Source organism: Haemaphysalis longicornis, unplaced genomic scaffold (genome assembly GCF_048455015.1).
Source record: "Haemaphysalis longicornis isolate Haplotype H1 unplaced genomic scaffold, Haemaphysalis longicornis Haplotype H1 scaffold_3, whole genome shotgun sequence".
Classification (NCBI taxonomy): domain Eukaryota; kingdom Metazoa; phylum Arthropoda; class Arachnida; order Ixodida; family Ixodidae; genus Haemaphysalis; species Haemaphysalis longicornis.
The window spans coordinates 119,052,951-119,197,129 of record NW_027526335.1 but is presented as its reverse complement, the minus strand read 5'-3'; the positions used below and the strand labels follow the sequence as shown (position 1 = coordinate 119,197,129).

Here is a 144,179-nt window from a genome sequence, read left to right as displayed (position 1 = left end):
GTACTAATTTTATAATAGGATTTCCGCTAGAATAAATCATTCAGGAGGTACGATGTTAGCTTAGCTTAATGTACACAGACGTGCAAAAAACGTTTTCAGATAGATCACACCAAGAAAAAAAAAACGTTAATTAGATATGCAGATCAGCAAGTTTCTCTGGTGTCGAGAAAACAGCCGATGTCCAGGTCGCAGCCAGTCACAGGTGCCAGTGGCTACTAGACCTTACAGAGAAAAATTTAATTTTCCAGCAATATTGTTGACCAATCTGGCAAGCACAGCCGCCAAACGTGGTCATAAGAGCGATTTTGTCAACTTATGCCTAACATTTCGATTAACGCAACTCATCACTGATCCCACATGCCGCAGTGCTAGCTCCTCCAATTTTTTAAATATTACTTTTACTTCTGAGCCTTACAAGGTATCCAAGATGACGTTCTTGCCTGATTTCCGTGAACATTCAGTAATCCATGGTACCTACCTCTATCAATTAACACGCTCTTCAAAATTAACTAAAACGATAAATCTGCATGGCAAAGTAACTATTCTGCTCTAAATGGTGAAGCCGCACAATTCGACGCTTTCCTGTTAGCCGAATTTTCGCAGCGCTCTGTCGGGAATACCTGGTTGCCCTTCAAAAATAAAATGCATCACCTGTTCCTAGAATACGTTCCCACAATAATCGTGACCGAACAAAAGACATTCCCATGGGTCACTCTCAAACTAAAATGACTCAAAAATAAAAAGAAAAGGCTTTGTCGATCAGCAAAACGAACCCATCACGTTTATGAATGAAACAACTACTATGCTGCGGGAAAAGAATTCAAGATGCAAGCTATAAAAATAAAATGTTCCTTTAATTCACAGACTTTGTCGTCTTTGCTAAGAAATAAGCCTAAAAAATATTGGAACGCCATCAACCCTAACAGTTCTCAATCACTACCATAGTTTGATAATCATAACCTCCCGATCACCGACAATGAAGCCGCCGGACAACTTAATCATTTTTTTTTCTCTATTTCCATGTTCACTATTGAACCTAACGGTAGCTAAACTTCATTCCATCATCGTCAGTACGATATGATGCCGGACATGACATTTTCTCCAAACGGAATTACCAAAATGATCGACTTACATCTTACATCTTACAAAGCTTACATTTTCCTGTAGCGCCGATGGTATCAATGCTAAAATGCTAAAAACCACAAAACACACTTTTAGTGTGATATTATGTCATATTTTTTAGCAATCGCTATAATCAGGAGTGGTGCCGGAATACTGCAAAGTAGGTAGGATTGTTCCAGTTTCTAAGAAGGGCTCTCTATCCCTGCGTAGGAAATACAATCCCACCTCACTTACAAACAAATAGAACATGTGACTTACTCTAACGTCGTCAAGTCATTAAACCGTAGCAGCTTCTTTCACGATAGTCAGCACTGCTTTGGCGAAGGATTACCATGCGACACGCAACTTGCTTCACTCTACAACATCACTTCCAGCTCTGAGGGAGATATACCAACCAATGCCCTTTTTTAGACTTTAAAAAGCATTTAGAATATTCCGCATCAACAGCTAATCCTCAAGCGTTCTTGCGTAAATATTAATAAATCTACGTTCAATTGGATTCATACCTTCCTCAGCAATCTGCAACAATTTGTATACACTAACAACCTCCCATCTAACCAACTTCCTGTAATCTCTTGTGTGCCACAAAGTGCTCGTAACCCTACTTTTCCTCATTTATATAAATGGCCTTCCAGGTAATATTTCATCGAATATTTGTCTCCTCGCAGATGACTGCTTTGACTATCCTCTTATAAAAAACGGCATTGATATCAGTGTATTTTAGAGCAACCTAACCCTCATCGAATCCTGGTGTAACGATTGGTAATTGTCCTTAAACGTAAATAAAACTTGAATATCTTTCCACCGCAGGCAGCATCATCAGCAAGTGAATTACACCGTTTTGGCTCCGTAATTTCATCTGCGGAATCCTATAAATACCTTGGCGTAACATTTTCAAGCAACCTCACCTGGCTGACTCACGTGAACAACGTAGCATCCTCCGCTAATCGTGCACTGGATTTATTTCGAAGGAATTTAAAACTTGCTCCCTCGTCAGTGAAGTCACTAGCTTATACCAAATTTATTCATCCTAAATTAGAGTACACATGCTCGGTTTGGGATCCTCATCAACCTAATCTATCTAACCTGCGCGCCTCATCGCCTGCGTTGCGTCGGCGAGTTAAACCCTACAACGAAAATCAATCTATCTAACGTACCCGAATCTGTTCAAAATCGTCCAGCCCGGTTCATCAACTGTGAGTACTCTTATCATTCCAGCGTTTCCAAACTTAAAGCTCGTGGTTTCCTCAACAACTTAGAATCACGTAGTCATATATCTAGACTTTGCCTTTCTTGCAAATTTCATACCGCTTCTTTTAACGTTCCGGCTATCTTGCCTGTTCATCGATTGTCCTGCCGTACAAACCACCACCGAGACGTTTATCCACCAACAGCACAAACTACTGCTCATATTAGCTCTATTTTTGTTGCAAACGCACTGGACTGTAACAACTTAACTGGATTTGCCGTCCACCACTCCTAACCACATCAATTTAAGAGTATTGTTGAATTGTTGATCAGTTCCTAATTATGCCCATTCCTCATGTAATACCACGACTGGGGCCTTTGAGGTATGATAAAAGGTCGTCTCGCTACGTGGAAGGCCATGCCCTATCCGAGGGAACCACCACTGTTGAATGACCGCCTTGAGAATGAACCGCACTGACTCTCGCCTTGTCATGAAATGTTGGCATCATGTAGCTTCGTCCAAAGTGAAAGAGGAAAGTAGACTTGGGGGCTTCCATTCTTGTTTAATTTTTGCAAAAGCTCTTAACCTGAGGTATTACCTTTTTTATGCATTATGGTACGCTTCTAAGAGAGGTATGTTGTTCAAAGAAATGAAAGAGTGAATATTGAATCTTCAATGGGAAATATTGCCTCCACTTCATTTATTTGCTAACAGTGGGTGCTCTCCTTCCCGTATCCGTAACGGCACAGTTCTTCGAAGTATTCGCTCCGGCTGAGCAGGTCTCTCTCCAGCTTGTCGTAATCGTAGCTTTCGTGAGTTCCTTCAAATTCTTTGGGAATAACGTCAGAGGGAACAACGTTGAGGAGTTTTTCCACATTTGAGCCGATGAGATGGACCTGAAAAGCGTGATACAGCATCACTATTATTTTACATTTCAATATAACCAATTTATATTGTAATTGCCGTAGGTTCCGCGAATGTAGATCGACTATTCCCCAGTGGGTTACCTTGAAGCATCGGCCTTTAGGGACCCAATTGTTCTAAAAAAAAGTAAGGCCCTAATAACGCCCAGCAAAGCTGGTTTTCCAGCGAAGCTGGGCGCTGCAGACACTGCTGGAGACGTATTGTTTGGCAATTTCAAGCCTATGCACGACTGCCCCGACGTTTTTAACTGGCTTGGGTCAGTGAGACAACGCCATCCAAAGCCCTCCAGCGCGAACAGCGTGGATCGTTATCTGTATGGTCCAGAAACACCCATATTAAAATCATCTGCAACGACAACCGGGGCTGGTATCGTCATGGGCGGCCCATTATAATCGTGCAGCCTCTTAACACAAACAAAGGAAGGACACGATGGATGTCAGGATTATATTATGTGCCTGCACGATACAGACTTTACCATAACCGACGTCTTCGTCATCTTGCAAGTTCTGCGCATACCCACGCATGCCACCCGCTCAAGAATCCGTGCGCTTTCCACGCAAGATACCATTGCAACCATTGATTTGCAGCGGTGCGTCTGTTTACATTTCCGAAAATGCAAAATGGGCGCTCTCATCAAGACAAACTCCCTCGTCATATCGACACCAGGGCGCGCATCGATAATCCCGCCACGCCCCGAACGCTGGACGCTTTCAAAATCATGAAATGGATGGTACGCAGCCAATACCAAGGGCCTTGTTTTACATGTATAGCGCTGAATGTTTTTGCACACGACTGAAAAAAATAAGCAGTACCAGAGAATTACACACCTTGGCGTAAATTCCGAGCATTCCTGGGGGACATTACCGCCATTATCAGCTGGCACCGCCGTAGTGTGCCTTGGTTGTAACTCTAATCATCTGCGTTCAATACTTGCTTGGTGTGTAACACCCTTGAAGTGCAAGCGTGAAGGATGGCAGTGACAGCACTAATTGTCAACCAATGATGTAACACTTCCTCTCGGAGGTAAACACGCGCTGCTATTTTTACATCACCTCATGTGGGCTCGCTGCACAGCACACCTGACGTCATAGCCTGGCCCTAGCATAACACTCGGGTCATAGTCTGAGTGTTGATGGTATTAGCATGGATGGCAAAATAGCTGACATCTTTTGTATCACAGAAATAATTCTGCAAGACGCGCTCCTACGCCAGAAACAGGTCTAGGTAGTCTAGGTACTAATCGTGCTTTGTGGACGCCATTTTGTGAAATATTCAACGCTTCAAAAAGAAAAAAGTCCATCACATCATTTGTGCCGCGGAGAGCGGTTAACAACAAGGCTCCTCCATATATGCGCAATGTTCTGCAACAGGAATTTCGAGCGGTCATAGATAATGGAAGAGGAAACGTTAAAAAAATCACCCTGGAGCGGCTTAAGTGTCATTTCGTTGCACCGCCGGTGGTCCCGAAGCGCAATTGTGTGTCCTAAAATGGTGTTGCGTTTCCTGCCTTCCAACCTCGGCGTTTGAACGGAAGTTTGATCGCCACCAAGCTTTCTACTAAGACGGAGGCAATCATAGATTTTTGAACCAGTCGAGCCCACTGACTGACGTGCTGACCAATTTGAGGGGTCATTCTTACGCTCACTGATTTTGGGATGGACGGAGCGGCTTGCAGAATTGTGGTCACATTCGTGAGAAATAGAGCCGGATGTATAAATACTGCGACAGAATGACTGCCACTGAGTAGAAGGAGCATGATCGGTTTCCTAGTGTGGAGCAGCGCAATATTTTCAGAAAAATGAGGCACGGAACCACAAGTCCCTTAAAAAAAGGAACATTTGGTTGTCACGCGGTCTCCAACACACGTGAGGAGTGGGGTGAAGGAAAGCGCATGTATGTTCACGCATTGAAGACGCATGCTAAGTTGCTATTGCCGCGAACCATGCACTGGTGTGGTTTATTTATGCTTTGCTTTTACCACCCGGCTTCGCGGCGCTATGTTGTCTGTGTCTAGAGTGAAGCGCATGTTCCATTCTGTCTTTATTATGCCGCACGGATTATCTCATTTTATAGGGAGAATATTTCGCCGTAGCGCCACTAGCCTAGAATAGTCTTCTTTTATCTACAGTATTCTCGATGTAATTCGACGGTTGTAGAAACACCCGCGCCGAAAGATAATTACCGCAGAGCAGACGCCGCGGCATACGATTCGCCGACACTCGCCTGTGCACGTCACTTTGTTGACTGTTGCTTCACCGTTTGTGTATTCTTTGAGTTGGTAGGGGAGCGCAAGTTCGCTTCAGTAAACTTGTTTTTCCTTCAAGACAAGTACGTCGTCTTTGGCCTCGTGACAATATAATTGTGCGGCTTATGGTAACCTTTCGCGGATCTATGACGTAGCGACTGAAAATAAAGGGTTAGTTCGCAATCTTTTAATTTAGTAATGTGTGACGGCATCCTCCGCATATAAAAAACAATAAAGAGCTCTAGCAACAGCCTATCTCTTGCTATAGACGCATTAGCTTCAAGAAAAAGATAGACTGAAAGCTGCTGGTCTCCGGGAACTCTTTGTATAGTGCTTGTGAGAATCTCGTAACCGGCGGTTATCGGGGTTTCTCTTTGCGTCTCGCGAAGACAGGGATGAAAAAGGAGGCCCGCGGCATCCTGGCATGCCGCGGGCCTCGAACCATTTTAACTAAGTGGCAATCATTTCAACGCTTAAGTTGTTGTTATTCAGGTCGCTTTTCAGCTACCCCGTCTTTGCCCGTGTGCTGGAAGAAGGACTGATAAGTCAAGGTCAGAGTACTGGTGTTGCCGTGTAAACACGTTAATAAGTTTGAGCCTTGCGGTATTGCTGTGGTATATGAGATACCGACAGCATGCAAACGTGGCTACAACGTCCAAACCGGGGGCCTGTATGTACGTGCCTGCGCGGCAATGAAAGAGCATTAAGTATGACAGGCCTTCACACCAACCTCCGCTCGTCAATAGTGTGCGGGCAACCCTTTGTTTACTGCAACGGAAGTTTTGTTTTCACTCAGAGACCAGATACCAGCGAAGTGGTAAAGGTTTCCCATATGGCAAAACGGGTGACTGAGCCGCCCCTCGATATCAACATCAAACTGAGAGGTTTAATATCTGAACATTACGTAAATGAAAGGTTGACGCGTGTATGGCTTCTTACATGCGTCACTGTGTGCGTTTTTCTGCTTGAATCCCTTTTATACTACACGGGTGAACATTGCGGTGTTTATTTTAACAAGTTTCTGGTGTTAGTAATACGGTGCGCTATCTTATTCGTTCCTCCCTATTCTTCTCTTTGTTATTCGCGCCTAATTTTCCAGCTCTTCCTATTTTGGCTCGTTGCGCATACGGTACACGAGTTCCCTCCCCGCAAAACGGCGACCCTGCGGCATGCGGCACGATGCCCATTACCCAAAGACGAAAACGGACGCCAAATTTGTCAAGCCACTCTCTCGACGCGCGACAGATGGAAACTTTCCGTTCCACCAGAAAGACGGCCATTACTGTGAAAGTGTGCGTCGCCACGTAGCGGCATACTCCTTGGCCTGGCCACTAATCTGAATTCCTCCAACACTCGTCCTGGCCGAGACAGGTGGTCACGCGTACGCGTTAACTCCTGCGACGTTCGTACGACGACACGGCGTGGCCACGTCGCCAAAAAGAGTTTTCGCGTGCAATGCCACCGACGTCCACTCTACTGACACCCTAGGTCATTAACGCCATTTCGTTAACTGTTTCGTGAATGCAGCTGCGAAACTCCGGTCACCGAACAAAGGTGACCGGACAACGCGGGACTCGAAAATTTCAAAATACCCGCTCTCATTTCCTCAGTGCCAGCGCTTTTATGAACTAGCTGCGCCATCTAGCGTGGTATCAAAGAAATAATTTTTTGTTTGGTCCGTACTTTTTTTTTATCCCCCGCGGCGGCGACTTTAAATGGCGATGCGCGATTCGGTGTGTTGTTTGCGATGATGGCGGACCATCCAGTTGCCGCACCATCCAATCTTTCCTCCATGGTACGATCAGGCGAACGACGTCCCACTGGTGGTTCTGTCACCTCAAGAAGTGGTTATTCTACTGTTTCTAGCAGCCGCGACGCAGATAATGAAGAAAGAGAAGACATTCCTTACAATGTTTTGGAACCCTGTTGTGTTAATGTTTTGCATTTGAAGCTTTTGCTGAGCATGAATATGGCATAATTTGATGAAATACGCATAGCTCATTACCCCATTTATTCTTTTACAGATTTAAATTGCATCAAAATAGATAACTGGGCGAGTTGGTTTAGATTCATCTTCACTAGCCGCAAAAAGACGCGGACGAAGGACTAAGACTGAGGCGCCCTGTTCGTGTTAATCTCAGTCCTTCGCCCGTGTCTTTTTGCGCCTAGTTAAGATGTATTCATTGTATTGTGTGTTTTAGAAATTCATACAGCGAAAAGTATGATTGAGTCTATGGTGGTACAAGATACTTTCGACTAGACAGACGGGATAACTTCAGCTCACACGCTTTAAAAGCCAGATCATTGAAAGTTTCCTCTAGTATAGACGAATGATATGGAAACATTTTGTAAACTTCAGATGATTTTGCCTTGTTTGTACGTTTATAGTGTGATCACGCTACTAGAAATGACCTAGAACGTTTGGAATAGATTGTGTACTTCACGATTTTTACTGCGTATTTGACTCTTGTGTTAGTCTAGAAGTGAAATACTTTTAAAAAGTACATTTATTAATCTTTATATTGATTTACAGAATTACACTGTAACCATAACACTTATCATCATCATCGGCGTGCTCGGGTCCACTGCAGCACTAAGGCCTTTCCCACTGACCTCTACCCGCTCCTGTCCTGCGCTGTTCGGTCCATTATTTGCCTCCGAATTTCCTTATTCAGCGAATACATCAAGTTATCTGCCTTTTCTATCTTCGAGACTAGCCTCTCGGTAGTCACTTTGGTCCCATGGAAGTCCACCGCTGTATTATTCATTGCAGACAATAATTACTTTAACCTAAGAGAAGTGCTGTTTTGTTACCGTGAAAAAAGGGGCCACCTTTTATAGGTTTTCATAACCATTTCGTGTAATGAATGGTATCATGGTTGCAGTGTAATGCTATATATAAGTAGAAAGCTATATAAAGTATTTTGTAGAGGTATTAGATTTAGAAAGTGGTATTAGGTGCAATATATTCAATAAAATTGGTGAATTACACTAGTAACAAAAATTCTATTGAAACTTTTTATCATCGCGCTCACAACTGCAGAGTAAAAACAATGAAAAATATTCTTAAAGACGCAAATGGTCCGGACATCAGTCGTCTATATTAGAGGAAAGTTTGAATGATTTGAGCTATCAATCGCATAAGTTACGAAACTATTCTGTATGCCTAGTGGAGACTACATTGTTACACTAAGTGACGCAATCAAATTTTCCATGTATAACTTCAGTAAAATAAAGCGACGCGCTTACCCGTTCTACCAGCTTTGCTTTCATGAAGGGCTTCGTAATGGCGAATATCACATCAAATACAGATGGTCCGTTGACAACGTACACAGCTTTCACACGTACAGGGAGGCAGTCCTGAAAGTGGAAGAGCAATATTCGGAGCTCATATCTACACCACGGCCGTGAAGGGGCCTAAGCTCCTCGAAGTTACTGCATTAAAATAGACATCCTTTGTTTGAAGACAACACTTCTCTTCATTATAAGTTGTTTCCTTGGATAAATAACGCACATTTACACTGTTATAACGATAAAGAGTGTTAGCAGCCGATTCCGCAGTTTTTGTGCCGACACCAGGAGTAATGGGGTTGAATTTTTTCCAGTGCATTTTTTTCTTTCATGTATTGGTTTGAGCTTTCAGGGCTTTTTAAAATTATTTTTGCCTTTGTCGTGCGAAGTCAGTGTGTAAGATAGGCCATTTTGAGTTGGTGTGATTTTTTTAATTGTATGCCATATTTTTTATTTCTAAGAGTTGTTTTCACCAATACGATCACATCCACGTACGCAAAATAAAAGCTAACTGGGTCAACTACGCCAAACTGGCAGTTTTTGCAGATATTAAAGCATACACGTTAGGCGCTCTTTCACTAGGCGTTTATTCGTCTGTGGGTTTGCGTTCTCGCTGATTTCTTATTTTTGTTTTTGTCACTTCATGGCGGTGCATAAGTTAGACGTCGTCATTTCACGCGCGTACCCTTATACTGTTTGTATTTTTGAAGTTTTAATCGACCACTTTTGTCTATTGATACTAATGTAACGGTCGAAAGTGTTAAGGTGACCCATTATGCATTTTTGAGCAGATGCATTATGTTACACGGTTGGTGCATTTGAATTTTTTATTCTTCTCTAGATTTGCTTCTTTCTGGATTTTCTTATCATTACCTTCGTCGTGTGCCGGTGGTCTATAAGAGAGGCATTCTTCTTGTTCATTCAGGTTATTAGTTTTCGTTTTGTATTGAGCTTTTGTATTTTTTTATTTTCTGCTACCAATTATCTACATTCTATTATTATACTGAAAAAATACCTTAGCTTCCACAATTATGCATATTTGTTCAGGCGCAGGGCGTCACAAAATCGGTGCTGTGGGCTACTCGGCAAGGAATCCTTACGCATTATGAGTGCAGGAGGCTTTGCCGCCATATTATAAAATGTGAGCCCTTGGAAATATTATCAATCCAATCGAAAAAATGGACAGCTAGTGCATCTTTCTTTTCCTCGGGTTGCACCAACCCTCGCGGACATGAACTAAGCTCGTACCATTAACCTGACGTGGAACTTCAAGGCGGTGGTGTAAATAAAAATACTCGGCGCGGGAAGAGATTTTTCACGGAAGTATTCTGAAACAAACTTAATAAATCGACCTACCTCGGAAATGTGCACCAGCCTTCGTATGAGTAGTGGAGTGAACTGCGTCAAATGGTGCAGGCCCAGGCCTTGGTAGTCAAGGATGTAGACTACCCCCCGCTTTTGAACGTCCTCATGCAAGAGTAGCCATTCGACGACCATAAAGCAGCAACTGATGAATTCGTACACTGAGCAGATGGAACCATCCCAGGCACCTAAAAATAAGGTACACATTTTAGCGCTGCACTTTTCTACTTTGTTTTGGAGCTGAAATGTTACTTATCTCTTTTTCACGGAGCAAAGCGAGTAGGTTTAGAATCGTGTGCGAGTTCTGAAAAATTTTAAGTTAGACTACAAAAATGTTATCTTTAAAAACGTAGCAGACATTATAGTTATTTAGCACCGCAAGGGTGAAGCACATTGAAGAAAATTGAAAACAAATGAAAAAGTATTACTGTTATCCTGGGGCAGGTGAGCGGGCATTGCGTATCCGTGATGATCACACTTTAGATAATGTTCCATGTTGCTATAGTAGACGCTCAGGTTGTTTATAACGCATATTCTCCATGTGAAATTAGACATTTCCCTTAGGTGTTCCTTCTGTGGTAGTTCTTATGTTGTTTATGTTTCACCAGTTATATTAATCACAGGAATCTAAGTACTTTTCTGGCACAAATAACCACGATCGTACCTGTTTTTATTAGCACAACCCCTCGCCCGAGGGCGTCCCGTTGCGTGGATGCGGTAACCAATCGGTTTTTCCGGCAGACGGCGTCGTAAGGAATTGCTGATGGCACAAAGTCGTCGAAGATGTCAGGGTTGTCGCGCCTCGCTCTGAAGTAGTTCTTTATACTTCTGAAGGCAGCCTCAGCCTCATACTTTCGAGCACGGAGGAACTTTAAGAGGAACTTTTCATCCTTCGGGCAGTCAAATAATTCTTCATCTGGAAAACGAAAAAAACATCTATTGTATGTTTTACAAACAACGGCTTCCAACTGGTACGTAGGTTGAATGCAATAATTCCCGGTCACATCTGTTTTCGGGCAAACATTTGCAGCTGCATTCTCATGGAAGCAATCGGAAACTGCACACGTACTGTATGCGATGCGAAAGAACGGATCCAGAGACATAGAAAGAAAGATTTATGATAGAAATGTCGACTGAGATAGCAGCCCTCCGCTATTAAACCAGACAAAGATTAGTCCAGGTAACGGCAGTCAAAAACAGCTTAGAGTTGGTTTGATTCCGCTCATAACGTACAATAGGTAAATAAAACAGTGCATGACTTTCGCGAGCCATTACCGCGCGGTTTGTTCTCACCAATATTTTCTTTCGTCCTTGAAAGGGAACCTAAAGGCATCGAGCGTTTCTGAAATACTGTTTATTCCTTCGGGTTTCCTCTGGGCAGTAACAAAGGCTCAAAGGCTAAGGTGATATCAACAATGCTTTTTTCGGCAGTGGTTCGGCCTGCGTAGTAGGCGTTCCTCCTATAACAGGCGAAGTACCCAAGACAACAAAACGAATTGCCGACTTGTTGTCGGCGGTCTTCGCAAAATTGGCTTCATGTTTAGAGGGCTAACAATTCAATAAAAATACAAGCTTCGTGCACAAAGTCCACGTGGTTAAAATGCTTTATTCCAACGTTGGGCACGACAGGTTACCTGCAGATTACCAGCATAGAAAACAAAAAACGCTGGAAATGCGCGAAGTGCATGCATTTAGAGAATCAAATTTACATTTATGCCTTGCTTTGTCTGTAATAATGAGCGTATGAAACACCTGATGCTAAATCTCTGAATTCATTGCGGCCAAAATGCCATTACGAACTAAGTCGATACATTAGCCCCTCGCATCAGGTCATCATCATCCACATAATCATAATCATCATCATAATCACCATCATCATCATCATCCGCAGAAGCAGGAGCCTATCTAAGCCCACTGCAGGGGAAAGGCCTCTCACATAGATCTCAAATTATCCCGGCCCTGTGCCAACTGCGACCAATTTACCTCCGCAACTTTCTTGATGTCATCTGCCCACCTAAGTTTCTGCCGGCCCGTGCTACGCTTGCTTTCTTTAGGGATCCACTGTGTTACCCGTAATACCCAACTGTTACCTTGCCTTCGCATTACATGCCCTGCCCACAGCCATTTCCTTTTCTCAATTTCTTCTTAGAATGAGGTACACTTTCATAAAGCTTGAGCATATACCTACAAATCAACCAATCAATCAATCAATCAATCAATCAATCAATCAATCAATCAATCAATCAATCAATCAATCAATCAATCAATCAATCAATAATTCAATCAATCAATCAATCAATCAATCAGTGGTCGAAATTTAAACGGTACAAATGTTACTTGGGCTAGCTAGGCTGCTACCTGTTACGGAAAAGCTGCATTGGCGATAGCTTGGGCAGCGGCGGCGCGCATACCGTACCTAAGCGCGCCTGAAGATTGATCATTGTTGAATGATTTAAACCGAATTCGAGCAGTACATAAAAGAGCACTAGCACAACAAGCAAACGATGTGGTATGTTGACAGGTTTCACCCACCGTACCGGCAATCAGCTTCTTCAGCGTTGACAGAGGCGGTCCTATTAGAGCGGCAGTTTCCGTTATTTCCTCTGAGTCTTTGCTTTCCATGTTTTCACTGTGGCGGCTTTTCACTGTGAGTAGAGAGCCTGTGTGTGAGAAATGGGGGAGAGCCTGTGTGTGAGAAATGGGGGCAATAAAAAATACAGCACAACATTTTCCTCGAGAGGAAAGTGTTGAACGGGGAACATACTCAAAATAAAAAGCCAGAACTGAATCCCAATCTGAACAGTTATTTTTTAGCAGCCGGAATGTGAACCGAAACTGAACCGAAAAGGAAGTCCCCGGTGGATGGCAAAATGTTTAACTATGCCCGGTTGATAAGGACCGGTCTATGTCGCTTGAGGCGTTCGTCTTTTGCCATCAACATTGTAATCCCACAGAAACGTTCCCTTCACATCAATGAAAAGATGAATGACGGTGGTCGCATGTACTGGCAGTACCCCGTTGAAGGAGCAGGCGACTGTAGGGAAGCAATTGAGAAGCCCGCAAGCCTGCTGCACTGCAGCAACCGTGCGGCGCGTTAGTCCCAAAACACGTAATTGTTGTATTTGATAAGTCTCCTCAAAGGAACCCACGACTGGAAAGTCTGAACGCTTGAAAAGCAGGATTATGTGAGAACAAAGGGAGGAAGGGTCATGAACGAGGTCCTAAATAGTTCTACAGAAATACCGCCAGCGCTTCTTTTGTGGTCTTATTCGCTGCCTTCAACCATTGAATAAGCCCAAATCTGAACCAACAATTGTGCTCTAAAAATACCTTTCACTGTCAAAGATTTCGTATCACTAATGTTGCCGTTCTGAAGGAAGCGAGCCGTGTGTAACATGAAATGGTCTGTTTTCTTGGACGTGTAGAGAAGACAAGTTTGCCTTTTTATCTAAGCCAAACAATAAGAGCATAGTTCAAAACTGCTATGATATTGCCCACACTTTAATTTTACAAGGAAGTTTATACCCCCGCATTGCAAGAACTACACATATTGGCTTCGCATAAAAAAGCAGCGCTGGTGTGACTGCAAACTGCAGATCGCCAGATGAGAGTCAACTTTCCCATTTGTAAAGCACGCGTTCTGTCTGCTTTTACAATGCGTTAGGCTCCAACTGGCATTACTTGGCTCGGGTGGCAAAAAATCGCCGTCATCAGAGCAGCGTAACCAGACCCCGTCATGAGAATACCCATTGGTTGTGAGGCTCGTAATCGAAACTTCAATTAATGACGCGTGCCCCGAAACTTATAACCAGAACTCCCGTGATCTGCAAAGAATGTGTTAAAAACTGTCATTGGCGGCTTGCAGCCCGAGAGCTGTCATTAAAATTTATGTTGGCTACTACGGCCTACCTTTATAACTATTTAGGTGTGTTGGCCAGTGACGATGATAGCAGCCGTGGTGAGATCACAGCCGATTCAAGGATTCCCATGACGCGGTGAATGGGGGTATGCGACGTCCGGACGGTAGCTAGCGTTAGTTCCGTGCATTCCTACCCCGTGTACCGCCTTTCAGTGCCAGCCATGTTGCTTTAATATAATGTAACTAAATAACCCAACATGGTTAAGAAAGAACGCGGTAAGACGAAACGCAAGGAAAAGAACCAGACGGGACGGGGGCTGAATAACCACTGGGATTTACTGAAAAAAGTACACACAAAATAACACCGCAACTGCACATGCGCTCTCATCACTAACACATCAAACAGAGAAGTCGCAGAAAAAAAAGGAATAAGCTGACTCCAATATTCCACCACAATCAGGAAAGGCTCCCTCCTCATTGTGTAACCAAACAGAGGTCTGACTAATGCGCAGTCTTCATTAAAACGGTGTGTGGTTAAACCTTCGGTATTTCTCGCTGGAACTGATTAGGATGTTGGAACAGTACGACCATTTTATCTATAAGGGTCTGACATGAGCGCCTGGAGCAACAACGACAGTGATCCGACAAATGGGGGTTCCCATCAAGGAATTAAAGTGCTCTCTTAAACGTACATTTAAACAACCACCCGTCTGGACTACATAAGCCCGACAACATGACAACGGTATTTTGTAAACAACACAGACGCAGCACGGGGTATACTTGTTCTTGTGTTTAACAGAGCCTTTGTCGGAACTACTAAATCCTGTGCATAAGCTTCCTTCTGTCTAGTAACGCACACGCTCTACCTAGTTTATTCTGTGCCGAAACGGCAACCTGAATCCCAGATCAGGAGGCTATCTTTTTAAATCTATGAGGGGTGCGGTGAATGTATAGAACGACGGCACACTTTTTGTTGCTCTACCTCCCTTTAAACGCCAAGCTTTTCGCAGCTTGGGATACTTTTTACAGGATTTTTACACAATGAAGCCAAAGCACTATTTGGAAAACCAGCTTCCTCACGTTTTTTTTACCTGTTCCTTGCAACTTAAGGCCATTGAGTGTACGCACGATTTCGACAACGCTGAAAGAAGGCTAGAAATTTCTATTGAGTTTTTAATAAATTTACTATTAAGATTAACAAAAGTATACCCTTGGCAAAAGCGTGTAGCCAAATGACTGACTGGCCTGCTCGAGCTGGAGAGCATGACTACATTTTTGCCTTGTGTTCCGGTTCACTATAAACACACGCTTTACAGCGGCGTTTATGGCTAGAGTTTCGTGCATTTTCGTTCGGTGTCAGCAGTCTTTCATTAACAAAACCTCTTTGATTTAACTGCCTCACTCAATCTCCTGAAACTATTTCGTTTGTACAGAGGCGATTAAGGCGAAGCCCAATTAATAATAATAATAAAAACACCAGAGAGTGCATACAGGAAGCGACACAAAGTTCGACTTGCGCGGACAGGCATTCTTGATTTTCTCATTTTTATTTTTGGCGTTCCTTTTCAAACCACGACTAAGGCCAAGTGTCTAAGAAGGCCCATGAAGCCTATAGAACTTATCGTTCTTAAACAGTACTACCCGAGTGTCATTTAGGCATGTCAGGTTTGAATGTCTCTTTCTGCGATTCCGTTGGACGCCTCGCGCCTAACCCCGTAGTTATAAGAGCGTAACTGTCTGGAACTAAGTTTTGCTCCTAAATTTTGCAAGTACAGTGAAAATGCCTTGAATTTGAATCATTTGCAAGTGCGGTTAGAAAAGCAACGAAAATGCATAAATAACAGAAGCCAGCCGGCGCCGACTCAAGACCAGTGCAGGCGTTTCCGACGGCAAGTGCATATAGTAATCGGTAATGCTACTCATACTCTTTCAAATAAACAACAGCTGTAAAAACCGGAAAATTGGCGAGAAAGCTGTATACTACGTTTTGGAAGGGCCATAAACAATTTCGCCCCAGTGACACCTACAAAAATTGGGTCGCCTGAGCAGAACCGCCGAAAGAAGAAATGACAGCGCACGGAATTATCCTATCCCGATCATACCGGCTATCCAAACTGGGCTAAATATCTAAAATCACGTGTTAACGACAATGGCAAAATACAAACCTGCAATGTACACCCGCCAAGGAGGGTGGTGGTGCGCAAGGCTTACCTGTATTGCCGGTGCTGTTGAAATACAGCAAACAAACGTTACAACATCGACTTTTCAACGTAAATCCTGCATTGAGATCCTCTTCGCTCGACGATCTCGTAGCAACGCCTCGACCTTCACGATAGCCTCTTGCAATCCGATGTACAGTACGTAAGAAACCAGCTCCCACAAACCAGAGCGTTGTGAACGCCCTTGAACTCCGTGATTGCGAACGCTCCCTCTCCAAAGAAGGAAACGGCCGTTGTTTACAGCACCGCCGACATCAGGCTATTTTTGCTCCTTTTTTTTCTTTCTCTTTTGCACTTGCGCTTTCGGTAATCAGCCAGATCCCGGGTTTTGGGAAAGAGCGAGCTGCCGCCATCTCTCTTCCTCGCATGAATACGATCGGCCGCCACGTAGAAGTACGCCGAATCTCAGCTGTGTGGCGCCACCCACACGATTCTCCCCAGACGCGCAATACTTCCCAATAAAATAAGAACTTTCAGTTCAGTTTTTTTTTTGTTTTCACCAAAAGTACACATGGTGAAAAAAAATTGTGACTGCAACAAAAAAAAAAGCTGCATTAGACCAACTTGACTGACAAGTTGCTTGGGCTTTTTATCTCGCTATCAAGATAAGGGTAGCCCTGCTAAATATCGAACGATGAAGGGTGGAATGACAGCGACTTTGACAGGAATGGTTACATTTTCATGTGGTCACTGCTTTTTGATCCTTATTTAAAATTCGCATGTGCCAAATCTTGCAGATCAGAGTATCGTTTGTTAGCGCATCTTTTTATTCCATGAACAGTTACTGTGCGCTTTTCGGATTCATGATATGTACCAACTAGCCAAACTTTGTTTTATGACCTGGGATGATTAATTATTTTTGAATTTAACCTTCAAGAATACAGAGGTCAATTAGGGGGAGCCTATACTTCTAGGGAATTTCACCTTTTATCGGCCAGCTTTTTTTTTCAAGTATAGGACATTAATCATATCCGGCCTTTTTTTTTCTTCAAACGTTATTTTCAAACGTGCTCTCCCCTGGTAGCCACAAACAAGCCTAGCCAAGTATTGCTGGCATCCTCAAAAGTACTATTGGTCTAAACTTGGTAAACTACATGCGCGGACGCTACTATCCAGCGAAAGATCATCGCAGTATTCTTGCTTTCTTACAGTAAGCGGTTAAGATGCAATATAAAACACCTTGTTGACGCGGCATCAAAATGAAAACTTTAGTGGTACACCTCAGAGAACTGGTATCTCACCTGCGACGTACCTAAACAAGGCCGTTAAGCTTTAACTGATGAATGCGCCGAACGAATCCGTGAAACGGAAGAGTTAGCATCCCCGAGCACCAATCCAGCAGCAAAGATCGCGAGCAAGGTAGCGTGGAATTCCACATGTCTAGAACATGGCATGAACGTTTTGTCTATTTTTAGTAAATAACCAGTGCTTGACTGGATGATACGTGCGTACGCATGCACTTGCCTGGTGAATCTACCAGAGACGAAAATAGCGCGTATATGTCTGGGACACTTCTTTCCTTGGCGTTAGATAACTTCCTGTATCCACCTAGCCAGGAGTTGGCTTTGCTATTTTCAGCCGATCCCTCAAGTGGGTACGTGTCATGTGCAAAAGAATGTTGGCATTGATCTGGAGAAGCAACGGCATATTTTTTTCTGACGTCTCAACTACCATTTGATGCGAAATGGGTACCTGCTGGGGTGGGGAATGCTGTTACTAGGTCTTTGTCTTTATTTCTTTGCTGTGTACTTCCTCGCCCAGTATGAACTATAAACTATTCTGTTACGAAACATTGCTGGACAGAAATCAACAAGCCCAGAGGAATTTTCCTTCAGTGTTTTTGACATTTATTACAGACTATAAAGTTTGCATAGAAAACACTGAAATCTACCTTTAAATGCAACAAACGTTAATTGAACGTATGAAGCCTTCCGGCTAAAAAATCTAAACGCGACGATTCGTCTCCGTTTGCCAGGGGGAGTTGTATAAGCAAAAAAAACTAAAGCTTCCTGCCATAAAACAGTCTGTATTTAGGAAAAAAATATCAGACACCTGTATGCTTTTTTTTGTAGAACTACCTCTACTTGCAAGTATGTATATCCGGCTATGTTTAGCCTGGGCTACATATGTTTACAGTATCACAGCTTATGTCCAGCATTTGATAGAACCGCAATAAAGACCTGATGAGGGCATGTTCAAGGTGTGTCCTGAAGAAAGCTGCCTCTAGAGCTTCATGTGAGCGTTGACTCGTATATGGCTTCCGTGCAGTAGCTTCGCGCGATGAAAGGCAGCTGTAGTGCGGAGCAGTGATTTCGAGATACGAGAGATGTTTGCGTAGACGTGTACATACTGCATGGGAGCGTCGTATATGATAACAGGTGGCCTGGGCAGCACTACATAGCCACTCAGAGTGGCTTCCGTTGAGCAGGCTTCCACTCTTCGCTCCACGGAGAACAAAAGTATCGGAAGCGTGCATGTGGTGAAAGCAGCGAGCGGGCAGTGCACGCGTGAAGGTCTTCCTATTTATTCTACAACAGTGGACGCAGCCGCTCACTTTTGCTACGGCGTACGCTGTACCCACGTCAAGCACCGGACCGGCAGAAAATTTGCGCAGTGCACATAGCACTGACGCACGCCTAACGGTCGCACCTACAGCCATGCCCGGAAAGGGGGGGGGGGGTGGGGGGGGGGGAGGGGAGTGGACCGACCTGTGCCCTTCGTAACGTAATCTATTTTCCTTCAAGGTTCGTTTACCATATGGACGAAAGAAAATTACAGAAATTCAGAGAATTGTCTACTGAATCGTAGCGTTCTGACGCCGTTTGTACTGCGCCAGGTGTTCAAAAACTTTAAGGCTAGGCAGCTTCTGCATAGAAGGGGGCTTAAACATTGAATTGCTACGATTGGAGCTGTCAGCTGTTGAATATTACTTGAGTGCATTTTCCGAACTTGGCATCGAGCCTCTGGTCTGTGAACCTACAGCAGAGAAGTTCCTGAATGATAATGTTTTCCTGTACATGAATTGTTCATGTCCCCGTACGAACATCCGACCTTTCTTGTACAGTTTGGGCTGTATTAATGGAGGAACTATCATGATCGCTACTTCATTGACGGCCAGTTAACGAAGTCGAGATCCTTGCCATTGGCCCATGCTGATACTGTCACTGTGTTAGATAAAAATGTTTGATAAACAAATTGCTAGATTTCATAGAAATGTTTTTCATTAAAGATAGTAGAAATGCCACTTCGTGTGGCAATTTCATTCACATTTTAGGCCAGAAGAATGAGGCGTATAAGAAAACAACCGTAAAAAAATGGAGGGCTGAGCCCCAACGGCTTACACCTGATGTTTTGGCGCTGGAAAAAGAAAAAAAATATGCGTTGGGCAACGTGTCGCCGAGCCTCTGATAACACAGCTGTAGGCGACGAATTCCGTATTGCAAGAACTACACCCATCCGTCAGATGGCTCCGCTGTCAGGCCTTTTTTAACATAGTTTGCTTTAATTTCTTCTCTCCAATGATTGATAGATTGCAGGGTTTAACGCGCCCACGCTACACAGCCGATGAGGCGCGCCGTAGTGGCGGGTTCCGGATTAATTTTGACCACCTGGGGATGTTTAACGCGTGCCGAAAACTCGAACCCACGGGCGTTTTTGCTGCAGCTCCTCCATCAGAAAAGCGGCCGCCGCGGCGGGGAATCGAACACGCGTTCTCGTGCTCAGCAGCAGAACGCCTTAGCCACTCAGCCAATGCAGCGGGTTCTTAGGGCCTTGACTTTGCTAATACCGTATTTTTCCACCCAGTTATGATTACAGGTCTGTTCACTTGCTACCAACAGCCCTGCAAGTAAGACCTATCAAGGGCAACCCCTGAAGTGCATCAATAAAGTAAAGTTAGACGGAATACAAAATAAGCCGAACGGGCGTTCTTTTTGTTTCGAACCAAGGGCACCTCTTTTCAACAGCGTTCAGAATAAAACCGGTGGTAACACAAAAATGTGCGTCATTTTGCATCGGAAACTTCATAATTACTCACTGCTTCATTGACTGGGTCTTTTTGCTCAATGAAAAATCTCGTAGCTTAATCGAGATAAGGGTTAGGGAAAGGGGACAGTTGGGTGGCACGCCGACTTGCTCTCAGTCGTGGACACCATTTCTGTGCTGAGCGTGAATGAAATTGGGCAACTGCAAAATGTCCAAACGGTGCGGAGAAGAGCGTGTCGAGCGCGGGCGCATGGCATTTTTAAAAGAAGCTTTCAGTCAGCACCTTTGCGTGCAACAGGGACGGGTGTTGTGTACCTATTGAGAAAGTAGTCACTGCATTCCAAATATAAAAATAGAGATAATGTCGTTCATATCAGTTCCACCGCCTGTAAAAATGAACGTTAGAACAGCACTGGTAAACTGTCCATTTGAGGGGTATTAAGCCAGTACTGTAATGCGATAAGCAAAAATACAGCAAGCGGACGTTTCCGAGGGCGCTGGATACCCATAATACCGAACTACGTATTGGCAGGGATTCTGCTCTTTCAGGTTGGGAAGTTGTGTAAATAAAATAAGGAAAGACCATTCTGTGGAAAAAATACCACGGTTGGCTTCATTTGAAGTGGAAATATCGAAGTCGATGTAGTTGCTCTCAATGTCGATGTAGTTGCCGGTCATTTCGCACTCCTCAGAGCAAACCGTTTACATCAATACCTAGCGCTTTAGCTGATTAAATTTCACGTAAAGGATAGTGGGCTTTCCATTTTCAGGGAATATTTATTTTTCAGCCAAGTAGAGCAACTGATTACGCTTGTCAATGTTTAGAAGTGCGTGCTTTCTTTCCCGTAACCATAGCGGTTTATGTCTTCGAAGTAGTCGTTGGAGCTTAGTAGGTTATTTTCAAGTTCGTCATAGTCGTAACTTTCGAATGTCCCTCCTGCTTCATCGGGAATGACGTCCAGGGGGACTAAGTCTTGCAAATTCTCTAGGTCGTAGCCAAGCAGATGAATCTGCGAAAGCGAAACAAAAGAAAGAAAGAAAAAGAAAACTGAGCGTTGGTTTCAGAAAACCATAATCTCATGAATAAAATAGGGGTGTGTATATTTGCAACACGACCAAGGACATTGCAAAAAATGCGGGTTAGTTACAAAATCCTATAGCTAAGAATGTAGTGGCACGAGGTTTGGGTTGTCAATTTTGTTTTCTGTATTTCACCTAAACTGAAGGTAAATTATCAGGGCTCATACCGCCACAAAAGCGTAGTCTACTATTTCTTTTATTATGCGTACTGAATCAAAACTAGCGAATGATAAAACAAGTGTGTGCGAGATTTAGGAGCACGTTAAAGATCCCAAAATGATAAAAATAATCTGGAACCATCCGCTACGCCGGGCCTGATCGCCTGCGTAGCGTCGGGCGTTAAACCTCACAATCAATCAATCAGCAATCAATCAATCAATCAATCAATCAATCAATCAATCAATCAATCAATCAATCAATCAATCAATCAATCAATCATTCAATCAATCAATCAATCAATCAATCAATCAATCAATCAATCAATCAATCAATCAATCAGTCAATCAATCAATCAATCAATCAATCAATCAATCAATCAATCAATCAATCAATCAATCAATCAATCGCGAATGATAGAACAAGAAATTTATGATACCGAACACAAAGCGTTTAGTGTATTAGAGTTTGAATTTTGGGATGTCGACTTCCGCAAAAAAACTACACAGGCCCGAGTATATGTTGAGTCATTTAGCGTGTTACGTATAAGGCACTCGACATTAGTGGTGCGGGCGCTTTGTATGGAAAGGTTTAAATGTGCTTATCTGATATTCCTGCCCTTGGTGAGACCAAGTACGTTGTAAAACGTCCAGGCTGCCCACGACGCTAGCGCTCCATGGTTGCTTTTAATGCGAAACTCGAACGCCTGTTACAGCACAAGCTTTTGGGGAACGAGCCGTACCCAGTTCATTATTGTGCTTGTAGGCTCTGCTGTAGAGGGTAAGCCAGGCGAGGGAATAGGGAAAGGGTACGCTGTCGCAAAGGGCTGGGCTTACAGAAAGTTCGGTCGTGAAGTACACCTGTAATCATCCTACCGATGGAATGTATCCAGAAAGGGTACTGTAGGCGGAAATAAAGCATTCAAGGGTGACTGACGGCTGGGCTCAGGTTAGCATACCTGTGAAGACGATAGAAGTCTTCATTGGGAGCTTGCACAAAGTATTCAGTTGCTGCACGCCAATGTGGCTAGTATTAGTGTTGGTTTCCCGCATATAAAATAGACATTATTGGTCCTCCCGCATACGTTCTTGTCGATCGTTGCCAAATTTTGGCGCACTGGTGCGAGGTGCAAGGCTGGTGTAAAAGCATGTCTAGGTTCTCGGAAAGCGTCTGACTGGTTGCATTGTACCGAAGCCAGGAAAATTTAAATTTCTTGAGGCCTGATTCGATACTTCGCTATTATAACAATTAGCTTTTTCATAGTAGCAACCACACCAAATATTTAGAAAATGGTTTGTCATCCCAAAAATAAAAACTTATAAGGTGCAGGACCTCTTACCCTGTCAGCCGTCTTTTGCTTCAAGAAGACTTTCGCTATTGAGAAAATGACATCAAAAACGGCTGAATTGTTAATGACGTAGAAGGCCTTTGGTCGCACCGGGTAGCAGTCCTGCATTTTGCATGCAAATATCAGCACATGGGGATAAACGACTCAGGTGCAGGTGAAGTCTATGCCCAACCATTTGTTTTTTCTGAAAAAATAAATGTGGCTTGCAACCTTCCCATTAAATTTCTTTTCTCTTGCAGCATGGTCGTGAGGTTGTGTTTTGGTAATTATTACTTCAATTTCTGTTCCATAATTGAGGTACGTAATTATATAGTTATTAACCATTTAATAGAGTAGTTTTACACTCCGACCCTCGGAATGGCTATGTCACTTACAATAGCTGGGGAAAACAAGTAGGGATCTATTTAATCATATATGCAGCCATGTTACTGACAAGAATTTACTGACAAATATTTCTGGTACGTACAAAACTCAAACACAGGACGAGCAGAAGCGTAGAGTAAAGAACATTTCCATAGGGAAGACGAAGACACTGCCAAAAGGACAAGGGGCTCCAAATCGTGACAAAAAAAAACGATATCTTGTAATAATAATTAGTGCAGAAGGCATCCCTAAATCTTACAAGCCATTTAAAGGCATGCTCATCAATTACCCGAGTGATTGACGGTTTATTGAATCTCGAATTTCCTTCTGATCATGGTGACAATATTAATACAGGTGAAATACGCAGTAACAGAAATCTGCTCACCTGTAGAATCTTGATTGCTTTTTTACATACCGAGGGAGTGCATTGCATGACATGATGCGCTCCCAGTCCTTTAAAGTCCAGCACATAAACAACACCTCGTTTTTGCGCTTCTTCTTGCAAAAGAAACCAGTCTGCGACAAGGACGCAGGTCCTTAAAAGCTCATTAATGCTGCAAATGTCTGTGTTCCATGCCCCTGAAAAACAAATTTAAATAATTTTTTAAGTAAACCATTTTTTTATATCACGCACTGTTATGCCACAGATGTGATAGCTATTTGAGGAGTACAATAGTCACAAGTATTGAGCTGGAATAAAGATCAAGCTCCCCACACAGCTTATTTATAGAGTGCTCTGGCGGCCACAGGAAGTTAAGAAAGGTCAATTTCTGTGGTTTTCTGGCTCGAATCTAGGCCGCGGGGCTATACTTTCACTCAGATGTTTCCTATTCTACTGCTGCGCTATCAAGCGTGCCGTAATAAAGGGCCTTGAAATAACGTCCACCAACAAACGATCTTAAGCACACGCCGAAATCTCGAAACCTGAGCGCTTTCTTTTTCTCCTCTATAAAAAAACGGGTGCAGCGGACCGAATCACACTTTAGGTTTGGTTCAATGGCGAAGTGTACTTGCAAAGTAAATTCTAGTGATCAATAAAACTGTCGAATCTATACGGCGGAAAAGACTACGCAAATTACGGGCTATTTATCAAACTACCTGTGGTTTTACGGCACAATGTTTCCGGTTCTTGGTGGTGTCACCGTTAAGATTCTCCAACTCTTGCGCACCCATACGGTGGCTGTTATTGCATGAGTTTTGGAATGCATGTTCGCTGATAAGGTGATTTTCTCTTGGTGTTTGAATTTGTTGCTCCTTAAAAAGTCAGCGCAAGCAACACGCCGCACATCTAAAATACGAGATTGTGCCGCTGATGAGTGGCGATATTATTTTCGAACGTTATCAGTCGTACTTTGAAATAACACTTTCCCTTCCGTCAAGGGCTATTACTTCTCTCCTAAAACAACAGAAATGCACCATTCTGAAGTGAAAGATTTGTATGGTGTATCCCTTACACGGCAGTGAAAAGAGCAGCTAAACATTTTGCATGCCACATTGTTGAGTGGAAAGTGAACAGTTCCCTAGTTATACCTCTTTATATTTGTTGCTCTCTTCTAAGCGTATATTGAGTTATCACGTCGGTCTATATTCTCACAACTGTTATGCCTTAATATGTTGTGGTGTCGTTTATTTTAAACTGCAACTTAGTTTTGCAGGCAAGCCATAACAGTGTCCTTTCTGTTCTTCCAGGTATGAAATACGAAGGTGGAAACATAATTACGCAATCCAGAAATAAACATTTTAATATAGATTTAGGACCAAGCTACCCGAAAACACATCATTCGTGCTTTTGGAATAGCTCTGTGTGAAACTTATTCCCGCGTTAAAATAAATTATCCTGTACAGAACAGGGCACTTGTAAAACGCTAAAATCGAAAAGAGCGCTCCTTTTCTGAACCTAGACCAGAACCTGAACCTCTAGTGGGCGGAGCTTGTCATATGAACATGGCTTAATGGTCACGCGGAAAATTTGCGATTTTCATGTATGAGAAAACGGCCCATCTTTGATAGGCGCGTTTCATCTTGGCGTCGCCATTTTGAATTGCCCAAAATTTCTCCTCTGTTGCTCTCAGTTTACCGTTATCATGGGCTGTCATACAATTTTTGTTATCTTGACTAACACTTGCATGCAGTATCACTTCCCAGCCTATGCGTTTGTTTCCGATTCTTTAACGATGAAGAAGTGTGAGCGAAATATATTCTGCCAGCACAGCAATAAGGTGCGACCGAAAGAACTTCTGCCCCATCTATCTGCTCACTTGGAGCGTCGGAGAGAGCTAAGACGTGAATACAGTTTCGTAAGAGCTAAACATAGTTTTCATAAGATATACTCCGACTACATTTTACTGTTGGCTTACCTATCCTTAAGAGAGCTACTGCTCGACCGAGGGAATCCCGCTTGCGTGATATAGCGAGAAGCTTGTTTTGTCTGCACACGACGTCATAGGGGACCGTGGATGGCATCAGGTTCTCGAGGATTTCTGGCTCTTCCATTCGCATTCGGAAGTAGTTTTGCACGTTGGTGAAGGCGTCTTCTACGTTGTACTTTCGTGCACGCAGGAACTTCAGCAGGAAGGCGTCGTTGTCAGGAAAGGCCAAAGAAATGTCACCTAATGCCAATAAAAAATATTGTGTAATGTTCGCATAAATTCGTTACTGTCTCTATAAACACACTAGCCATACGTAAGGGAAGGTAAGTTGGCAAGGATCAGCTCATATAATCAGACAAACCCAAACGAAGAATAAATATAGCGAAAGCGTTACCCAATGGACGAATTCCTCTACAGGAGTCCGAGGCAGCCCGCCGAAGTAGTTGCCTACTGTAATAATTTCTTAAGGAACGCCCTTACGCTGTCTGTAGATTACCAAATCAGCTCATATAATCAGACAAACCCAAACGAAGAATAAATATAGCGAAAGCGTTGCCAAATGAACGAATTCCTTTACAGGAGTACGAGGCAGCGCGCCGAAGTAGTTGCCTACTGTAATAATTTCTTAAGGAACGCCCTAACGCCTGTCCTTACATTACCAGTCCTTCGTGAAACAGGTTTTGTGTTTCCCATTTAGGCATGCAACGATACACAGGATACGCAATTTCAGCGTGTCAGAATGTGTTTCCTTTTTTAGAGAAATCTTGCAGAGGGCTTTGTTATCGGCCAGCTTTTCCCCTGATAGAATTTTGTGTGACGAATCTTGACATACCGGGTAGTAAAATTGGCTCAAGCGTGTTGTAATGCGAACTTTGCACACCATCCCAGTCCTGAGACGGTTTATGATCCTCTGGTTATGCCAAATGAGCAAGAGAACTTAGTTGCACACCAACGGTTTGGCATTGGATACATGAAACGTTCTCTAAGTTTGCCTCATAAATTTGTGGTGCTTGGCGATCATCGGTGTCGGTTTATTTATGTATTTAGTTCAGCCGCTGACATTTTGGAATTAGCAATCTTAGGTAGCCATGTGCATCACATTTTAAGATTTATATTCTTTGGCAACAAAATTAATCCTTAGATACAGTGCGTTTAAGTTCCAAAATTTACAGCTTGCCGTGTATTGGGCGCGGCAAAGTACGAAGTCGCACGTGTCGCACGTGTCGCACGTGTCGCAAATTTAATGGGTCGCAAGAGTTCGTTTTATGCGGGCAGTGGCTACAAGCTCACCACTTTGAACACAAAATCTTCCTCCGAACCGCTTTGTAGATGTATTCAGTTTCGAGCAAAAGGCACGTAAGCGCCAGTTCCGGCGTCATGCGCACTTCAGTAAACGCTACTCTCAAAATTCCGGCACGCAAACACTTAGAGTCATGTTGGATCGTAAATATCTTCTCCTTAGGCAGTACTGGTTTATTTCTTTCCACCGTGTTTAAGAAAAGCTTTAAAGGGTGCCATTGAGCTATTGTTATCGATCTTCGGTACGCCTTGTTCTCAACTAAACGATATAAGCGCTTTCCATAATGTGCGAGCTCTCCATTTATTTTCACTTTTAAGCACGCAACAAACTTAAACGAAGCTTGTTCGAACGCAATTCGTTATACTGAGCCGTATAGATCAGCTGTTCTGCAAAGCTCGGGGCACGGATCCAGTGCGTCCGTCTCTGCAGGTTGTCATGCATAAGCTCGTCCACGTTAACGTTGCTATGATGCCGCACGCATGACCTTTAGCACAGCACGACTTCGCTGAATTCTCCAACGGGTGCATGCTACCTTCCTGAGGGCATTTTACAGAAGTGACTGTCACTAAGCAGGTTTATCAAAATGATTTAAAAATACCTACACCTATAAATACGTGTATGTATACGTATACGTATAGGTATACGTACACGTTTTTATAGGTATACGTATTTATACGCACAAATACGTATACGTATACCTCTCTAAAACGTATTGTTGATCAGAGGGAACCCCTGGAGAAATTTACACGGACATTCGGGGGAAAGTCTGTTGCGAACCGTTTGAGCCATCACAGAAAGACAGCCAACTATGATTGCCAAGTTGTTTGAACTCTTTCGCAGAGTCGTGTAAACAGCTCTTCGCAATTCCCACATTGCCGCGTGGGGAAGTTCAATGGTGCGCGAAATTGGAAATCAACGCTGCTCAGAGTACGAATCCGACACTTACGACGTTTTTTTTTTGTTCAGAATGTTCCATGCAAAAGAGCCCCAAGCACTGGTTTGCATTGTTTTGCACAGTACAACCCATGACCTGCAGTAATAAATTATTGGTAATATTGCTTTTTGACAAATTTCCCCATGTGGATATGTCTCAACTTGTTGACTAGTTGATACTACAGTTCCAGAACTGCGTTTGACAAAAGCATCTACTGTGTCCCCTTTCTGTGGCCCCATAGCTGGCTCCCAGTTCTTGTTGTGCTTTGTTGTTTTTGTCGTAACCTAGTTTTCATTTTGTGGGGTTTAGACGAACAATTAGCGAAACCGGCTTTGAAAGTTCCAAACTTTACTGGGCTTTTATTTTCAGTTTTGAAACGACAGCATCCGTGTCAGGACGAGCAGTTAGCTTATCAGCCAATGGGCATCTTATCGCGTCTTACGGCACGAGTTTGGCGAAGCGATAGCCCTAACGCCGTAAAAAGCGGAGTCGTATGTTGAGCGCAGCACACCCTGTCCTGGCAGAGCGCTGAAAACGGAGGCATGCTGGCTTTAAATTAACGACAAGCACAACGAAAACCACGGGGACAGCGTTAAAATCGGATGGCATCCCATCGCCGCACTTTATAGGCATAACTCATTACGGAAATGTACCTTCGAGCAGTCGTCGCAATTCTGCAAGACATTTTTCGCGTAGATCAGCTGTTTCACAGAGATCATCCTCGGTCGCCGGGAGTTCCATGTCTGTGAAATACAACAAGGTTTCATTTAAACGGGCGGCAAAACGCCTCTTAGCTGCTTTTATATGTAATTTACGTGCTGAAAATTGATTACACATCTCGCGGGTAACCCCTTTGAATACGTTTCACCGAAATTCTATTCATGAGTGCGAACAACTGTGTCTGCAAACCATAACACGTATAGAACGTGGGTTACAGGGCGTACACTAAGTGTCTGGCGAGAAACAGAAGATCTCCTGATGTGTGTGGATACCAGTCAAAGCTCACCGTCGTGGTAATCATGCTAAACGTTTGATGAATTCAGGTTAAACTTAGCGAATAGCCCCGTTTATGAAGCCCAATGGCGTTGTTCTACGCTGGTGCTGTGTACGATTCCTATTTTGATGTTTTAGCACACGGATTTCACAGGTGTACAGTCTTCAAAAGTGTTATCAACAATAAAAACACAACGGGATTATCTAGGCTCACAGTAGAAGCTTAGGATTTAGGACAGCCCCCGCGCATCTACGGTGGCTGGTAATCAGCGCTCATAAGGCTGGCCTTCTGCCCTCGGCTGTACAGCGCGTGCGTGCAACCTTGCTAATTAGATCGGCGCCGCTCTGTGCCTAGGCTAGCTTCTCGTACTTCGTTGCTAGCACTTTTGACAACTGTGCAGTTGCTGTGCGGGTTTCACTGGTCCCTCGTTTCAGCACAGTAAAGGGAGCTGGTTTAATGGTTAACCTTTCTTTTCTTATGCCACGTTTTGGTTTCCAGGTGTATCAGTGACTGCTTTCTTTCTTTTTTCTGTAAAATTTGTACGAGGAAAGTAGGACAAAAAAGCCGCTCCTGGCGTTATAAAACAGCCCGACGGCACGTGGATTATGCATCTTAGAAGGAATGTTACACTCAGCACTTGGTAAAATATATAAAGCTATTAACTACAGATGGGAAGAAGATGTTTGTTATTTCTGACAGGTGGCCGAAAAGGTGGCTCTAAACTATTAATTACTTGTTTTCAAGTGTTCTATATGCAGGCTTAATAGGGCAGAGAAATTAATGGGAAAAATTCGCCGAGTGTTGCACATATACAATGGTTCTGCGATGATGTAGGTAGCCGTAAAATACCTTGAAAGCAACCGCTTACCTTCAGCCGCACGTACCTAGGGTACACCACGCCGCAAACGAGTGCTCCACACCACCGCTCTCCTCCCCGGAAAGGCCTTCGTTAGGCCGAACCAGGCGGCTGTGGCTTTCGAAATACCGTACGCTGGAATGGCAGAAAAATAGATAGCAATTAAAACCCTGTCACTCTGCCGTCCGATTGAAGTCAGGTACACTAGCGTAAGCCAGCTGTTGTATACCCTGCTCCTCGTCGAAAGAATAAATGAGCAAAGGTACGCGACCTCGGAGCTTGGGGCCGAGGACGGCGCAGCAAATTTTAAGTTTTTTACTTCTGAAAATATTTTGCTCATTCCTGACTAGTTCACGGCCACGAGGCATCCGGAAAACATGTGGGCGGAGCTTGCGAATGCCAATCGCTAGCGTCTAAGAGTAGTAAAATTTACGGTATTTGGTGCTAGTCTTAGTAAAAGGTAAGTAGCCAACAAGTTTGACCAAATTGGTACGGATACACGCTGATATATTAGCCTTTTTACCTTCCCTGAAACATTATTTTGAAAGAAAAAAAAACTCGTTAAAATTTGTGTTTGTGCTCGCCATAGTCATCTTAATGCTGCAAAAAATGTCGCTTTCCGCACTCTACTGAGCCTACCTGCCGAGCTTCCACAGCACACCGGAAATGCTGTAGAGAACACTTCAGTGCTCTCGGGAATACAATGAGGGCTTGGTACTCATTTTACAAAACGTCACGTTTACTTAACTTTATAAGTTCTCAAGTTTCTAAATATTTTCAAGTTCCTTATTTTTCGTGCGAGTAACATTTAGATGGAAATTCACCAGAATTGGGTACTACTTCTTGAAGATGTGGGATTTCTGAAACTTCCGTTACAAGACACTGTCCTTCTCGCCGCCTTACTGAAGGAGCAAAAGGAGGAAGAGAAGGAGAAGAAGGAGGAATAAATGTTCACTGCCATGCTTTGGTAGTGTTGCTTGGGCATTCAAAGGTGGTGTCTTCTTTGGTCTGCGATGCCGTGGCCTCTTAACTCTTCCTGGCCCTCTTCACTGGTGTTCGCTTGGTCCGAGGACACGACTTTGTTATCAGGTCGCTCACGGCTCGTAAGAGTTAGCATTTTGGGTAGGTATAGTGATGATTGGCGCTCCCTTACCTAATGCGAACGTGGCAGAAAAAGAACAGAGATTACAAGGTCCACGGTATCGAGTAATGAGGTTGTAACGGAGAAGGTGACCAGAGTATGGTCTAGGGCGGTATGCGTTACTTCTCTCTTGTGGGCAACGAATGTCTCTCTGCGTTCAAGAAATTGAGCCAAAAGAAATAGAAACTTTTTTTTTGTTCAGGTGGGAAGCGTCAGCCTGGTGCAGACGTTTCGACGAAGAGGCTTTCCATAGTCAGCTCCAGGCGACGGAAATCTTTTTCTCGAAGCCTTGACAGCGGGCACAGGCTGCCTCCTTGCGAAAATTTCGCTTTCTATTTACATCTATGCAATCACAACCTTACTGTATTAGTCTACAGTTATGCTTTTTTATAAACACTTTCAGGGGCGCGATGTTTGCATGTTTAGGTGTAAGCATTTCACTAAGGCGTCTCTAGAATCACTACAATAGATTGTTATGAAATCTTCGATGATAAGTTTGTTTAAGCAGGATCTGAGCCTCGAACAGGTACTAAATACGTTATAAACCTAAGTATTTCTGGTGGATACGAAAGGTAACATTGTCCAGGTGTGGATATTTCTTAGCACGTAACGGTCCCTCAGTTCGTATGAACCAATTCTGCCACCTTCACTTGGGCACGTCTCAAAGCCCAGGTGTCGCTTCCGGGCGCAAAAAGAACCAAATTGCTAAATTTCTAAACAAAAAATACATTGAGCAAGCATCTCTTCCGAAGATTTGTGGAAACGGGGATAATATATATAGCAAGACCAGCTGAGATGGCCTGCTCCAAAGATCTCACAGGATGCCAGAACAGTGGCGGTACAGGAGGACGGTCAACTATAACTCACACTTCCAAGCTCTTAGGGTAGACTGGAACGAAGGACACACTCACGACGTACAATATATCAGTTTCAATCAGTGGTCCAGCCGCTAGGTGTAAAACGCCGTTTACCGAGCGAAGCATTCTGTTACCCTCGAGTTATTGTCTCGCGCTGCTCACTCTCGAAATTATCTGTCTGTACGGCAACAACTTCTGGCGTGTGTGTAGAGGTCGTTCCAGATGTTTGTCAGATGCGAAAAACGAATCACCTGGGCGTACTAGATTTCAATCAAAGGTGACAGATCCCAAGGTTGTCGGAACATTCCGGAGCCCAACACTACAGCGCACCTGATTGCCCAGGTGGACGTTGTTTCTTTATAAAAAAACAAACTAATACACGCAAAGTAACCTTCCGGGCACCTAAAAATTTAAGCACCGGGGAAAACCGAGTGGTAAAGTGTACAAGAGTTGCATAGAAAGTGTTGTTATGTCGCCAGATAATTAGTGTTTAAATTCCCTAGGGGCATCGCAGGTCTTCCAAAACACGTCGTTTCTTCCCCGTCCCGTTGTCGTATGAAAGCAAAGCCGACTCGAGCTTTTACAACGTTGTACTCTTCTACACCACATACATGCCTCGCACTTTTGCACTGAAGGAGGTAACGTTTGTGATTAACCTACGTTGCCTCGATATCCTCGTAAAGCAGCTGTAATATGCAACATTTAGAACAACGCCTTAGCAGCAAATGAATTATTCAACGTAAGGGAATAATTGTAGTTGGCAGTACCGAAAATTTCAGCAAGTACTTCTCGTACAAGTTATCTTGCCACACTAACGTTATCCTTCATGGAAAAAAAGTCCCTTCAGCTGATGTGTGTCGAACTGACACGGTGCGCTTACATTACAAATGACACTTTTATACACCGCAAACTGGCATAGTCTACTAGTAATGAGATTAATTCCCGAAAAGTTATTAACAAGGCGTGTGTTCGGCATATCTCAAAACCTATACCAGTGGCTTCGATGAACGACTCACTTCGGTAATTTATTGTTACTTGAGTATAATATTAAAAAATAAGCTGAGTACTAAACGCGGAGTTTTTAGGCGTTAAAAGCGCGTTTTAGGCGCCAAAAACTGGCAACCGAAACACCGTTTTTGGCCTCCAGCGTCGTAAATATTCGCGCCAAAAATCTTTACATAAAGGCAAAAAATTTTGAAGGAAGACGTGCGCGACCTGCATGCATTACACGAAAACAATACACATATTGTTTACAATGGCATTAAATATAGCCGTTCTATCGTCCTATAACTGGAGACGACCTGTTGGCTTAATTAAGCAAGCGCACTGCTCACATTGTTGTCCAATATTCACTTCCGCTTGCTCACGCATCCCGCATATAGTAAAACAGGCACGAAATATATTACTTGAAAGCTAGGGATAATGGTGTAAAAAACCGCCACTTTAAGTCTGCCTGAAGCAATTAAGTTGCGACGAAACACAGACAAAAATAATAAACGCAAGAGAGACGACGGTTTATTAAGAAACATAGCATGTTTTCACAAGAGGGCTGTTAAGTACATCTGTGACTATTTTCGGGCGGGAGCCCCAACAACTGCACCTGTTGTTGTCAAAAACGATTTCATTCATTCATTCATTCGAATAATACAACAATATTCCATATTGTCAAGGCAAGGCGTGCCAACCCTGCCAAATACACTTCCACACAAGTGAAGGCCATTTTCAAAGTGGTGTTTATGACCCGAACCGATTTTTTAATAAAAAGCGCATCTTAGAGCCCGTCGGCACTGTGATTTTATGCTGTAAGGAAATGCAATAGCGAGTAACGTTTCGCCGTTCGCGTTTCAATATAACAGTGATCGGTTAAACAAGGCGCGTTGGATCCTCAACCGTTGAGTAGAAAATAGAGTTGGATTTTAGTATGCCTCCAAAAACGAGGATGCGACTGCACATGTCTGAAGAAACCTCTTTGGAGAAAACGTGGAACGTAGTATAGGAATCACTGTAAAATTGTAGAAAAAATAGCAAACAAGCGCCACCTCCAGACGTTCATTGAAACTTGTGCCTCTTGTCACTGAGAGAGAGCGTAGGATTTCACTGATGATAGCAGCAGTTTGGCGAGAGTAGGTTTAACTAGAAGACTAGGTTGAAGCCCGTATATATAGAGATGAGTACTGTTGCCGGGTAAGATAAATAACTATCTCAAACTGCATTTGAATTCGAAACTTGAGGCGAAATAGTGTTTATGTAGTCGCCAAATTTGAAAATGGGCATTTATAGGCATTTTACCACAGACGGCAGAATAGGCATTTATAGGCGCTATTAAAACGCCTTACAGACATATTTTAGCCTATAAATCATGCTCATATATCACAGTCGGGCGATAGGTTTGGAAGAAATTAAAAGGGGAATTTGCCTAATATCCGGTCTCTACTGATTACAATCACTATCCTTCTTTTCTGGTGGTTGTGTTTCTTTTGATGTTTTTGCCAATGCTTGAGGGCCGTAAGTGCCGCCAAAACGAGAAATACTTCAGTTTAGCCAAACCTAAATTTTCGCAGATTTCACGAACATCGTATTACTGGAAGTTACTGGGCATAACCTGCCCGTTCGCATAGCAAAGAGGTCACCTTGCATATTGCAGGAAACACAACTGTGCTTTCGTTATGTGGAATTTTATTATGTCTATCTTGATATGGGCGTAGTTTCTTTGTTCCTGTTGACAATTACAGGAATGTTTCAAATTGCAACAAAATTTCTTGCGGTTGCTATGTTACACCGTAGTACACTTAAAGGGGCCCTGAAAGGCATTTTGAGCACACTAAATGAACTAGCGCAACCGTTAGATTGGGTCGTCAACGTCCTCTGTGCCAAGTATTACTCTTTTACGCGCAGCGGAAAGCTCACACTTTTGTTGCAAAGTTTGTCGTTTTTTTCTCACCCTTTCCTTCGTGTTTTTGGACGCCGCCATCTTCACATGTCTACATCATCGATTCCCAGATGTTCGTCATGAGCTAGACATCCTGCTATTGGGCGGCTTTTTCACGCACTTCCGGCAAAGAGATGAGTAGTCTGCTCAGCGTCGGCTCGCCGGCTGATCTGCCAGCGGAGTGCCGGAGTGCTTGGGCATTTTACGACAAACGAAACAAGTGTAAAACAAACGCTTAACCGTTTGTATTGAATGCAACACGGCCATAACACGACATGGATATTCTCTTACCTGAGTACGTTCCATAAAGAAAGCGTTCAAGCCCCGTGGCACTTCTTTCGTGCAATCGCAGAGAACGCCCTGAGCTGAATGCCCGGGTTTGACGCATACATTAAATTCAGCTTCAAAACAATCCAGAGATGCGTTTCTAACGAATACAACGTCACAACATGCGTTGAAAGTCTGAACCACGATTGACAGAGGATGGGTTGCCTCCTGCCCGTCGTAAATTCGGTACTCACCTCGCGCGCGGTTTGCGGGGACGAACAGCAAGGCACTTACCTCTGGCGCACAAGCCGATGGCTTTTAGCCACGCACAGTGCACATACCCCATGCGAGGTGGACTCGTACGTCGCTCGAGAAAGATTATCCAGACCATGGGAAGAACTATCCACCCGCAGAAGCACAACGTCGCATTTCATCGCGAAACAAAGGCGTCCACAACACACACACCATCGCCTCCTGTAATGCCAAACGCATCTCGCACTTCCCAATAGGAGTGGGTGGTACGCCTGCAGTGCCCACATGTCGCGAGGTGGGGCCCCAAGCTGAACCGGGATCACGGAACCGTAACTGACTTCTGGAGCGGTTTGTGCCTTGTTGCCAAGGCAACCGATGTTTGAGATTGTCAAAGAAATGGCGCTCGCTCCAGCGCTAGAAAGCTCAGAGCCGCGGCGGAGAATGTTTTGCCAGCGTTGCCGCTCTCCACCACGCGTCGCCCCAAGCTGAACTGGTAACATGATTGAAGCGTTTTGTGCACGGGTTCTGTATCGGTTCAAAATGTCTTTTTCACATTGCGCCGGCAGGAATTACCACCGCCGCAAAATAAGACCCGGCACCAGCGGGGCCACATCTGATACGGCGCTTTTTGGATAAACAGTGCGCGGTGCATCAAGGGAACGAGCGCACGACCCTCCCCGTGCGGCTGCGAGTTCTCCGCTGATAAAAAGACATGTGCCGCCAGCAACGTACACCGCGAAAGGGCAAGGTCAGGCCGCCGCATACATGCGGCCAGATTTTTCGTTCGCTTTTCCAGCCTTGAGCGGAGTGCGTGCGGGATTCATGGTGTCAACAAAGCTTGCCCGTAGCAGACGACGGTCTGAGCAGCGCAACAGCGGAAGTACGTCACCGCTGCGGAGCGCAGCATCATGGGAGGCAAGGCTCGCGCGCCGTCAACAGCGGAGAGTAAGTCGAAAGGAGGAGGAAACTCGGAGCGACGATAATGCGCGGCTTTTGATTTACGATTTCTCAGCTAATACTCATCGCTTTAACAACATTCTTGCGGGAAGAGATTGCAAATACATTGCTTTATTTGGGTGCATGTACATCCATGCATCGGCGGAAGGTATTTCAGGACCCCTTTAAGGGGCCATGCAGACAAAACACATGTTTGGTTCATTCGAAAGATTGCCTCGTTAAAATCATACTGGCACCACGTTAGTATAAACTTCGCTGAAATAAGCTATATAACTAGGAAAACAGGGAATGGCCTTGCGACCCCCATCTCATTTCCCGCAACAGATGTGAGGTGAGGTATCCTTATTTATGTTGTCGTTTGTATGTCACAGGGCCGACGATACAAGCTGCAGAGAAGCAGCGTGACAAGCGCGTCAGCCCAATTCAAATTCCAAGCAGCAGACGGCAATATGAATGTTGTAATGCATGCTGTAAAACAGAACCTATAAAATGTATAAGTCGTATGTGCAAGCTATGCAATTGGCTGAGGCCGGCAAAAGCAAACGCAAATAAGGCAGGGCTTACAAGCTTGCCGAACGACGCATTTTAGCTTATATTTAGAGCACATTATTTTTATAGCAGTAAGGATGGTGGGTAAACAGTGCAAGTTACAAAAGTACACGTAAACTTAGAAGTACCGATGCGTACATGCTGTTGGCACTGCGCGCACTATGCTGGTTTGAGCTGCACACCAGTACGGCGCTTTCGGGCTGTCTCAGATGACACTGGCCGATTGGCGTGATCGACGGTGAATTACGTGACAACATTTGTCGAGCGAACACCATATTTCGCGAAACAGTTATTTTTTACCCTGACAAAAACAACCCCGGCCCGAATACCGTCAAAAACAAAGGTAAAAGACGGCCCGCTGCGATATGGTGGAGCAGTACAGGTTGACTAACGGTAAACGAGGCTCCGATATCGGCTGGAGAGCGGTTCCACAGATGTTTTTGCAGGCATCACAAAACGACACCATTTGGAATCAAAAGTTCAACTTAAAATGATTAATTTCTCAGTGAATAAAGCATCATTTGCTTCCGGACAAGTGTTGGGGGCGCATAAAACACGAAATAATTCGAATAAAACAAGCTTGTATTTTGTCCAGTCAAGGACAATCACCGCAACGACGCCAAAGGAGAAGGTGCGGTGCGAGGGGACCAGGCTCCGGAACAGACAAGCCAAGGGTGACGTGACCCGAGGAACCGACGTCGCTACACAAGCCTGGGCGGCAGCGGGCCGACGACGCATCGGCTTCAGCCTCCCAACGTTCCGCCAACCCACGTCTTGGCGGCTCCAGCAGCGACGGGCACACCTCTTCGGTCAGCGGCATTTAACCGTTGTCATGTGCTACAAAGGCCCTGGTAACGGCAAGGTCCTCCGGAATCCCAGGATCACTACGCTAGTCGGCCAACAACACGACAACAGCACGCGGGTACCAGCTCTTCGCGGCGCCCGGCGATTTCCTCAAGTCAAAACGCATGACCTTCGTAAGCCTCACCTGTAATGCCATATCTTGCAAGGACGTTGTTTAGGTTTAGGAGAGTTTTGTAGTGTGTTCGCGTTGTGTGTTTTTCTTTGCTCTGTTTCGTGTCTTTCCTTTATGATAAAGGTTTTTTTCTGAAGCGTGCACCCATTTCCTTCTTCTCTGCCGGGCAGGATGCGTGACAGGATGCTCCCGAGAAGCAGATGAGGTATGACATGATGATTATTGTGGCTGTGGTAAGAAGATGAAGTGGCACCCGAGTGAATCCCAATCGCAACACGGCGCCCTTGGATTGGGCTTTACTATTTTGCACAGATTGTTGCTGACACTTTATATTGTCGTGGGACATACAGGCGGGCAAGACCCAACAACGCTAACAAAAGACCAGCTACCACGACGGCGACAATATATATCTGAGTCAGTCGGGCTAGGTGGCAGTGCTCCGTTTCCGAAATCCTAATAACACACAGCATATAAACAAAACGTGCTGCCTAATCCGGAAATATGTTTTCTTGGGATCTACTTTACTTTGCACAGCTTGTAAAAAGGTCTCCCTTGTCTCTAAAAAATTTAAATTCATGAAGACTTTACGTTATTATTACGTGCCTTACTTAAGTAGTACAAATACCTTGACGCCAGAATCATAACATTACCTCCCACGTATGTTTCTGTATGGTATGTTTAAGGAGTTTTGCCTGCTGCCAGCGCAACTTCAGATTGCAGGGACATATTTTACACATTTTTGTCATTTTAAATATATGCGCTTTCAGGTGCCTTCAGGATATTTTGAAAAATATTTGAAATGTGCAAAATGTCATAGTGAGGCTCATTGCTGAGGCTATCGTATGATTTTATTAACGTAGGAAACGAAAACATCCATCAAACTGGCGTTCATTCGTGAAGCTGAGGAACATTGAGGACTGAATGTATATAGCTACGTTATAGCGGCTCGTAAGTAGGACAAATGTATGAATGCGTGAGAGCAAAAACAGAGCGAACCAAAACTTACAACATGAAAGAACTATTTTACACTCTATCCTCGGTATTCAATAGCGTGGAATGCATGCAGGCAACCAAGTGTGCGCCGCCAAATTGTGGCCAAGCGTCTGTTGCTAGGCGACGTTGTGCGCACGGCCCGCAGATCAGGCACCCCTCTTCTCCTCCATGCAACCGTGTGAGTGCGCCCACGGCCTCCGCGATCGGCTGCCGATCGCGGAGGCCGTGGTGCGCCGTCACTCGTTACGTCGGGCTCCGCGGGATGGCGGCACTTGTCCGTTCTAGGCACGACTGTGAAACACATGACTGTGTTTCCAGTTACGAACTCTTCGCCGAACACAAAGTATTGCGTCGAGTTCACTGTGAGTGCGATTAATAACATCTCTGTTGGCGCCACAGTTTAGAATCGGATTGGAATGGAGCAGATGACGCACGCCGGTCTCTTTTTTTTCTTCGGCGTGCGGCCGCAGTGGGCCCAGGCTGCGCCGTGTCCGTGGCGCATGGGCCATGTCTGTGCCCGTTTACAGTGTTGCAAAGCGAAGAAATTGACCGCTAAACTTTTCAACGAATACCGTCTATAGGTGGAAAATCCACCGTCCTTGGCAGCTGCCGGCTCACAAAAGGTCAACCACTTCTGAGAAAACAACTGATTAAAAAAACACTAATTGACTCCAAATTTATGCGGGAAGCTTCTGGAAATAATCCTTAGTAACTGAGCGATGTCACGTCTTGCAGATCAGGGACAAGAGCGTGACCGTCTGTTTATTTAGAGTGGCTGCCAATAAACCGTAAACTCAATAGGGGATGACGAAGGACCCGATTTAGGGATGAGCTCAAAAAATGAATGAAGGTTGTGTTCGTGAAGGAACCGGAACGGTGCAGATAAAATAATGCTTTCTGAAATTTTCTTCAATGCTGACATATTTAAAAACATATGCACTGTTGGCAATACGCGTATCGGCCAAAATGCAGGAGTCATTTGGGAGTGTATGTCATGCGGCAGAGATTCAAAACCTATAAAGAATAATAAATAATACATTATTGTCCGAAATCAGTAAACCTTATTTTTTATTTTGTATCAATCGTTCACAGATAAACGGTGGTAACACACCACACTTCTGCGGAACATACAGCAGACTTGATTGCGTGTCATATTTTTGCAGTGGTCCTATAAGATGTCCTCTGATTGAGACCCTAAGATCTTGTTGCAAAACTGTAATCCGCAAGTGCCTCAAAACAATATGTTATGCACGGAACTCATTGCAAAATGCTAGCACTGCCGCATTATGTCGCCTTTGTTGAAGAAGAAATATAAAGGAACTAATTAACTTCGCAGTTTTACTGTTACCACTATCTTCTTTCAACAATATGATGGCCTTCAAATCTCAGCAGCACAAAGAAAGGTAGAAACAAATCAGTTTTATATAAATCACCATGGTAAGTTCAGTACAACTCACTGCTTTGCTCCTAAACCAAGCAACACTGGCCTGAGGCGCCAGGATCTTTCTGCACTTCACGACTGCCACTGTGCTGCGTCCCAATACTGTTGACTGTGTTGACTGCTAGAAGGACAATTAAGAACAATCAGCGTGAATTACAGCACAATTGTGTGGATCCTACCACCTTCTTCGCCCTGTACGCAGTACATACTGGTTGATTGCCAACTGCACGCTAGGCATTTTTGCATACGCAATCCTCGCAGACGCAATCCTCGCAGACGCTAACAGAACGAAGAAGCCGTCGAAAGCTGCAAGTCCGGTCGAAGACCAGCAGAGCTAGCGAGGAAACTAAAAGGAAATAGCTGACGTACGGAAAATACATGATAAGAATGTACGGGAGTCCCGCTGAACTTGTCTGTTGCAGTTTCTGTAATCACTGTCTGCGTACCCTCTTCTTTTCGTCTCGGTAGCGTCCTCGCTGTAAAGCGAGAATATCGCACTGACCTTGAGCATTCCAGTTAGAAGAAACGCGCAAGATAGTTAGAAAAAATGCGCAAAACGCACACCTTCTTTCGCAAGAATATGCTGAAGCCTGGCTGCGACGTCGGTTATATCCTGTCCAGCAGTAACGAACAAAAAAAAATCAGCTTGAGGCCACTAATAAAAACAAAAGAAATAACCGTCTAAGAAAAAAACAAAAATAAAAAAAGGAAAGAAAAACACTCACGCAAATAGCGTGAGTGACTTGGAAGTTGCCTTAAATCGATTTTGTCTATCATACCTCAGCCGATACCACCTCATTGACGTTGTAAAACGAGACTACCTTTGTGCACAAGTGATCACATAAACCTTATTTTCAACGCCACACCAAACTAAACCCAAAAGACAAGAAATGCTATGCACCTTATAAGGCCGAATTTTGATTGATTCTAGGGTTTAACACTCCGACGCAACGCAGGCCATGAGGCCCGCCGTAGTGGAGGTTTCCGGATTAATTTTGACCACCTGGGGATCTTTAACGTACGTGCGCCGAAATCTCGTACATACGGGCGTTTTTGCTTTTCGCCTCCATCAGAAAAGCGGATGCCGTGGCCGGGAATCGAACCCGCGACCTCGTGCTCAGCAGGGCAACGCCTTAGCCACTAAGCCAACGCGGCGGGTAAGGCCGAATTTTACTCCACTTCATTCTAAACCAGAATCACGGTCGCGTGAGATGCGGGCACCTTATGTGTTCGTTCAGTTTAGGCACAGGGTCATCCCTATCCATATTATTATGCATCCCCAGCGCTCTTGCTCAAAATTCCGACAACTGAGAAACCTAGTAAAATCCCTGCACGAAAATGATATTACGCAGATAGCAATGAGCTGTCTTGGTCGTAAGCAGCGTAGAAACACTTTCCAAAATTCAAAATAGTGTTTGTGAAATTTCTTTTCAACAATTGACTTACGATACATTGCTATGAAATCGTTTGCGTGGCTCTCGAACCAGCTAGACTACTAACGCACTAAATATAGAAGGGGGCACAAAGCAGGCGTGTGCTCTCAAGACTTACGATATATTGCTATGAAACCGTTTGCGTGGCTCTCGAACCAGCTAGACTAATAACGCACTAAATATGGAAGGGTGCACAAAACAGGCGTGCGCTCTCAAGATAGGCTGCGCGAAAAAAATTTATATTACAATAAATGGCGCTAAAGTAATGACATGTGAAAAACACTGTTATTTGCCGAGAAGCCGCACAATTTCGTATAAACATTTCAAGTAATTGTAGATACGAAGCATTTCTTGGCGAACAAGGTGGGTCTTATATCGTCAGTTTTCCGTCACCACGTTTTGCGCCACCGGTTTTTTGGCGTCACTATGCCAGCGTCTCTTTATCCGCTGCAATTTCAGCTTAAGCAGATCATTTGTCTCTCAAACAAATTTCTTACTTAACATATGTCTGCAATAAAGGGTAATAAATTTGTAAAATTCTGTATTAACATATATATTATGGAGTATATGTAGGTCTATAAAGCTGTACTAACTACCAGTGCGCGTGTCGAGGTTCATGCACGTCAACATTGTTTAGCGCAACAGAAGCTTCTTTTAGATTTGAGACATACCATTAGCAGGACTGTTCTTTTATTTAAAAAGCCCATTAACCGGCGTGATGAGACTTGGGGTAAACAAGCGCACCTAGACTTAAAACGACAAGGAAAAAGAGGAGCAATAAAGTGGTAAAAAAGACAGGTTCCTTGTAAAAATATTAGAAATATTCAATGCGCTAAAGAAAAAAACTGGTTCGCAACGCCCTTCTGGCATAATTAATTGAGTTTAATGACAAAATATACTATAGAAATTTTCGGTAGTCTGTAGATGAGTCGCGCTTCACTGTAGATGGATTGGGTACCTCTTCGACAGTATTATGGCTGTAATTTGTACTAATTGCAGTGCATACCAATTAACTGTGGCATCGCCGATTACCAGTAGTCGCATTCAGAAGCACAGTGGACCCACCAGGATGTAAAAATTTTGGTTATACCCATAAAAAAAGTTGGCGCCAATCCACGCTGTTAAGGTGGTTGGAAAGCAAAGCTGTAAACGACACCCACAACACTTGCCCAAGTGACGTCACTTGAATTCACAAACGTGGCTCTACAAAGAGCGAAACCAAAGATTCTGCCAGCCATTGCCTGCGATTGACGGGGGCGGCGTCCCGAACCCAGCAGCAGGGTCGGCCATGGCCGGGGTAGAGCGGCGGACGCCGTCGCTGTAGCCCGGCCGTGATTCGGGAGAAGAAAACGGAGAGGAGCGTCTTTCGAAAGGTGAGACAGCGGAACCTCGCCACCCTGATGTGCTAGCTCGGGGCGGCACCACTTGACAGAAGCGCAGGCAGCGAAACAATTCGGGGATGTGAGCTTAGTGCTTCCCATTCATACCGATTATACTGGTTAGTTTAGGAAGTTTGAGAATTGCGAGAAAGCCGAGGGAACTTTTATAATCGCTATTTACTAGAACCAGTTGCTACTTTCGCCTTTTGTAAAACCTCCTAAAACACACCCGATATGGTATTCACCAATTTTTAAATCAGAGTCCTATTCATGGCATGCCGTGCGCTAAAGGTAGCGTTTATCTAGAGGCCAGTTGTCTGTATGTGGTTTGTACATTTTGTTTTCTCGCCCTCCAAACACACCCTTAACGTATGTTTGCCGTGCGACCTCTTAATTCCGTCGGGGGCGGGTATTTTTTCTGCAACGGCGAACTTACGGCTTGTAAGACAGCTCCACTGGTAAAATACGCGTCAAAACCATTGTTTTAACCAAAAAATCAAAAACGTTGGCTCCAATCCACGCTGTGAAGGTGGTTGGAAAGCAAAGCTGTAAACGACACCACAACAACTGACCATGTGACGTCACTTGAATTCCCACACGCGGCCCTACAAAGAATGAAACCTGACATTTTGCCAGGCGTTAGCTGGGGTTCGCGCCAATAAGCGCCCTTCCCCTTCCTAGCCGCGGAATCAAAACACAATCGAATTGGTATTGACCAATTTAAAAAAGCGGAGTCCCATTCCTAGCAAGCAGTGCGCAAAAGGTAGCGTTTCTGTTACGGCCCGATGTCTGTATGTGGTCTCTACATTTTGTTTTCCCGCCCTGCAAGCCAATCTTGAACGTATCTTTGCAGTACGCCCACTTATTTCCGTCGGGTCCGGGTTACCCCGCAGGTGGTGTCGAATAAGTAAATCAAGCCGTGCGAAGGCACCGCGCATCGGACGCGAAGCTGCACAAAAACAGGCCCAAAACAACCGTCGCTCACAGACGACAAAGCCGCACCGCCGATGCCACCCCCCTCGAGCAGGCACTTTCGCGCGGGGAACTGTGGGTAAATTCGCCGCGCTATCTCTAGTGTGCTCCGTGAGTGAAACCCCCCGCTCCCGTCCTCCCCCCGCTGCCGCCTATGCCGCGTTGGGAGTTCGTTGTCCTGCGCTCCAGGAAAGAAACGTTGGCTGGTAGAGCTAGAAAGCGTTTCTTTAAAACACAGGACACCACTGCAATGCCCAGCTGAACCTTTGCGCAGGCTGTCGCCTTGCGTTTGTCTGGCCAACAAAAAGGGACGAACGGCTTTACAGGCTCTATCCAAAGCGAAGATTCTGACTCACTCCGCCCTTCGCAGAAGAGAAGAGACTTTACTACGGAGGTTTCGTTTTGGAGTAACGTTGACTAGCAGGTACCTGCGGCGAATCGTACACTACGACAGCTAGGACTGCTTCCTGTATTGTTGCCCAGAAACTACAACCGTTTACTTAGCGTTTGTTCAGAGCATACTAGTGAGTGACGGGACCTTCAAGAAGCATTGGTACGCTTGAACACGCCCTCTATTGGAACAAATGATTTTGAGCACGTGGGCCTTCGCGTCAGCGTTAACGAGCCGGATGTGGATCTCCTTTTGGAGAATGTCCTGTTAAACGGACGCTGAAGGCAACTAGCAAGTTCGTTTCAAACGAAAGTCTGACCTTCCTATATCAGTTTTAGGGTTAATTAGGTGTCGAAAGATGCCCTAGTTGCTAGAAATCACCAAGAAAACGCTGATCAAAAGTCACCCATACAGCAACCGCACCCGCTGTTTGCCTCAGGATAAACCCGAAGCAAGCGAGATAGCGGTAATATTTAACAGTGTAGAAGAAAACCGAATACAACCCCACACGTACAGAGCGGTGGGGTCAGTTTCGGTGAAATCCGTCATGCTTTCACGTCCCTTGAAGCCCCAGACCACTCAGCAAAATGTTCCTTTATGAAACCCCACGATCAGTACTGACGCTTTATTGAAGGAAAAAAATTGGCTCCAATCCACGCTGTGAAGGTGGTTGGAAAGCAAAGCTTTAAACGACACCCACAGCAATTGCCCATTCGACGTCACTTGAATTCACAAACGTGGCTCTAGAAAGAATTAAACCAGAGATTCTGCCAGCCGTTACCTGGAATTCGTGGGGGCGGCGTCGCGAACGCAGCAGCAGGGCCGGCCATGGCCGGGCTAGAACGGCGGACATTGCCGCTGTAGCCCGGTCGTGAGTCGGAAGAAAGAAAACGCAGAGGAGCGTCTTTCGAAGGGTGAGATAGCGGAACCTCTTCATCCTGATGTGCTAGGCTGCGGCTACGTACCCCACCGCGTGACACAAGCGCAGACACCGAAGCAATTCGGGATGTCAACTTAGTGATTCACATTTATACCGATTTAAACTAGTTCGTTTAGTAAGTTTCATAATTGCGAGAAAGCTGAGGGAACGGTTATAATCGGTATTTATCAGAACCAGTTGCTACTTTCGCCTTTGGTAATACCTCTGAAAACACAGCCGAATTGGTATTCATCAGTCTAGAAATCGGAGTCCCATTCGTGGCAAGCAGTGGGCAACAGGTAGTGTTTCTCTAGCGGCCAGATGTCTGTGTGTTGTTTGTACATTTTGTTTTCCCGCCCTGCAAACCAATCATTAACGTATGTTTGCCGTACGACCTTTTAATTCCGTCTGGTGCGGGTTATGCTGGAGGTGCTGTCGAACAAGTTAATCAAGCCGTGCGAAAGGCCCAAAACAACCATCGGTGTAGCAGACGACAAAGCCGTACCGCCGACGCTGCCGCCGGCGAGCTTGCACTTCCGTGCAAGGAACGCTGGGTAAATTCACCGCACCATCTCTAGTGTGCTCCGTGAGTGAAAGCCCCCGCCCCTCGCCTGCCCCCGCCGCCACCCCTGCCACGTTGGGAGTTTGTTGTCCTGCACGTCACGAAAGAACTGCTGGCTGGTAGAGCTAGAAAGCTTTGGTTTAAAACATATTGTTTTTTTAGGCCCCGCGAATGTTAGCGTCGAACCAACCGCTCTTGCGTATCTCGCACGGTTCCTCGAAAAGCGGTACCGCTGTCCCAAGTATGGAGGCGTAGCGCCATCCAGCCGCAGCGAGGAAAGCCCTTGCGAACCCAGACGGTTTCAGCCCTTGTGGTGCAAGTTGCGCGGTATGGCCAGTGGCTGCGGCACCAGTCTTCCTAATCTCGCTATTTTGTACCTGATTTTAAAACAGTCTACACATAAGAGTCGTACATTCATGTCATCGGTGGACTAATCTATCGATCTAAAGCAACTTGTATTTTGAATTCGGTGTCCCTTTACGTACTCCAGCATTTACAAAAATTGATCCGCTGTGCGGAATGTTTTAGGCAGTATACGCCTTAAAACACTGACAACCTAGTGAAATTGTAACCAAGAAGTAATAAATAGATTTTTCTCCGTACTGAGGGTGGAGTTAAATGCATAGAACACACCAGCCCCTGATAACACTCCGGCCGATGACTTTTAGGCAGGGAATTACCATCACAAACGACTGGAGGTTAGAGAGCGAGCCTCTATCGAGATATCGGGGCAAACGAGAAGGCTGTTGTTAGATATGGCAGCCCGTCTGGATGAACGTGCAAAGTGGCAGTGAGCTCTGAAGCAAGAATGCGTCCTCTGGCGTACAGTTTTCACGAAACGACGACCTTGTCATTTGAGAGGCACACAAGCAAGAAATGGCTAAGCAAGTTTAACCAGTACTGCTCCAGAGGCAGTGTGTTGTTGTTCTTCCATGTCTTATGGCGCATACCCACGCGGGAGATTGGCCAGGAATCGAGCAAGAAGGCGGCGCATTTCTCTGCTAACAACTGAAAGGTATATACCTATCCGTTGGCAGTGTGGTGTGCACGCATGCCTCACAATGATAGAATGTTGTGTTATTTGATTTATTGTCGCGTTTAACGCGCGCACGCAACGCAGGCGATGAGGCGTGTCGTAGTGGAAGGCTCCGGATTAATTTCGACCACCTTGGAATCTTTATTGCCCGGAATTCTCGTACACATGGGCGTTTTTGCTTTTCGACTCCACCAGAAAAGCGGCCGTCGCGGCCGGGAATTAAACACAAAAACACACGTCCTCGTTCTCCGCAGCAGAAAAATGTTGCGTTGTGTTCGCGCGGGAGCACGAACATGATGCTTTAAGTGCCGATTAGATCAACAGCCTGCGTAGAACTCGTCGACACAGAGGTGTGTGGCGCTGCGAAAGCAACCAATCTTTATACGCAAGACGCTGAATCTCGGAGCGCTGGGCCGGCTTCGTGGCCTATGCAATTTGTACTTTGGTGGGCGCAGGCTCAATGCAATGAACTAAAGCCGTAAGGCTTGTCAGCACCTAGAATTTCTATTCTAATTTAAAGATGCAACCATCCCGGATTGTGACTCAACTGGCATGGCGTGAAAGTAAGCGTTTTCATCTCTGGCTTCAATAACACGCTAAGGAGGGTGCCTTGATGGCGTTATTTTGCATAAATAAATTTTCCAGGTGCTGCACTCTGCGTCGTCAATGAAGAGCGTATAAAAATGAAGCTAGCCCTTTTTCCATTAGCCCCATCGTGAGCAGCAGTTTAGGCTACATATTTTTGTAAACAGGAAATGGGTGTACAGGTTAGCTAATACTTGTTTTTTTACTGTTTTCATTGCCTAAAGATTCCCCCACCCCCCGTATATCTCTGAGTCTTGCACTGCTAGAAAAGCTCTAAATGCGCCAGGACCACATCGCATTTGAAGTCATCGGCGGCGCCCCGTTACTACTACGGCGTGAAGCAGAGTCATGGTTTCATCAATGGCAGTCCTACCCAGGGAAAAAAGAGCATGCGGCGCTGCCATAGGGGTCTCCTGCCTGGCGGAAGGCGCGTTTGACATGCTGTTCAGCAGCGTTCTCTCTCGGAGGCGTATACTTCAGTCACGGCAACCGGAGGATATTGAACGTTAATAGCAGGAAAAGGCGCGCATGCTGTCATATGAATGAATTAATGAATGAACAGGAAAAGAATGCGCTCCGATAGGGCGAGCACTCGTGCGTGCGTAGTAGGAAGACCATATAGTGCTTGCAACAAAGCTAGCGAAGAACTCACAGTATGTTTGCATTTTTCTGCATGCGCTCAACAAGAGTGTTCGCTTTTCTACCAAGTTTCTTGAACCAGCACTCCATTTGAAATAGCTATACACGTGCAAATGTTTTAATTCTGAAAGATTTCCGAAACTGGAACTTTTATTACGCCCTATTCACGCACCCGTCTTTCTTTTGTTGCTAACCAGCATTTAAGCAACACTACGGCATCCTCCTAAATCATATTCAGCCTACTTAGGTCCACCGTAGGAAGAAGGGTTCTCCCAACCCCGGTTCACTTCCAACTGTTCCTATCATGCGCCTCCGAAATTCATTGTTTGTCATCAATTTTTTTATCCCATCTAAGACCGACCTGTATGACTTTATTGAAAGTCTCGCCCGTATGTAGCCCCTGCTTGAGCCTTGGCGCTCCACGGGCTGCGAGTTTTCACATTATATGTGGACACAAACGGCATTTATTTCTCGTAATATGGGTTAGGATATCGTTCACCCGAGTTTGGTTTATAGTCCAAGATGCTCTAAACATGACTATTATCACGATTCTTTAATGGCTGGTCGGGCCGACCAATATCTATTTTAGAAAGCTGTGTAAATCTCCAATTTCTGTGCCATAAGCCATGAGTAGCTGCGCATATTCGTCGCATAAATATGTTATTGACAAAGGTATCAAGCAGCTCACTTTATTTCAGAGAGTGTAACGAATGTGCTCTAGCCCGCGGTAATACTAGGGAGAATTTCTTCCTCTTGGTTTGGGTGGGCACTAATAACATGATCAATACAGTTCTATTCAACATCCTCTCTCGACTGAGACTTAAAGGCCGAGTTTCAGAGAGTCTGTTTAAATCGATTTCGATATGCTATAAATGTGTTTTCGTACACGAGAAGGCTAGCAAGTACCGCTAGTTAGGAAGCCTTCGCGAGTTTTTCAAGCCTATGGAATAACTGCCTTATTACAGGAATAAGTTGCGTTCGGCGCCGGTGTGAAGAAAGGATGGTGCTAAAGGTGAACGGCAGCGCAGGCTGAAAGCAAACAAATACAAGTGAACTTCGGTCCAGGATTTGAACTTTGGTCTCAGAAATGCCAGCCAGCCGCAATCCCTCCTTGCAACATAGCCGAACCTTCGAATTTCTTGGGATGGGGCGAGTTGGTTCATATTGACTGCAAATTCCACTGAAATAAAAGCCAAAGACGGTGGACAGGGCACACACAACAAGGAAACACGGACACAACATTGTCTCCGTGTTCCTCTCTACTGTCCTTGATTTTTTGTAACGGCGTCATTTCCGTGACGGATATGACGCCGTTACAATGAAGCAGGCGGCTTGTAAAGTGTGCAGCCCTGCACACAAATTCTTGTTGCGCGGAAGCAGCCTGTAGTACGTAAATAAATAAATAAATAAATAAATAAATAAATAAATAAATAAATAAATACGGGCTTACTGTAGAACAACTGCGTGCACGCGGAATCGTCTCCCGTGCCTCGCTGAAAGTAGTGAAGCGTGAAAGTCAGAATAACTAACTTTAATATGCATCCCCATAGCGAGCACAAAAGGACGGTGTAGTATTTGACCGATGGCAGTTTGCGGCTCTACGCACAGTTTTGACTCCGTTGGTACAGTTCATGTTGAGTGCCATAATTAAAATGCATCCCGTTTGTGTTTCCCTCAGCGCAGATTATTATTAAAGGGTGAAAAGATGTGCAGACATTCAGAGAATTTCGGAGTAGTTGATATTATTTTGAGTTGTGTGAGTTTGTGAGTATTTTCGATTCTTATTGGAGTAGCTAAATAAGTAGTTATTCTATTAGAGCTCGAGCTGTCAGCGTCTCATGTCCTCGTTCCATGTCGTTGTCGATGTAGTCACGGTACTAGAACATCGGGACCCTCGTTTTCTAACGCCTCGCGCTAGAAGGTAACGCGTACTAAAAGAACACACCGGGACTCTCGTTTTGCAACGCCTGGCGCTGCGACGTTTTTTTTTCTCCGTGAGGAAAAACACGCCCTAAACGGACACACCGAGACTCTCTCTCGTTTTCCAACGCCTCGCGCTGCTACATTTTTCTCCGTGGGGAAAAACGCGCCCTAAAAAAACACACCGGGACTCTCGTTTTTCAACGCCGCGCCCTAGAACACTTCGCGCTTCAAAAACATGAGCCTTCTACATCGAAGCGATATACCTGTGTCCTCCAATCGTTTCATCTCCGTGGGCAAAAACACCAAGGCCCCAAGAATACACTTATCCACTGCATGTTTCGCCCCTCCCCAGGTTTCACGTTAGTGGAGATGGCCCGGGATATTATTTTGTTTTTGTTTGTTTATTCTCGCCATTAATTTAGGGTTGCACTGGTAATATTGCGATTAAGGGCCTTAACTTCGCCAATTATGCATGTTAGTGCCGATTCAAGGCGGAGTGCACGGCTGGGGTTTTTTACAATTTTTTATTCGTACTTCCGTCATCCTGTAAAGAATTGTTTCATTTTTGTCTCCGCCTTCTTGGCCTTTGTCTCCGTCTTCTTGTCCTTCCAAATTGAAACGAGGTTCAAAATTCCAGCTGATCAAGCGTTTTCAGAACAGTTTGGCCCAATTTTCACATTTATCATGCTTTTGGAGCAGGCTAGAGCAAGAAAATGGAATTGTAATTTAACTGCGCAGTATAAGCACCTGTCTCACTCTGCATAGGCATCGCAAAATGGGTGATCGTTGGCACTGTGAGAGCAAGCATCGAAGCTCGAAGATGGGTTTGTAATCTGGGGTATGAATATATTATTCAGTAATTTTTGTTTTATGGGAGGCAGGCTAAGCTGTCTCGTTCATTTGAAATTCCTCCGCGTGCCTCCTCTCTGGACGAAAGCTAGCTCAGGGAGCAGCCGCACCACCCCACCCCTCGGATAAACGAGCGTACCCGAGTACATTCCATTTATACCACCGTGTTCGTAGCGGCGGTAGAGTCCGCCTTTTATTTCAGCAAATCTGATCCCATTCTGTATCAAATCTCCGTCTTACGCACCACGAGTTTATGACGTTGCAGACGTTGAGATACGATCTCGCCTTGCCGCAGCTTTGGGTCAGGGCTGTGCTGGCGGTGCTCCAGTTTTCTTTATAGCCCGTCCTGCGACGGCGACAATACGCAGGGGCGGCCCGTTTCGCGGGGTTCATTTCTGCGCACCATTTAGGCATAACGCTAGCTGATCATCGAGATATGGCTAACCCACATACATGTCGTGTCAAAAAGGCAGCGTCGACTGTTGCGATAACTTATTACAATGTCGGCTTCCTTAGTACCTTGTGTCAAGGACTCGCTATAGTGGTGGTTTCGGGTATACAGCGTGGTAGGCGACCGTTTAGCTAAGGACGCACGAGGGCGAATAGCTTCAGAAAGCTTAAGCTCTACTATTTTAGTATTTTAGTAGTATGCGCAGTTTCCCGATTCATTTACCTAAACGTAGGCCTATCGAGTTTAAACTGTTTCTAAGAGTGTTTTGTATATTTCGTCATTTTAACGATATCCGGCTTCGACAGATGTTCACAAAGCGCCGTTTTTTATGGTCGTTGTGAAACAGGCTATTGAAATCGGCATGGTCACAATGTATTGGAAAGGCTGTAGTCCATGAAGTAGCCTCAACAAGCTCTGAACTTCAGTGAGTAGCTATAATAAAGCACTTAGCCATACCATGGAAAAGGGTAGTTTCGGCAATTTGTACCCAAACAGAATTGTCAACCTCTACGGAGACCAAAAGACAGATACCAAAGCTAATAAAGGTATGTAAGAATATAAAAATACCTTACCAATACATTGCAATATTCGGGGGGCATTAGGGTCGTGACAGATAACGCAATTCATGTTTTAATTTCAAAACCTTCAATGCTCCTGTACTCGACAACTTGAAAGACAGCGCGAAAAAACTCGGACGGAGAGAGGGCAAACAGAAACATATCTCCTCTTTTTTAGTAGGTTTGAATCTATGTTTTTGCTGGAGGAGAGTATTTATACGAACTCGCTGGATCTGTGAGATGTCTATCATGCTGTGCAGTCATTTCTTTTCATAGGGGCAGCCTGACGAAGGCGCGTCCCGAATTTGTTTTCCCAGCCAGTCTCTCGGTGCAAGGGCAGTGTTTTCTCTCATTTCTTTAAAAAGCATTATGAAGACACACTTTCAGTGCCTATTCACCGTCATTATCAATATCCTATTTAGGTCGGCTGCAGCCCGAATGCCTCTCCCGTTGACCTTCACCGCTCTTGTCCTGCGCTGCCCGAATCTATTCTCTGCCTCGGAAAGTTTCTTCATCCCTCCATCAAGTTGATGGCCCTCTACTTCTTCTGGACCCGTATCTGGCGGTCCATTCTGTCTTCCTTGTGTTCAACCAGTTGTCCCGTTTGTGTTGCGGTAAAATTTGCGAGGTTGCGGAAGTCATTATTTGCTGTCCCGATGATGGTGTTTCTTTGACTTTCTTCAGTGTGGGTAAATTTGTGGTACGGTATGGTACCGAAAATCGCGCTCTTTATCAATGGCTGAATGAGTCCCACCATTTCTTCTTCTTTTTTTCCTGTGGTTATGTAGGTTAGGCCTTTTATAATGTGGTCAATCGGTTAAGGATTTTCTCTTTTTTGGTGATTGTAAGTTCTGTTTTCCTGCTTGACTCTAGAGCCACGCGAGCATTCGTACGTTACAGTTCTCTAGAAGGACATCCCTTCCTAATTTTAATTTGCGAAATGGCATCCTCCGTTGTTGGCCCAACGGAGCTTGCAGCGGAGACCGAACCGCGGGAATATTGACAAGTAGGAGGGTTGCAAGCTGGACTAGTTGGAAAGACGTTCTTGGAAGAAACCAGTGCGAACTTAAACAAAGACGAAGGAAGTGAAACACAAGGACAGCCGCTGGTCTAACAACTAAAGTTTGATATTAAGAAGGGACAAACACCCCGCGAAATTATGGAGGCATTCCAGAAAGATGAGAAAAGTGTGTCAGTAAAGGAAGCTTGTGTCTCCATCCCAAAGAGATTGCATATCAACGTGGATCTTGACTGTAGCTGGTGTATATCTACAGGATTTCCCACTCAATATAATCCAAACACCAGTAAATATAATCCCCGCGCCAGTGAATATAATCCAGGTGCCAACCAATTTAATCCAGGACTCACGCAGTGCAGAACACAGGCCAGCGCTTTATGATTTAGTTGGCAACCAATACAAATCCGGGGGCAGTGTATTTTCATCCAAGTTGGATGAACGAGGTTACGTGACCAGTTTAAGCAGATGACCTAAGAACTGCGCAATGAAACAGTTACGTGACTATCCAGCACTCTCGCCTAATTTCTATATTGAATCCGAGGGTGGTGTCATGGGTATGAATAATTGTATTTAAATTGCTCACTTACTCGAAATTTTAGGCGAAACTGCCAGAATGACAAACTCTCGAAACCCAATATGGGCCCGAACGTGGCACAGGCTGCGCTGCTGACGTCGCTCGACAGCTCCACCAGCCGAAGAAAATCGCAAAAATGGTCGGGACATGCCCTGGCGTGTGCATGTGGAGCACGCGTGTTTCCGTGTGGTTTAAAGGGGCAACAACTCGTTACCTTGATGATGTTAGTCGTGTGAAACGCACATTTTTTTCAAGAAATAGGTCTGGGCGTCACGCGTTCGGTTTAATTAATTACCTAATTTAGGTACGTAATTGTAAAACAGGTGATGTTTATTGCTTCAGCAATAACAACATTGACCCGAAGTCAAAGGGCGTATTGCTCGTTGAAGGTGCTCTTTATCTATTGGGTATACCACATTGGATAGTAACGGAAATTGCTTAGGGCACTTTAAGCTGCTTACTTGTTGGATAGTTTCGTATGCACATCCACAATAAACCAACTTTCCAAAACAATCAAATGTCATTATGACGACGTAGCTTACCGCAGTTTCATTTGTTTTATGTACAGCGCAATTTAGGGGCTCTAAATACTAAAGTTGTCGTTGCTGTTGATTCCTTCTTCTTGGAACATACCCACTGAGAGCCTTGAGGGAGTAATGTGCCGCTTTAGAAAATTGTCACGTATATAAATTCGAAACGCAAATGTAGAATAATCGTGCCCCGTGACACCTGAGATGATGCACGTGAGTATAATAGGTGGACATTCGCCGCGCACAATCCTGATTCTAGAGAAGCTCTGGGGTGTGCCAGTCTGCTTGTTGACGTAACTCGCACCGTAAGGCGCAGAAACTGACGCAAGCACGGTGTAGTAGACGATAATTCTCTTGAAGTCATTCGCGCCAAAATACAAATAAACGAAAGGGAAGAAAGAGATGCAAAGCGATGCAGCAATTAACTAGTTGTTAATAAACGTCGCCCGGCTTTCGCCTTCAAAACATCTAAATGGGTATAAGTGCTCCGAGGAATGTTTTTTTCTGCTTACAACCGTGTATCTTGGAATCGTTCTGGGCCCTTGACATCGATTTAGATCACGCAGTTACTTATCTCGTATATATGTATACAGCCAGCAGTCGCCCCATATTCTATCCGTATAGAAGCTGGAAACTCCGTTTGAATGTGCTTTTCGTGTCCATTCTAGCGGAAACGTGGCGGTGTGGATTTAAGCAACTCCTTCTGATACCTTTACTTTTGCATTTTTGTGATGACAGTGACACAATGCGTGAGGGCATTGAAACGACCACGGCCGTTTGAGAATTGCTTTCATAGAGGACTTCCCGCAAAGGTCAATACGCTCAAGTTGTGGTCAATGTGCGACACTATGCGGGAAAAGACTACGTGGATACTCCCCGCACGGGGCACCTTGAGTATTCATGGTGACGGTACTGGCGATACCACGGACCCCGAGCCCCCCAACATAAGCTGTGACCTACCCTGGTGATGTGTTTTTAAGGTGAAGGGTAGAAACCTCAAACGGTGGCCGTCGGAGCCCGGGTCAAGCTCCGGCGGATGGGCTCCCTGTCTGTTTACCAGGCAGGGAGCTCCGGGACCTCTCTCGGTATCAGGGTAACCCGAGCGAAGGAAGTACCCCCGTCCCCTGCTTTTTCCTATGCCATATGGTAAACCGAAAAACCACTTCCAAACCTGATCGGACCCTGAAAAGGGTCCGCACCGAAGAATCTTTTCCACCTCTTCCTGCCATCAACTCCTCGAAACCCGACAACTACCCACGTTTTTTGATAGTTGAATCTGTTGACAAATCCAAGCCTCTTTCTTCACAATCCGTATTCGTTGTATCGAAGTTTCTTGAAGCCATCCTTGGCAAGAGGTACAATGCTAAAAAACTAAGAACCGGTGAAGTCTTAGTTGAGGTCAACACGCAGCAGCAAGCCACAACTCTCATCAGCCAAACCCGCATGGCAGATCTTGATATCAGAGTCACACCCCACCGCAGCCTCAACAGCTCCCAGGGTGTGATATCTGAATCAGATCTCCTAACCGAGACAGAGATTGATCTGCTCGAAGGCCTAAAAGACCAAGGCGTGACAGCAGTAAGGCGCATTGTCATTAGGCGATAAAACAAAGAAATAGCCACCAAACATCTGATTCTGACTTTCGACCGCTGCACACTGCCCGAGCATGTCAACGCAGGTTTCATCCGTTGTTCTGTCCGGCCGTACATCCCGAACCCGCGGCGTTGTTTCAAGTGCCAGAGGTTCGGGCATGGTACCAACTCCTGTCGCGGCAGAACAACATGTGCCAAATGCGCCCAGCACGATCATCTCGCCGACAACTGCACTGCAACCAACTTCACCTGCCCGAATTGCCAGGGTCCACACGCAGCATACGCTCGCGCTTGTGAAAAGTTTCATCTTGAGAAGAAAATCATTAATGTTAAGGTAACCGAAAACATCACCTTCCCAGAGGCGCGAAAGAGGTTCGCCTCTTTCCCCCTGGGGAGGTACGCCGACGCAGCTCGCCGGGGGGGCGGAGCGGCGTCTGGTGTCCACAGGGACCCAGTTCAGCGAGTCTGACCTGGTTCTTTCCCCGCCCCCCCCCCCCCCCCCTGGGGTGCCTCAGGCAGCCCAATCCGTTGCCACGCCGCTTGCTGAGGCAGCAGCGGTTGTGGTGACAATCTCTTCTGTAGGGACCGGTACCGCTCCCGCCTCTGCCTCCCGTCCTCCAGTGCGTTGGAGGGTGCCGACCGGATGGACACCGGGGGCTCCGCATCGGCTCCCACCGCCACCGCACCTCCCGTGCCACCTCTGGTGCCCCGGACGCCCTCGGCGGTGGCGGCTCAAACGAAGGGCTCCCGAAAGGGGGCCAAGTACGGGGGGCCTGGTCCGCCGGGCACCCTTTTGGCATCCGACGAGGAGATGAATGTCACGCCGTTCCTGCCTGCAACGCAGCGCAAGGAGCGGCCTCCGATTTCCAAGCCGACAGAAAAGCCTGAAAATCCTAGAAGAACAGCCCCGAAAGACGACACATGAACAAACACACACACACTCCAATTATTCTTAAATTTAAATAATGGGAACAGAAAACATCATCCCATGGAACTGCAGAGGCCTCCTTAAAAATCTTGACGATGTGTATGAGATTCTGCATGCCAGTCAGCCAATATCATGTGTCTCCAGGAAACCCACCTCAATTCTAGACAAACAAATTTCTTAAATAGTTGCATGGTATTCAGAAAGGACAGGGTTGGCTGCACGCACTCTTCGGGAGGTGTGACAATTGTCGCCCGGACATCCTTAGCCTGCCACCCTGTCACTCTGAACACTGTCCTCGAGGCTGTGGCAATTCGAACAATAATATTTAATGGGTTGTTAACGGCATGCTCCATTTACATTCCTCCTGATCATGCACTTTCGAGCTCTGATTTCGAGGCGCTGGTCGACCAGCTGCCCGAACCATACATCCTAACAGGTGACCTTAATGCGCACAACTCTCTTTGGGGCTCCTCTAGAATGGATGCCCGATGTCGCCTGGTAGAAAAATTCCTTACATCTTCAGGAGCATGCCTTTTCAACAAAAAACACCCTACATACCATAACTTAGGACACAATACATACTCGCATCTTGAATTGGCTATTGGTTCCGCAGTTCTCTTTCCATGTCTTGAGTGGGGTGTGGGCACGGACCCATATGGTAGTGACCATTTCCCCACTTCATTAACATATATAGGTATAGGCCCGAGTTGTCCATCTTCCCATAAAAGGTTTAATGAATCAAAAGCAAACTGGAGCACATTCACACAAACATCTCAACTACACCACACATCCATAAAACACCTACACGTGGAGGAAGCCGCCTAACTCGTCACGGCGCACATCCTCGACGGCGCCGAAAAGTCCATTCCCCAGGCCTCCAGTGGGTCCCGCACCCGAAGGAGGCCCTGGTGGAACGAGGACTGCAGGCGGGCGCGAGAGGCCCAGAACAAGGCGTGGTGTGTCGTTCGCCGGTACCCCACGTCAGATAACCTCATTTCTTTTAAACGGGCAAAGGCTTTTGGGAAGCGAGTGCGTCGTGAGGCGAAAAGGGAGAGTTGGCGCACCTTCCTCACTTCCATCAACTCATACACTGACACACACAAAGTCTGGACACGAATACGAAAACTAAAAGGACAACAGACACACAGCCTGCCCCTGGTTAGTACAACAGGGGACACACTGGAAGACCAAGCTAATACACTTGCACAACACTTCTAACACGTGTCCAGTTCAGCACACTACACAAACACTTTCATGAAACACAAAACATCTGTAGAAAAGAAGTCCCTGCGTGATAACAAGTCGCACACTTCTTACAATTCTCATTTTTCAATTCATGAGCTGAAGGTTGCTCTGAGCGCATGTAAGCCTTCAGCTCCAGGTGCAGACAAAATCACATACACCATGATACAACACCTACACCCAGACACTCATGAAACACTCCTACATCTATACAACAACATATGGCTTTCGGGGCACATTCCTCGCTCTTGGAGAGAGGCCATAGTAGTGGCTTTCCTGCAGGAAGGAAAGGACCCTTCCTCTCCCGCTAGCTATCGGCCCATCGCCCTCACAAGCTGCCTGTGCAAGCTCCTCGAGAAGATGATAAACAGGAGACTCATGTACTTTCTTGAATACAATGGTCTTCTCGAGAGCTGCCAGGCAGGCTTCAGGGCGGGGCGGTCCACCAACGACCAACTCGTCGCTCTCGAGTCCTATATAAAGGACGCCTTCATTCACAAACAGTTTTGCACAAGGGTGTTTTTAAAGCAAAGCTTTCTACCTCTACCCCCCAAGGGTTCTTTCGCGACCGTTGGTGTCACCAGAAAACTCCAGCGAACAAATAAAAGAATTCACTGGCACCGCCGGGAATCGAACCTGGAACTAATAGACTAACAAAGCGAGAGCCCGTTGTCCTACCGATTTAGCTACGAGCCCACGCGAACACGGGAAGAGAAATGATGTACTCACCAAGCACATCTACGGGTTTACCCCCTGCCTTCTCGCTGAATGCCACGTGAAAGCGTCACACGACCACTCTCGCCCGTCTAGCGGTCCTGTGCGCACCTTGCTCATGTGCTAAGAGTTACAAAAATTAAAGGAAGCTCACACCAATCCATGGAATCTCACTTTTAGTATGCCAATGTGCTAAAGCCTGTGGCCTCCAGTCTCCACGTAAAAAATCACAGCTCCTTGTCGTCCGCCCTCACGCCAAATCACGGAATACATTCAAATACTCCTTGATGGCCAGGCCACCACTCCAAGCGGCAGCATCAAGATCCTGGGCCTACATCTCGACGCTAACACCAAGACTGACGTCTCCTTGCAGCGCCTCAAAAACAGCAATCATCAAATCATACACATGATCAGGGGAGTTGCCACCAAGAAGCGAGGCCTAAATGAATCCGGTACCTTTCGATTAATTGAAGCTTTTGTCCTCTCGAGAGTTACTTACGAAAAACCCCTATCTTCTTCTCGACGAGGAAGACATAGAGATGCTTTATATAATGATTAGAAAGGCGGTCGACCAGGCCATTGCTTTTCTCATGAGTGCGTCCACACTGAGGCTGCTTAGTACGGGCTCCACAACACGGTGGAAGAACTGATAGAAGGCCATCTTTCTAACCAGAAGCTCCGACTAAGAACTGCGGTGGGTAACCGCATGCTTCACCAGATTGGCTGGGCAGCCCAGAATGTCACTCCGCTTGACGTACTCCCAGACTCTTGGCGACTAAAACTAAATATTCTCCCTTTGCTTAGAAATATGAACCCCTCACATGACGAGGGTCAACGAAAAGCACGGGCTCAAGCGCTAAACACCACCCTCAGTGGGGCTAATGCAGTTATCTACACAGACTTCTCCAAACATCGAGGGCAGAAACACGCCATCATCGTGGCTACCTCCAGAACCAACCTCCTTGCGTGTACCTCGCTTAGGGCCCAACAAATGACGGCCGCAGAAGAGGCAGCCATCACCTTGGCTCTCACTCAACCAGGGGTTCGGAGGGTAGTCACCGATTCCCAGCATGTCTACTGGAATTACCAGTCGGGATGGGTGTCCTGACCTGCACTGTGCGTGCTAAAAAAGCACTCCCCAAACGGTTCCATTCAGCTCATCTGGACACCGCCTCACGCTTCAATGGAGGGCAACAAATACGCCCACGCAACAAGCCTGCGCTTTTACCTCCCGTGCTATGGAGCTGCACGAGGACAGTCACCCGCTTGTCACGTCCAGGGAGATAATCCAGCATTATCGCCTCCTGAGACAGACCGTACCTTCGCCTTACCCTGACCTTTCCAGAGAACAACAAACTACCCTACGGCTCATACAATCCGGTTCTTGCCCACAGCCTACGCGTCTTCACGTAATGCATCCGAATCGCTACGACGCTGAATGTAAATTTTTCTCAGATGTAGGAATACTCCGCCCCGTAATCGCAGTGTGCGACTTTAGCCCTGAGCACCCTCCTCTCTTTCCGTCAACTACCCAACAAGAGCAATGGGAGATACTGTTGTCCTAGCCCTCTCTACCTACCCAGCTTCAGTGGGTGGACAGAACACAGGCCGCGCGGACTGCATATGGGCCCCCACAGAAGAAGGAATCACTCCCCAGGGCTGCACTCTGGGCCGTTCAGAAATATGAACAGAAGTATTTATTCCTCCTCCTTCTCTTCCGCAAGTCTCGTCGCCTCCGTCCGCGGCACAGAGACAAAGAAGTCAGATCGTCTGACACCGGGTTGGAGCTTACTTTGATTTTATAAAAAAAAGTTTCCACTCTTGTGCTACACCAATACAACTCAAGCAAACACCGTTCATGCATCATGTATTGATTTAACCTTACCAAGGATATCTCTTTGAAGTAATAAATGGTGTGGTTAAGCGCATTTCACTTCTCTCTGGTTTTACTATTTGTAGAGCGATGTTAGTGATTTTAAGTGACGTCGCATGAACAATCGTTATGGGTGCCGTTTACAGCTTCGCTTTCGAACCACATTCACGGGGTGGATTGGCGCGATTTTTTTTGACCTTGAGAAGGCCTATGACACCGCTTGGCGTTACGGTATCCTCAGTGACCTAAAGTCTTTCGGTGTTTCGGGCCATATGCTCAACACCCTTGCTAGTTATTTGTCCGAAAGAACGTTTCGCGTGAGAGTAGGTAGCGCACTCTCAAGAGTTCATGTGCAAGAAAACGGCGTTCCGCAAGGTGGAGTGCTAAGCTGCTCTCTGTTCATAGTTAAGATGAACTCCCTTGGGAAGGCATTGCCACCTACAATTTCTTATCCAATGTATGTAGACGACATCCAGGTATCTTTTAAATCATGTAATATGTCCATCTGTGAGCGTCAAGTCCAGCTCGGTGTCAAAAAACTTGCCAGCTGGGCAGACAAGAACGGTTTTAAACTTAACCCAGAAAAAAGCACCTGTGTTGTCTTCTCCAGGAGGCGTGGGATCCATCCGGACCCAGACATTATCCTTAATGGCGTATCGATTCCTGTGAGGAAGGAACACAAGTTTTTAGGTGTGGTGTTGGATGAAAGGCTTACGTTCATCCTTCACAATAAACAATTGAAACATAAATGTCTAAAGGCTCTCAACATTCTTAAAATCTTGTCCCACCAATCGTATGGAACGGATAAGCAACTCCTGTTACGTATTTTCACAAGCCTAGTGGGGTCTAGATTGGACTATGGGAGTGTTGTGTATGGGTCAGCCACTAAAACAGCACTTAAAATGCTCGACCCAGTGCTTCACTTGGGGCTTCGCCTCTCTTGTGGCGCATTCCGTACGAGCCCTGTACAGAGTCTTTACGCAGAGTGTGACAAATGGTGCTTATCACACCAGCGAACCTATGTTGACTTGTTATATGCCTCTAAAACTTCATCAATGGACAACCATCCTTTTAAACCGGTTTTTAATAATACATCCACCGCAAAGCTCTTTTTAAATCGCCCATCCATTCCTGTTCCATCCTCGCTCAGAGTAAGGGACGAGGTCATTATTCATGAGGTCTCCTTTGTAGACACATTCAAGTCATCTATCACTGATCTTGTAGCACCATGGCGTCTTCGTCCTGTTGCATGTGACTTGTCTTTCTTAAAATACAATAAGAACAGGACACCAAAAAGTGGGATTTTGCAGCATGTATAAACAGGATAAATACAAGGCTGCAGAGTTTTTCAGCGATGCATCGAAAACGTTCACTGCAGTGTCCTGTGCGGCGCATGGGCCGAATTTTGAAGCATATAGAACAATGAATGTAAAGACAAGTATTTTTTTCGGCAGAAGCATATGGCATTTTTCTGGTTGTAAGTCACATAGTTGAACATCATATTCCTAAATTCATCATCTATACAGATTCGCTGAGTGTCGTCCGTACATTGTCATCCGGAGAGTCCTCGAAAAACCATGTAGTTAACCTTGTCGTGAAATCAATTGTGCTGGCATATTCTTCAAACCTTGAGGTGACTGTGTGTTGGGTGCCAGGCCACTCTGGCATCGGCGGAAATGAACTGGCGGATGAAATGGCCGCCAATGCTGCACTCCGAAACACAGTAGACATAACAACACTACCTTACACAGACCTCAAGCCACACATAAGACAACACTTGCGCAGAACATGGCAAACACACTGGAACGAACAGACAGATAACAAATAACATGTAATAAAGCAACACTTGGGACGGTACACATCTGACTCACATAACAGACACATGGAAGTCGCCTTGGGTAGGCTGCGGATAGGGCACACCCATGCAACGCACTCGTAACTGCTGACGGGATCTTCTAGACCCCAGTGCAGCAGGTGCGGAGAGGCCCTATCCGTAGTGCACATACTAATCACATGCAAGGCACTTCACACAGCACGTCACAAACATTTCTCACCCACACGTCCCAACTACCAAAAGGCGCGCTGTACTATCTACCACATGGTCCTGGCCTGCCCAAACCATCCGACACTTCAACACGCGGACGACTGTGATACCACCGCGACCCCTGGGAGATGGCCATCACGTCCTCGGACGGGGAGGGTCATCGCCAGCTGATATCCTTAGTTGATATAGCCTGAAGGACTAATGAGACCCCGGACTTCGGGACCAGCCCGGGTTTGGCACCCGAAGCCCTTTATGGATTCAATGAAGTCCAGTCCGCCTCCTTCGTTAACGCTCCGCCCATAAGGACTATAATAGACACATTTGGGTTAACAACATTGTTTAGCCAGATCAGTTCACTCCGCTTTATTTTTACATACCCTTTTTAAGAATAAAAAAAATTGAAGCCGTTCCACTCAATGTGAAAGCTGAAGGAAGTTCGAGCAGTGATTCGCCATAATGGGCTGTACTGCCGTTATCCGCTCACTGCTACCACCCCATGCAATACAAAAGTCCCGCCTTCGCAGTGCTCGCGCGCCCCCTGCCTGAAACTGCGCCAGCAGGAGTTCTGTAGTTTTTGTGATTGCTTTAAAATCGTAAGCTGGAGCTGTTTTGCCTTATTTCGAACGCGTAATTTCTTTTTTGCACGGCTCACGCCTTTCTGCGTAATTTCGAACGCGTCATGTTTTTTTTGCGCTGCTGGAGCCTTTCTGCGGTATTTCGAGCGCACCATGTTCTTCTTGCGCGCGCAGCCTTTCTGCGTCATTTTGAACCCGCCATTTTTTTCTTGCGTGGTTGCTTTTTTCGCTTAATATCGTAAAAACCAAACCAACGAGCCTTCCTAACTAAATGAAAGCGGGCGCTGCCGGTTAATTATGTATAATTTGCCTGAAATGTACCCATCATTTTCTTTGCGCTAAACAACGGGGAGATGTAGGACAAGCGCCAGCGGTTCGCGAGTTTCGAAAGCTTATGACTATATAAACCTCTTGGCTTAGCTCGGCACTATTGTGTTTTTATTCTTCCATATAGACAAGGAAGGCTTAATTGTGACGTGCAAAATTACACCATTCTGAACTCGTTGTTTAGCACATGGTCGTTGGCGAAAGCGCTCAGGAGTCAAAAGGCATTTGCAAGGAAAAACACAAATCATACCTCTGGCTTCCGCAGGGGTTCTTTGTAGTGGTCGTCGGACAAACACGAAAGTAGCAAACACGTTTAAATTAGCAATCAGTTACAGATAAAAAGTTATGAGATAATAATTCCCAATAGGGTACCGGACTTAACCTTCCAGTTGCTTTATTTATTCCCACTTTCCCTCGTAGGCATCGCCAAGTGATTAATCGTTGTCACAGTGAGGGCGGACATCGAAGCTAGAAGATGGATTCGTAATTTGAGATAAAAAGATAATAATAAGTAATTTTTGTATGACGGCAGGCACACTAAGCTGCCTGTTTCATTCCAACCTACTCGCCAAACTCCCCTCTGGGACTAAACCTCCGGAAGCCACCCCGCCCCACCCATCGGATACCCCTGCCTGCGCCAGTTCATCCGATGTCCACTACCATGTTCATCGCAGCGGTAGCGACCACCTTTTATTTCAGCAAAGCTAAGTCTATGTTGCATCAAATCTCCGTCGCTTGTACCACGAGTTTACAACGTGGCAGAAGTTCAGATATAATCTCGCCTTGCCGTAGCTTTCAGTTACAGCGGTGCTGGCGGTGCTCCCGCCTTCTTCGCGGTTCTTCCTGGAACGGCGAGAATATGCAGGGGCGGTCTGTTTCGCGGAGTTCATTTCCCCGCGCAGGTTAGGCATAGCGCCAACTCATAATCGGTATACGCCTAACCCACATATATGTCGTGTCAAAATGGCAGCGTCGACTGTAGCGATAATTTAGTTACAATCTGAGCGTCCTTAGCAGCTCGTGTCAAGGACTCGCCATCGTAATTGTTGCGGGCTTAGAAGGCGACAGGCGCCCGTCTATCAGAAGCACGCAGGAAAGCACCTCGCTTCATGAAGCATAAGCCTGCGGAGTTTCACGCGCCATTTACCTACTCGTGAGCCAACAAAGTTTAATGTTTTGCTGACAACGTTTTTGTTTTGGCGTTTTAGCGATAGGCGGCTTCGACAGATGTTCACAAATGCAATTTTTTATGCGGGGTGTGAAACAGGCCATTGAGACCGGCATAGTCGGAATGTATTGAAAGGGTTCTCCTCGCTGAAGTAGCATCAACAGGCTCTGACCCACAGTGAGGAGCACCACTGAATCACTTAGCCACCACAGGGAAAGGCGTAGCGTTGATAATTTCAACCTGAAGAGTAATAATTGTCGACCTCTGGTGAGAACAAAGGAAGTGATATCAAACTGATAAAGGAATGTTGAAATTCCGCACCAATGTATTGCGATATTTGCGCGGTATGAAAGTCTTAATAGATAACGCCATTCGTTTTAAAATGAAAAGCTTCAATCTGGCTTTATAAGCAAAGTTGGCGTTTGGCGCACGCGTATGGCGTCGACGTTACGGAGCGATGGTCCCCAAATTGGCCAAACGCATATACAGGATAAGATTAACGACGTACAAAATATGCCTTTAGCACCATTTTCTTCCCCATGGCCGATCTAGCTAGCTAAATGTAAATTTAATGATTTCATTATCACTACGGCTTTTAAACGTTTATTAGAGACATGTACGTATGCCTGCAGTAGTAGTGTTAGCATGGTAGTTACACAAGTAAGGAAATAGGCTTCCCTCATCAGCCTAATTGGCATGTATGTTCAGCTTGCAAAAATGAACGAGAGGAAAAAAGGGGAGAACATACCGCATTATGCAAAGCATGATGACTACGGTAATGAGAGGACGCGGTCGCAGCTGTGTGGTCGCACAGGGAAATTTTACCATACCAAATGCAAAAGCAGAAATGAACGATTAAGATTATGACGTATATTTCTGCCTAACAAAGGCAACGTGCCACGTCTCCGAGTCATGGCAACAAATAGACGAAATCGAAGCAGAGGGAAGACAATGACGGTGGTAATGGGAGGAGACAATCCCACCGCTCGACAAATTTCTGCTGTCGTGCCTGACAGTACTACTGCGGTGAACTCTCAAGAATCTATTTCAGCTGCAGCTGTAGAATCTCTTCGACAATTCAAATGCGTTCAAGAAAGTGGCAAAATAAAAATGTTCGTGGATCCAAGCAACAAGCCAGCCGCTCATTTCCCCTAAAACCACCAAAAAGCGGTCAAAAAGCAACTTGTACAACACAAAAGTTCTGCACCTTACATATATCTGCGATGACGAAGACAGTGTGTCATCGGAAAACAACTTATTCGCGGCAGACCTAGCATTAGACGGGGAGAATACTATCGCTTGAGGCAAAATGTACTCCTTTCCTATTCCCGCAAGATACCAGTCTTGGTTTGAGTGTCTACCTAAATCTTCCAGTACGTCTTAATTTCGAAGTCAGCAAGAAGTTTCGGAATAGTATCGGAAATGTCCCCCGCATGTCTTAGCTTGTTTATATCACCAATATTCTGTTTCCTGTGTTCTAATACCGTCATGCGCCGTGCTTGTGAAACGAAGGTTTTGCATCACCACGTCGTTCAGAAAATATTTTTGCACCTGAGAAAGGCGTGTGCAATGCTGTTGACAAAAAAAATGTGGTTGCTCCTTCTCCCATAGGAACCGGTAAAAGAAGAAAGTGAAATGTGCCTTCACAGGAGCAGATGAATTTTTATTATGCATCAACATGAACTTGCACATCGCTATTTATATTTCGTCCGTATGGCACCGTTAAAAACATCAACGTTAGACACCGGATTGCACGCGCCGGATGATCGCGTAAATCCGACTGAAACAACAGGCGCTTGCAAACCGTCCGTGTGAATGAAACCCAAAGAGTTGTCAGCGAATCCTTTTGTTGAATATAGCGTACGCTGCACCCAAAGGAGCAGCGGACCGTGCCATGAGCGGGACATCGCAATTCGGCGTCGATCTTACTCCATGGTCGTTGCCTTACAGGCTTCTCCAGTGGTTACGCTGCACGTCCCCCGCACACGTACGCGCTGGCATCGATGCACCAACGTTCGGCCCTCACTGGCGTGATGATGCACTACTCTCCGGCTCTCCTAGACGGCAGCACCATATGAAGGGATGGGTATAAGGCGCGTTTGTCGCCCTGTTTCGGCTCCTGTTCATATCGCAGTCGGGAGCCCGTTTTGTTTCTCCCGTTCCGGCGAGAGTTCGTGGTTCAAATCGTGGTGCAGCCGCGTCAAAAGAAGGGTTTCTGGCAATGTCATTTCCGTGGCAGATATGATTTCATTTACATCTTGGTGGACTTGACATTGCCGCGGTTTAAAACAACTCACTTCACACAGAACTAGTGGAGGCATCAAATTATCAGCAAGTCAATGTAGTCTGAATTGGGTAATGCGACACATAAGGTTTTATTTTACAAAGAGTGCGGCAGCTGTCTTGCCCAGAATGTCAGGTAATTGCTCAGCGGTAACCCCAGCTGTCGATTTTCCTCATGTATTCTTCACAGGGTTTCATGTCTGTTGCCAACTTCTCGTAGTCGTAACTCTCTTGGGTACCTCCGTTGACTTTAGAAATGATGTCGTCCGGAACAAGGGCGCGCAGCTCCTCAAAATCATCAAAAAAACGAATCTGCACGTAAATGAGGAATTGCGACACAGCGTTAAATCACTTCCTACATTCATGCAATCAACTCACTAAGTTCCACTTTAACTGCCCTCGTGAGCCAAATAAGCCTTTTTTTATCAATTCAATACAATTCAGCACAAATATATTCACAAAGGGCTTCGTCCTTTTATAAGGCCCTCTAAACAGCTGGCAAATTTCCGTAGATGTTCGGGCAGCAGTTTTCTCGGGGAAATGCCCAGTCAGATCAGCTCAATAATAAATTCAGTGCAAAAAAATATAACCGTGAACTAGGGAAAAATATTCTAGTTGCAGCCACATACATAAACCTTAGGTTATTCTGCTGCAAATACGCCATAGGTTAGGATGTTTACAGTGGACGTGTACTTGGGTTAGGGATTTCCCTGCACTAAAATTTAATTTCACAAAACTTTTCACCCCCTTATCGGACAATAGGTGAGGTATTGGAAAAAAGATTGACCAAGAAAACGTTGCCGCACAAAAAACGGGGTTGCAGGGTAGTCCGGGCGAAATATTAGAGTTTTGCAAACCATCCTTGAAATTGTGTGCCCGGTCACCAAACTTTTAATACAAAATTACGATACAAACAGCTAGAAAAAACAGATTCGGAACTCTACCACCACATATAAAGTAACGAATGATATAGAGCAGGCGCTTATATACTTATATCACCTTATGGAGAGCCTATGGAGAAATAAAAACGTTGGGCACTGTATGTTGACAGGTGGCGAAAATCAAATCTTTTGCACACATTTTGGAGCTAGATACATTAAACCCAGTATGGGTATGTAAGTATGAAGGCTTACAAAAATTCTTAGTCAAAAGTGGAGTATTACAGTAGGGCGAATTGTTTGTTTACGCGCCCTTTATATGCGCAATCGCGTTGCTGCCAAACACGCATTACACGCCGTTCCAATAACAAAGAAATAACCGGTGTTCCGTATGTGACCACCATTTTCAGTATGGATAATGGGTGTAGCAGTAAACATAACTGCGTTGGCACTAAATACAGATGAAATCACATTCCTACACCATAATCACACCCATTTCTTTCCTTTATTTCAAAGAATTGGGGCGTAAAATATTTAGTTTAACAATAAACCGAACGTGCATATTGCTGTAATATCTAGTGAGAATCGCTAGTCATGCCTAGAACCAGCGTGCTTTAAATGCATTTTTCCTACTGTCCAGACTGACTAAATGGCTCGGTTACTGCTGCCCTGAAGAAGTCCTAAATTCGATTCATGCTATTTGAAGATCTTTTGGTCGATCTTGAGGATACGTGGAATCTCGTCTCTATTTTGCGTGAAGTTGAGGCTCGGCCCAAATCGCATGCCTTACTCCGTATTCAGTAACCCGCAATAAGGCGTTTTTCGCAATTGTACCCCACACCGTGCCAACGGGGTTTAGCGCTCCAATCATGTCCGTGGTCACATTGTCATTCATTATAACGTGAACACAGCTCAACATACTTAGAAATCACAATTAACACACAGTCGTTGTAAAGTGCAGATGCTTTATAATTGTCACAAATTGCAGGCCAGGCCCTCCATTTTTTATATTCGGGCGGCCGACATGACGGCCTCCCGGACGGAGTCGGCCATTTTGCGCCTGGATGAGGAATTTGGGGTGCCCCCTTCGGCTTCGTGCTCACCTCCTTTGTTTCACCCTGCCTGCTACAAGGACAAAAGCGGGCTGCAACATTCCAGCGGACGTGCAGGCGCGAGGGTGACGTCACGATCGCTGGCTCGGACGCGCGCTTGCGATCGTGGCGAATGGGCGAGGGCCCCAGGAGGGGGAAAAGAGGAACAATGGGAAGACGTCAGAGCTGGACTTAAGCAGTCGGCGAAAGTTATTTAAGGGAGCGCACGGGGTCGCTTGTGGCAGTCGGCTGGAGATTCGCGAACGTGCTACGCGGGGAAGGGTCCCGGGGGTGACGCGCTTTAGCAGTAGTACATCGGTAGGCTCGCGACGGACCGGTCCACGCCTCGGCTCAGCGCTCGAGTTCGCCCGTCGTCACTAGTCCCATGGCCGACCAGCTTCTACACCCCGGAGCCCCGAAACACGTGAGCTTCTGCCCGGCGAGGTCGGCTCCACCTCGTCGCGACTTTACGAGGCAAGGAGAACCGGCGTGTTCTCCTTGCCTCGTAGAGATTTTCTTTTACCGCGCCCCTCCAGCCGTAGTTTGTTTGTTGCCTCGGATTAAGATATCCGCATCCTTCGGGTTTTTTTTTTCTAGCGTCACTCGTAGCGAACGAGCTGAGAGTTGGTTCTTTGTGTGTTGGGTGTCGTAATTGTCGTTATCAAGGGTAACGATGTTTGAAGGCATTTTACGTGTCGGGTACAGCTTGCAGAGCTGTTAGATGTTTCTTATAGTGAGTGCTGTTGTCGGGGGTTAACGATGTTTGTCCCATAGGGTTTCGCGTGTTGCTAGTATTTTTTTTGTGTAGTTGCGTTACTGAGGTGTAACAAGTGTTTGCCTCTAGAGGGTTTCGCGTGTCGCGTACAGCTGTCTGAGTTAGCGCGCGTGCGTTTAGCGTACGGTCGATTAGTGCCTGCGCGCACAAGGCCGATGGCAGTGTGAAGGTTTCTTTTTCTTGTGTCGGGCGTTGCCCTGTAGTCTTTTTGTTTGTGCAGTAAACCTATACAGTTCAAAACGTAGTCGAGCATCTCCGTTGTGATTTAGTTCACCCCAGCAATCTCGGCACACGTGAACACTCACGGGCCGGCCACCCTGCTAAAATATAAATAACTGTTGTCTCGCGCCCCTTCTTTGGTGTTTGCACGCGGACGCAATTATACGGGGGAGGAGTTCGTGACAATAATAAAAATTGCATTGACGCGTTTAGAGTGCGAGTTAGAGCCGCTTTCCGGGACAATACCCCTTCATGAGAAGACGGTGTAATGGAAGGCTGGAGGAGAAATACTTTTCGAAGTTTTAGAATCTTCCCCGCAAGTCAACTATTCTTTAAAAAGACGGGAAAGTTGGCACTGCTACAGCATCTTAGATTTAACCAATATGCTGCAGAAGTTTTAACGAGCGTCACTTGCGGCTTCTAATGAATTTTAGTTTCAAGACGTGCGCCTTGTATTTCGGCGCACTTACATAGTAAGTGACACCAAATGCTTTCACAGAGGAACGGCACAGCTTGCAATAAAAGCAGAAATGACGTTTTAAATTACGCGGGAATTGCTTTTTGAATTGCAAACACTTCCTTTCACACACAACTGTGTGATCTTTTTGTCTTGCTTGACGGAGAGTATATCAACTTTAGCATCATCCAGCGCACACGAATACACAAAAAATTAAACCGCAATATGTCCAGTGATATATAGCGGCATGAACCAAATTTCTACTGTTATTGTCTTTCTGTCATTATAAGTCTACAGGCCGGGCATGCCAAGCAGCTTCCGTCGCGAAATGTATTATGACCGCAATATTTCGAGCTGCCTCTCAACGATGGTGTATGGGATGGTTTATTACCCTTTGCAGAAGCTTGTCTTTCAGGAATGGCTTGATAATGGAGAAAAGTATCTGAAATATGGCTGGATGGTTGATGATGTATAAGCCCTTGAGACGCAGAGGATAGCAATCCTGAAATAAAAGCACCACGTATGAGTAGCACCTCAGTGTCTTAGGTGTGCCTATATAAGCATGTAGCGAATCAGAAAATGGGAAATGAGGGGCTCCATGAAATAAGACAGAAAAGAAGGGTTGGCAGTCAAGAAAACCTCGGAAAGCAAAGGGGAAGTTGTGGTGGGTAATAGAAAGAAATGAAGAATTTTTTTTGTCGAAAAGAAAGTGGTAAAAAAATGCCCGCCAGGTGGGATCCGAACCCACGCCCTCCAGAAACCCACAGTGCGACAGTGGTGTCAAATTTATAACATTCATTTCTGAGGTCACTTTTCGTTCATACAGCGAAGCATGAAGCCATCTTCAAAGCATTGAGTCGTTTTACGCCTGCGACAGAAGATTTGTGCCTTGATCTGTATTTGTCTCTTGATCTGTAACCTTTACTGTCTATTTTGGCTGTTATTTTTGTCTGCCTACCTCTCATGTAATGACCCCAATACAGCCCTCGAGGTATCAATATATTAAACAAATTAGCAACAAATAATAAATAATTATGGTAGTAGATCGCAAGCTGTAAAAATGCGCATTAAATTAAGATCCGGCGTCGTGGCGGCCTGTTACCACTCCTTACTGATTTTTAATGCAGCCCATTGGATGCCACATGCCGCTTCATAATGCAACCCTCAAAAATAAAATAAACAAAAACCAAAGAAGCACACTCGTGCAATGCTAGGCAATTTCTGGCCATACGCATAGAACACGGCGGCTACAGAGGCACTCGGCTGCCTCTCTCCTGGGCTCTCCGTACAAGTACGCCTCTGACGATTTAAGGCTGTGGAAGAAGGCTGGCAAGCGAGAAAAACGTGAACATTTCCCTTTTCGCAACGCAGTATTGGCAGGAGAACTCCGCGGTGTTCATTTGAACTATAATGTCTCGAGGTCAATAATTCATAAGGGGTTCTGAAGTGTCCTGCTGTTTAATTTTTCTTTTTAACGGTGCAGTCGCTCTCACTGCATACCTCTATAACTAAATGAGACGCATGTGACACAGCTTTGGTCAATGTGGTCAGCCGTGATGCCCTTGAGAGCGAGCCGAATCGTAAACTTACACTAGCAAAAAGGGAAAGTCGTCTGCGGCCACTCCAACTAATTGCGCACCATTTCTGTACTGAATGAAATTGTTTCTCTTCGTTTCGAAAATAAAGTAATATCAGTCAAAAAGCTTTTAAGTGTCCTTTGGAAGATGAGTCGGTGAACACCTGTACCAGCTTTTGCGAGGAGAGGGATGTCAGGAATCGCTATTTTAGCTGAAGGAAAAGTAAATTGAAGTACCCGCCTTCACACGAAAGTAATGCTATATTCGGGTGGGTGCTTTAGAACGCTTTGGAGCACTCTTAAATCCGGCCACCAGTTCGGGTGGTCGAAGTCGAGCGCTCGAAGTGCCTTCGGGTGGTCGTCTCACAGCATCCTCGTCCTACTCGGGGCGCCCCGACTGCTGGTATCCGAACTGGGAGCGCCGCCGAAGATCTGTAGGCGATTGGTCGCGTGACAGCTGGCCATCGAGCCGATCCCCCTCGGGGCGCCGAGTTGGACGATTCCCACAACTTCGCTGTCACCGCACCGAGGCCTAGCCACCTGTTTATCGTTGAAGTGCTTAGTCAGGCGCTGTGTTTTTGTACAGGACGGGCGCACTGAGGCAGCCCTAGATTTTTTTCTTTATTACCTGCTTGATACAACAACACAAAACAAAGAGGATATTCTGTCTGAAATCCTCGAACATGTAAACATTGGCACAGTTGAACTAGAGGGGGTTAAAATGAGCTACTCTCAAAGCGCCGTCCGATTTTCGATCAGACAAGGTTGCCCCCTGGCACCTCTGCTTTTTTCTATATACTTGGAGCCATTCTGTCTAATAGCCATAATGCGCGAGGACACAAGTTAAATACAAGTGAGCAGAAAATCCTGGCCTATGCTTATGATGTGGCGGTTATCTGTGAAGACAAACAAAGCATCAGTGCGGAGGTGCAAAAGTCTAATGTTCGGCAAGCATACAGGTAGCCTAATAAACTGGGGCAAATGCGTTGGATTTTGGCATTGCGACTGAGAGGACCCGGAAGAAACGTCTTGAGAACGTCCAATGGGCCACCACGGCGCCTTCCAAATACCTTGGCGTGACACTATATCAGTACCGGGGCAGAAATAGTTTTTTGGGCTGGAGACATCTAACGCGTCCGCGAAAAGACAAAGAAGTGGGGTGGACGCGAGTTGTTCATGTTCTTCCGAGCTACTGTGTGTAATGTGTTCTTCGCTACCAAGGTAGGGTATGTGCTTCAGATTCTGTGCATTACATGTGCGAACATTCAAAGGCTCCACACAGTATTTGCTCTTTTTGTCTGGGGCTCCACGTGGGAGCGAATGAGTCGCTCTAATTTGTTTCTTTCTGTAAATACTGGTGGGCTGGGCTTAGTGCACTTATTTCTGAAACAAGTCGTTTCACGGTTCGTGATACAATTTTCTGAAGGCAAGGTTTTCGCTTGAGTACCTGAGCAATGTACCACGTAGACGGTTGTATAAGGACGTCATCAAAATTTCGCTGCCGGTTCTAGTCTACCGATCCATAGACATTGCGGGCTCTGCAAGAAATGTCCTAAACCGAGTTAAAAAGATACCGGTTAAGCCATCCACTAAAAGTTTCTTCTTCCAGCTGCACACCGGGACACTGCCGATGAAACCATGTCTGCAAAAAAAAAAACGGTTATTTTTGTGCCCTGGGACGTAAACTGTGCCTTTTCTCATAAGCCGGAAACAGTCCAACACATTTTCTTGGATTGTTCCGATGCTGGGATCTATTGAGAAATTCTCCAGCGAACACTTAAGAAGGAATTACCGGTCACACCATATGGTGTACGTTTCTTGCCTACCGACAATGAACAGGATGTTCTTTTGGACATGTTCATGCTCCTGAGCCTGCATAACCTATGGAAAACCCGTATGGATGTAAGGCATGCGAATCCAAATGGACGGCCTGCTAAGGAATATTTCACTGAGAGTGTAGCCTACATCCGAGATGTATTCAAACTAGAGGAAGAGCAACCCAGCTTCGTGGACATACAGACACCCTTGTAACCATGAGACGCTTTTAAAATAACTGCACCGGCCTAAGTGTATTGGTTGATGTTTTTTTTTACCTTCCGCTTTTTACCGCGCTCCCAAACGGCGTTCCAGCCGCCAATAAAGTTCCGCATCCGCGGAAGGGGCCGATAATGTGGCTGAGAATGGCCGTGCAAATTTTCATTGCAGGCTCTTGTGAAAGCGGCGATCAAATATCTGCCGTAGCGCTAAGCCTATAGCCTATGCGGCCCGCTGGGCTGCTCGTAACGCGCTTACACCTGTTTGATAATGGCACCGTGGCTGCGCTTCGCCTTATTGGGGCAAGTAGTAGGCCCCTCCCATTGTCGCAGAGGGCGGTACTGGCTGCGGCGCGGCGCCACGGTCATCTGCTACTCCAAAATAGAGTTTCGGTTGGGGAGCAACTTCTCCAGCTCGGATTTAGAGCGGCATAACATCCGACTGCTCTGAGCGAGAGCATAACAGCAACCACCCGGATACAGCATGTTATAACAGAACGTAAATTCTTAACCCGAAATGCTTACCGCAGCGGGTGTGCAAAAAGTTGCCTAGGTAGTTCGAACACCGAGTGGAAGAGTAAGCACGTAATTTCTTGTAAAGTTGTAACATAAAGACATTGGGGGAAGACAAAGTAAACAAATTCTCTGCAAAAAATTCCCTACTCGGGAATAGAGTGATTCTTATAAGAGTATGCCCGACATGGGATTTGTAAGAGCTGCTTGCATAACCTTTTTCTTGTGAGCCACACCTACGCCGCCCTGTAAGGTGCTTGAGATTGCATCAATCAAATCTGTCATGAATGAGCGTAAGTGTTCTTGAACGGCCATGGTCACGTTGTAACAATTACATAACCACGGCATTAGTCGTTAAATGCATAGAAGAGCTCCTTTTCGCAGGCTCCGCTCCATTGACACTTAGAAGAAAAGTTCTCGTCATTATTATTCTTTCCGAAGTTTAGAACAGTTCTAGCGGCCGAAATGTTTCATGCGCGCAATAACAAGTTTTATTATTGAGAAATTTACTCTCAGTGTTTGTGGTGAGCTAAGACCGCCAGCTTTTTTTCAGCTACACAATGGGCACGCATGCATGCTGTAATACTAACCTGAACAACATAGATGATCTTCCTCAAAACCACCGGTGTAAACTGAAGCAAATGGTGGAGTCCCAGACCTTCACAGTTGAGAACTATAGTCACGCCCATTATCTGGCCTTCGTCCTGAAAGATTACATGCTCAAAAAACAGTGCGTGTAACCTAAGGGCTTCGGTCAACGAACAAATTCCGGTGTTCCAGGCCCCTGAAAGTAGAAAAACACGGACCAATGTGTGATACAGTAAAAATACTTGCGTGACCATTCTCATCTTTGGTGTGCACAAAAAAAAAACCTGTACCATTCCTTACTAAAGAAGGTGGAGAGAAGTGCGAAACTGTTCTGAACGCGTGTCCAATCGATCGTCAAACCGTTAAAGATCCACTTCGCAAAGAAATAATGACCCCATGCGACGATTTTTCGCGCAATAAGTCAACGTATATACGAGCGATCTAAAAGTGCACCGATACGTGTTTTGAGATAAATGTCTACTGTTGTACTCCTTCCTTACGACTGATGTGTGTATTTTCTTATCTATAACAGTCCCTTTTTCGCGATTTTAAAGTATCTGTTATGCCACAATGGTAGCCCGCCTTCGCGCACGCACCGTGTGTTTAGAACTCTTACCAGAACTCTTCGTTCGACCAACCCGTCTACGGGGAAATTCATTAGCTTTTTTCAAGGACGCCATCAATCCAAATACAAAATTTTTCGCTCAAAAAATTGAATGGACAACATGTAAAACTTAAAAAACGATGGTGGCCGTTGTAACGGCGGTGGCGAGCGTTGTTAACAAAAGCGATAACTCGTTACTGGCAATTTATTGTGTTCCTGGTGGCAGTACACGCTTTTTTTAGTTACACATAATTAACAGTCAAGGCTAACAGGCCGCCACAGCAACGATTGTGCATATGGAACCTACTGACAAAGGCCTTCACCATTGCAAACTATGGCTGTCACAACTTTCTTAGCGTCAGAGAGTGGCGTATGCAGGAGTTTACTTCGGGTTCACACGTATTCTAAACAGCTGTAGGGTTTAGTTCAGACGTATATATACAACATGCGCGACCCAAACCCGTTCGTCTACCTCGAGGCTTTTACAAAACGACCTATCAACATTCCCCCGACGCATCATGCCATTTGGAAAAAGAGACAACAGACTACAAAAATGTTGCTTGCAAAGAAACGCGGTACACCAAACTCAACAAAGCTGTCGTTAAACGCCCACCACGGACAAATTTAGGCAGGAAGACCACAAATAAATTAGACTACAGTTCAGAAGCTGTACAGTGTTCAAATTCGCAATTGGGTAGTGAGGGTGGTAAGAAGTTCGTTCGGTGCTCCGTCTTGAAGCAGGAGTGGGAAGCACGGGTAACCTTAACTGTTGATGTGTGCCGTAGTCTTGTGAGCTGTATTAAGGGGAAACACCAACAATTGAATATGTACATCCAATCTCAACGTACAGGAGGATTCCACCATTCTCCTAACAGCATAGTAACCCGCTGGACTTCGCAATAGTCAGATAACCCCCCAAAACCAAAGCGAATATCGCTCGGATGCCTTGACACCAATAATTTACGTAAATAGTATTAGCCACCAGCTTCAATTCCGAGGGAACTCATTATCTTCTGGTTTAGTTGAGCTAACTTGCTCAACTCTCACAATTCTCTTTTCTTTACTCCCTGCTTTTCAGAATAGAGTTTATAATTGGATTTGTCGCGATGAGCGTGTTCAACTTGGCAAGCTAATTCTTAGTTTCGTCTATACGTTTTCCTAGTCCAACAAAAAATTTCTACGTAACCCCAGACACCAGCACTTCGAAAGGCGAACCGTGAGCCCAATTAACCATTTACTGACTTGTTGCGCTCATTTTACTATGCTGACTAGCCACGCTATGTGTGGAACTATTGCCAATTGACAACGCGACCTAGCAGAAAGAGCTTAAGGGAAGCTTACCTACGTTACACTCGTAGACTATTCTTTCATCGCGGTCTCTTCGGTTTGAGAGCGTCACAAGTCGATGTTCACGGCAACAGGCATCGAAGGGGACAGAGCAGATGCTTAAACCATCAAACAAATCAGGATTCTCTTTTCGAACTCGAAAGTAGTTCTTGATGGTGTGAAAGGCTCTGTCGACGTCGTACTTCCTAGCGCGAAGGAACTTGATCAAAAAGGCGTCTTCCGATGGGCAACACAGTGATTGATCCTCTGTCAGTGCGGGTGTTGAAAAGAAAAAAAAAAGCAATAATTAGATGGGAGGACAATATGAAGACATTCGGGTGCTTCTTATGCGTTGTGAATGCAAAAGTACTCATCAAACCACAACGCACATTCCACGCAGAGCCTGTCACAGTAAAACACATAATCTCAGCCTGTGCCGATAAACCATCGTTCCGTTCTTCTTGCATTGTGTACACTTGCATTCTGTACACACGAGGCTCCTTCGGCGCAACAAATTTACGTAAGCACAACAATTTTCGAGGAGGCCGTTGCGCGCGGCATGTTGCGGTAAGGCCTTACGTTGGAGGGCCAGGCTGCGCCACACAGCGGTGTAACGGCGAAGCACGTTGTGGAGTACGCTTTGTTACCAACAGATAGCGCCACTACACGGAAAATCCGAAACAGTACACCAATCGTATGGACGCTTTTTTATGCATGGTCCTACAGGGAGTTTCTCAACTTCTGTATCAATTAGCTCTGCATGTAGATGATTCTTCATTTCGCACTACAAGAGCAGGACTTGTTCCATCTCGTCCCTCCGTACACGGACGCGGTACATCCTACAAATGACGACGTCTATTTTCTCGAAGCATTAGGAAATTACGGTATGCAGAGGGACCTTGCGAAATTAGCGTAGTCACGGGCTGACTACCCACCCCGAAAGAACCTTAACATCATGAACGCAAAATGTGTGCTCAAACATACATTCATTTATTTGACGAAGACCTTTGCTACTTCCCCATCTCTTCAGTTCCCTTTCCTCATGCATGGCCTCGGGCCTCCTTTTTCCTCTAATAGATAGATAGATGTAAATTTATTGAAAAAAGGGCTGGCTCAGAGGCCTGTAAGGATGGTAGGGAGGGAAAAGATTGGGTAAAATTAAGTCGGGCTCAGAATGTCAGCCTCGCGTGCGAAATCCCAGTGGGAACGCCGGATTCGGGCGACGTGCGTGTGCTGTGGTGGCGTGACCCAGAACCAAGGAGGTTAAAAAAATAGCTGGAGTGGAAGTCTCCTATACCAACCAATGGGCCCGGCTGAAGCCGGCCGCGGCCTTCTTGCTGGGGGCACGAAACCACATGTCAAGTGCTTTGCAGCAGTCTTTGCGGACTTTCCCAGCTGTTCTAAATTACGTAAGGGATTCTCAAGCTATAATTCAACACTGCGTACTATGAGGCGAGCCATGTCGGACGTCTCCGTATTAATTTTTACCAAAGGAACTTCGTTAAAACTCAGATCTCCGAGTACACAGACAGTTTTTTTTTTCACCTTATAGGGTCGGATATGCCGATTCCACAAAGTAAAAACAAATACATAGGAACACGCAAAGTCATTAACACTTATGTTCGTTATTGTAAACTGTTCAAATGCAGAAATTTATCATGAAAGTTGTAGGCACAAAACGCAATTGAGAGTTGCCACTGTAGAGTGAAACACAGCTGTTATGCAACAAACTAAGTGACCATAAAATGCAGCATTTTCAGAAAAACAACAGGAAACACCCAGATTCCAGAATTGTGATTATAGACATAATGGAGTAACAAAACACCGACACAGAAAACTTTCATGAGTCTGACAGTAACCGATGCTATTACGTTCATTTGTATGTTTATTGTTTTTAAACCAGACCGTTTATTGTTTATTGTTTTTAAACCAGACAGGTGCTTTCCTCGTGTTTTTGTTGCGCATCAAACCGTGGGAACTATGCTTATCAACTAGCCCTGCAGGGAGTTCTATTATGCACCTGCAGATGGAAGCATATATATCAGTCATCACAAGTTGCCGATGGCAACTCCGCGACAGATCAGACATCGTGTAGTTAGTATGGGGGATGCAACCAATGCGGATACAGAGATGCCTGGGGCGTCCAGAACAAAACACGCGATGCTGCGGTTCGCGGGGACACCCCAAGTGGCGCCGCAGTTCCAAGATGGCCACTGGCTCTCCCACGGGCGAAAATGATATTAAGGCAAAGACTTAAATGGCCTGCCGAGCGAAAAGGCCGGCGTCCGTAACAAAAAAAAAAAGGATTCTGCGAAGGCGTTTCATCGCAAAAAATGTTCCACAGCGCGAACTAAACTCTGCAGAACGAGAGGTGTCCAGCCTAGTACACTGTAGATGAAGGGAGCGGCAAAACGTAGCCAAACGAGCGAAAAGACAAGCAGCGAAGATACTCGTCAACTATCACATTACTCGGCGGCAGATGTGAGCAGCGGCGTAACATGTAGGAAGCAGATTGACACCGAAAGTAGGTCGCAAAGCGAAGTGTCTCGAGTGACCAGATTACAAAGCCTTTCGACAATGAGACAAGTAAGCAAGGCGTCTCAGTGGTTCAACTGGACATTCATGGTTTCACATTCCCCATATTCAATAAGTGCTTAGCTATCGTCGGATTCATTTTGTTCATGTTCTAAATAAGCAGGCAAGTGACGTCGCCGTTCAAAAATACAGCATAAAATGCGACCTTCGCGCAAAACTGAGCAGAACGGAGAAGCTGTTTGCTTTAGTAAAAATATTGAAAGACGCTCATTTATGGTCCCACCACGCGTGCGCTCCGAATCCCTTGAGCAACCTTGGACCGCAAACCTGGTGATCTTTTTCTGTGCATCTTAATGGCTGATAAGAGCGAACTGACAAGAATCAGCACCTGATACGTTGTATTTTTTTGAAAATGTTTATGCGCATTCTGCTGTTTTTGAAGCAAAAAACGTTCTGCCAATGAACAAATAATACAGCTCTAAATAAAAACAAAAAACAAATTATAAGACCGTTTTTATCAAGACAGGAGGCGGCATGCGGAAGAACTAAAGCACGGCTTCCGAAGAGTCGTATGTTTTTGTGGTCCATGTTTTTTACACGCCAGACTCAATGGGCTTCGTTGATGACAACATGCAGGCATCTCTTTTTCTGAACCCCTCCTGGCCGAATAATCAATTGCGAACGCGAATCGTGGCTCCGTGCCCGTGATATGTTTCTTTAGAGTGGAAGCTCTATTACATAACACCTCTCAAGGTATTTCGTCGCGTCGCAAGTGACCTTCAGCCCGTGGCGTACAAGAAACGCCTTTGTTTCTTATCGCTTCGCTCGCTCGAAGCTGCGCCACTTCAGTTCTAAGTGACCAGGCGAGGGTGAAACGGCTTCTTCGCCTGCACTTGATCCCTCAGCGGCAGCTTGGCCGTCTGTGTATGCGCTTCAATGCAAGTGAACTACCTGATTAGGCGAGAGTTTACGGCTGCTTCGCCAGCTCCGAAGGTCTGGCCATCTATAGCTCACCGGCTGGGATATCTTGATTGATTGTTGGGTTTAACGCGCCGACGCAACGCAGGCGATGCGGCACGCCGTAGTGGAGGGCTCCGGATTAATTTTGACCACCTGGGGATGTTTAACGTGCGCCGAAATCTCGTACACACGGGCGTTTTTGCTTTTCGCCTCCATCAGAAAAGCGGCCGCCGCGGCCGGGAATCGAACCCGCGATCTCGTACTCAGCGGTGCAACGCCTTAGCCACTGAGCCACCGCGGCGGGTTATTGTTTGAAATAAGACAGACTTATGATTAAATACATCCAATTGAATAAACATACCATCAAATGGCAAAGAAAAGACACTGACAAAAGACACTGACTCAGCATCGTTCGTAAACATAGCAGCAAAGAAATTGAACGTTGAAGGCGCAAATACTGCGCGAAACAATGCAATGAGCATGACCAGCTTGGAATGAACTTACACGCGTGCAGCTTACGTGAAAAATTTGACTCCCGGCGCCGCATTCACACTGTTTGCACAATTCTAAGCCACGCACTAACCAATCATACTTGTTTTGATCGCGTTACATGGCGGGCACGCGAATCAACAACGCTTTTCCGCGCACGCACGCAACGCGCGCTGCGACAACTACGCGTCTTCTCCCCTAGCAAGATGGCGTCGCGGCGGCTTCACTTTACGGGCAATTACTCCAGAAATTTTTTAACCTCCTTGCCCATAACTCGTACGTGGGCACTTGGCAGTGATGGCGCGCGCGAATACTCTCAAGACCGGGACACTCCCTCTAATAAAGAATTGAATGAATAAATCATAACATCTCACCTGAAATAAGTTCTTGAAGTTGACTGAGGCCTTTCCGCTTGGTTTCAGGGGTTTCATTCAATTCGCGACGAGCGACGGCTTCCAACTTTTTCCTCAGGGCCTCTGCGTCACTCATGTTTGGAATCTTGTGCCGGGCAGTCTTCGCGTTGGTATGTGGGCTGGAATGTTTGTTGTAATTGGTTGACGTTTAGCCTACTTTATATCATTCTTGTAACACGCATATCTCGTCGCACGAGCCATTCGCTTCAAGTTGCTCGGACACGTACATACCTGGGCCTTTACCTTTAATGCATCGTTTTTCCCTCGTACAGCACCAGAATGGAACGGTCTTTCCAGTGACATTGCAACCATTACCTATCCATAATCCTTAATAGAAAACGTCAACAAGATTTTTAATCGTTAAATTCTTGGCATCTACGTTGTTACTTTTGTTACCCACTTGTTATGTAACAACCCCTTTGGGGACCTTAAGGAACTGAAATGAAATGGTATGAAATAAAGTGGCAATGAAAAGTAACAAGCCATTCGGCACAAAATTGTTAAATGACTGTATCAGAGGTGTAACAATCAGATATACCTCTTAAGGGTTATGGCATGCAATTTATTGCTTAAAATGATGATTGCCGTGAGTCTGTCGTTGCTTCTAACGTTAGAAAACGACTCGCTCATAGTAATTTCTTGTAGTCTTTCGACAGCTAAGGTGTTTGTCCTGGAATCAATACCTACTCTTCGTGCTTAATGGGGACCTAAATATGGTTCAGTTGGCTAGAAGGTCTGAAGTTTCGCTCTTGCCGAGCGCCACTCTGTATAAGCAACATATCCATAATCGTGGAAGTTAACACAAAGAATTTTTACACAGTGTAAAATGAAAATATAGGTCGAAAGACAATAGAAACAAAAAGTTAATAATTCACAACAATATAAATTACAAACTTACCGAAAACTAACACGCGATTTTTTATAGCGAGTTCATAGGGGCAGCACCAAGAAATCTTCGAATAACAAACTAAAACAATAACTTAAAAATTGGGAAAAACTATCGACCCTCCAACGTTCCGCATATGCGTAAAAATGAATATTTGGCGAAGTTTGCAATAATTAATATTTACATTACTGTAAATATAAAGAGAAACAAAAGAACGAAAATACTATAAAAACGCTATAAAACAAAAACATTATAAAATGGAAACAAAAGAAGTTAGTGCCCTTTCACTGTGTGAAGAAAGATACCTGCGAAACTGGACGCATTCCACAAAGTGCACGAAACAAAACACGTTTGTTTGTAATTTGCGACTGACAAAAATTCCTAGCCAATTAGCCGAATTGAACTTGGAAATACCCAGCTTTATTCCAGCGGACAAGCATGGGACTATCGGTTTGCATGGGACGATCGGGTGAGACACACTGCTTCGCAAAAAAGCAAAATTGTAACCACACCAGACGCAAAGTCGTCCAATATACCCAGATGCGAATTATTTCTACCTAAACGGGGCTATATAAACTATCAAATTAATAGAAGGATTGCGAGGATGCATACGCCTTTGCTGACAATGCTGGTGTTGTCCTTTTTTCAACGCAAGCAAAATGGTGACTCACGGTAAAAATACCGTAGTGTTTTAGTTTGTTCCAGAGCGTTCCACTAGTGCCAGCCCGTTAGCGATGGCATTGCCTCGGCGAGTACAACCTCCTAAATTTGGGGAAGTCACTTCAGGATTTCCTAACGTCACAGAGCTAAAAACGAAACAAATTTTGCGATGGCTTAGGGTCTTTCATCAGTACAGCTCTGCTTTCTTTGTTGTATTTGTAAAAAAAAAAAGCTTTAAATTCGATTCTAGCGCTGCAAAATTTTCAGTGCCATATTTACAAAGATTTAACAGCGCTATCCCGCATGATACCCTTTTTCTAATGCGTAGTGCATTATACAGTTGTGCGCATATTTACTAACTCCGAAACTTCGATTTGAATCTGTGGTGTAGAACGCTTGACTGCAACCCAGGTAACAGATATTAAAGATGCACGAAGATCTTTATAAGAATTTCATAGGCATTTTAAGCGAAAGGTTATTACAAGTAGGATCACATGTAGAAAGCAACAAACGTGTTCACGTTGCAAAAACACTAGAGGATGTTAATTTTGTCTTTGTTTCTAAATATTGATACCATTTGACTGACTGCGGCAGCTGACGTCGGCAATACAATTACGGGTGCCTTATAAGTCATTCTATGATTTGTTCTGTTTGGAGTGAACAAAGTTTGCTTTCCTGGGCAAGTAGTGTGTAACAAGTATAATAATGTGTGGTTTAGTAATAATGGTATTCGTAACAATTATCTGTTCGCATTTAAACTGGCTCTTGCAAAGGTATAGGTTTTTATGGATAAGGGCTCTTTCCTGTAGTTTTTTTTCTTTTTTTTCTTTTCTGTGCACCCGTTGAAGGCAACGCACAGCTCGGTGCACATACGAATAAACACGAATGAATGAATGAATGAACATTGTATTTCGCTACGTATCCTAAATAAAACGCTTCCGAAAGTTGTCGTACATGAGAGACTCTGTGGATCGGTTAGCGCAAAAATAAGCTTGCAAATATTGCGAGACAAAAATTTAATTCACGGAAAGCACAGTAACTCAAATGATAACGCTCTTTTTGTAAGCAATTGCACAATAATTCAGCAATGGTTTAGCACAATTCCTTTCCTGTTGTTGATAGAAAAGTAAACTCACCCCACAAGGTCGGTGTTTCGCCGTTACATATCTTCAATGATCAGGATCTTGAAATGTCAGCATCCCTGACACAAAGAGAAACGAAGAAACTGCATGCGGGCCACGTAGGCTGTGGGGCAGTTCCTAAGCTTCGCCAATCTCTACAGAAGCGTCGGGTGCTTTCCACTTTTCGGCACGGCTGATCCTTATACCACAACGATTGAGGGCAGGCGAACGGTCACGGGGACCTCAGGGAGTCTGCTGGCTTCCTGCCACTTTTGAGATGCCCACCGACGGAATCTGATACCGACTTGAGTTCCGCACGAGACAGAAGCTGGTGATGTATTCCGCGCACGTGCGGCGGAGGAAAAGAGAAAGGCGAGAATGATTCGAAATCGAAGGCCAACGGAGCCGACGATGACGCTGCGAGGGAGAAGAGAAAGATTTGAGGAGAGAAGAGTGTGTAGGGAGAGTGTGCACAAGCGTCAGGAAACCTTGTATTTTCCCGTCGCTGATCGCTTCTATTTCATTCCTTTCTCTTTCAAAACACCGTTGCGATTAGTCTGGGACACGCCGCTGGCCTTCAACTTTCCTCTTGCAGCAGTGCCGTGCCACAGCTGTTTGGGCGTTTATTTTTGTGTTTCATTATACAGGAGGATATCCCGGCGCCAGTTTGCGACGACTGCTATCGTCCTTCTCAGCGTTCGAAAAAACAGCTTGAGGCGATGAATAAAAACAACAAGTTCTACCCAAGCCAGCATATGAGCCTGGCGGTAAATGGAATCAATGTGAGTGCAAGACACAAAACACGATTCTTTTTAATCTGCGAACTGGAATATTGTTGAGTCAGTTAACTTTCAGAGAAATATAGTTGTATCCTGGCAGAATCGTCTGGGGTTTCCTGTTTCGCGATGGCCTTGGGAATCTACTGGTATGGCTTTGCCGCACCGGAATCCTATTTGGTAACCCGCTAAGATAAAACCCGCAAGAGTGGTGCAGTCGTTTTAGCAGTCCAACGCTATGCATTTTGTATATAATTTCTTTTTTTGGGAGGGTGGGGTGGGGGGGGGGGGGGGCAAGATTTTGATAAAACGACAACTAAAGCCGTTTTGTGCAACCATGCCGCTCCAAGAGGATGCCCAATTCTTCATCGCACACTGAGATTATCGGATTCTGCAACTTTTGTTACTTCACTAACTACGACAATTTAACGAAAATTGCGGTATAGTACAGTGTAAGCGTCCAATTTTCATGCAGCGGGCTTAGGAATAGGTGCAATAAAACTGTAAACCAAGAGCCGAATTCTTCAAAAAAGGGGGCATCGTTTTGAAGCGACCCAAGACTCCATGCTAATGCATGTAGTCGTGGGTTGGGGCGTTGCTTTGGGAGGTCGGAAGGAGTAGAAAACTCACGGGCTGGGTGTCCCCTTAAATGACCAACTTTCGCCGCAGGCTAAGAAATCTTCAGTGGTGCAACCCGCCGCGGTGGCTCAGTGGCTAAGGCGTTGCGCTGCTGAGCACGAGGTCGCGGGTTCGATTCCCGGCCGCGGCGGCCGCTTTTCTGATGGAGGCGAAAAGCAAAAACGCCCGTGTGTACGAGATTTCGGCGTACGTTAAAGATCCCCAGGTGGTCAAAATTAATCCGGAGCCCTCCACTACGGCGCGCCGCATCGCCTGCGTTGCGTCGGCGCGTTAAACCCTGCAATCAATCAGTGGTGCATGTCGCTTTGCGTGCTTGCGAAGGTGGGGATTCAGGGGGACACCCACTCCGTGTGTTTTGTACTCTTTCCGGCCTCCCAAAGTGACGCGACAACCCAAGACTACGTGCATTAGCATGCAAACACCGCGTCGATCCAAAATAAACACTCCTTTTTTGAAGAATTCGGCCACTGGAATTGCCGCCGCTTTGTGAGACCATACTGCTACCGTAAAATACTGCATCGCGATGCAACACGATACTTCCGAAATGTTTGAGTCCAGGCTGGGAATGTTTTTTTCCGCCAATATATCTGCATAATACCGGCAGACGCAGACCATTCCCGGGAAAATCGGCTTAGCTGAAAAGTGATTTCGATGGCTGACACGATTGAACCATTGGGGGAGGGGATAACGTTTGAAACGTCTCTGTAATAGCTTGCTCACCTGCTCCGCCGCAAAACAATCCATGTGCACGGTGGAAGGCCCAGTCCTCTCGGGTGTTGATTCTGTGAAAGTAGGACAAACAGTGGGCGCTATGTTTGTTGAACGTCCTTAAAGCCTACGAGCGTAGGCGCGATAAGCTGCAATGATAGCAACAATCTTATCGCCAAGCGAGCGAGAAAGAGCACTACACCCTCGCTGTTGCGGATGCATCCGTGCTTAACGCCGCCACTTGGAGACAAGTAAGGTCATAAGCGATATCCAGTGCCATGGTTTCAGAGTATGTTTTGCTGTTCTTTATTTTTAGTGACGTACGTAGATCTGCCGCCGCAATTTCTGACAACGTTAAACTTTGCGTCTACATATTATCATTTTGTTACTGTAATAATAATACTAATATTAACTGCTATGCACAATAATACGCTAATACGCATGTAAAATACTTTATTGAAACCAGTAATCGCAGTTACACGACCGGTGGACCGCTAAGAGGGCTTTCAGTATAAGAAACGAGAAAACTTAGTAAAGAAATCTGTTCCTGGATAAAGTGGAGAGCAGTTTACATAACCAGCGTCTCTGAATGGAACCTGAGTAAGTTTTTCAGTTGTATGGCTTTCCCTATTGGGTATTAGTTGCTTTCGCGTGACTTTCTCCACGCCGGTATTTTTAAACTACATTTTAAACTGAGGGGACTATGGGAAACACTCAGGGGCGACTTTCAAACATCTTTATAGTTTGTGCGGCTAGTCAGTTACGAAAATGGCAGTCGACTAAGGTGTTTAAATTTGCTGACTCCTGGCAAATTAGGAACTGAAGCGATATCCACCACGCTTAAAGTCACTTGTAAAGACCCATTGGTCTCAATACGATGTATAAAGATCGCAGTGCGGATCCGGGCCTAATATACAAAGTTCAATGACACAGTTATTTGGGGCTTTTGATTGAATGACGCGCTAATTTAGCGTGAATAAGGAACATTGGAACACTATGAAAAGTCTTTTCTCTCTAAAAACCAGGGATCTCACGTTAGGCATCAGGTAAACCTAACCCCGCCTGAGCGCCAATATGAGGCGCATTTGTAGTTAGAACACCTTGTAGTTAGAATCTCCGATTGCATTCCGCCCGCAGGTTGCCTTTTCTCATTTTACCTCAACTTGACACAGTTTAGTTATTTCAGGGTCATTAACATTTTATGCCAAGCTTATCATACAGAACCCCAATACGTTGTGAACTGCAACGCATCGCGCCCAAAAGTACTCGTGCGCTGCACCAAAAAGGTATCGATAGCAGCTTCGGCCACACCTATTTCAGGCTTTTTGTTTGTAAAACATCGAGGAGAGTACATTCACCTAGACTCCTAAATCAACTGGGATACAACAGCCGGCGGCCTTAAAGAGATCGTGAATACAAGTTTCCTTGAATCGAAATCTATGCACGTCAGAATAACAATCACCCGAGTCTTAAAGGGGCCCTGAAAGGCGTTTTGAGCACACTAAATTGACTTGCGCAATCGTTAGATTGGGTCGTCCACATCATCTGTGCCAAGTATTACTCTTTTACGCGCAGCGGAAAGCTCACACTTTTGTTGCAAAGTTGGTCGCTTTTTTCTCACCCTTTCCTTCGTGTTTTTGGACGCCGCCATCTTCACATGTCTACATCATCGATTCCCAGATGTTCGTCATGAGCTAGACATCCTGCTATTGGGCGGCTTTTTCACGCACTTCCGGCAAAGAGATGAGTCGTCTGCTCAGCGTCGGCTCGCCGGCTGATCTGCCAGCGGAGTGCCGGAGTGCTTGGAAATTTTACGACAAACGAAACAAGTGTAAACAAACGCTTAACCGTTTGTATTAAATGCAACAGGGCCATAACACGACATGAATATCCTCTTACTTGAGTACGTTCCATAAAGAAAGCGTTGAAGCCCCGTGGCACTTCTTTCTTGCAATCGCAGAGAACGCCCTGAGCCGAATGCCCGGGTTTGACGCATACATTTTATTCAACTTCCAAACAATCCACAGATGCGTTTCGAACGAACACAACGTCACAACATGCGTTGCAAGTCCGAATCGCGATTGACAGACGATGGGTTGCCTCCTCCTGCCCCTCGTAAATTCGGCACTCACCTCGCGCGCGGTTTGCGGGGACGAACAGCAAGTCACTTAACTCCGGCGCACAAGCCGAGATGGCTTTTAGCCACGCACACTGCACATACCCCATGCGAGGTTGAGGCGTACGCCGCTTGAGAAAGATAATCCAGACCATGGGAAGCACTATCCACCCGCAGAAGCACAACGCATTTCATCGCGAAACAAAGGCGTCCAGAACACACACACCATCGCCTCCTGTAATGCCAAACGCATCTCGCACTTCTAAATGGGAGTGAGTAGTATGCCTGCAGTGCCCATATGCCGCGAGGTGGGGCCCCAAGCTGAACCGGGATCACGCAACCGTAACTGACTTCTACAGCGGTTTGTGCCTTGTTGCCAGGGCAACCGATGTTTGATATTGTCAAAGAAATGGTGCTCGCTCCAGCGCGAGGAAGCTCAGAGCCGTGGCGGAGCATGTTTTGCCAACGTTGCCGCTCTCCACCACGCGTCGCCCCAAGCTGAACTGGCGTTTTGTGCACGGGTTCTGTATCGGTTCAAAATGTCTTTTTCACATGCCGCCGGCAGGAATTACCACCGCCACAAAATAAGACCCGGCACCAGCGGGGCCACATCTGATACGGTGCTTTTTGGATAAACAGTGCGCTGTGCATCCAAGAGAGCGAGCGCAGGATCCTCCCCATGCGGCAGCGAGTTCGCCGCCGATAGCAAAGTTCTGCAGCAACGTACACCGCGAAAGGGTAAGGCCAGGCCGCCGCACACATGGGGCCAGATTTTTCGTTCGCTTTTCCAGCCTTGAGCGGAGTGCGGAATTCATGGTGTCAACAAAGCTTGCCCGTAGCAGACGGCTGTGTGAGCAGCGCAATGGCGGAAGTACGTCACCGCCGAGGAGCGCAGCATCATGGGAGGGAAGGCTCGCTCGCCGTCAACAGCGGAGAGTAAGTTGAAAGGAGGAGGAAACGCGGCGCGACGATAATGCGCGGTTTTTGATTTACGATTTCCCAGCTAATACTCGTCGCTTCAACAAAATTCTTGCGGGAGGAGATTGCTAATACATTGCTTTATTTGGTTACATGTACATCCACGCATCGGCGGAAGGTATTTCAGGACCCCTTTAAAACAAACCTAAAACAATAACTCAAGATATATGAAAAAGGGAAGGAAGCTTTCTTGCACTGTCCGTACGACGCCGCAGGGATTAATTTCTGCGGTTAGAGGCCGACAACAAACCCGGGCGCCAACAAACACTATTATGCTATTTCATTGGCTCGCGTGGCCCTTTTTGAAAGCTCAGATTGAATGCTAGCAGACCGCTAACGCAGTGAGTACTTTTTGTGTTTTCATCTTACCTCTCTGGCACGGTAACTCCATAACCTCCTCTCTTAGGTTTCGGCCAGATGTTTCGCCTCGCGTACACGCAAAAGGTGAAGTCTGACCGGCTACGACGTGTTCTGGGTGTGCTGCTTATCGGCGAAGGAAGTGTCCTTGCATTCACGTGTGTCATCTCACGCGAAGCTTGAATTCTTTCTTTTCTGTGACAGTGTGTTCCTGGTGGGGTGTAGTGTGGTCAGCATTCAATGTAATTTTTTTGTGTACTTCAGTTAGGTTTATGAGCCCACGAGTAAATTGAGCTGCACGTGGTTGCAAAATATATGGTTGCGTGTGGCTTGATAAGTCGAGTGCCTCACTAATCCGGGAACTCTGATACTATGAGCGGCGGTCGAGCTCATCAAACTGTAACTACTTCAATAAAAACTTAAGAACACGTCTTTTAGCAATGAAGTTGTCTGGCGGGTCCGTTCATTCATGAAGTCCTGCATGAGGTTCAAAATATCGGTTGCTCAAATCCTGCAGGGCAAGCGCTAATAAATCGCATGGTGACACCAATAATATACAAAAATTGCACCATCTTCCCGTGTGGAACCCTCATGAGGATGCAAAGCTTCAGGAAGGTTCCGTGTGGTTCCATTGTGTTGCCGTTATGTTGAGTGATCTGGTGTTTAGTGGCGCCAGCGGGAATTCCTTGCCCGGGTCCACACTCGTGGTAATGGCACGCAAGTACTGTTGTGTTACGGTGAGTAGGCGGTGGTTCTCGAGGCGCCGAAACTCATCCATCATGTTCTTGTCGATGTTGTCGTCTCTGTGGTAGAATCGGTAGTCTCAGTCAGCCTTGGTGAGGTAAAGGTTGTTGACGTTGGTGCAACGGCTGAGAGCAACGTACACGCCCTCCTTTTCGCAGCTTTGTCTTCTTCTCCTTCTTCTTCTTCAGCGGTTCCCCTACGGGAAGATGACGACCGTGGTTGAATGCGAAGCTATCTCGTGATGGATTCTGTCTTTGGCCAATCCCTAGGGTATCCTGCCAGAATCATCATCAGAGGCGCTGCGGACGGGGCACGGACAAGTGACATGCCCCCGAGCAAGAGATGCTTCGCATCTAAGCGTAGAGGTTGTTGACGTTGGTGCACTGGCTGAGAGCAACGTACACGCTCTCTTCTTCGCAGCTTTGTCTTCTTCTCCTTCTTCTTCAGCGGTTCCCCTACGGGAAGATGAAGATGGTGGTTGAACGCGAAGCTACCTCGTGATGGGTTCTTTGGTTGGCCAATCCCTAGGGCCATACTGCCACAATCATCAGCAGAGGCGCTGCGGACGGGGCAGGGACGCGGGACATCCCCCGAGCAAGAGATGCTTCGCATCTAAAAAGGTGCCCCGTGAGATCCTAAACTTTTATTCTTACGTCATTCAGAGCCAGCAGTTCTTTCAGTAGCAAACGAAAGCTGACCAAAGGACTTTGCAATTAAGGTTTTGCGGATCGACCACAATTTTCCTGAAACCCGTTTGAAGGTGGTAGGTCTTATATCATCCATCCGGCTATAAATGTAGGCAACAGCCATTTGTCACAAGTAAACACCATCAGCTTACATGGCTTGCGGACGAATATATTGCTTACGTCCAGGACATAAGGCTGGAAAGAGTAAAGTTTTGAAGGAAGCCCCTCGATAATAAAAGTCACGAGGCAACATTAGTGACAACAAAATTAGTGACAACAATAGGTGTCGTGGATGACCTGCTGAATTACTGCACGCAAGTATATCTTTTAAGAATGTGTTGTTCACGTTTGATAACGACTTCGTGTATCAAGCATAAAATATGAGCCCTTAAATATATTGTTTTATCACCATTATTCGGTAACAGTGCATATCACTGTGCTGCAGTACATCACATCTCAGCAGTGAACCATTTCAGTGGCTATTCAGCAACTTCCTCCAATTAAACTGCCGTAAAACCCCAGCTGACGGCACAGCAGCTCTTTTCTGAGCAGAAAATTTACTAAAGGCTCGTTTAACATCACATATTGGGTCCTTGAAGGTGCCTTGACATCATTTCAGTGTCCCGAATCAAATTTTCGAGGTATGTAGAAGCAGAAGTGTATACGCTTTCAGTACGGAGTACAAAAAGAATACGGAAGAGCTGAGTAAAAAAAATTCGAAACATTTAGTGCCGATTGCGAAACGGAATACGAAACACCTTCCATGCGCAAGAACTGCAGCCATTCCAGTTGAGGCTCTTGCTATGTGCACAGAAAATTCAGCACCGGGTGTAGTACGTTAAAGTACCCGCCGTGGCCCACTTTAGCGCACTGGATTACCTAGCAGGATATTTGGCTTTGTTTGCAAAGAAAAGGTGAAGCATTGTCCTGCTGCTTCATGATTAGTTTTAACACGCACAGTAAATACATAGCAATGCAATACCGGGATGTTTTACTTTGCATGTGACATGCCCAGCATGCAACATATGCTTGAAGGAAAAGCTACACGGGAAGGAGGGTACCCGTTCTTGGGCGCCTGTCAACTAGAAGGGCTAAGACCTGAAGCTGTCCAGTTGCGTAATCTGGACTGCACCTTAGCTGCGAAAGCCTATACTCATCAAAGGTCCATCTCCATTGGAAAACATTCATGCTGCTTTCGGGTGCTGTACTTGCACGCCTCACAAGTTGCCGTGTTTGTTGTGTTCCGCTTGCTGAGCACCGTGCTACTGTAAAGAGATGTGTGAGATCTTTTTAGAAAGCTGCTGAGGAGTATATCGGTCTACTTGCCTGGAGCCCTCTCTAGCGCGCCACAAAACATACCGAAGCTTCCATTTCCACCTGTCTCTCTGCAATTTGTTTCGGCCATAAAATCACAACTGTACACATTCGAAAAAATAAATACGTCGCGACGCGGGAAGGAATATATCCAGTCCGGTATAACTAAAGCACACATTATATCTCGGCAATATAGCTGGCTGTAAGCAGTCAGAACGTTTATTTATGTATAATACACTGCTAATAAAATTTTATGCTGCTGTAAGCACAAAGAACAGACGAGGACAATAACACCTGAACAGTTTCTCGCGCGTGAGTGACAAACAGCATTATGTTCCGGGTGCATCTTCTGGAGAATAGTGGCACTTGTCGCTGGTTACGAATACCTGCCCTTAGCTCCAATAGAATGAGAAGGAATGTTTGACCTGTTTTAAGGCGATAAACGGAAGCACAGTGCGGCGAGCAGCGACGTAGCGATGCAAGAGTGACTCGCGTCTAATACTACGGCGTAGTTAATTAGCTCCAAAAATATGAGAACTTTTTTACACCTCGTGGAAAACAGAACACCGCTGCAGCTTCAGGTGGGAAGCAGCTCCGCTAGCGGTCAGTTAGGGCGCTCTTTGTTGTTGTTTTGAATTTGTTCTTTGACGCTCTGTTAATTTGTTGTCTTTTCTCAACTCCATTCGAACAAATATTTTCATGTACGCCATTATAAAGCTCGTTATTTCGAGCCGGAAGAGAACTCTACCTGCTCGAATAAACGAAAGTTCACACTAATAAAAGTGAATATAACAGCAGTACACTTCAACTGGGAAGCCCTAGGGCATGTCAAGGCGTTGGTGCTCGAGAAAGCCCGTGATTGCAGCCTGCCTTTTTTCATTAAACACGACCGTCAGCACTTTTTCCGCTAACAAATGAATGTAGCGGATAGCCTCATCTTTGCCTTCTTAAAAAACGGAAGAAAATACGGGTGGCACTTGGTCCGGTCGTGTGACTTCTGAGCTGACGGCCGCACTATGCTTTGTCCTTGACCTCCTTACCTTCATGGGCAGCGGCATGTGTGATTTTCTCCTGCTATACGATGCGCTCATCCTTTCGCCCACCGCACACACCACTCTAATCGCGTCCTCATCAAGAGAGTTCGCGAGAAATGTGTCTTCCAACGTCCGCCATTTGGGATTTAGATTGGTTTTACCATTTTTTGCCTTCTCCGTTCTATACAGTCTAGTGTGCAGCACAGGGTGCGTTTCTTTGGCCGTTTCTGTAAAGCCAAGGCGTCGGCGTGCTAACGCGTTGTTCGAATCATCCATGACGGGGCCTGCTCGGGTTCAAATTAAAGGTCTTCTTTATACATCGACTTCTTATGAGACTTCACAAATTCAAATTATTGAAGTTTTAGTTGACGAACGTATATTTTATAGGGAAATAATGCGTTAGTTCCCCCAATTATGCATTTTTCGGCTAATGCACTCGTCACAAAGTTGGCTCATTTTGGTTATTTTTCTTCCTCTTCGGAAGTTTCTTTGCCGCGCTTTTGTTGTGAAGTCTTTCTTTTCTAAAGAAGCCGTACACAACACATACTCTTTTGATGATGTTCAGTTTCTGCAAAATTTTTAGTTTTGCATTTTTTCTATTTTTATTTTTCAAAAGTTTTTACGACCAATTATCTCCGTTTGCGCTATTATGAGGAAAAAATTTGATATTTACGCGAATGATGCATTTTTTGTTAACGCACGGCGTGATATTTTTGGGTAATTTTTACTACATGTTTATTCGCATTTCCAATGTTCTTTCCCGGAATTTCTTAGCCAAGACTTCGCCTCTTTGGCGGAGGTGTACGAGAAGCATGTTATTTATTTCGTCACTTCCTTTTACTGACGTTTATTGCATATTTGTATTTTTTGTTTTCCAATGTTTCGTTATAGCAGCGACCCCCATTTCCGATATTACAACGATTTAGTTTGTCACTTCGTGAGTTCTTTGCAGCGAGTGGGAAAAATACACGACCGCTTTTAAATTGAATGGGACTGACCTTATTTCACAACCGGTTGCAGGAAGACTTAGAAAAAAGGCTGCTGAAACAGCTGGAGAGAGCGCTGGCCACCTTACACCAACAGAAGAAAGTTTGCAATGACGAGAAGAATTGCAACACAAGGGGAGTCCAAATCAAGACAATTGGAAAGATCAGGTACAGAATGAAAACAAATCACACAACGATGCACTGGGATTACAGACCTTATGATGCAACTTTCCGAATGAAAACGTTGAAGCGGTGACTTGTCTTCTAGTGAAAACAGCATTCAACATTGTATGTAACAAGTATTGGCTCATTTGTGAGCCAATACTTGTTAACAGGAGCTCCCCCCGACAGTTTTACTTTGGGACCTCCTTCTGTACTAATAACAACGTGCAATGTGTAGGCACCGAAAAATGTTTAATAAAATCCTTGAATCCTGAAATCGTTGAATTTGTGTGCCGCAGTTTGTGCAGCATTTATTCACGTTCCAAGGTTCTTGTTTATGGGTCTTGTAGACTTCAATGTTCTCTTTTATACTGGAAATCCTGGTTAGTGTGTCGTGATTACTGATTACACCTAACCTATAACAAGTGCATAGCTTGCAGTTTAACATGGAATTGATTGTAACGATGTCAACGTTTTCAAATGCATCGGAAGTATGTGAGAGAGAAGGAAGTTTACCATACAAAACGAATCATTAGTTTTCGCGAAACTGTGAGCTCGGGCAAGTTTTCATGCGCGGTGGCTCTCTAAACAAGAATTTACTAAGCATTTTAGCGAGCATCGCACCTTGGTCAATATCTTCGGGAGCGGCCACCGCACCCTCTGTTCCGATTCCGTACACCAGCGCATTCCACTTCTACTAGTGGTCAAGTATACCGTCCGCGTGTTATTTCAGAAGCTCTGAGTCCGACTTACATCAAACTTCCGTCTCCCGCAGCATGATTTTATACCCCGGTAGGCACTGAGAAATCGTCTCGCGTTGTCGCAGCTTTGGGTCAAGGCTATGCTGGCTACGTTCCAGCCCTCTTTACTGCCCCTTCAGGCATGGCGATACTCTATAGGGGCGGCATATTTTGCAATGTTCATTTCCTCGCACATGTCAGGCATATTGCCAGCTTATAATCGGGATATGTCTTATCGGTATGTATGTCGTGTCAGAGGAGGTGTTTGTTTGAACTCTGGCGATAATTTAAATACAATGTAGACTTATGCAGAAGCTCGTGCCAAGAAATCGCAACGCCGGTGGTTGCCGGATTAGGACACGCCGTGCGCCTGTGTACAGCGCACGCGAGAAAGCATTTCTTTTGAAAGCGCACGTCGCCGATTTGTGGAATGCAGAGTCGCACGCTTAATTTAGCTACACGTAAAACCTACCGAGTTTAAACTGTTGCTGCAAATATTTTGTTTTTTATCCCTAAAGATCACGGACGAGTTAGCAACACAATGTAGCTGGGTATGCTTGGTTTGAAACAGTCCGTTCGGAGCGACATAGTTCGAATCAATTGGGAGGTGTCCCATCCTACCAGCAGAATTAAATCAAGGGGAAAAAAATAGAGCGCGACTAGGCCAACAAAAAATCAAAGAAGACAGGACAAGCACTGATCACGTTGTCCCGTCATCTTTCTGTTGTCGTTGTCCTAGTTGCGCTCTAATTTTTTTCACGAACACGCACCAATTTTCCCAACAGCGTGTTGTGCAAAATAAGTAGTGGCGTACTATAGTTGTAAAATGATGGAAGGAGTGAGAATCTGTATAATCGTACTTGCCTATCACCCAGAAAAGTATGGTGTCAATCATTTCTACTTGGCAAGAAATATTAGTTTATTCTCCTGCAAGATTATGAAATCGATATCCAACTGGCAAAAGTAGCTTTGAATGCTGCACAAATGAACGGTGCTATTCGAGCGGTATGATGCTATTGGTATATTAGAACACTGATATGTTAATCCGAAAGAATTAAGCACCCCGTTACCTGCCAATTCGGCGTCTGGCGTAGGTTCCTGACGCGTACGTTATCGAGTGATGCTTAAAAAAGGACTGACCAAACATAGGGGACAAAAGAAACGAAACACATGAGGTAGACTTGGTACTAGGATTAGAGCCCGGGACCTGCGAAACGCGCACCCGCACTAGATAACTGAAACTTAACCTACTAAATGCGTTGTTGGCTTCGGCTTGCACACGTTTGTTAAGAACACGTACTGAGATCTACACAAGTCAACCGAGTATGGTAATCACACAAGTAGAAGAGTACGTTTATGCTATTACCGTATATGGGATATTAGATACATAATCTACTGCTTTTCCATTCCCACAAGCAAATAGTCTTGGCTTGAGTGTTAACATTATTAATCAAGTACGCCTTTTTACGCAACCAGAAAGAAGTTTTCGAATAGTATAAAAAGCGTTCTCAACATGTTTTTCTTCATTTTGATGAATAATAATCTAACTGCGTTTGTTTTGGTTGACCCATGCGCTGCACTTGTAAAACAGAGGTTTCTTACCGCAACGTGGAACCGCCAATGTTTTTCCAGCAGTCCGAAGAACGCCTTTGCGCCGTACATATTTCTTGTTTTATATCAGCACGTAGAGAAAAGCTGATACTGGCCAGTGCAATGCTGCTGCTACGAAAAGTGCAGGGGCGTCCTCCAAGTTCATGCCATTCGACAAGAGACCTCGATGTCGTCGTGTAGCGTGGTCAAGAACGTATTACCGGGAATACTTTCAATTTCAAAACCCTCACTCATCAAGGAAGTACTGGTGGCATTAAATTTCAGCAACTCTACCATGTCTGAAATAAGAAATGAGATGCTATCCGTGTATTTATTTTACAAACAGATCAACAAATGAATTGCGCAGCTTGTTATGTAGCTCAGCGGTAACCGCGAAGATCGATTTTCCGCAAAAATTCTTCACAAGGCTTTAGGTCTTTCGCCATCTTGTCGTAGTCAAAGGCCTCTTGAGTACCACCATGGGCTTCAGGAATGATGTCTTCCGGAACAAGGCCCCGCATCTTCTCAAAATTATCGAAAAAACGAAACTGCAAATAAATAATAAATTGTGACACAGTGTTAAATCACTTCTTACATTCAAGCAATCAATTCCTGAAGTTTCCCTTTGGCTGTGTTTGTTAATAAGGTAAGCATTTTATATATAAAATGAATAAAACTGCGTAAAAATACCTTGACACCGGGCTATGTCTTTTTCTTCTTGACCACTTAGGCCATCTGAACAGCCTGCAAATTTTTCTAGAAGGTCTTGGAACTGTCAAGTAGATCCAGCTCTATAAACAATGAGTGCAAATAAGAACATCAGAGAACCAGGAGCAAATATTCCTGCCACAACACTGCACAACAGTAAAGTGATTGTCCTGCGTCATCTGCTAGGAAGTCGTACACTTTATGTATGCTTGTGTAAGAGATTTCATAGCACTATTCTTGGGTACTTATCTTTTGCCATGAGGACGACCCTTTAAAGGCATCTTGGTCAAAGGCAGCTGTCTTTATAAGAAGGGGTGTGTGTGAAGTTCCGAGAAAAAGTTTAAAGGTTTGAAAACGCACCTTGAAATTGTGTGCGCAATGCCCACCTATATCGTGAGCACGTAAAGCGGACTCACAACTTCACCTCTGTATAAAAGCTAACGAAGAATCTAGATGAGAGGGGGATAGCTAATATAATCGGTATAACTAGCGTTGCCTCCCTCACGAATGGGCCGTTTTTTGGCTTCCTCATATACCAGGATAGAATGATTTAGGAGTATCGGTTGGCTTTGTGCGAAACCCACCCATTTAGCCCTAATTCCTGTACTAGGTATATTTATCTAAGCATGTATGTAAGAATGAAAGCTAACAAGTTATTGTTATTTAAAAGCGGTATTTAAAGGTTGTTCCAACTTTTGTATACAGCTTTTCATGACTAATCGTCTGTTTTATACATAACAATCTAGGGCACTGTATACATAAGTTGTTTAGGATATGCGGTTTTATTGTGAGTTTCGGCCGTATTGTCGGACCAAATTATCTTTAAAAGCCTGTATGTTTGAAACCTTTGGCAACAAAAAACTGCATTCCAAGTTTGGCACCTCCTAGGTAAGCACGCTATTCATAAAAAAGGCGTGGAACGTTGCACTGCTGCAGCATAGCTAAGTGATCAACATACCGTCCAATGAGTTGTACTTGTCACATGTAAATTTGAGTTCCAAAATGTTCCTGTGATTGGAAGCACACCCAAATGAAATTACCACCAATTGTGTTTAATGAAGGCACAGCATTTGTTCTAACAAAATCAGGAAACTAAAACCAGCAGCGTTTTACTTTCCTTGAACCTGGCGGTTCAGGAGACTCATCGTTCATCTAGGTTTCTTGTTGACGAATACTGCAAACTAGTTTGGTGTATATTGTCACAGGTTACAATCAAAGTGGAGATCTACCCGTCGTATGTTCAATCAATGAAAGCGATACGCCCCACATTTGCTTTTCTATCCTATGTTCAGTGTCAGTTTACAGGACGCGTATTTGCCAAAGCTTAATAAATCTTGTTGAGCTAGTTGGTTCACGCTTACTTGGAAGAATAAAATGGGCGCTAAAGAGACGACGACGAAGTAGACACAAAGAAGGCACACAGGCACCAACTTCCAACTGTTTATTCAAGAAAACCAGGCTTACTTATACACAGGCCAAAGGTAGCGTGTGTGCAGACCTGTCAATTGCTGTTACTATTTTATCGGTGAGCCGCCAGCAACTGCTAACCCCTTGCAGAATTATTGAATTTTATCTGTACCTTTGCCCTGTGTATAAGTTAGCGTGGTTTTCTTGAATAAACAGCTGGCAGTAGGCGCCTGTATGTTTTCTTTGTGTATACTTCGTCTTTGCCTCTTCAGCACATTTTATTCTTTCCAGTATTTGACAAACCTGGCCGCCAGATGCAACCTATTTCACCCTGTAGTGACACCATCGCCATCCTCCCCGTCAGCGCCCAATATCATGACGGTGCCTGGCCAGCGTCACCAGTGCCACGCGACGACAGATGGAACACGACTGAACGCCTGGGTGGTCGCATGTTTACGCCGCTCCCACTTCTCGTCGGGTCTACGCTTGCCAAATAAATGCAGGAAGCCGCAACAACCACACCAACCAAGTCCGCTCGCTACAGCCCACTCGTCACATCGTATTAGAAGAATCAAATCATTAACCACTATGTCGGTACGTTCCACCGGCTTATAAAAACAAAATGTTCTTTTTTTTACCAAAATGCGTGAAATTGACATACGAAAAAATGTTTCAGCAAAATGTTTGCAAGTCTTAAGTGAAAAACATTAGAATCACTGGGGCTGCAGCCCAAGCCATTAGCGTGCTAACCCAAGAATCGGCTCATATGACACTGAAACGAAACACCGACACCTATTCAACAGTTCATAAAGAGAATACAGTGTATTCCAAGTGAACCAATTCATGGCGCTAGTAGGGGTGCGTCTAGGCGGCATGGTTCGTCTATGACGCTTACGGGAAATTCACGTCAAGCGCAGTGCGCCACCAAATGTTTCACAGAATTGCAATATTTGCACTACTTCACGAAGATTATATGTCGGACGGTTTCTTATCCTTTCCAGAAGCTTGGTCTTCAGGAATGGCTTGGCAATGGAGAAGAGTATCTTAAAAATTGCCGGAGTGTTGGTGACGTAAAATCCTTTGATACGCACCGGAAAGCAATCCTTTAAGAAAAGCAGGCCCTTATTATCAATGAGTCGTTATTCGCTTTCGAGAATCGCAAACATAGTAGGTTAGAACCAGCAGAAAATCTGAACTAAGTTTTCTTATACCGAAAGTGTGGTGCCCACCAACCCTGGCACAGAGCGGGAACTCAAGCACGCATTACCATTACGAAAAGTGTTATATATATATATATATATATATATATATATATATATATATATATATAGAGAGAGAGAGAGAGAGAGAGAGAGAGAGAGAAATAAGTATTGGCTACTAAAAACACCTCGGAAAGCAAAGGAGAGAATGCGGTAGGTCAAAGAAACCGTTGCCCGGCTGGTGGGATTCTCGACACTTTTTTTCTGGCTTTCAATATTTTTCACCTGTTTCAGTGACCTACTGCATTCTTACCTTTGCTTTCCGAGGCACTCTTCATTGCCAACCTTTATTTCTGCCTGAATTCAACGAGCCCATTCATCTTCATCTGTTTCTATGACCGACCGCATTCCCCCGTTTGCTTTGCGAGGTTTTCTTGACTGCTAACCCTTACTCTCTCTCTCTCTCGTCTCTCTCTCTCTCTCTCTCTCTCTATATATATATATATACATATGTATATATATATATATATATATATATATATATATATATATATATATATATATATATATATATAAATATATATATATATATATATATATATATATATATATATATATATATATATATATATATATATATATATATATATATATATATATATATATATATATATATATAGTAAGGAAATGAGGGGCTCGTTGAGGAAATACAGAAAGATAGGTCAGCAGTCTACAACGCCAAAGGATGCATAGGGGTGTGGTTAGGCTCTTTTCTTTTTCACTACGGTTAATGAAGTAAACACTTTTTTAAATATACAGAAGAAAGAAAGAAAGAAAGAAAAACACGCGCCCAGAGTGGGGACCGAACCCACGCCTTTCGATTACATGTCGAATGCCTTACCAATTCGGTCCCCACTTGACATAAACGTGGGTTCGAATACCATTCGAACCCACGCCTTTCGATTACATGTCGAATGCCTTACCAATTCGGTCCCCACTCTGGGCGCGTGTTTTTCTTTCTTTCTTTCTTCTGTATATTTAAAAAAGTGTTTACTTCATTAACCGTAGTGAAAAAGAAAAGAGCCTAACCACACCCCTATGCATCCTTTGGCGTTGTAGACTGCTGACCTATCTTTCTGTATTTTCTCAACGAGCCCCTCATTTCCTTACTATATTATTCTGCGAAAGCCTAGCGAGGGTCTCGGTTCTGGCAGCCTTGATGCCTAGGTAGCATAAGAGGGCTTCCCGCCAGTTACCCGCTCTTGACAGGCTGTAGACGTTTGAGTCACGCCCCGGGGTTTGAAAAGAAGGTCCCCTTCTCCCCGTGTAGTCAGAGTGGCGCTGGCTACCACCCTCAAGCGTCAGATACACTTCTAGTAAATATAAATAGCCCAGAATGTGAAGGAGAACACAGTCGCCCAGATTGCCGAATTGGTAAGGCATTCGACATGTAATCGAAAGGCGTGGGTTCGGTCCCCACTCTGGGTGCGTGTTTTTCTTTCTTTCTTTGTTCTGTATATTTAAAAAAGTGTTTACTTCATTAACCGTAGTGAAAAAGAAAAGAGCCTAACCACACCCCTATGCATCCTTTGGCGTTGTAGACTGCTGACCTATCTTTATATATATATATATATATATATATATATATATATATATATATATATATATATATATATATATATATATATATATATATATATATATATAGTGTAAGTAAAGAGTCGGATACACAGCAAGAACAATAACAAACAAGGTTTACTTACGTAGCGGCAACGGTACTTGCCTTCATCAGAGTACAGTTACATGATTTTGCTGTCGCAAACATTTCGAACACATTTCTGATATAGGTTTGCAGAAAACTGTGAGAAGGAGCGGAAAATGTTTCGGAAATGGAGAGTGTGCATACAGTCGGGCTACGCCTATGTTACAACAACAACAAAACACACACACACACACACACACACACACAAAAAGGGGGGGGGAGCGAGAGAGAGAAAAAGGGGTCGTGTTAACAATGCAGCGTTCAAGGTTGCACCATGACGGGTCAACGTACGCCGCGCGGGCTGCAAGTTCAGACAATGGGGGAAACTGGACAACCGCGGTATGAAAAGAAAGGTAAGAGTATACAGTAAGGTATTCAGTGGCTGGGGAAACTGGTTGGGGCCGAAGCGAAGATGGGTGTGCCCCCCGCGGATGAAGAAAATAGATAGGGGGCACAAAAGAGCATTTCACACAAGCTAACAACTGAACAGGAAATAGGTAGGTTCACAAAAGGTTAAACATGAATAGATCACAAAGAGTTAAACATTCTTAAGTGGTGGTGGGAACGAGGCCTCCTTCCCCAGGACAAATGGCATTGTTGAGCCGCATTAGGCTAATAAAGCTGCTGTATTAGGAGAGTTTCTGCGAATTCTGATTGGAAACTCGAGGGTAGGAATAATGAACATAGTTATAAAAATTATGAAGCCGCTAATTTTAATCGAGGGATAAGCACGTTAGTTTTCCGTAACTTTCATTGATTCCAAGGGTGGCAGACCCAAACTTATAAATGAGATAAGATTCCCGAACCTCGCGGTCGTGGTGCGTTTTGAAGGCGAATTCTAAAATCGTTGCTTTGAGATGTTCAAATGCATGCCCGGAACTGTTCACATGTCTTGACAGGGGCAAATAAGGGCAGCTTTTTGCACGAGAGCGGTGATTATTGAACCGTATTCGGAAGGGCGTTTCAGTTTGGCCGATATATTGTTGCCTACAAACAGTGCACTCAAGAAGATATACGACACTAGCGGTGGGTGTCACAGTTAAAGTTACCTTTTATATTTACGTTGTAGTCTGAAGCCGTGCTGGTGGCGCGCTGTATAGTGGTCATGTGTGGGCATACTTTACACCGGGGTTTATTGCAGGGCATGCAGCCAGTAGTTGCCGGTCGGTTGATACGAGAGTTAGTAAGAAAGTCACCTACATTCTTATTACGCCAATAGACAACGCGTGGTGGTTCGGGGAATATGCTTTTTAAGCGGTCACTTTGCATTAGGATATTGTGATGTTTTTTTAGCACGGTTGACACTCTTGGAGCGGAGGATGAGTGGGTTAAAACTAAGTTAGTTTGCGGGTTCCCGTTCGGGGCTTTTTTCTTACAGATTTCGTTACGGTCTAATTGGTTGGCTCGCACAATAGCGTCGTCGATTACGTTTTCCGGGTATTTTTTATTCAGGAGGGCGGTCTTGAGTTCTCGACAGTTTGAGTCAAAGTCGGCTTGGTTTGAGCAAATTCTCCTAAATCGTTGGGCTTGGCTGTAAGGTATTGCTGTCTTGCAGTGTCTGACATGGCTACTTCCGAAGTGCAAATACTGCCGCGTGTCTGTCGGTTTTCTATACAGTTTAGTTTGAAGCCGACCTTGGAGGGTAGAAGTTTACACTGTGTTCCGAATAGGAATGAGCAGGGGAAATACTAGGATGGGCTAGGTTAAATGCCTCAATGAAGGTGAGGAGCTCCGCCTAACCGTGTTGCCAGATCATGAATATGTCATCAATATACCTTTTATAGTACATTGGCTTTAAATTTTGGGTGACAAGAAAGTTTGATTCGAGGTGAGCCATAAAGATATTAGCGTACAGGGCGATTTGCCCCTCCAGTTTCTATATATATATATATATATATATATATATATATATATATATATATATATATATATATATATATATATATATATATATATATATATATAGAAACTGGAGGGGAAAATCGTCCTGTCGGTAGCGTAGCGGTTATCGCACCAGACCGGTATTCTGGAGGTCGTGGGTTCGGATCCCACCTGAAGGGCATTTTGTCTCCACTTTCTTTCTCTCCAAATTCTGTATCTGTTTCAATGACCTACCACATCCTCGCCTTTGCTTTCCGAAGTTTTCTTGACTGCCAACAATAAGTACTGTCTTATTACAACGAGACCCTCATTTCCTATTCTGATTCGCTACATGCATAGCGAGGGCCTCTGTTATGGCAATCTTGATGCCATAGGGAGCTTAAGAGGGTCCAACGGTGGTCGACCACTCTCGACATGTCATCGACACTCCAGGGACGGCCCGGGGGTTAAAAAGAAGATCCCCTTCACCCCGAGAAGTCGGAGTGGCGCTGGCTACCACCCCCAAGCACAGGAAAAAATTACATTGATATAAATACCCCAGAAACTGGAGGGGAAAATCACCCTGCCGGTAGCGTAGTGGTTATCGCACCAGACCGGTATTCTGGAGATCGTGGGTTCGGATCCTACCTAGCGGGCATTTTTTTCTCCACTTCCTTCGTCTCCAAATTCTTTATCTGTCTTAATGACCTACCACATCCGCCCCTTTGCTCTCTGAGGTTTTCTTGACTGCCAACCATTATTGCTGTCTTATTACAACGAGCCCCTCATTTCCTATGTATATATATATATATATATATATATATATATATATATATATATATATATATATATATATATATATATATATAGATATATATATAAATATATATATTTTTTTTTTTTTTGACTGACTGACTGACTCATCAACGCCAAGCAACAACGGGTAGGTCTAGAGAACTGAAATTTCGCGAGTACATTCGCGTAATAACGGAGGGGTTCACTAGGGCGGGACCTTCGGAAATAGCACTCGTAACTAAGGAAAAGGGCGAAATGGGGATGTCGTATTATCTCGGTCCCCGTTCACATATCGACGTGGTTTTTGCTGATATGTCTAGCTCTTAAGAATATATAAAAAGTAATTTTAGGATTTCGCCCTAACCAACACTATCGAGGTGATTCCGCAATTCGGAATAAGATGGTGTTCCTAAATGTTCTCCAATACACCTTTCACTGATTCATTTATCTGATTGATTTTTGCTAACATATGTTACTCACACAAACGCAGAAAACCAATGTCAAGGATTTCAATCGGCGAAGCCGGTAAAAGGGCCAAATTAGTTTTACAAATGACACGCCTGACGAGCTGAAAGGCCGCAGATATTACGCCCACGCCTAGCCAAACTGCTGGTGCAAACGGCTTCAAATTTAATGGCCACATTGTGATTACGGTGTTAGAGCTCAGTATTGCTGAAAATTTCAAAAATTACACCACGGAAAAACTGAAAAGCGGTGAAATAGTTTTTCAGATATTTTTTTATCGCACACCATTTGAGAAATTGAACTGGCTTTCTGCTGAAGTAGGAAAATCACTCAGGAATCTTAACACTTTTCTACTACAATTTTCTATTACACCCACTGCATAGGTGCCAGCAGGATTTCAGGGGAACGGTGTGTTTTTACACATTCCTCAGTTACCACACAGCCCGTTGATATAACCAGTTCAGTTTTTGCAAATGGTGCCAATTCAGTTGCCCAAAAATAGATTTGAGGATTTTTTCCTAACATGCACAGATAAAAATGCCGGCGAGATTTTTCTTTATGAAGATGATATTGAGTTCAATTTTCCTGCCTTCGCATACCGCCCGCCATCTGCTGGCGCTTTCTGCAACCACGCGTCTTCGGAAGGAGCCCGTGTCATCTATACCTGTAAAAAGAAGTGCCCGACTGACTGACTGAGTGACTGACTGACTGCCTGCCTGACTGACTCACCAACGCTCAACCAAAACTGGTAGGTCTAGAGATTTGCAAATTCGCGAGTACATTTGCGCTGTAGCGCAGGGGCTCACTAAGGAGGGAGTTTTGGAAATCGCGCTCGTAACCGAGGAAAAGGGCGAAATTGTGTTTTCGTATATTCACGATTAGCTCTTTCACTCATTCACATATCGAACCGCTTTTTGCTGATATGTGTAGCCTATAAGGATATCTTTTTAGATATCCTTAGTGTTGGTTAGGGCGAAACTATAAAACTACTTCCGAGTAGTTTTATGATTTCGCCCTAAGTAACGCTATCGAAGTGATTTCGGAATTTCGGACTAAAATGGGTGTACCTGAGGATTCTCCACTAAATGTTTCATGGATTCATTTATGCTATTGATTTTTGCTAGCGTGTGTTACTCATACAAATGCACAAAATCTATTTTAAAGGACCCATGAAGAGGAAACACAAGTTTGGTTCATTCGAAAGATTGCCTCGTTAGAACCGTAACGACACCACTTATAACGCAAACTTCGCTCAAATAAGGTACATAATTAGGAAAAAAGGAAATGACCATGCGACCCACCAGCTCATTTTCCGCAACAGAACCTATGATGTCACTCGAGAATGCTCTGCGATTGGCGGAGGCCGGCAAAAGCAAACGCATGTTAGGCAGGGCTTACAGTTTGCACAGCGAGCTAAATGCCGTGAAAAATACTGCACATTCTTTTTATGACAAAGAACGGTGGAGTAAACGGTTGAAGTTCCGAGCGAACACGCAAGCGTGTGCGCCAATGCGTACGAAACTACCGCCGGCCGAACTCGACATCTCGCCGTCGCCACCGTCGCGCAGACGAATTTTCGGGTTCGAGGCTCTTAGGGGCCAACGAACTGTTCCAGCACGTACATCCGCAACCTTGCTTGGTATCTTAATCCCTTGACGGGAGGTTGGCCGTCATATCGCCAACCAGAAAAGGTAAAAATAGAAACGAGGGGAGTAAGGAACAGCAAGAAGCGACGAGATAGTACCAGTCGTCACAGAAGTTTCGAATAGTGTTGGCTTGCTGCTGTCGTTACGAGCTCGTTTCCAGTTTAAAACCCCTGAAAACTTCAGTTTGTTCGAGTACTTTACATGCGTTTTCAAATGCCCAAGTAGTACGGGCAAATCGTCGAGGGAGTGCGACATCCCCGCCGGTGAGGAGATCTCCTTTCATGTGCTGCCCAACGACGAACCTCGGCGAAGCAAGTGGCTACGTTTTGTGAACTTTGCAAACGGAGGAGAAATAGAGCTAAAGGAAGTACGAGTGTGCTCGCTTCATTTCCGAGGAAGTGATTACGGCAGGGACCCTTACGTTAGCTCACTCCTGGGACATGCTGGCGCTCGTCGCCGACTTCGTCAAATCGCTCTGACCTTGGGGAAAAAAAATGCCGTAAACACCGCGCATTGACGCTCGTATCTTTCTGGTCGAAGCAGAGAGCTCGCGCGAGCGGCTTTCCATACACGACACCGGCCAACTGGCATAAGTGATGCTGCTAATGAAATTGAACTACTATTAACCGTAATAAAAATACGGCACATACGTACCAGTCTGTATTCGTCCGTCGCGACGGGGCTGACGAGGCAGCGGTGCCGACGGCAGGGCGTTCGTCTGTTGTGGCTATCGCGGAATGGTCGCTTTCCCGACCACCGCGTATCCCACAACTCTTGCCGCTCGTGCACTCAGAAGCATTGAGCGTTCAAGTGGTGTGAGGTTGTTAAATGCAAGCCCGAGCTCCTCGGCGAGAGTTTTGTTCTCCGGATCAGGCGATTCCATGACTAGGGCTGCGGGTGCACTAGGTTTTACTAGTATTTTTAAAATTGCCGCCGTCTCGGTCGACTCCCGCGTGTGGGTGCTATATGGAGTCGACATACTAAGTATCTGTTTCATGGACCGGCTCGTATGACGCCATTGTTCACGTCGCGGAATGAGCAAATTTAGCGGGATATTTAAAATTTTGGCTTACATTGCCTTATTTATCAGTGAATAAAGCATCATTTGCTTCCGGGAAAGCGCTTGGGGTACTATGAAACACCTAATCTTTCGAATAAAACAAACTTTTGTTTTCTCTTCATGGCTCCTTTAAGGATTTCGCCCTGGGACGCCGGTGTTCTGCAACATTTTTCCATGACACCTACCTAATCGGGGCAATCAGCATTTCGAGAAAACTGTGTGTGTTTACGCATTCCTCAACAATCACACAGCCCGTTGATGTATACAATTCTTTCTTGTTTGCAAATGGTGCCAATACAGTTGGTCAAAAATAGATTTGAGGATTTTGTCCTAACATGAGGATAAAAAGGCTAGCGAGATTTTATATTTACATCGCTTTGGACGAGGACTTCATTTGAATTTGCTCGCCTTTGCATAGCGCTCGCCATATGTTGGCACTTTCTGCAACCACGCGCCTCCCGTAGGAGCCCGTGTCATCTATCATGAAACAGTTACCGATGAGCATCATTCATACATGTGTAGATAACATATCCCACGAGTAAGAATACCAATCCTCAGTCAGTCCGCCTCCATCGTATGTTCCCAACGCAACCTCTTGCCGAATGCAAGTTCAGTTCACTTCTTGGCACTGCTCCTTACATCATATAAAACTGCGGAACAACCTTAACACCCCCTTCCATACTTCCTTCCAACGTCTATGCTGTGGAAGAACTTCGTAACTAGCAGCGGTCTGAAGGTCCAGACACTCTTTGCCTCCAGAGCAAAGGCTCATCAAATGACTGCCTGGAATAGGGAACCACCGCCCATTCACCGGCTTTATAAAACATGTTTCACTTACACACTCCCTTAAGCGCACCATATTGGTGCGATTTTTTAGAGAGAGCTGCAGCAAAACACGAGCTCCAGACGTTTCACATTACCACGACACGCCTACACTGGAGACCATGTACTGACAGAAGGCAGGAGTTCTATATTGTGCACAACTTCATGAGGAACTAGCTAATTATGACAACTAACAAATAACTGAACACGTCTTATGCCCACTAGTGTTATTAGTATAATCCCCCCCCCCCCGAGCATCGCCTGGTACAACCGCTAGTTTATCACAAACTGACCGATGAGCAATTTTCATACCTGCGTAGATAACATTTCCTACGGGTAGCAATACCTTCCCTCACCCAGTCCACCTCCAGCGTATGTTCCAAATGCAACCTCCTGCAGAATTAAAGTTCTGTTTACAACCCGACACTCCTCCTCATATAAGCAGGAGAGTGCGTGTGTGTATGTGTGTGTGTGCGTGCACGCGTCTGCTTACTCGTGCGCGCACGTGTGTGTGTGTGTATGTGTGCGTGTGTATATGCGTGTGTGCGTGTGTGTGTATGTGTGCGTGTGTATATGCGTGTGTGCGTGCGTGTGTGTGTGTGTATATGAGTGTGTGTGTGTGTGTGTGCGTGCGTGTGTGACAGGGACACACACACACAAGGACACAGCCGACAAAAACGAGCGCTTGTCCTTTTCTACTGTGTCCCTGTTTTTTTCTGCGCTTAATATGAACGTTATGGAATACCAACTAGCCCGAACGCAAGCCCTTGTTCATGGGATTGCACACATTTAGGAACTCCCGCTGTCTATCAATACGTGGGCTCCTCTCAGAGGCGTGTAGTTATTGGAAACTAATGACACCTGTGCTTTAATCAAAATATCCCGATACAAATTGTACACAGATAGTATGCTCGAATGACTGCTTATTGTGAGAAGTGTTATCTGGTAGGCGTGAAGGATACCCGTAAGTCACAGTTTTATAATAAATGTCATAGGCTCCTACTAGCGGCGTGTGGTTGTAGAAATTCAAAACAGATGGCGAGCGCTATGCTACGAGGAAAAACCCAGTTTCCCTTCAAGAGGTGTGTAATATAAAAACCCGCTCGCTTTCTCGACATGCTTGCTGGGACAAAATCCTGATATTTTTTTTGAGAACTTTTTGGGCAGCATATATCAGCAAAATCGAATTAACAACTGATTGAATTCAACGGGCAGAATAGTTGTTATGGTACCCGTAAAACAGGGAACTTGCACAAAGCCTTCATTTGGCCTGTTACATGCCTGTTATGGAAAAATCTTGTAGAACAGTTTTTACACATCTGTATTGGTTACCTATATCAACAAAACCTGTTCGGCATCTCCACAGGCCTGCCTAATAAATAAAAAATAGTGGAACAGCTTTTTAACGTTTTCTCTTTATAATGGGCGTACCTTTTAACAATTCAGTCATATTAAGCTCCTACTACAAAGCAGTAATGATGCTCAAATTTCTACAACCAAGTTTCTACAACCAACAGTTGGGCTTGGCAAATCACGCGAAACGTCCGGCCTTTTTGGGCCCGTCATGACGCGTTATTTAAAAAATCGTTTACTTTTTTTTTGCGGCTTCGGAGGGACATATCCTGAAAAGTGTTCCTTTGCACTGCGAGGAGCAACATTTAAAAGCAAAAACAAATTGGATGTACCAAGCAGAGAAGCGTATATTGGGGGATATTTAAAAAGAACACCCAATATGCTCCGAAATGCAAATTTGCGCCATGAGTGTTGGTTAGGGCAAAACGGTAGCACTACTATTTAAATGTTCGCATGGGCTACATATATCAGTAAAAAACACATCTATATCTCAACGGGTAAGCGAGATGGTCACTAAAATGGAAACGCACGATTTCCTCCTTTTCGTATATTACCCGCATAATTTCCAAAACTCCAGCCTTAGTGAGCCCCGCTGCCCTGAGGTAAATATACTCTGGAAGTTTCGCGTCTCTAGGATCAGCCAGCCAGTCGGGCACTTCATTTTGTAGGAATAGATATAGCAAGGAAGATCGACGTCGCTTCAATGACAGCGACTTCTAAATCCTACATTTTCATTGAAAGCGACCCGCTCCAAGAACCCAGCCTCTATAGTTCGAGCCTCAGGAGTGCCATGTAAAAATATACACAGGAGAGCCCTCTTCCGTTGCAAGTAAAAACCTGGGCATGAACAGAGAACCTGGTGGCTGCAGCGCAAAGCGGCTGTTGCTCCCCTTGGCTGCCCACAACCGTGCATCACAGGCGCACTGAGTAGTATCTGAATGCAGGGAAACGTGCGAAGAGTGAACATTACTTGCAGTAAAGGGGCCGTTCACGGTGTTCAGTTGAGCATTAATGCTTTCGCATTCTGATCTCACAAGAAGTTATTGAGTCTCCTCGGATTTTACTTTTCTTTTAAGGGTAAGGTGGCTACATAACTACATAAGATGCGCGTGATGCCACTTAGGTCAATGTGGCCAGTCCCTGTTACCGTTCAGAGCCAGCCGAAATTTAAGTAGTAGTAAAGTTAACGCGTATAGTGAGAAAAGTATCTGGGCAACTCGAACTAAACGTGCGCCATTTGTGTACAGCCCGAAATGTTCCTCTTCCTTTGGAGCAAATTCATATCTCTCGCGTGAGTTTTATATTTCCTTAGACACTTCAGTCGGAGAAAACCTGGAACAGCAGTTATTACGGCTGCGACGTCTAAAATTGTCCTGACATACAAGTAAATTTTATCAGTAACTTCCGCACAAAAATTTCATACAGGGGCGCAAATCCTCGGCCAGAAAAGCTTCAGCTGCGAGTTTCCATAATATTACCTATAATATTCAAGCACGAAAGCAAGATTTAGCGAGGGTATTTTTTAGATGCGAAGCATCTCATGCTTGGGGCTGTGTCCCTCCCTGGCTCGTCTTTGTCCGCCGTCCGTACCCCGACTCCGCATGCCTGGCCAGGCAAAGCTGATGATGGTTCTGGCAGGATGCCCGTAGGGATTGGCCAACCAAAGAATCCATCCATCCCTCCCTCGTCGTTGTCGTTGTCCGCCGTCCGCACCCCCACTGCACATGCCTCGCCAGGCACCGCTGATGATGATTGTGGCGGGATGCCCCTAAGGATTTGCCAACCAAAGAATCCATCACGAGATAGCTTCGAGTTCAAACACTGCCGTCATCTTCCCGTAGAGGAACCCTGAGTACCACACCCCCATTGCGCATGCCTGGCCAGGCACCGCTGATGATGATTGTGGCAGGACGCTCACAATCTACGAGATAGCTTCGCGTTCAACCACCGTCGTCATCTTCCCGTTGGGGAACACTGAGTAGTATGCGAGGCATTCCTCCTCTCCTCACCTCCTCTCCTCTCCTCTCCCGCATTCCTCCTCTCCTCTACGAAGCTCCTCTCCTCTCTGGAATTGCGCAACGAATGGCAACACCTGCGGCTCCGCGCGCGAGAATGCGAAGCAGCTTAGGGTTAGAGACGCGACGGTAGCCGCTGCATACTCCGCTTGGGGCGCCACTGTAGCTCCGCTGTATAAATAACGCGCGCGCGCGCTCCGCTCCCCCCATTCTCCTCCCGCAACTCCGCGATTGGACTGAAAACTAATGGAAACTTGAGTCGACCCCATGGCTGCTTCGCATACTACTCAGGGTTCCCCTACGGGAACGTGCTGAAATTTTTTTTATATGCGACGCTGAGAAGAGCATCTCTTGCCGGCGGCCCTGTCCTGCCTGCGTCCGTCGTCCACGTCCGCACAGCTGCGTCTCTCCTCCGCTCGCCTGCTATCCTCTCTGATAGCGAACACTCTCTCCCAAAATCTCCGGTCGCGCTGCGCGCGGCTGCGCACTGAGCGCATGTGCAGTACTCTCTCTCTCCGCGGTTCCCTCTCCTTCCGGTGCTCCTCCCCCACCCCCGTCTCAGTCGACGGTCGTCCGCGCTTGCGTTTGCGCTTGCTCTCTTGCCGTACCCGACGATTGCTTGATGCGACCGTACCTCTTAAACAATGCCTAAACGACTTTCATTTGCATGTATGCATGGTCAAAAGTGAAAATTACGCCCACCTCCCCTCGTGGGAACCCAACGATGTGATGGAAACGCAATGGACGTTCACTACGCGTTTCACGCAATTCGACGAATCGACCCAACGGAAACGCCAATGGAACACCCTTCAGCGTCGCATCACACCAGGGTTCCCGCGAGGGGAGGTGGGCGTAATTTTTTTTTAATTTGGCAAGCTCAATAAATTTTCAGCAAAACAAATTTTCTACTCACGCTCGCCGTGAATCTAACTATACGCAAGCCGGATGTGTATTTAACAGCTGCTGGCATTACCATTTTCTTGTCAGCAACACTTACGCCTTATAAAGTACCAGCGGTTCCCTGGGCACGCTTTGGCAGGAAACCATTGCGTTACTCGTCAAATGTCTAAAAAATATTCTTTCGCCAAATCCACCCCCAATATTTCTCGTGATTTTTTAGCATCGTTCTTTGCCAACATTCGAAACAGTTCTAGCAGCCCGTGGTGTTTCTTTTGCAGCATATATATTTTCTTGCTAAGAAATACCCAATGTTTCGGCGAAATAAGAGAACCAGTTCACTTTCTGCAAACAATTGCCACGTACGCATGCTGCAATACTCACCTGGAGCATATAGATGGCCTTTCTCACAACCGATGGTGTAAATTCAAGCAAATGGTGTATTCCAACACCTTCATAGTTCAGAACTATAATCACGCCCATTATCTGGCCTTCGTCCTGAAGAACTATATGCTCAAAACAAAGTATGTGTAACCTAAGGGCTTCGGTCAACGAGCATATGCCGGTATTCCAGTCACCTGAAAATACACAAAGACGGAAATGTGTGGCAGTAAATGTCCTCAAGGACCATTCTCATCAACAAACACTTGCACGCACAACCGTACGACGTTCCACTCGAAAACCTTGAACAGAGACACTAACTGTTGTAACGGCTGCGGTCAGCGCTATTAAGAAAATGGCGAGCTCGTTACAAGCACTTCAGTGTGTGTGCCGGCTTGAAGTACACTTAAATAGGCAGCGCAGAATAAACGTACAAATTGAGCGTGCAGACACCCCCGCAATTGTTCATAGTATCTACCGACGAAGGCCTTCACCATTGACACGTATTGCTGTCAGAATGTTCTCAGCGTCACACAGTGGCATATTCAAGGATTCACTTCGGGTAGACGCGTATTTGAACAGTTGTGTTTGCTTCTGAGTTAGCCATACAACATGCGACATACAAACTTGTTCGTCTGCCGGTAATACTTTTTCAGTCCAACTGCTTTACAGAGAACGACCCAGAAGAACTACCGCTCGCAGAGAACACCTAACGCCTAACTATACAACACTGTCGTTGCACACGCATGCACAAAGATGGTGAACCCGATGATCATAGATTAGCGATACAACACTGAGGTCAGTGCCCTGTTTGCAGATCACCTAGGCGCTTTTCATCTATCTTGCTCTTGAGTAGCAAGGCTGGTAAGTAGTTCGCTAGATGCTCCGTTGTGCAGTGAGAGCGGCCAGCATGTTATGGTAACCCTCATTCCTGGCGCGTGACGTAATTTTGTGAGATACGTTTCAAGGAAAACCCAAAACATTTAATGCGTACAGGTGACCTGAGTGTGCCGGGGAAAACCGTAACTACGAGAACAGCACAATAATCCGCTGGACTTGAAAATGTTGCTTCGCGCCACAAAAACTAAACAGGATATAGATCGGTTGGCTTCGCACGAATGATTCCAACTCGTATATATTAACGGACTTTATTTATGAGGTTATTCGTAGTATTCTGGTTCTAGCTCGGCTAACTTATGAAACTCTCGCAATTTTATCTCTGGTTAACTCTCGGCTGTTCCCAATTAATACAGGAAGTGTAGAGGGAAAATGTGCTTGATTCCTGTGTCATATGAATCGGTAAAGCTCGAAAGTGAAATGTGCAGCAAAATCTGCAGCGAAAGGAGCATGATTTGCGGGATGGCGGCTGTCTTGTAGGTGTGCTTGGCAAGCGACGTCCTGCTAGCGGGTCGCTTCAGGAAACGTACGCCAACTTTGGTCCTTCTCCGTGGCGTGTACAGGCGGTTGCGTTGCGACGAGCTGAGCTTGTAAAACGCGAGAGTAGAACTTGTAGCTCGAACCGGGAACGCGCGAACGCGTTCCGCTTGGCGCTGGCGTTTCTCTACGCATCAAATCAGTCGGCGTTCGCGCCATTCGCCCGTCGGCGTCGCTACGACGCAGCTTACGCCAACTGTCGGTGCTGGTTAGCGTGATGATACACTACTTCGCATCACCTCTCCTAGACTGCAGCACCATCCGCGTTTCTCCTGTGATCGTTGCCCTGGCATCATTTCCGTGACTCATGTGACGTCATCGAAATTTCGTGTTAAAAATGTTCCACTTTAGACAGTGTAATTGAATTGGTGCTAGTGAATGTGCCGAACTAAGCAGGGTAATTCTTAATTTCCGCCCTATGTTCCGTTACATTACCAGTATAGTTGTGCACAACCACAGACACAGCCAGCAACAAAGGCGAACAGCGAAAGACATTGACTGGTAAACACCCAAACTGGTGATACCCATGTTATTATAATGGCTAGCAATGCTGTGACTGGTGCTGTTGCCAATTAGGAACATAATAGTAGAAGCAGCTGAAGGCAAGCTTACCCACATTAACCTCGTACACAAATCTTCCACCTGGATCTCTTCGATTGGAGAGCGTCACAATTCGACGTTCGCGGCAACAGGCATCGAAGGGGACAGAGCAGAGGTTTATACCGTCAAACCATTCAGGGTTCTCTTTTCGAGCTTGAAAATAGTTCTTGATGTTCTGAAAGGCTCTGTCGACGTCGTACTTTTTACCTCGAAGAAACTTGATCAAAAATGCATCTTCTGTCGGGCAACACAAAGATTCCTCCTCTGTTGGTGCAGGTATTAAAAAAATAGTCTCGATAAGAAAAACATTGATTGGCAGCACTTAAGTTTAAATGGATACATTAGACTTCGATCATTATGTCTTGGAAAGAAGAATCAGAGGCCTACTGTTCTGGTCACGAAACTTCTGCGTCACTCTATGGGAGAACTTTATTTGAAGCAAGGAACGACCGCTACACGGCGCCGGCTGCCCTAAGGGGGCCGTCGCTGCCGGAGCGCGGGGTGGACCCGCCGCAAATGTGACAGCGGCGGGAGCCCGGAGCCACTGTGTGGAGGCTGCGCGTCACATTCCCCCGAACAAAGTTTCGATCTTCAATGTCACGCGAACTTCAGGTGCCAGTGCGCCGTTTACAAGGTCGACAACATGAAATTTAGGATCAGCATTGCCTAACAAGCGGGTTGACGCTCCGGGTACAGAGGCACACAGGAAAAGTTGTTGCTCTTCTGTTTTCATACTAGCGCCGCACTTCGAGAGAAGTGGAAAAAGGTATGCCCCCGTTGGAATCGGGATATTTTAGGTTTGACTCTAAGAATATGCGTTTTTTCGGAAAGCATTTCAATGAGGTCGACATTAGCAGAACCGATGAGCACGTCGTGAACGTGGACGCCGTGTCAGTATAACCATATAGAGCGACGCTCAAGACCGGTGCCGCTCGGAGGATTTTTGGAGGATTCCCGATGTGTCTGACATAGCCAAAACTGCGGCCCCGCCAGTGATTTAAAAGGTGGTGTAAATAAAGAATAACATAGGCGCAGGAAGAGGGCAATAGCAGGTGGCGAAGAGGAAGACGCTGCGCCCACTTCCTGGCTCAGAGTGTGTTTCATGGCTTCTGAGAACGGGTATCTGGATGGTGCTTTCCCTCCTTTCCCTCCGTGCCTGGATGTTCCCCTCGAGGCAAGGAGGGCTACCCAGGCACACCAACCCCTTACGAATGGTGGCGCCCCTAGCGGAAACTTGTGTCCCTATGTCAACTTTCGGCTGAATTTTCGTGACCAGAAATGCCTCAAAGGACTCTGAAGAGCCTATAAAGATATTTACGCGCAACGTATGAGCTGTGGAATGAAAAAGTAGTCATGACACAAAAATGCACATTCCGCACAGAAGCTGCCACACTGAAGCCCATCATCTTGACCTGCACACATAGTTCGTCCGCAGTTCCTCACTAGCGTCATCTCTCGCTTCTCCTGCGGTATTAAGACATGTACTTAGAATCAGACCCGTGTCACCTGCTTCTTAGAAACGTGGGAGTGACACATACGTCAATGTCTGGGCACCGAACGCCTGTTTTTTCGCTCAAGGCTCAATATCTCGCTTTCGCATTAAAAGTAAAAAACGCTTTTTATCTCTAATCTAAAAGCAGCATGTTACCAGAATAGTTTCTTAATAGGTCATCCGGCGAAAGATTTCTGCCCCACTTCAGTGAACAATTTTACGCTCAGTTCCTTTGTTTCGCACACTTGTAGTTATGGCCCTTTTAAAGCGCAGCTGTTCAAGCTTTCGTTTGGCCGTGTGGATTTCTAACAGAAAATTCCACATGGCGATGTGGAGAGGGAGAAAATGCTAGGCCCAGCAGTGTAAGGGACAAGGGTGTGGAGGCAAAGAGCCTAAGAACTGGTGTGTCGAGTTCATGCCCCAAGAAAAAAAAATTAAAACAGTTCCAATAAACGCGGAAGGTGTCAAGTGCGGAGCAGGGATTCGATGATGATGATGATGCTTAGTAGCTTACTCTTTGTAACGGGATGGCGTTGGACAGCCGCCTTAGTCGCAACGCCACTGTACAATCACCTCGCCAAAAAATAAAAACAAAATAAATAAATAAAATATGTCAAAATAAAAAGAAAATACTTTTAAGAAATTTTTGTGCTAGTCTGACTTCTTTGTTGGGATGTCTTCCCAGAATGTTCTCTGCTCTTTTCCCACCAACATTCTAACCTTCTTTTACTAACCTCGACTGCTGTTCAATTCACTTTTCTGCTAACCTTAAAGCCAAGGCTTCCGGAAGCTGGATGGCTCCATCACTGAGGACTGGGCAGATACTTTTGCACTCTGTTGCAATATGTCGCATGGTTTCTGGCTCATTTCCGCAGCCTGCGCATAGTTCTTCCTGTACCGGCTCGCGGATAAGCATTTTTGTCCGCAAGCAACCCGCCCGGGCTTCAAAAAGCAATGCACTCCCTTTGGTATTATCGAATAATTTTTCGCTTGTGATCTCCTGCTTCCCGATCCTGTAGATATCTAAGGACTTCTTCGCATCCGCCCTCTTTTTCGAGGTCGTTGTGTCTGTTTCTTTCACTTTATTTTTTATTGCCTTAACCGTTTCCCCTGCGGTTCCAGGTTTCATATACTTTGTCCTGAGCCTTCTGGTTCTTTTCCTCCATTGTGTGTCCACGCTTTTCATGTAAAGATACCGTAACACTTTGGCCGCCCATCTGTGACCATCCATATTTATAAGTCGTTCTTCAAAACATATTTTGCTCTGTGCTTCTCTCACTTCGATGGATGCCCATCCCATGTCTCCCTGCACTGTCTCATTTGTTGTTTTACTGTGTGCTCCTAATGCCAATCGACCTACCGCCCTCTGATTTACTTCTAGCACTGATTGAATCTTTGATTTGACACACACTACTGCGTTTGAAAAGGTGAGTGCTGGTACCATTACTCCCTTCCAGATTCCTCTCTTTACTTCATATCTGTTATATCCCCACAGTGTTCTGTGCTTCATGATAGAGGCATTTCTTCTGCCTTTCATTCTTAAATGCTCCTCATGAGTTTTTAGATACGTCTGACCTTCGTTTAACCATATGACCAGATATTTGTATTTCGTTACCCACGGTATCACTGCTTTTTGAACGAATACCGATTCGTTACGGGCATTGTCATTAAAAACTAGAACTCCCGACTTTGCTGTGCTAAACTCTAAACCCAGTTCAATTGCTTCTTCCCCGCAGATATCTGTGAGCTGTTGCATACACTGTTTGCTATCCGATAGTAGCATTATGTCATCTGCATATATCATTCCCGGGATATGTTGTTCCACTTCCTGTCCTTTGCGGCTATAACATAGATTGAAACCTATTTTCCTGCCTTCAAGCTTTCTTTCTAGTCTAGCCATGTTCAGCATGAACAGCAATGGCGACAGAGGGCAACCCTGCTCTAAACCTATATTTGTGACTACCCGTTCCGTGTCCTTTTGGTCCTCCCAGGTAATTTGCACCTCGCTCTCATTGTAAATTCCCTGCAACAGCTGTATAAAGTCCAGGCCTAATCCCTCCTGCTCAAGTATGCTCCGTAGAAGTTCTCTATCTACGTTGTCGTAGGCTGCCTTTATATCTAGAAAAGCTATCCATAGTCGTCGCTCCTGAGCCATTGACACCTGTATGCATTGGGTGAGGACAAATAAATTGTTCTCTAAGCGTCTGTCTTGTCTGAAACCATTTTGTAGTCCACCCAGTATGCTGTTCCCCTCTGTCCACGCCTGTAGTTCTGCTTTTATAGCTTGCATTGCCAGCCTGTATGCCACTGAGGTAACTGTAATAGGCCTGTACGAATTGGCATCAGCCCTGTCTCCTTTACCTTTATATATCATCTTCATCCTGCTCTTACGCCAATTGTCCGGTACTTGCTTAGCTTTTATCACTTTTTCGATTGCTCGAATCAGTTGTGCCTTGCTTTTTAGACCCAGTAGGTTGACAAGCCCTATAACAATTTCATCCGTCCCTGTTGCCGTATTAGCTGGAACATTTTCTTCGGCTTTTTTCCAGTTTAGATTCTCCAACTTAAGCTCTCTATCTGTACGCACTTCGCTTGCCCGACTCCCTGAATGCTGTAGCCCTCTCTCCGTTCTTCTGAACTTCTCTTGTATCATTGAGCGTATGTGAAATACCACTTCTTCCCCTTTTAGTACCTGCTCTTCGCCGTTTATGACATGACGTTGTACTTCTTCGGTCTTTTTCTTTAGTTCCTTTACATGATTCCGAAACTTTCTCGGCGCGCCTTTATCCTTTGCCCGTACACTCGAGACCCATCGCTCACTTTCTCGTTTAAGTTTTTGCTGTACAAGTTTTTGTACTTCCAGCTTCTTAAGGCGGTTCCAATTCCACTTCGAAGTTATTTCCTCTGTTTGCATTCCCACTCGCTTGGCCTCCCTGTGCTCTCTCGAGGCTTGGTTCCTTTGTGTTATAGCTTCCTTGATTTCCTTGTTCCACCAGCTTCTACGTTTTATTTTTCCTTTCCTGTAGTTGCGTTCTTTCGCGCTCGTTATCTTTCCTTAAATGAAACCAGTCATTTCGCTGTATTCCCAATCTTTCGTAGGTTGTCTCTCTATTTCCGTCTACAGGCTTTCGGCAATATTAGCCATTTGCTGATCGTTTAATTTCAAGTCGTGTACCACCGTTTTCTGGTTTTGACCTTCCATTTTTCCAAAAGTCAATGTTATCCGCTTATGGTCACTTCCTAAGCTGTGGGCACCTATTTCATCTATTTCCATTAGAGTCAACCTTTCATACACTCCTTCTGAGAGGAGGCTGTAGTCTATAGTGGACTGCTTTTCCTCTCGTTCCCAACGAATTTGTCCCTGAAATTTATTCTCTCTGTTTACTACAATGAGATTATGCTCTTCACACATATCTAGTACGAATTTGCCGTTGTGGTCAGTGTATCTGTCCAGGTCCTCAATGTGGGCATTCATGTCTCCCACTACAATCACTTCTCCCGATTGTCTTAACTGATCGAGGTCCCGCTTAATGCACCCTACCATCCTACCATGCATCCTACGCTACAGGGGCTGTGGTGCCCCCTTCTGGCTAGTTTCAGTACCAACTTGGCGTTAATGCCGCAAGTAGTCCCGAGAGGTCGCTCCGGCTTCTGAGAGGAGAAAAAAAGGGGGGGGGGGGGTAGGAGGATGAGTTTAAAACAGAAAAGAGGGAGAGATGCGAGGGAGGAAGCAAATCTATAGGTTAGCTGGGAGTAGGGCAAGTAAACGTAATAAAACAGGGAAGTCGGTTGCTGACAACCGACGCCCCGATTTAACGGGAAAGCCGCTAATCATCATCATCATCATCATATCATCATCATCATCAAGCCCACAGAAAGGCACTGGATTGAGATTTCAATATTTTGGGGTAATTAATGCGGCGTGTCATGATGCTTTCCTTATTATATATTATTGTGTAGTTGTTATTGGCGTAGCAAAGGCAGCCTCCGTGGCAGCAGCGCAGAGCAAAGATAACCCCATACACTTTGAACCTGCGAGACGTGTACCTGTGTGGAGCAATACGATTGACATCTCCGTAACCCGAGGGACGCAGGTTCGATATCGACCATGGGAAGCCTTTGTTCGGATGCGTGACGTTGCGTTGGGTCGGTTCAGACTGTTGCGGGAACTGTCGTGATAGCTTTAAAGAGTGACGTCATTTCACGTCTCAGCCAACCGAAATGCGTGACACGACGTATTTTTTACGTCCATAGAAAACGATATGGCTTTGGCGTCTGTAGTCTGAACTTGGCCTTACGCGTGAGCTTCTACGTAATAATTCGTAAAATTGACTGTTATTCCCTTTTAATCAACAGTGTCCCTCTCTATTCGAAAACGTGCTGAATGTTTACTCATATTTATATTGATGTTATAAAAGCGCTCACAAACCACGTACGAAGGAGGAATAAGGACACGGCGTTAGGCTACCGCTAACGCTCATATGTAACCAAAAATGACTTCCATTATCAATCTCAGTGCTCCGAGCACAGGTAGCAGTTTTTACCAATCGTTACAAATGAACACGAGCTTCCTTTACTAGTGTTCGCGTTGGTGTCGAAACATTATTGTTAAGGGAAATAATATGTGCAGGATGTTTGGCACTTAACAAAGTTGATCGCACGAAAGCTTACTTGAAATAAGTTGTCGCAGCTGAGTGATGCCTGTCCGCCTGCTTTCAGGTGTCTCATTCAATTCGCAATGTGCAACTTCTTGTAACTTTGTGGCCAGAGCATCGGCGTCACTCATCTTTCCAATCCTGTGACGGCCCGTTCTCGCGTTGGTACCTGCGCTGTAATTTTGGGGGCGGATTACGTGAAGTTTCAACAACAATTTATGAACATTGCAACACAAAATTATTCAAACAAAGAATCAACGTGTAGCACTCAAATATATACCTCTGAAGGGTTACGGCATGCGATTCATGGTGCAAAAGTATAATTCTCGCGAATGCATTGCTGCTTCTAACGTGACTGAAGCGACTCGCCGGTGGACATTTTTTGTTATTCCGTTCCGTTGGAAGTGTGGTTAGGTATCGAAACCGTCCCCTTGTGAATAAAAACTTAGCAGTTAATTCAAGCTTGTGGAAATTATGTTTCGCACATTGCCTAATATTTGGAAGGCTGAAGCCGTATTAATATTGGATAGCGGCGCAAAAAGCAAACGGAACATGGTTCTGTGGCTGCCCATGTGCACTTTGGTGGTGCAACACGGAGGCCATAACCAACTTGAAGTCGGCTCGCTTTTGCCCTCGTTTGTGGGACGACGTCAGTGCCCCCCGTGCCACGTCATCGCTGAGTCGTTTATACGGGACCGTTACGAGACTCTACGTATCTTTCTTTTCGCTCCTGAAATGAATGACGGTTGGAAATGTTGCTCCAAATGCCACATATATGCTCCGGTGTGCACTGTGCAAGAAGTGTTGCCAACGGTAATTTCATGTAAAAAAGAGAGAGACTTGTACGGATAATTTTTGTAACGTCAGCTAAATGCAACACGAAGGTGCACCAACGGGATTGAAAAAATGCTTCACAGATGCGAAATAATGTAAGGGGAACCGCCCGTAACGCATCGGACTAACACGCGCTGTCATGCTGTTTCCATAGGGAAATAAAGCAGAAGTACAAAGAAAACTTTATGAAAAGCTGAAAACAAAGACGGAAGACCAATTTTACATGTAATCACAATATAACTCCGCAGAGTTACGCGATATTAAAATGAAAAATTCAGAGAAGCTTTAACTCCTACGCAAATATTGAATGGCGAAGCCGTTGTAGGTGAGAATTTCGGGACACATAGCTAAGGTTCAGTATCATTGTTTATTTTCATAGTTGAGGTGCTACTAATCGTTGTCATGTGCATCGAAGAGGTCGCCGTCTTCTTTGCGGGAAGTGGAGGATGCGAAATCCTCCTCCGCATTGCAGACTTTCACTTGCTTAACTGGCGAAGCTTGCACTAAGTCCCGAAAGGCTTGAACCATAGCTAAGCTGCAGGATTTCTTTATACGTGAGCACTGAAGGACACATCACAACGCATTTGTACTAGTTCTAAATTGTTTATTTCCATACTCCGTCATTGCTTTGCATTGTGTCAGTAGGAAGCGTCATATGCATCGATATCGTCGTGTTGCTCATGTCGAACTTTACATGCGCGGTAGCGCTTGCCGAAACCCCTGGAGTTGTTTTTTTCTTTTTTTGTTTGTTTGCTAAAGCTTCTGCTTCAGTCGGGGACGTGGCAGTAGTTTCTTGGAACGCACTCACGAGCGCTCGGCTTTTAGGGGCGAAGCTCCTTAAGTGATGGGTCTGTCCATCCCTTGTGTCTTGTGGTACGTCACCGCCGCATGCTTTCGGAGATGTCGCAAAGTGGCCCGCGTTGCACGCGCAAGAACCGGCTGCAACCGGCAGCGCAAACTCGGCACCGGGAGCGCGAGCTTGTCTGTGTTCGCCAACGGAGGCGCGAGCGCACGTGCACTGCGAGGGGGAGATCACTCAAGAGATCACGCCACGAACGCAGGCAGTCATTCTCGGAGATCGAACGAGACGCAAGGACCTTTGCTCGTTTCCTCTCGTCTTGTTCGGGCACAAGTTCGCCCTAAATAAAAGATCTTTCTTTACCGTTGTGTCCCATCCTACGTGACAAATTGTGGTGAAGGTGCGGGGTAGTCCTCGATGGCGCGGGGTCTTTCACCAGGTCTGGGCCTGGGAGCATTGACTCCGAAAATAAAAGTTGATTTGTACAATGTACGCACACAGTCTTACGTCTTTCTTAATGATGTAATGGGCGAACTTTCACGGGAGAGTTACGGTTACCGATGATCTCCCCCTCTCGATTTGATTGATTGTGAGGTTTAACGCGCCGACGCAACGCAGGCGATGAGGCGCGCCGTAGTGGGGGGCTCCGGATTAATTTTGACCACCCGGGGATCTTTATCGTGCGCCGAAATGTCGTACACACGGGCGTTTTTGCTTTTCGCCTCCATCAGAAGAGCGGCCGCCGCGGCCGGGAATCGAACCCGCGACCTCGTGCTCAGCAGCGCAACGCATTAGCCACTGAGCCACCGCGGCGGGTACTCCCCCTCTCGAGCTTCGCCCCACTTATCATCATTCATTCCGTGGATATGGCATGATTTTTTTTCTCGCGCCTCGTGTTTTGTTTTTTTGTTTTTAGATAAAGCCACTGAGCGCGCAGGAAACGCTCGGTGGTCGCCGCGAGGCAAGCTCTCACGGGCACTCCGCATTTCTTGGTATTTTTTCCGGCAACACCGAAATTACGGCTCGGGGCTAACCTCTTCAGTATTCATTAAAGTTTTCTCTCTCTCTCTCTCTCTCTCTCTCTCTCTCTGTACAACAGCTCCGCTGTGACAAAACAAGGAAGTAAGGCTGAGAAGTATAGTCAGTTAACTAGAAAATATGATATCAAGACTTCCTTCTCAGCGTAGAATACTTGTACAAAAAATTAAAGCTGTTCCACCCAACGTGAAAGATGTCGGAAGTGCAGAGCACTGATTCGCCGTAAAGGGCTGTGGCGCCGTTATCCGCTCCCTGCTACCCCCCATCAGGCTCTTCGCCTCCCTGTCTCACTCCTCTTTTGATGAATCCAATGGAGCTTTGTCCAATGCAATACAAGTTGCCCGCCTTCGCAGTGCACGCACGCCCCCTGCCTGGAACTGCGCCAGCAGGCCTCTCGCACGTGCCGGCGCCTTACTGCGCAGTTTGGAACGAGTCGTTCTTGGCGGCCACTTTTTGCGTCTACTATCGTAAAAACCAACCCAACGGGCGTTCTTAGCTGAATGGACGCGGGGGCTGCTGGTTATATACGCAGATATGGCCTCACATATTTCTGCAGCTTTCTTTGCCCTAAACAGGCAGATGCCTGACAAGCACCAGCGGTTCAGGAGTTTCGAACGGTTATGACTATATAAATCGCTTGGTTTTGGAATCTGTGTTACGCCGTTACGGTACGCCGTGGGGCTCTACTTGGGTGCGTTATCTCGCTGCACTGCCTGATTCCGGTTGTCGCGCGACTTTGTGACAGCGACATGACAAGTCCAGCCCCTAAAGTGCTCTGCGCTTAAAAACGCGCAGTAAGCTTTGATGATGCCTATCGTGCTGAATTCATAAACGTTATAAACGAAGAGTTCCCGGTGCTGCTTCGAGTTAGTATGTTGAGTAGCTGCCAATGAAAATTAGCAAATCGGGCAAGAGCCTCTCACGGCCGCTTTCCTCTTTGTTGCCATATCCCTCTGCATAGATGTGTGGGAATCTTGATTATATTGACGTCGCATTCAAACGCAATTCTCTGAATCGGCCGTGACAATCTCACGTTGTGATATTTCTATTTCTCTGACAGTAAATAACCCGCACATCCAGCGCATACCAGCAATTAAAAGGCGAATAGATCGCACACCGAAAGTAAAACATCCCGAAGGTAACCAACTATTGTTATTTGCAACAAAAATTGTAGAACAGATTTACAGCAATGTAACATAAAAATTCCCTTGAATAAATCAAAGAATTAGAGAAATCGTGGTAATTGTATACAAATGAGTAACCTTTCCGACATAATTTTAGCTTTTCTTTCCGTCGACAAAGATTGTAAGTTTACCGTATCATAATAATTTAATACGTTAACCCACTCGATTATGTATTCCTGAGACGGTACAGGACGCTCCAGGGTTAGTGCTTTCGTAGGTTTTTAGGGACAAAGCAGCTTCGTGGCTCAAACTGGCAGCGCGTGTTGTCGTCGCCTCCTGTTATCACGGTACCAAAACACCGGGACACTCCTATCCCAACGCCTTGCACTGGAACGTAACGCGTACTTAAAGAAAAGTTTTTAGTGGATAAAACCGGTTCAAAGTAAAATACACGTTCCACAAATAAAATTGTGGAACGCTGCATGGAATGCCATTCACGGAGCGAGGCCCACAGATCTGCCTCTTCTCCATAAATGAAAATATTTATTCTCTCTCTCTCTCTCAATATATATATATATATATATATATATATATATATATATATATATATATACTAGTGGAGACACACACACACGGAGACAGAGACACACGAGCAAGACGTAGAAAAAATAAAAATAAGTTTACTGACAATTCAGGAACAGGACTTCCTTTCTTCAGAGTACTCTGAAGAAAGGAAGCCCTCTTCCTGAAACGGCACTGCAGTTATTTTTATTTTTTGTACGTCGTTCACGTGTGTCTCTGTCTCTATTAACCTTATTGATTTTTTCGCGCTCTGTGTGAGTTTTTATCTTTCACACATGTGTATATATATATATATATATATATATATATATATATATATATATATATATATATATATATATATATATATATATATATATATATATATATATATATATATATACATATATATATATATATATATATATATATATATATATATATATATATATATAGAATAGGACGGCAGTCTACAACGCCAAAGGAGGCATAGGGGTGTGGGCGCTCCCCGCTCTGGGCGCGTGTTTTTCTTTCTTTCTTTCGTCAGTATATTTAAAAACAAATGTTAACTTCATTACCATAGTAAAAAAAAGAGCCTAACCACACCCCTATGCCTCCTTTGGTGTTGTTGACTGCCGACCTTTCTTATTGTATTTCCTCAACGAGCCCCTCATTTCCTTACTATATTATTCTGCGAAAGCCTAGCGAGGGTCTCGGTTCTGGCAGCCTTGATGCCTTGGTAGCATAAGAGGGTTCCCGCCAGTTACCCGCTCATGACAGGCTCTAGACGTCCGAGTCACGCCCCTGGGGTTGAAAAGAAGGTCCCCTTTCCCCGTGTAGTCAGAGTGGCGCTCGCTACCACCCTCAAGCATCAGATACACTTCTAGTAAATATAAATAGCCCAGAAAGTGAAGGAGAACACAGTCGCCCGGATAGCCGAATTAGTATGGCATTCGAGATCTAATCGAAAGGCGTGGGTTTGGTCCCCACTCTGGGCGCGTGTTTTTCTTTCTTTTAAATGTAGAGCATTTCTTTATCCCACGATGTCACCCGGCGTTGTCGGCTTTGGCGTGCCTCGGCGTCCGCAACAGCCGTTCCAGGTGCGCCCTCTCCCGCACTCCTCCTCTCCCGCATCACGCTACCCTCCTCGCTCTCAACAACTGGTGCGCACCCCTCCCCCTACACTATATAAAAAAATAATTCCTACCGTCGCCTGGTTTCGATCCCACGACTCTGCGGGCGGAACGCAAGGTACATGGTGCTCTACCCACTGCGCCACAAAGCCGACACAGAATGGAAGGCTACGAACGCGCATTATATCCTTGACTCATTCAAACTACGTCAAGAAGCTGCTGATACAACGCATTCACTACCTGTGGGCTGAACGTGAGGTACATGGTGCTCTTCCAACTGCGCCACAAAACCGACACAGAATGAAAGGCTACGAACGCGCCTTATATCCTTGACTCATTCAAACTACGTCAAGAAGCTGCTGATACAACGCATTAACTACCACCAACTACCCAAACACTAAACGTTAACTCAACACACCCACCCCCTATGCGACGCATTTACTCGAGTCCCCCTCTAGAGGAGATGGGCCCTTTCTTTCATCTGTAAATTTAAAAAACAAATGTTAGCTTTGTTAACCGTAGTAAAAAAAGCCTAACCACACCCCTATGCCTCCTTTGGCGTTGTAGACTGCCGACCTATCTTATTGTATTTCCTCAAAGAGCCCCTCATTTTCTTACTATATTATTCTGCGAAAGCCTAGCGAGGGTCTCGGTTCTGGCAGCCTTGATGCCTAGGTAGCATAAGAGGGCTTCCCGCCAGTTACCCCCTAATGACAGGCTGTAGACGTTCGAGTCACGCCCCGGGGGTTGAAAAGAAGGTCCCCGTCTCCCAGTGTAGTCAGAGTGGCGCTGGCTACCACCCTCAAGCATCCGGTACACCGTCTAGTGAATATAAATAGCCCAGAAAGTGAAGGAGAACACAGTCGCCCAGATAGCCGAATTGGTAAGGCATTCGAGATATAATCGAAAGGCGTGGGTTCGGTCCCTACTCTGGACGCGTGTTTTTCTTTCTTTCTTTCATCCGTATATTTAAAAAACGAATGTTAACTTCATTAACCGTAGTAAAAAAAGAGCCTAACCACACCCCTATGCATCCTTTGGCGTTGTAGACTGCTGACCTATCTTTCTGTATTTCCTCAACGAGCCCCTCATTTCCTTACTATATTATCCTGCGAAAGCCTAGCGAAGGTCTCGGTTCTGGCAGCCTTGATGCCTAGGTAGCATAAGAGGGCTTCCCACCAGTTACCCGCTCATGACAGGCTGTAGACGTTCGAGTCACGCCCCGGGGGTTGAAAAGAAGGTCCCCTTTTCCCCGTGTAGTCAAAGCGGTGCTGGCTACCACCCTCAAGCATCAGATGCACTTCTAGTAATAATAATAATAATAATAATAATAATAATAATAATAATAATAATAATAATAATAATAATAATCAATCAATCAATCAATCAATCAATCAATCTTTATTTTTGGTGCCCAGGAACAACCCTAGGGTCTTGGTACTGGTACACCATATACAAGCATTCATAAAAACAAACTAAAATCAAGACAACACAACACAGAAAACCATATATATGAAAGAAACAATAAGATAAAAATAGTTACAGAGATCCCAGAAAGCAAAACAGCAAAAAAAAGGGAAGCCTAGTGTTAGAAGCCATGACACTCGGCCAGCAAAACGTTGAAGGCACGTGAAAAATTGAAAATACACAAGCAAATACTCAATGCACATGACGGAGATAGATTATATACATAAAACAAAGGTTTTGTAACAAAATGTTAGGAAGTTTCAAAATGGAAAAACGAAGTTCAGCGTTACAAGCACTGACACCTAAACCGACAGAAATTCAAGCAACACAAAATCAGGAAAAGTGAAAAACAAACAAGCAAGATGATGATTTGCATAAAATAAATACGGAACAGAAATACGGCACATAAATGACATAAAGGCACTTAAGCTACAACAGTTTTCAATTCATTAGAGAACAAAGACAAAGAGCTCTGGAATATATCAAGACGATCGGAATATTCATTATATGCACATTGTATTCTGCAGATGGACGAGCATCGTTTACTTAAAGCATCTGTTCTGAAAGTTCGAAATCTTCGGAAAAGTTTGTTCGGCAAGTTGACATTGATAAGTGCAACCAAGTCATCACACAAAATATCACCATGAAGAAGTTTATAAAGAAAGATAATGTCAGCTCTCATTCGTCGACACCAAAGGGAAGGAATACTTTTGAGACAAGACATGCTGCCTTTTGCGTCTTCTTGTACATGACGGAAACGGTGCCTAAAGATAGAAAGGAACTTATTTTGAACCCTTTCGATGCGGTCACTATTGGACTTGCAAGTTCCATTCCAAACAACAGAACCGTATTCGAGAAGAGGTAAGCACAGAGCCGAATACAACTTTAAGAAAGGAAGAGGACTTTTAAACTCTCTAGAATACCTGCAGACAGCACCCAGACATCGAAGAGAGCGTCCGGTAATTTGTGTAACGTGGGAAGAGAAAGTCAGAGAAGAATCAAATAGTACTCCCAAGTCCCGAATTTCGGTCACCCTCGGCAGTGCAGTGCTTGCTATTTTATAGGAGTATTGCAGCTGTTGAGTTTTCCTACTATAGGAAACAACTTTCGTTTTTGAGGGGTTCAAAATTAAGTCGTTTTTGGTGCACCAACGATGGAATGACACGATATCAGCCTGAAGAGAATTACAGTCCTGAACATTACGCACTTCTCTGAAGATTTTCACATCATCAGCATACAACAAAAAAGAAGAATTTTTAATGGCAGAAGCAACATCGTTAATGAAAATGGAAAAAAGAAGGGGGCCCAGAACGGAGCCCTGGGGTACACCACTGGTTGCTTTGTACCTAAATGATGTTTGACCATTAACACTTACATAGCAATATCGCTCCTGGAGATAGCAACGTATAAGACCCACTAAGGAAGCGTGAACATCTAACAGAATGAGCTTGGCAAGCAATAACGAGTGGTTGACTACATCAAAGGCCTTGCTCATGTCACAGTAGACCGCATCAAGCTGGCTTCTACCAATGACTGCTGGGACAGCCTGCTCCATGAAGCATGCGAGGTTTGTGGAAGTTGAGCGACCACGCATGAAGCCATGTTGATTAGGAATGAGGACGTGTTTAAGTGAGAAAGACAAGACCTTATGAAGAGATAACTCGAATATTTTAGAGGCAGAACAAAGAAGCGACACTGGCCTATAGTTCATGGGGTCAGTTTTTGGGCCTGACTTGAAAACAGGGAATACACGACAGATTTTCCATGATCGAGGGAACGTGCCAGACCGGAGACAGTTATTAAATATTGAGGTGAACACAGGAACAAATATATTTGCATACGTTTTTAGAATTGCAGCAGGAATACCATCTGGCCCAGAAGAAAACGAGGGCTTTAGCCGCTTGATGCTGGCCCGCACGATGTTCTCATCCAATTGGAAACAAGCGGAGTAACCGTCCTGGTGACAAGAGACGCTGTCATCATCACTACCACCGCTAAGCCCAAACAAAGAAGAAAACTGACGAGCAAAGCAGTCGGCCGCATCTGCAACCTCATCGCCGTTGGAATCCAGTAGACGAATAGATTCTTTCGTTGTACTAGATCTAGAATGAATGTACTTCCAGAAGGCTCCCGGCTGATGAGTTGCTTTAGCTTCAACTGACGCCAGGTACAAAGCATGATCACGTTTGTGCAATATTTTGCATAGGGCACGTAGGCGCCGGAACTCCTGAACGAACTGATTCGCACCAGAGCGCTTCATCTTTCTGTGCGCGCGTTCTTTGAGTTTCAGGGCATCCCGCAATTCAGAAGAAAACCAGTGTGGGAACTTGAACTTCTTTGGTAAATATTGCGGGATGTATTTCTTCATACCCAAAAGCACAATCTCAGTAAAACGGTCAACTTGTTCATTGACATCAGAGTGGTCAATGACTGTTGACCAAGGGGCAGCAGAAAAGTAGCCATACAGCCCAACGTAATCTCCCCGGGCGAAAGCGTAGCGAGGTTGCGCATTGCTTGAAATTACAGAACGGTGGAGCATTGTAGGAAGGCAACAGGAAATAATAATAATAATAATAATAATAATATAATAATAGGCTTTATTCAATGTTTTATATACATGATATATTTACTGCCACACCTAAGCATGCAGTGCTTGTTAGTGGGCAGGCAGATCAGAGGCGGAGCGACCGTGCGATAACACAAAAAACTTCAAATAAAAGAAAACGAGGAAAAAATAATGAAGAATGAAAATACATCCATGTATGCCCTTAAACAGCATTTCATCTCTTAGAAAACACTACTAGTGAAACAAAATCAGCAACAAGAACAGTAATGCCGAAAAAGATTACACAATACCAGTATCACAAATATACAGCGGCATACGACACAATTGACGCATATCAATGTATGCTGCACTAAGAGCAGAAAACCTAACGTCATAGCTGGAAGCAAACAAAGAAGGCAATTTTTGCATAAAGAATGAACCAGCACGCTTAAAAAAAGAAAGGGTAGCCAACAATTCGCGAAAATATGCGAGGGAGGGAGAGAAGAAAAAAATTACAAAAGAGATATACTGACTTGTATACAGGTAATTGCCATGATGCACAATAATGCCACAATGATGAAAATGTACATCACAATTTGTAAAACCCAACCGCGACATCCACGATGCATTGAAATGGGCCGCGAAGTTCTTTTTTCTAATTTAGTTCTACTTAAAAATCTACACACCAGTTTTTCAATTGCTTTTTTACTTGCTTAAGACTGCTTAAATTTAGAAGTTCTGCTGGGACCGAGGTAATCATGGATGGAACATAATATTGTCTATTCCTTTTCCCATAATTCGTAAAAATTCTAGGCATGTGGAATCGTTCTGTCTGCCTTAACGTTCTAGCTTTAGCTACAGGCATTTTGAATTCCACGAGATAGTAGCGCGCAATAAAGACGGTATAATGAAACAACTGAGCAAAATTTAATATGCCCATTTCATTTATTATGTCAGTTGTTTTCTTTTCATGGAGGCTTGTAGCATATACAATGTTCCTGACGATTCGGCGAACAAGCTTATTTATATTTTCCTGTTTAGTTATTGGGCAGCTTCCGTACAGAGTTATGCCGTAGCGAAGAGTGCTTTCCGCAAGTGACTGGTAAATACGATATCGTGTTTCTATATTAGTGCCGTCTCTCAATTTATACATGTAGGCAGATATTGTCCTCAGTTTTTTTTACAAACGTGATTTATGTGTTCATCCCAGTTAAAAAACTTGTCTATGCACAAACCTAGATATTTTACACTTTGACTGTACTCTAAAGTCGAGCAAGAACAATCATTACAGTTTTCTAAGTATAGAAATACCTTTCTGTTCAATTGAATTTGCCTATAGGGGCTTCTAATGCAAAGAAGTTTTGTTTTGGCTTTGTTAACGTGCATGTAGTTCTCAAGCATTCAATGAAGTACTTTGCTTATATCCTTTTGAAGAGCTTCAACGGCATGTTCGTACAACGAATGTTCAAAAACTACTGCTGTATCATCAGCATACTGATACAGCCTGGACGAAAGAGATAAATTGTTAATGTCGTTCGTATAAATATTAAAAGGTAAAGGGCCAATTGTAAAGCCCTGTGGAGCCCCATTTTTAATTAGTAATTTTCCGCTCATAGCATTTCCTATTGAAACTGATTGGTACCTTCCTGTAAAGTAATTCTTGAATAATTGGCTATATTTTCCTCTGAATCCCATGTGTGCTAATTTCTGTAACAATATTTCATGATCAACAGTATCAAAAGCCTTAGACATATCCAGAAACAGAGCTAACACTATTTTATTGCTATCTAACGCTTCAGTGATAGAATCATTAAAGTCTTCTAAAAGTAATGTTGTGCACTTTCCCTGTCGAAAACCATATTACGGTTCAGATAAAAGGGAATGTTTGCAGCAAAAATTTATCATGACTGTCGAAATATACTTTTCAAGAATATGGGACATAACAGACAAGATGGATACTGTCCTGTAGTTCGCAGGATCGTCTTTAGCACCGTTCTTATGTATAGGGCGCACTACGGAAATCTTCATTTTTCTGGAATACTACCGGCCGTTAATATGCCACGAAGTATCGACAAAATCTACAAGCCTAATATGTCTATGTGAATTTTTATATCTCGCGGTTGGATCTTATCGCATCCCGGTGGTTTCGTAATTGAAATCGTATCCACGATACTGTGGAGGTCCCCCAGGGTCATGTCTGGGAGAAAGGCTGACTCAACAATGCTGGGCACATTGGTAATTATTGATTCAGGGACCCTTATATTTTCATTAAGAAGTACGCCGCTACCAGTAAACAACGAATTAAATGTGTGACACAATGACGTAGTCTGGCAGGAATCTCCGAAGCCTTTGCGAATTGCAGAGTCCGCTTGCCGATTAGTGTTGAAATTGAAATTGAAATTGAAATGTATTCCGCAACTATAAAATGTTACGAGGAGGACAGGTAAAAGCTGTGGAAACAGCTCGTTTCCTGCCCATAAGCTCGTTTCCCGCAGCCATGTTTTTTTCATGTTTCCCTTGGCCCTATTTAATTCGTCGGAGTAATAACATCTCTTTCCTAGTCGGAGCTTCGCTGTAACTTTATTCGTGACCACGCGAAATTCCTCTTTTAGCGCCCTGTCCCCTGGCTGCTGTCTTAACTTTTTCCAGGCTTGTTCTTTAAGTTGGCACAGTGTTATGATGTCATCATCGATCCACTTATTTTCCGGTTTTCTTTGTTTAACTTTCACTTGTTTTCTTTTTGAAGTTTCATAAAATGTCTTTAATTTTTGAACTATCAGGTCGTATTTTTCTAAGTGATCACTTGACACCAGATCGTTCCAGTTGAACTGGCGCACCTTCTGATCGAATGCTTTATTGTCAACGATTTCTATGTATTTTACTGGATTCTTGTTATTTACACTAACGCGTTCTCCAAGTAACTTTAGTGTCACATAAAAATGATCGGCTAGTTTTTTAGAGATAATAGCTGGCAGCAAAGTAAAGTTATTTGTGAGGCTAAGAATGTGGTCTATGCAAAATTTTGTAATTTTATCTTTTAAACGCTCTTCTCGGGTGATTGCATTTATTGTGCTTTCCAAGCAAAACTGTGAGACAATATCTAAATAATCGCTGACCCCGAGTTTCGAAAGGTTAAGAGTATGTATGTTTAAATATCCAGCAATAATAAGGTTGCTTGCGTTATCAAACTTCTTTAACATAGATTCAAACTCCGTCAAAAAGTCATGAATAATGCCATTCGGCGGGCGGTAAATTGCCCAAATAACAAATGTATTGTAGTTGCAGGAACTGCTCACTGCTATACTTTCTGCCGTCTGAAATGAGAGTACAATTTGCTCCGATTTCCCATTATTTTTCACAAAAACAAGGACCCCACCGCCTCTTCTATTCTCACGGTACACGGGAAACGAAGTACAACCTGGAAGACTAAGTATTACACACATCGTGGTTCACGCCAATCTCGGTCAAAATTAGCATATCAACTGGGGTATTTACCTCCGTAAAGTGCATTAGCAATTCATTGCAGTGTTTTTTAATGCTACGGATATTTACATGGGTTATCTACAGGTAATTCAGAAGATTTTCTTTTTGGATGTATTCCTCACTGTAACGATGCCATTGTTCAAAATTAGAGAATGTTTTTGTGATCATTTCAGTTGGTGTAAGTCATCTTCCCATTTAATCCAGATTTTAGGCGCACCTTCTTTTTCTTTGACAAGAACTTTTCCGTTGCGTGTCCAGGCAAACTTATAATTCTTTTCATGAGCTTTCGTCTTTGTAGCCCAAAGCAACTGCTTGGCATATTGCGTTAAATTTTCATTGATAAAAATTCCTTCTTCTCTGAGCGTTGTTCTTTTCGCGCACCATTTATCGCGGTCATCTCGTTTCCGAAAGCCCACGATAATGGGCGGGATTTTTCCTTCTTTAGCTGTGAGCTTATGCGCAGTTGATACTGTCTCGACAGTGGGCGTGGACAGTTGAAGTTTGCCCGCAATTTCAGTCAGTACGTCCATGAGGTTTTCTTCATCTTTTAGCGGGACACCGTGCACTTCGATGTTTTTTTCGCCGTGAATACTGTTCTGCGTCATTGAAAGCTATCCTGATTTTTTTTATTTCACGATCTTTGTTTCGAACGTCCGCTGGAAGTTCTTGAACTAGCCCAGTTACGTGTGAGGCTGCCTTTTCCACCTGTTCTCGGCGGAATAAATTTTGTCATACTTTTACCCAAGAAACTCGACTGACTTCTCAATACCTTCAGTAGTTTTTGTTTGATCGTCCAGAATTTTTTGGATTTCTTCTTGCCCGGCATTCTGAGTGCAGAGTTGTTTTTCAATTCCCTCAATTCTTACTACCAACTGGGCAAGCTTTTCGAGAGATTCGGCGCCCTGCTTAGTAAGCAAGGCTAATGTGTCTGCGACTGTCTGGGTAGACTGGTCCGTTTAGAGGGAGCCCTTGGCTTCGGACTGTCGCTTAGCATGAATATAGCAGGTACTACATGTCCATACGTTACATTCATTGGTATGCATTGCCTTAAACACAGCTTTTCTGATTCCGGAACATTTACCGCAATGATAGGGGTTATTACACTGCGAGCAGTGCAAGTAGGCCGAGCCAACAGCAATTTGCTTATGTCACGCAAGGCACAGCAAATCATCATCAGACATATTAAACCCTCACAGACCAGCAGGGCGAATACAACCAAATTGACAATCTGCAAATCAACACCCACCTATAAAAGTGAGGAACCGAGTTACAGGCGCCCGTACAGTCGACATGCACCGCCAGTCTGCGAAGGGTCGATGTCGGTGCTGGGTTATATAGCCGCCGGAGCACGGGATGCAGCTGCAGCAATCAGAAGACCAGGAATGAGGGCTCTGTCCTCCGCCGTGCTGCGCATGCTCCAGGAAAAGCCGTCACCGGTCGGCAGGCAGTCATTCGCGATCTCTCGGCTTCATGGCTATAAAAGTGAGGAACCGAGTTACAGGCGTCCGTACGGTCGATATGCCCCGCCGGTCAGCGAAGGGTCGATGTCGGTGCTGGGTTATATAGCCGCCGGAGCACGGGATGCAGCTGCAGCAATCAGAAGAACAGGAAGGGGGGCTCTGTCCTCCGCCGTGCTGCGCATGCTCCAGGAAAAGCCGTCACCGGTCGGCAGGCAGTCGTTCGCGATCTGTCGGCTTCATGGCTATGAAAGTGAGGAACCGAGTTACAGGCGTCCGTACGGTCGATATGCCCCGCCGGTCAGCGAAGGGTCGATGTCGGTGCTGGGTTGTATAGCCGCCGGAGCACGGGATGCATCTGCAGCAATCAGAAGAACAGGAAGGAGGGCTCTGCCCTCCGCCGTGCTGCGCATGTTCCAGGAAAAGCCGTCACCGGTCGGCAGGCAGTCGTTCGCGATCTCTCGGCTTCATGGCTATAAAAGTGAGGAACCGAGTTACAGGCGTCCGTACGGTCGATATGCCCCTCCGGTCTGCCGGTCTAGTAAATATAAATATCCCAGAAAGTGAAGAACACAGTCGCCCAGGGAGCCGAATTGGTAAGGCATTCGAGATCTAATCGAAAGGTGTGGATTCGGTCCTCACTCTGGGCACGTGTTTTTCTTTCTTTCTTTCATCCGCATATTTAAAAAACAAATGTTAACTTCATTAACCGTAGTAAAACAAAGAGCCTAACCACACCCCTATGCCTCCTTTGACGTTGTAGACTGCCGACCTATCTTATTGTATTTCCTCAACGAGCCCCTCATTTCCTCACTTTATTATTCTGCGAAAGCCTAGCGAGGGTCTCGGTTCTGGCAGCCTTAATGCCTAGGTAGCATAAAAGGGCTTCCCGCCAGTTACCCGCTCATGACAGCCTGTAGACGTTCGAGTCTCGCCCTGGGGGTTGAAAAGAAGGTCCCCTTCTCCCCGGGTAGTCAGAGTGGCGCTGGCTACCACCCTCAAGCATCAGATACACTTCTTGTAAATATAAATAGCCCAGAAAGTGAAGGAGAACACAGTCGCCCAGAGAGCCGAACTGGTAAGGCATTCGAGATGTGATCAAAAGGCGTGGATTCGCTCCCCACTCTGGGCGCGTGTTTTTTTCTTTCTTTCATCCTTATATTTAAAAAGCAATTGTTAACTTCATTAACCGTAGTAAAAAAAGAGACTAACCACGCCCCTATGCCTCCTTTGGCGTTGTAGACTGCCGACCTATCTTATTGTATTTCTTCAACGAGCCCCTCATTTCGTTACTATATATATATATATATATATATATAGCGACTACAGAACGAAGAATAAAACCAAAACTGCTAGTCTCCTGGGCGTTTGTCCTTCGAGGAAGCCTATTGAGGCAGGCAGACATCACCGTTGTGCTTTTTAGCGTGAGCTGGACGCTACTAAGAAGGTCCGATGAAGCCATAGGTACGATATTTGGGTTTGAAAAAACGGAAGTTCGAATTTTATTTATAAGCTTGTAAATCCATGAATACGTGCGCTGCGGCGCTTACTTTTTTATTTGTAGGCTCATGTGGTAATATTCCGGAAAACATGCAAAAATTGTTTCTGCTCTACACAAAAGTTTTAATTTCCAGATGTTCTTAGTAATTATCTTATTATTAAATCGGTTATTACTTGCACTGCAAGCCCTATTTTCAGTTTGTGGAGTATGGGAACCTGAAATTTACGAAAACACCAAAACATTTACTTACTTGAAATAAAGACGTCAGAGCTGAAAGGGCTCATCTAAAACCAAAGCCCAGAGCACCTTTTTTGATACCCTGACGGAGTTTTGTAATGTGAGTAGTTAACAAAGGCGCCCTAAGGGGTTTGGCGGCAGCTGAAGAAAAATGGCTGCACCTGGGAGCTCGCGCGGTGACATATCGTCGGCCCCATTTTACTCGAAAAACAGTGAGTATTTTCTTTGTTCGTTCTACACTGGGTCATTTTCTTCTTCAGAAAATGGTGCGCGATCAAAATTATCTCGTTGTTCTCGTGTTCGAGGCCCGCTCACTGTTAACTGTTGCTTGAAATTTACTTGCATCGTATGTGAAACAGTAGGCCTTCATTGATGACGCAATTTTCGTACCTCTTTTGGTACCTGTTTCAAAACAGCTTTCAAGCGGAAACATTTTAACTGTTTACTATTCTTTTGCTTTTGTTTTTAGAGCCTTAAGATAGTTACAAATCCGTCCGCATTGTCGCCGGCTCAGATGTCAGCGATTTTTGCCTCATCGGGAAGTGACCATGAAGATTACATTCTCATAGGCGTCATGAACACCTCCGAGACAAGGGATGATGACCCCGCGGACAAGAAACAGCGAAGGGAATTGCACAAAAACAGTCGTAAAAACAACCCATCCAACAGATAAAACGGTACGATGGCTGTTGGTGTGTACAACAGCTTTTGGAGGATTGCACAGCATATTTATCACGCGCTATACAAGTACACCATTCGTTCCAGACGCTAGTATATGTATGTCATGTATATATGCATGTCATCTTCATCTGTTTCAGGAACGCGTGGAATTTCCACACGCGTCAAAACCACCAGTTGAAGGAGCGGCCACTAGGAGTAGGAGTTTCATTTCCAGCCTATCAGAAAGCCTCATCTCCGCAGGAAAGGCGCCAAGAGGTTAAAGCCGACCAGACTGCCTTCGCATTCTATGAAGAAGACGAAGGGCATGTCGATTCATCCCCAGGATGACGTTCGCAGAGATCGGTTTGGGCATCTTCCACTTGTGACGAGCAAGTGACTTCGATGCAGGAGCTGTGTACCAAGCGCTAACGCGATTAGCACAGCTGGGTGCCCGAAATGCAACGCACCTCTGTGCGTGAACGTGCAACGCAACTGCTTCTTTGCAGCTGGCATGGAGGTAGCTGAAGAGCCCACTGTATCATGCATGATACGGCAAGAAGGCGTCAGGAAAGCCCACTGTATCATATAAGTTTAATAATTTTCGATTCGTTTAAAATTTCATTTTTGTTTTTGTACGAACAAAGTCACATTAGGCCTTCATAAAGGTGCGCACATTTCTGGAATTTTTATTTGCCTAGAAATGTGTTTGGGTTTTCTAGGGTTAAGAACGACAACGAAATTTTCCCCTGCGCCCCATCCCCACAGCCGGCGTTCTGCAGAGTGGTGCGAAGATTGAACGTTATTTCGAGTATTAGGGGGTGGTACGAGTTATTTCCGTAATTTTTGGGACTTCATGTGTTTGTAAATTGCTGCAGCGACGACAGACTACTTCAGAAAAAGCTGACGGTGTCATGCTTTAATCGTCATCACCTTTCAGAACACGGGCGCGCGTTGACGTCCGCGTCCGCAGCTTCGGCGGAATGATGCATTTCATCAGCTATTGCAGTTCTTAACTGTTACCCAGGTGTAAGCGCTTCTTCTCGCTGTACACGCTCGCACGAGGCGGAGTGTGCGCGCTGGATGAGCAGCTGTGTTTTAATTTACGCTAATTTCAGCTCTGTAAAAATTTCAGCGTCATTTTACGCAGGATTTGGTGTATTTTGGGCGGATTTTCTTCGTTCTATTCGTGCTGGTCATCAGAAATTTTTCTTTAGAAGCGGAATAAAATTACATTGCAAGTACGCAACTCGTAACGGGTAATGAAGCTCTCGTCGTTATAGCCCGGATTGTGTTAAAACCAGTTTCGTTGTAAGTGGCCTATACGGTACTTTCTCATGTATTAGAATTTGTGTATTTTTGTATTTTTTGTTTTCGTGCACCACTGTCGAAGGCGAATGACGAATGAATGAATGAATGAATGAATGAATGAATGAATGTAATATATTTCGCTGCTTGTCGCGACTACAATGCCTTCAAAAGAAGTCATACAGAGAAGACCCTGTCGGTTGGTAAGCCCATAAGCTGAAAAAAAACGTAACTCGAAAATGTGAACCGCAGTGAAAACGTTATGTTCATTACGTTATAATTACGTTGCAACCTTTATGTTATGTACTTTAACCCGCAAAAGTTTAATATTGCTAGAGCCAGATTCCTTTCCTGTTGTGTGAGGATGAAGCAAACTCACCCCTCGATGTCGTTGCTTCGTTGTCACCGGAATATCTTCAATGATCAGGATCTTCAAATCCACGCCTACCCATGTGGTGAGAAAACAATGGTGGGAAGAGAGGTGCCTCATCTCCTACTCGGATTCTTGCAGTCCACAGGACTAAGTGAGGTGTGGTGATGTTGTGTGTCTGTTATTTTAGGACTAAGTGAGGTGTCATGACTTTGAGAGTCTCTGATATAGTATTGGGGACGATTAGGGGGGGCAATTGCCGGCAGCTATGCAAGGCTAAGTCCGCCTTATTCAACAATACTTACTACTACTACTACTAAAACTATGACGTTTCTACAGAGCACGATATTAGGTTCAGTACCTGTCCCAGGGCTGCTCCTCAGCTTCGTCAATCTGTGCCGGATCGTTGGGTTCGGTCCACCTGCAGGCACGGCGGCGCAGCAATTCACTTATGTTTACGCTGGGCAATGGTCAACGGGGATCTCATCACATCTGTTCGACAGCTACACGCTGCCACCGGCGGAGCGGAATCCGTGCTTGACCTCCACACGGTTCTGAAGCTTGCGGCGTAATCCGCGCACGTATGGTGGTGAAAACAAGAAAGGCGCGATAATTGGAGGTGAAATGGAAGATCGGCGGAGAGAGCGAGGAGCTGCGAGGGAGATGAGAAAGACTTGACGGGAGGAAAATGTGCAGCGAGAGAGTACACAAGCAACCTTGTGTCGTGCCGTTTCGGCCATGATAGACACAACTATCTCTCATTTCACTCTCAGCAGGGGCGTCGAGATTAGGGGAAAATAAGCCACTGGCCTTCAGCTTTCCGCTCACTCGAGAGGAGCACCGCAGCTGTTGCCGAGATTATTTTTTGGGCTTAGACATGGATGAGGATATCCAAGCATACGGTTGCGGCGACTGCTTTCGTCCGGCCCAGCATTTTGAAAAACAGCTTGCGGGAACAAATAAAAATCACAAATGGCTTCACCCAATCCACTCTTCGAGCCTGGCCTGGTAGTGAAGCCAAACGAACACAAGACACGATTGAATGGGGTGTAGTCCAAACAACTGAAACACAGACCGCACGATTCGTTACCATCTGATTGATTGATTGTAGGGTTTAACGCGCCGACGCAACGCAGGCGATGAGGCGCGCCGTAGTGGAGGGCTCCGGATTAATTTTGACCACCTGGGGATCTTTAACGTGCGCCGAAATCTCGTACACACGGGCGTTTTTGCTTTTCGCCTCCATCAGGAAAGCGGCCGCCGCGGCCGGGAATCGAACCCGCGACCTCGTGCTCAGCAGCGCAACGCCTTAACCACTGAGCCACCGCGGCGGGTATTCTTTACCATCTGCGAGGTAGAACACTTCTAAGTCAATCAACACAACGTAACTAGGGAGGACTATAGTTTTGTTGTAGTAGAAAGGCGTGGGATTTCCCGCCTCGCGGTGGCTTTAAGACGCAGATAGAATGGCTTTGCAGCAGCGCCTTCATTATCGCTGGCCGGCTAAGATAATACTCGCAACGGTGATTTTCGGGCAATTCAATGTCGTATAGTTGGTTTGAAGATAGATTTTATAAAACAACAGTTACAGCCTCTTCTGTAACCAATTGCTCCCGACGATGCCCATTTATTGCCAGCATACGAGAATTCTGCAACGTTTACTCCTTCCGTGTGAATTAAATGCTTATGACAAGTAAATAAAATCCGGGTAACAGTGAATCCGTGTAACGGCTCAATTTACTTGTAATTTTATTCGGTATCGTGACAACAAAAAAGTAAACTACGAGTTGCAGCTGTTTCCTGTAACTCCTCCCGTAGAATACGTTTTAAACTACTGAAATGTCCAAAACTCCACCGCGAACTAACTATGACGCGGGAATAAAACGTGGCGTAATGGTAGAGTACTGTCGCAGTGAAATTGCGGGATGTGTTTTTTCCCAAGACCTCTGCATTAGATTGAGGGTTGCCGAGTATTCGCACGGCACTTGGCCTTACCGCAAATCTATTTATACCGGCGCAAACGATCGGACCATTTCGGGTGCGGTATGCAGCTTGGCTGAATAGCCTACTCACCTGCTCCGAAATAAATTCCTCACTAGTGCGTTGCTGACCCAGACTTGCAGTTGATGCTCAAAAAGTAAAAAAAAAAAAAAACTCCAGGGGTGGTGTTCGTTGATTGCAAGTAAAGCATGTGAGCATTGTCGTCGTACGGGCCTGTGATAGGAACCACCTTATCCCCAAGGTAGAAGAATAAACAATACATCACCAGGGATAAGAGATAGCGTATATCCGTACTTGACGTCACCACTTTATCCCAAGCCAAGTATACTACCGTATTTCCATGATTCTAACGCGCACCTTTTTTCTCTGAAGGTAGCCATAGAATTGGCGTGCGCGTTACAATCGAGCCCAAAAGCAAAATCTACTTTCAATGTACCCCGCTTTAGCACTAATGCCAGCAAGAGCTGGATAAGCAAGTATATGAAGCACAAGGGGTTTTTCTGCCACTCTTATGGCCGTGAAGTAAAATGTTTTCGTCAAGTGTGTGGTTTGTTGAGTCTTGACGTACACTTCACAGTAGAATCGCCGTAAAATATTTTTGGAAGTTTGCTAAGTAAAATTACTTGTGGGTTACAATCGGTTGCGCGTTACAATCGTGCAAATACGGTATGTCGTAAGCGATATCCGTTGCCTTAGTTTCACAATATGGCCTGCATTTTCGACCTTTTCAGTTTCTTACGGTGATCTGACGGTGCAATTTATGACACTGATATTGATTAATAATAATTATAATTAAATTACCCAATCAATCAATCAATCAATCAATCAATCAATCAATCAATCAATCAATCAATCAATCAATCAATCAATCAATCAATCAATCAATCAAGCAAGCAAGGAAGCAAGCCATGCAATCAATCTATCAATCACGTTTATTTACGTGCCTAGGAACAGCCAATGGCCTTGGGGCTGGCGCACGGATAACGACACAAAAATAAAATACAAGAAGCAAACAAATTGCATCAAACAAACTACACCTCAGACACAAACTGAAGCGGTGTAAATTAAATATATAATACACAGGCGGAGCGAAGGAAAAATACAGGTAAAAGAGAACCCTCCCGAAACTGGTCTCGTAAACGTACGGCAGCCCAGAAGTAGAGGTAATAAGAATAAATTACACTGCAATTAAGTATTACCGAAAAGCAGCGAGCGACGCTTTTGCAATTCCTATTCTTGTAGGGTTCACACAACAATCATAGCAATAAGTTTGACAGAAAAATATCTCAAAAATGCAATGGCAGTAGTATATACATAAATCATCAGGCGAAGAAATCACAGAAATACTAATGATAATAATCCCCCAATCAATCAATTGTTTATTAGTATGTGCCGGAAAAGCAGACGGGTCTATGTGGTGGAGCTCAGAAAAACAAGGAAGATGTGCGTTTCTCACAAAAGAACTATAGAAAATAGCATTGGATACATTACACGAAAATTGCACACTTTGATATGCCCACACAGACGCGCACACATGACGCATAAACATATACAGTGTATTGTCTATAGCAACAAGGCATTCCAAACTACTCTGGAGACTACAACAAAAATACAATGCGGCATGTGTTAAAAAACTGTTCACTGAAACTTGTAAACTGCAACAACATGATTGCTAAAAATGACGTCACAATGGAGTCATAAAACTTACATACACCGAAGAATTACCAAAAGCATTAGCTGACATACATAGATAAACCTAACTCTGTTAGCATAGAGCGTGTGAATAGAAGTTACGCACTAGGACAAGCAAACTACTCATGTTTTGTCAAGCTGCGCAGTTCCATACAAAAAGCTAGAAAGGGAATGTTGAATACGTCAAACCTTTCTGCGAGCATAATATATACAATATTTTCAATGAGCAGCCGGGAAAGGAAGAAAATACTCTCAAACCAGTTCTCCCGGCGGCCCGCGCGCCATCCGCTACCGGTGGGCCAGCGTTGCCTGTGCGCGCTGGGCTGTTAAGATCGCTCGGCGCGGTGTGCTCCGCTGCGTAGTACAAGAGTGTTTAAATTATCGTGTGCTTAGTTTTTAAATGCAGAGCATTTCTTTAACTCACGATGTCACCCGTTCTAGGCGTCCGTAGTAGTCCGCATCGCTCGCAGGTGCGCCCTCTCGGCGCGATCGTGGCGTGATAAAGGCGGGTGTCGGCGAGGCTGGAACGCACTCATCGCCGCGCTCTCTCGTCAGCCCCGCTCCTCCTCGCCTACTCTCCGCTCGCATCGCGCGCTCTCTCCGCGGTCGGTTCGCGCCCAACAGGTGGGGGCGCGCGCGTCGCGGGATCAACAACATCTGTGGCGTGATCGTGACGTCAGCATCGCGCGCGCGTGGCGCGATCGTGGCGTGATAAAGGCGGGTGTCGGCGAGGCTGGAACGCACTCATCGCCGCGCTCTCTCGTCAGCAGTTGCCACAAGTGCAACAACATTAACGTAACGCAAACTACTTAACGTCGTGCGCACCCGGAAATGCTCTGCATTTGATCGTGCCCCTCGCGAGGGGGATGTTTCTTCCACCAGGAAAACAGCTACCACTGGCGGGAATCGAACCCGCGTCCTCGGGCACAGCAGCGCAACGCCTTAC

At 45.2% G+C, this 144,179-nt stretch overlaps 3 protein-coding genes across 4 annotated transcripts; all 3 read right to left on the bottom strand.

Annotated features, from left to right (window-relative positions):
- Window positions 1-2,972: 2,972 nt before the first annotated feature.
- Window positions 2,973-16,468, bottom strand: LOC144173399 (alpha-tocopherol transfer protein-like). The gene is made up of 6 exons (XM_077701846.1): window positions 16,204-16,468; window positions 12,671-12,793; window positions 10,798-11,049; window positions 10,128-10,321; window positions 8,730-8,840; window positions 2,973-3,207 (listed from the first exon to the last, which is right to left on the bottom strand). The coding sequence occupies exons 2-6, from the start codon at window positions 12,753-12,755 to the stop codon at window positions 3,019-3,021; spliced, it is 831 nt and encodes a 276-aa protein (XP_077557972.1). The 5' UTR covers window positions 12,756-12,793; window positions 16,204-16,468; the 3' UTR covers window positions 2,973-3,018.
- Window positions 16,469-20,953: 4,485 nt separating this feature from the next.
- LOC144175045 (alpha-tocopherol transfer protein-like) lies at window positions 20,954-29,752 on the bottom strand. Of its 2 annotated transcripts, none has more exons than XM_077704082.1 (6): window positions 29,608-29,752; window positions 28,399-28,488; window positions 25,500-25,751; window positions 23,528-23,721; window positions 22,771-22,881; window positions 20,954-21,205 (listed from the first exon to the last, which is right to left on the bottom strand). In XM_077704082.1, the coding sequence occupies exons 2-6, from the start codon at window positions 28,484-28,486 to the stop codon at window positions 21,017-21,019; spliced, it is 834 nt and encodes a 277-aa protein (XP_077560208.1). In that variant the 5' UTR covers window positions 28,487-28,488; window positions 29,608-29,752; the 3' UTR covers window positions 20,954-21,016. The 2 variants fall into 2 exon arrangements, with proteins under 2 accessions (XP_077560208.1, XP_077560209.1); XM_077704083.1 differs by having other exon boundaries at window positions 29,624-29,694.
- A 36,837-nt stretch (window positions 29,753-66,589) lies between these two features.
- LOC144175400 (uncharacterized) lies at window positions 66,590-140,091 on the bottom strand. Its single transcript, XM_077704482.1, has 11 exons — window positions 139,902-140,091; window positions 121,043-121,200; window positions 114,892-115,143; window positions 112,849-113,042; window positions 99,550-99,693; window positions 85,781-85,842; window positions 80,940-81,097; window positions 76,597-76,848; window positions 74,654-74,847; window positions 70,333-70,443; window positions 66,590-66,833 (listed from the first exon to the last, which is right to left on the bottom strand). The coding sequence occupies exons 2-11, from the start codon at window positions 121,155-121,157 to the stop codon at window positions 66,666-66,668; spliced, it is 1,650 nt and encodes a 549-aa protein (XP_077560608.1). The 5' UTR covers window positions 121,158-121,200; window positions 139,902-140,091; the 3' UTR covers window positions 66,590-66,665.
- Window positions 140,092-144,179: the final 4,088 nt, after the last annotated feature.

Excerpts from the sequence above, each read along its gene's own strand:
- LOC144175045 (XM_077704082.1), bottom strand. The coding sequence starts at position 28,486 with ATGGAACTCCCGGCGACCGAGGATGATCTCTGTGAAACAGCTGATCTA. Across the intron at positions 25,752-28,398 it reads ATTGCGACGACTGCTCGAAG|GTGACATTTCTTTGGCCTTT; the intron begins GTACATTTCCGT and ends TATTGGCATTAG. Across the intron at positions 23,722-25,499 it reads AGTAGCTCTCTTAAGGATAG|GGGCATGGAACACAGACATT; the intron begins GTAAGCCAACAG and ends TTTGTTTTTCAG.
- LOC144173399 (XM_077701846.1), bottom strand. The coding sequence starts at position 12,755 with ATGGAAAGCAAAGACTCAGAGGAAATAACGGAAACTGCCGCTCTAATA. Across the intron at positions 10,322-10,797 it reads GGTTGTGCTAATAAAAACAG|GTGCCTGGGATGGTTCCATC; the intron begins GTACGATCGTGG and ends CCTTATTTTTAG. Across the intron at positions 8,841-10,127 it reads GGCTGGTGCACATTTCCGAG|GACTGCCTCCCTGTACGTGT; the intron begins GTAGGTCGATTT and ends TTCCACTTTCAG.
- LOC144175400 (XM_077704482.1), bottom strand. The coding sequence starts at position 121,157 with ATGAGTGACGCCGATGCTCTGGCCACAAAGTTACAAGAAGTTGCACAT. Across the intron at positions 81,098-85,780 it reads ATTGTTTTGCGGCGGAGCAG|CCCACATACCAACGCGAAGA; the intron begins GTGAGCAAGCTA and ends CAAACATTCCAG. Across the intron at positions 66,834-70,332 it reads AAGACAAGCTTCTGCAAAGG|ATTCGTTTTTTTGATGATTT; the intron begins GTAATAAACCAT and ends ATTTACGTGCAG.